The sequence below is a fragment of the Amblyomma maculatum genome, unplaced genomic scaffold, assembly GCF_055883805.1.
Source record: "Amblyomma maculatum isolate TAMU_Amacu unplaced genomic scaffold, ASM5588380v1 scaffold_30, whole genome shotgun sequence".
Classification (NCBI taxonomy): domain Eukaryota; kingdom Metazoa; phylum Arthropoda; class Arachnida; order Ixodida; family Ixodidae; genus Amblyomma; species Amblyomma maculatum.
In genome coordinates, this window is record NW_028146755.1 from 197226 (window position 1) to 321650 (window position 124425).

The 124425-nt window shown below is 45.8% G+C and overlaps 1 long non-coding RNA gene and 1 pseudogene across 2 annotated transcripts; both read left to right on the plus strand.

Moving 5' to 3' along the window:
* Positions 1 to 6685: 6685 nt before the first annotated feature.
* LOC146170867 (uncharacterized) lies at positions 6686 to 10393 on the plus strand. Its single transcript, XR_014703086.1, has 4 exons — positions 6686 to 6923; positions 8709 to 8915; positions 9547 to 9610; positions 10239 to 10393. It is a non-coding gene; the product is annotated as an uncharacterized LOC146170867 (long non-coding RNA).
* A 36243-nt stretch (positions 10394 to 46636) lies between these two features.
* LOC146170868 (BTB/POZ domain-containing protein 6-like) lies at positions 46637 to 103383 on the plus strand (annotated as a pseudogene). The gene is made up of 4 exons (XR_014703087.1): positions 46637 to 46890; positions 66111 to 66169; positions 84082 to 84305; positions 102771 to 103383. The product of XR_014703087.1 is annotated as a BTB/POZ domain-containing protein 6-like (transcript).
* Positions 103384 to 124425: the final 21042 nt, after the last annotated feature.

The window sequence follows — 124425 nt, forward strand, 5'->3', positions numbered from 1 at the left end:
CAGTCTCCTATGAGAAAAACGACGTCTGATGATGGGGTGCGGTCTAAAAGGCATTGTAGGTCCGCATAAAATCTCTCAACGTCAGCTTCTTCAGCAGCAGTGGTCGGTGCATAGACTTGGATAACTGTTATGTTGAAAGGGTGACCTTGGATCCGAAGTGAAATCATTCGGTCGTTTTTGGGGTTGTATCCTAGCACTGCTTTGCCCATTCTTCTGTTTACTATGAGAGCGACCCCATTCCTTCTCTTGGATTCGTGCCCACAATAAAAGACATAATGGTCGCCGGAGTTAAATTCTCCCATTCCGGTCCACTTGAGCTCGCTGATACCCAAGATATCAATGTTCAATCTGTCCATTTCTCGCTTGACGATATCCAGTTTACCTTGCGTCATAGATCTTACATTCCATGTTGCTATGTGATATATGTCCTTGCAACATCGGACTTTCCGGTCGCTTCCCGACACATCCACAACTGAGCGTCCTTTTGGCTTTAGCCCAGCCGCTTCATTCGTCCTGGAGCTACTAGGAATCGCCCTTTGTTCATCCCCAGTAACATGTGGGACGCCTTCCAACCTGGGGGGCTCATCTTCCGGCGCCATATCGATAATGGTATTGTGACAGGCCATAGGGTTTTCTTGGCAGGAAATACTGGAGTGGGTTGTTAGTGAGAAGGCGCATACAAAGCGAAACCATGTGGCCATAGCACGATTATGTGACATTAAATTAGTGATTAGAAGGTAGCTTTTTCATTGCCGAGAAAGAAAACGTTGCCGCAAGTTGATCGAACAAATGACCATTTTCTCAGCCGTTTTTCGTCCTAGTGCTTTTGCATTATCCATAAGGAACTACGCGCAGCATCGTCTGTTTACCTGGGGAAAGGAACGAATACGATGTGTGTACATTCTAGACGCAATCCCTGGAAAATGAATAGCCGGAAGACCCGAGTTTGCGATTTTAGTTTTGGGCATTCACACCGTGGTAACAAAAAAGAAGAAAAGATGGCAGTTTTTCGCTCAGACTGCGAGCATGACAAGCCCCGGTACATTTATATGACGCGCAACATATATATCGGCAATAAATAACAAATTAGTTTGTTCCGCCTATTAGCTTAGAGTCCGATCATTCTAACCGCGCTAGGTGGAGCCCTGGACTAGGGGCACCGACCACCCAGCTCCTGGGAATTTTTACTGATTATTATGCTCATCAAAAGTTTTCTCTCTCCCTCTCTCTTCCACGTAGGAAAAAAAAGATTGTCGGTCGACCTTTTATATTAATTTCCAAACTTTATATAACATTGTCAGATAAATGGAAAGAAGAGATCTGCAATTGGTTTTGCTGCCAAAACATTTTTCCGGCCACACGAAATTAATAATGAAGAGGCGGAGTTTCGCGCTTATCTTCTCTGCTCTTTTGGACAACTTTGGTTTTGAATTACGCAAAATATGTTACAATTAATTGAAAATTATCGGACTAAATATATGCATGTTTTTATTTGTATTCAGTTATTTTTCGCTTTTCAAGGTAGTGTAGATGTTTTTATAAATTTTCACATAATCGGCCGAAGAAACGAAATTTTTCTACTTTGCAGACCTAATTATTTCAAAAAAGGTTTATGGCAGAGCCGCAAAAAATCCACACTATGTTCTCAGCATAGTTATGTATTAAACAGCTAAAGCTTATATTTATATAACTTTTCAATACACAGATACGATCGCGCTAATTTAATGAAAACAGCGAATATTGAACATTTCTTAGGAAAGTAAAGATAGTTTACACATTGTTTAAACTTCTACTACGTATTCTCCACTATACCCCAGCTTTCGAAATCATTACAGTAATTACGGCCACTTCAATAAGGCCCTGGTGCAAGGCGTAGCGCACCACGCAGATCTGAAGATTGTACGGCATTTGTGAATCGCCCACGACCTCATCGAGACGATGCTTCCTGAGGAGGGGGGCAAATGACACATAGAAGTCGAAGCAAAAGATGACATATGAGACGACAAGCGCGAGCCTGGAAGAGAAAGAAGCTTGAACGCAAGACTCTCTCTGGTCGACCATCCAAACCATCTAACGCTAGGCCCTCCTTGGCGTTCTACCGAGACGTGACAATATTATTGTAACAGGGAAAAATATATTTACAAAAGAGGAATTAAGATATATACAATGAGAGACAGCCAAGGAGCTAGGCAATGAGGGCCCCCCGTTCGACGCACTTTTTTCTTAATCTTACGCAAACGAGCGCGCCACTTCGTCTTCATCATTCTCATCATCATCCAGTAAAGTTTTGTCTCGACATTGCAAACTAGCTGTGACAGACACAGCAAAGAATGGTTCGAAGTCGGGGCAACTGCACAGTTCAGCACAACAGCAGCGGAACCGCGCACGCGTGCGAGTCACGGCAGCAGCGTCGCCGTCTTTGTCAAAGCGATCGCGCTTCTTCTTCGGGCGCTACAATATGCATTTATTTGCTGTCACGAAGAAACGTAACGTAACAACACGCGTAACGGAATCCATAAAAGTAATATGACAACAGTTCAAACCCTGAAACGCGAAAAGGAGGAAAAATGCAAACTCGACTAAATAAGCGAATAAGCATCAATATCTATATATTACAGGCAGTAATAGCGAGATTATATATCTACACAAAAAAAAAAAAAAAAAACGCACTCGGAGAGAGAACATAAAGGGACTACGGCGAAAGCGAAAGGTTCGGCGATTGTCGACATCGTGCGAGTTCGAAAGCGGCGCGCCCAGTACGATGAAACGCGTTCCTCGGCGCCTGTAATTTGGCCTCAACGCGCCCGCAGAGTAAACAGACACCTGTTTCCCACCGACTGTGCTGGCGCGTCTCACATGCGCTGTTGGCTTGCGCACGCTCTGCGCAGACTACCGGTGAACATCAGGGAGGCGAGAGAGGCTGATAGAGGCAAGAACCTCCTTCGGTTTCACGTTCCAGCTTTAGTTCCCAGCATTGAACCAACACGTACAGCTTCGAGCAAACCGCTACGATTGCTTTTTTTTATTTTATACAAAACAATGCGCCAGACAAAATTTTTTGGGCAAGATGGCAAGTACATTTAGGTGAGTACCTTAAACAGAAATAACCGCTTCACCGTCAGAAAAGGCGGACGTGCAGACTTTTCAAAGCGCGTGGCCTCTCCACTTTTTCTCGCAGGTGTGCTTACCTCGCTAACACACGTCTCAAAAAGAAGGTCGTTTTTGTCGGCCTGTGGCCACAAAAGTCTCGTAAATTGCCTCTGCTCAACTGTTTTTAATGTCTATGCTCAGTTGGTCTGTCGCTTCCAGAGTGAGGCCTGTTCAGCCTTAGGAAGAACGGCGAGAAATTCCGCCTATGCATGCGCGCTATCGCTTTCGGGACCCATGATAAGTAGAACATTCGCCCACAATTCACAAGGATTCCGCAAAATGTCCACAAAATTGATATCCGAATCTGAAGCGTATAAGGCGTGATGGCTCCGTGGTTACGCTCGAGTTCTGAATACAAGTGCGAAGGTACTTGTATTCAGCCAAGGAGCCAGGCAATGACTTCGACGCACTTCTTTTTTTTTTATTCTTCCACAAACGAGCGCGCCACTTCGTCCTCATCATCCTCTGTCATTTATTGTCTCGACGTTGCAAACTAGCTGTGACAGACACAGCACTGAATGAATCGGATTTAGCTTTGTATGCGTAGAGTTCCTGATGCGCTGTGGCATAGGGCAGCCCACAGACGTTTTTCGCAATCACCTTCACCATTATTACAATGAAAATTTCTGAGGAGAATAAAAAAACCGTTTCTGATATCTTTTTAAACTTTGTTCGCGTATTCTTCTCTACATCAATTTACAACGTCAATAAAAGCACATTGCACAATATTGATGCACTAGTAGTTACGACCAGTCCAATGAGACCCCTAAACAGGAATTTGCAATTGCTGTAGGTCTGACTTCTTGGCCACTAAGCGAATAAAATGCAAGCAGGATTGGATTTCAGGTTCTAAAAGTATGTCCAGCAGTAGGGAAAAGATGTCGACGGAAATGAGGACAGTAAGGTTGAGATGTTGAGATGACCGGAGCGGCCATGAGCGCGGGGGTATACTCACCCTAGACGTTCGTTTTAAGAGGCGGAGCAGTGAGAGCTCGTTTTTGCGTCTTCAGACCGACAGACTTCGATACATATATTATGGTGAAGCTACCCAAAACTAATAAAAAATACTTTCTTGTAGCAGTTCAACGCATCGGCACTAGAGCTTCACTATTCTATCCGCCTGTTTTTCGCACCGCAACCGGACGCCAATAACACGGGGTGAAGTTAATGAGATGCGACCACTGTCGGGAAGCCCGCTTCACCAGTGCGGGCGACAGCCTCTGCCGCATGAGAAACTGCTGTGCCAGATGCTATCGGTGGAAAGCATAACTGGTGCTGCAGTGGCAAAGCAAGGTATGGAATGCTAAAAAAAAGGGAAAAAAAAAACAATTGGTAACCGGATGCTCGTGCCTCTCTCAGATGACTGCATCCAGACGGCCTGAAGTGGGCCTTTTGCCGCGCGTTCCCGCTAGCCAGGACTGCATGGAAGACACTGTACAGGAATGAAAATAATGTGCGCTGTCGAGTCATTCGAAGAAAACGGATGCAGCCCAGAAAAACTGTGTTTTACTGAGGCAGTTTTCCATGCCCTTCACAATTTTTCCATTCTACTGAAATGATTTGGAATACGTTGCTTGCTCATTGAACATTATCGTCTCCTTCTGTAATTCGCGTTAAGGTGAAGGTGATTGCGTAAAACGTCTGTGTGGTGCCTGATGCCACAGCGCATCAGGAATTTGACGCGTACAAAACTGATTCTGAATTATTCATTGCTGTGTCTGTCACCGTCAATTTGCGAAGTCGAGACAAACAATAACCGAAGAAATACTTTTATAGGTGGAGAATGATGAGGACGAAGTGGCGCGCTCGTTTGTGGAAGATTAAGAAAAAGAAGTGCGTCGAACTGGGGGCCCTCATTGCCTGGCTCCTAGGCTGTTTCTCAATGCATATATCTTTAATCCTCTTTTATAAATGTATTTCTCCCTGTTACAATAATATGCCAAAATTTAAAAACCTTGAACGATTCACAAATTCGGGAGAACTTCAGATCTGCGCGGTGCGCTATAATTGGACAAAGGCCTTATCAAAGTGGCCATAATTACTAGCGCAACAAAATTATGCACGGTGTTTTTAATATTTTTTTAAGCTGAGGCAGTATAGAATAGGCGGAAAAAGTTTAAACAGTGTTAAAACAGTTTTTTTTTTATTTTCCTAAGAAATTTTCAATGTTCGCTGTTTTCTGTAAATTAGCGCGATCGTATCTATTCAAATGTCACAAAAATATAAGCTTTACCTGTTTGCGGATAACTATGCTGAGAACATAGTGTGGAATTATTGCTGCTCTACCATGAACCTTTTCTGAAACAAAGGCCTTCAATTTAGGAAAATTTCGTTTCCTGGGCCGATCTTGAGAATTTTTATAAAAACATCTACTCTTATCCAAATAGCGGAAATTAACTGAATACAAATAAAAACATGTATATATTCAATCAGATAATCTTCAGCTAGCTAACTTGAACATAGTTTGTGTAATCTATAACTAAATTTGGCCAGAACAGCAGAGAAGCTCGGAACTCCGCCTCTTCGATATTATAATTCAGTCATCATGCAACAATATATAATATTTTGAAGTAAATATAAAAGGTCAAACGACCGTCTTTTGTTCGATCATAGGTGGAAGCGGGAGGGGAAAGATGACGTGCGCATTTGTCGATGCACCACACTGTAAAAAAAAAAACGTAATTTTACGCAGACAACCTCCTTAAAAGAACGTCAAACGGTACTGTTTTCATCAATACGTGTTGAACATCCGAGAATTGGCGCACGGATGAAGGAGAATGTCCTTATAAGCATTTCAGACACTTCCGTTTTACTCAATAAGTATTGAACATCCGTGAATCGAATTTCAGGCGCTTCCGTTTTATTCAATACGTATTGAAAATACGTGAACCGGGCATGGATGAAGGAGGAGTTCACGCCACTGCGACGCCCGCATGCTCAAGTATGGAAGATCCCCAAGCATGCACACTGTACATGCTCCCACGCCTTCCCGCCGGGCTGGGCTTCTCGAGCCACCTGCACCATTCCAAAGCCGCGCATCGTTTCTCCTCTGGCCGGATGCTGCTGCTGTCAAGCATAGTACACACAGCAGCATCACCTAACGCGCAAAGCAAAGCGCTCTCGGCCGGTGATCGGAGAAGCGCTTTCATTGCGGCCGCGGCGGCGGTATTGCAATGGAGTCAAAATACAGGAGCGCCTGTCTGCTATGCGGTCTCAGTGTAAGTTGAGATCAAAACCTCCGCTGACGTACTTTTTTTTTTCTTTCCTTCGTTCACCTCTTCCCTCCCGGCGCTGCGCCCACCGACAAGTGAGAGGTATTGTACATAGACCTTGGGTACTGCGCCTAAAAACAAATAGAAAACTGCTCTAGAAGTCGGCGTTCCTAGGCTCTTCGGTTGTCGCCGTGTTGGCCGATTCGATGTAAGCCATTTTTTTTTAATCACGCCTTGTACGTGTCATCTCCCAGCGGAAAACAAAGTTCTCACGCCTTCGCGCTTACTCCGCACCGTCTGCTGCATAAAGCCGCCCGCGCCCGCGCCGACGACTGCTTCGTCCCCTCGTCGCTAGGGCAATGACGCATGCGCCGTAGCGGTTGCGCACTGCATTCTCGCGCCTTTTTCAAGTGAGCACAGGGCGTGGACGTGTGGAGCTGAACGTCTGGACTGCGATACTGCATTGCAACTTTTTATCTTTGACGACCCAGCCATCTTGTGCGCTTGCGAATACATCTGGATCACCGACGAGCAAAAAAAGACAACTTGTTCGCCTAACAGGTGAGAACAATCTTAAAATTGTCTTTGAGGTGCAACTCGTGACTGGCTTCATACGGGTGTCTAAGAGCAGTGCTGCGCGCTTCGCAAAGGCGCCATTCAGGCAGTGCAAACGTTTTATTCAGTGAACAATTTCGATACAGGGCGAGCTCTCTTTACAAACTTGTTTATTTGCATTGCTCATATGATTTTCGCTTCTCCGCATGATGAGTCCAGACAGAGGAGCTACTCGGACCATATCGAAACTATTCTATAGCACTGTCCGACTAAACGAACGTCCGGTGTTGAGCGGTACTTAAGCAGCACACAGCAGCACCTTGGCTTGCATTTTGGTCAGCTGCGGTGATCAGATTTAAGGAGGCATAAACCACTTGTCAATCGCGAACTATGCCGCTCGTTTGTACCGTGGAAATTTGTTTTCAACTGGAGCTGTTCGACCGCAGTATGCAATAATTAATGCGATAGCGTTAAAGTTGCCGGTTTAGCAGAAAATCCGGCTAATTGTCAGCGAAAAATCACGGGCGTGGCTTTGGCAGGGGAAAAGACATGGTGCTGATTGTTCAGAGGGTTGTGCGCGGAGTGGTCTTCGTATGACAGCTTGTTTGTAAATTATATGACAACTTATTTTTTATTATAGCGTTATTACCGGATGGTGCTGAAAGATGAACAGATGCCCAAGATGTGCGCAGAGCTTTTCTACATGGCTGGCCTACTTTGAACATTTTTCTTATCATAGTAGTGTACTCGGTGGAGCCTTATGTCCAATCAGTCCGTGCGGTGCTACGTTCAAGAACTACCGAACCTTCAGAAGCCATGTCTTCAGGCACCACAGAAACCATGCTGAAACAGAAAACATTGCCTTCCTGTGTACTGTGCCATCCTGCGGGAGATACGAGTCATTACGGATGAAGCTTGTGGCACATATTGTGGACCATTTCAAATAGAGAACAGAGTAGAAAATTAGCATCGTGAAACACAGGCACTGCAGCAGACCAAAAAAAACAAGCTAAGAAAAGTAAAAGCAGCAGCTATGGCTGTCACACCTGGCAGCCTGTTCAAAAGCCAATTGCCGAAAACGACCATGAAAAAATTGATTTTTTGAAAAAGGAAGGAAGGAAAACATTCAGAGCTATAGACGTGCCGCTTGCAATGGCGTGCATGAAAGAAACATATTTTTACCAACGGGTGTTCATCAACTCGGCTAACCCTGTGCATACCACAGCCCAAGTGAAAGAAGAATGGCCATTGTTATTTCACAGACCATTCTTCTACAGTCACGCACATAACTTTCTTGGGAAAGATGTTCAGGTAAGATAAGGAGAATGGCTGCAGTGTACAAGTTGGAGTTGTGAATATTCAGTTCTGCTGAATGATATGTGAGGAAACCAAGCTATGCTGTGAAAGATCTTGCTTTTGCGAATGAAAAATTTGAGCATTACAAGCACAGACATTGTGCAGAGCAGCGAAAGTTGTGGAAATCCTAGGGTGGTGAAGATTTGCAGCTAAATTTAATCAGTAAGATGTAAATGGGCATCATTTTATGAGAACTTTTAAATGTTTATTTTTTTCCCGATAATTTGTTTCTTTGGTTTAGGACTGCCAGACCCGCATCACATTCAATGGTGATACTGTGATAGCCGTAGAAGATTGGTAGCATACTGCAGTGTTTCTTGCTGCAAATTTAAATTTCTTCATACATGTCAAAGCAAACATTTGCCTTTTGCCATTGAAGCCTACCAATAATCTTTGCTTGCCAATGATGAAAAAAAATGTTTTATTTTATTCCAGGCCACATTTTAGGACAGTATTGCAATATGCGCTCCACTCCTTGTGAAGTACCTTGACAGTGCACCTTCAAAGGAAATCATGTACCTGCTTGCAGACCGGCAGCTCGAAGAAACAAAAAGCAACATCAGGGCTGAGGCAGATGTGGTAATGCATCTCCTTGCCGCATACTTCAAGGACGACCCTTGTGCTCTCTACCGTATCTTTGAAGTGAGTTATAAACCCCACTGTACCTCAGTAGTGAATCCTGAGCAATCCATTTTGGAGATTGTAAAATAATGTGAAACTATTGTGGTGTCAGGTATAACCTAACAGCCTTCATGGCCTTATTCATTGAAACTTGGAACTATATGAAAGAAAGAAGAAAGAACTATAATTATTAGAAGCCTTGATTATTGCAGTTTGACTTCCCTTACGTCTTTTCAGTATGCTTGTTAGGTTCGGTAGCTACCATATAATGGTACCACTCTTCTCTACTTGCAAGACTGATGCTTATGGCTATACGGAATAGGAGCGTGGAACCCATCAAAGAAAGGAAACTTCTTAGTTGTAAGAAGAAAAGGTACACCAGTCACCACCGTTTTATTTTTGTTCAAATGCTTAGCATCTGTAGTATAAAATAGAGAGCTACATCATTGAAGTTAAATCTGCCGGTGACTGTCACAATATCCGCAGCTGTATTGTTTGCCGCGTATATGTTCCTAGAAACCAAAGGATTCGGTGCATCGGCTGAGTAAAGAAACATGGCTATAAAGTTAGTCAGTTATCACTGTTTTGGAGCACTATAAGCTGTTCTTGTTCGTTACCACATGAATTTGATTTTACTCCCGTCTCTTATCAGGAAGGCACGAGCATTACATCCAGGATCTCCGATTTGCCGTCCACGCCAGTTATATTTGTACTCGGTAAGCTTGATGATGGTATTTATTATCATGCTTTGTACATATGGCTGCGGCAGCAGATTGTGTGGTTGGACTAATTGTAGTGATCCATGCCTTTTTCTGGATTGCTTAGCTCTTCATTCACAAAAAGGCTAACTAATCAAATTAAATTACGGTTTAAATTTTGGGAAGCTGTCTTCATAGGTTACGAGATATTGTCATATATCTAACAAATGAGTATGGGTATATGTTCTTGTAAACTGTAGATATGCGAGCATTATACAAGATTACTATGTGTTCCTATTTCAGTCAAAATGACCATTTGAAGGCATAGACTTCCGAAAAAGAATGGGACAAAGTTGCCACTTCGAGTATTCAAATAATGATTGCTATATAATTTTGCGCGACAGGCACATCATTCTGTTTTTTTGTTACTAGCATAGCATTTTTTATGGCTTACAATACTGAAGTCAATATTTATGTTATTTAAAATTAACCAAAAAATTGTCTTCATTTTTTTTTGCAAATTACCTGCTCCTTTCATAATGACAGCACCAGTGCGTATGATGCCTTCACTTTTTAGGCTACTTTAAATAAAGCACTGGCACTGTGTTGCATTAGAAGCAAAACAAAAATGTTTATTCTATTTCAGGTACCATATATGGAAAGCAGTGCGTGTTTTGTGAACAGGAAGCTGTATTTATAGAGCCAGCATCATTCAGTGAGGTTGATTGCCTGCTTTTCGTGCTGTAATAATTCCTGAATCTTGAGTATGCAGAGCCAGCGGCAACGACGCTGGAATTTATCCAGAGGTGAGGCTCTTATCGTTTTTTTTCTTTTCGTTGTATCGTATATATGAGATGAATGTCATTTCTCCATTTAACGCTTGATTCTTCGTTTATTGTACTTGTTGAGGCGAAGCATTTCAGGATAGTGCCTTTAAAGGACCATTTGAAAATATCTTTCCTCCTGGCCTTACTTTTCTTGTTGCTTTTAGAACTGGTTTATAATTATGTGCTGTATATACTAATGCATGTAACGCTACTTTTCTAGTCTTGTTTCCAGTACTCAACTTTTTCATTAAGAAAATAGTATTCCCTATCTTGTCAAATTCAGCAGTGGTGCAGGCAAGAAAACATAATTTCTGTGCACTTCTATGAGCTGGCTTACTACTAGCTTGCCTGCTTTATTGTGAACCGGGTGCTGAGGCTCCTATGGACGAGCCCACCGAGGGTGAATGCAGACGGTGTACAAAGCGATAGGCTATGAATAATGCACGCACCAGTGATTTGACTCAGCTAACTTGCCACTTAGGACGCTCACCCTTATCGATCTGTGAAAAGTGCATCCTTCAGCAATTCCGTCTTCACACAGCAGCCAAACTTTATTTGTACAAACACTGTTCCATGTCACAGTGCCCTAGCTGTTCACATATATAAGCAGATATAGAACATTGCCTCACACAACGCAGACTTCTAGTCTCCGACTTATTATTTGCCTCGAACCCCACCATGGCTCATTTTGCTTGCCTCGCGGGACTAGGCCGCACAACGTGCCCTTGTCACTTTCGTCAATAGCCTTCTAAACACCTAGCACAAGGGCTTTTTAATAGACACGTTACTGACATGCACCGATGTGATGGCCAGATCTGTTCCTTACTGTAAGAAAAAATCACGAAATATTTTTGCACATAATTTAAGCTCTATTAGTGTGCAACCTCTCGTAGCTCCAACAAAATATACACCTGTGACTTTGTGCGCGTTTGCAATTCCCTTTTGTTGGGGGTATTGCAGAATACGTGAATCTATGCCACAGTACATTACGATTTTATTTACTTATATCCAGAGATATATAAATAACTAAAATAATTTTTACAGGTTGTTTAGCCACTATTTCACCTTTTTCTGCAGCCGAAGTTTTTGGAATAGTAAGCAATCAGCGATACACATCAGTGTTCGAGAATTGCATGAATGTTAAATAGTTGCGCTGAAAACGTTTGTTCGCCTTTGAATATTCTAGCAGAACTACTTAGCCAACTATTCAGTGTTTAATACGGTTTATGGAATACTAAGCAACAACCATAACAAGCATGTTACAATGTATTCTTTGGTAAAACAAACATAACTAAAACAAGTCATTTCTGTTTTACAGGCAAATATTGTTCATCTGTCTCTTGTCAGAAGCAAGTGGCGAGGCGGAAAGAAGTCACTCACCAGAGTCCATTCGACAGTTATGAAGTTGGCGCAGAAGCTTCGTTCCATCTCCTGATACACTAAGCATGTATGTCAATTTTTTCATGGTTGTTCTTGACTGCATGCCTTCATGGCTCTCTTGATCTTTTTTGATGTATTCTTGCTACGTTAAAAACAACTGATGATGCCTCCTCATTTAAATATATATATATATATATATATATATATATATATATATATATATATATATATATATATATATATATATATATATATATATATATGTGTGTGTGTGTTTTTAACCATGATCCTGGAAACAGTGTAATAATTGAAAATTCTGCGTTTCCGCATCACTTAAGCTTTTTTCCCATTTCATCTCCTCGAAACAACTGCGCGTAGCATGACTTCAAGAACTAAGCGAATTTTCGTCCGGGTTACATGCAAGCAAGTGCGTGGACTTATTTACTGGCTGCGATATGAACAACATTTGCGCCGAAAATAGAGAAGCCGTGCATAACAGGTGTGTGTGCCACCAACGCGCGACAGAACACTACCGGCAGCCATTTGCGCAGCTTTTTGACTGCGCAGCGCGCCGCAATCAATTAGTAACCGAATACTACGCGCTCAGCTTTTTACATATATTTTGGACAGCGTCTTTTCTGCGCGCAGGAAGCCATGTTCGCTCAGTTTTTGGATTTTGTTAAGAGTTAGGGCAGTTTTTTGTTTTGAAATGTACAGACGATGCTTTGAAAACTGTCCGTGCGGTCTGTGCAAGCGAATTTTACAGTGGGGCAGACGTTGTGTGCAGGATGCCACTTGATGATTAGGCTATAATTAAGTCATAATGAACCTCCACTTTTATAATGATTAATATCATATTGAGGATTTGAAAGCCGTGAACCCTTTTCAAAAGTTTCTTAATCGACGCCCCCCTTCTGAGAACGCACCTTCAGGTGAAGGCGCGCTGTCAGGAAGCGGCGACAATAGGAGAGCGGTTTCACAGACGCGCTTCGAAGGCTGAGGAAAATAACAAAACAAGCAAAAAGGCGCATCAGCCGTGTGTGCACTGCGCCCCTGTCACTGGAAAGTAAACAACGTGCACGTGGGACACATTGTACAAAAAACTGACGGCCGGTATGAGGCGACCATATCGTCCGAGATATATAGCTCGCGAAGCGCTCGATCACGGCGCGCACTTTAAATGGGACAGGACGTGAGTTCCGCCTGTTCGGCAATTATGGCTCTTTGTGCCTCACGTACTCTATGCATGAAGTGCACGTCATAGCCATCGTACAAAAATTTTAAACGTATTCTAATCCACGTATTCTAATTGTATAGGAAATCATTTGGGAGTAAAAAAGAGCAACTTAATAAGATGTGCATGGTTCTTTAATGAACAATATGTATAAATGGACGGTTGAATAGTTACAGTAATGGAGTATTGTGCTAATTCTTTACGGCCGTGACCGCAATAAATATTACTCATATTGCTCTTAGCTTTAAGCTCTGGCATTGACAACCCTATCCAAAGAACCGACTAGTAGTGACAGGTTGTTTACAGCTGTTGATGAAAAGGTAGGCCATCATGCTATTATTGCAAGGATATTTGCTCCTTTTTGTACCTCTGTTTATTACAAGCAAAACTTAATTTTGTTCCCTATTCCTAGGGACGCTGCACCTCTTACAACACCCACTGTTCAGTCGCTTTCATTCAAGGTACCAAAAAGGAGGAAATGAACATGCACTCATAGGATAGCCTGTCTTACCGATAACAGCTGCAAATAACACGCCGCAGCAACCTTGGATGAGGTTTTCAATGGGGTTACCTGAGATGCCTAGCAATTTCTGCAATATTTATACCAACCGCTGCAGTGAAACAAAAAAAGGTAACACTGCATCACTGTTACTGCTGCATGCACCTTTAAATGTGTCATAATTTTATTGCCTATTCTTATAGACGCAGGACCTCTTGCTATTGACTTTGTTCAGTAAGCAACCGTCTTTCATTGCTTCAATTTCTATCTCTCCATCACTTTATTGTTGCTCCGGGTGTGATCATTTGATTTTATTGTTCAAATAATATTGTTTTATCATGTGTGAATGATTTAGCCTACACATACATGCTTTCATTTTTTTAGATGCGCATCGGAATGTTTTCTGCGTAGAAATGGATCGATTGAGTTGTATCACTGGTGCGAAAACCGACAGTTTTGCACCCCCAGAAGATCTGTGTCCTGTGGTTGGAAGGGGAATAAAGAAGAGGATAATCAGCGGAAAAGCCTGCCTAACAAAAGGTAGCACTGCATCACTGTAACTGCTGCATGCACCTTTAAATGTGCCTTATTTTTATTGCCTATTCTTATAGACGGTGGACCTCTTGCTATTGGCTTTTTGCAGTAAGCAACCGCCTTTCATTGCTTCAATTCCTATCTCTCCACCACTTTGTTGTTGCTTCGAGTGTGATCATTTGATTTTATTGTTCAAATCATATTATTTTATCACGGCTGAATGATTTCGCCTAAACATACATGCTCTCATTTTTTTTTAGGTGCGCATCGAGTGTTTTCTACGTAGAAATGGTTCGATTAAGTTGTATCACTGGTGTGAAAACCAACAGTTCGGTACCCCCAGAAGATCTGTGTCCTGTGGGGGGCAAGGGTATATACAAGAGGATAATCAGTGGAAAAGCCTGCCTAAAAACTTACAAAGATGACGCAAAAGCGAAATGCTGATCAGGGTGAGTGTCTGATTAGTTCTGTTATCCCACTTCACTTGCTAGGTGATGTGACTATATATGAAGCACCTTAGTATATTTTGTGGTATACTGGCTGAAAATTGTGTAGACAATTAATTTTTCCTCGTTCAATTATTTTCAGTAACGCACGAATTGGAATAATGCGAAGTCATCCACGCATCTAATGCCCATAGACATTAGATGCGTGAATGAGCTCATTAATTGTGTTCCTATGTGAACATGCGATAGTTTGTCGAATATATTAATACGGTAAAAGTCGACTTTTTTACTGTTAACCGGAGTAATAAATATGCTCCGTATCATAGCCTTATTTGCCTATAGTTTGTGACTGCTCTTTCTTAAATTGTATTGTGCAGACTACACGTGTGTCAGCCCGTACGCCTATTTAACTCGCGAACAATTTGCAATCGAATTCCTGTTGTGATGTTGTTTCAGCTACAAATAACGAATTACAGTTGTGACAATATAGGTAGCTTTAGGTACAACGTGTAGCGCGGAAATCTTTAATATATATGATGATATTTTTATTCACCGCATTGCCTATACCAGCCTGTTTGAAGAGACGAAATGAAAACAAATATGGATGTCTTTGGACAGGAACAGTAATCGTGGAGTCATGACCATTTTGTTTTAATTAAATTTCCCTATGTCGTGGGCTAATCTCTCGACACAAAGGAAAGACCCTTAGGTTTGCAAGATGCGGCGTAGTTTTCTCAGAAATAAAAAAAAAACGCCTATCACTTAAGCTGGAAAACCCCGTTTTTGTCATTTAAAAATGTTGCACGTTTGGAGGCCTGCTGCTTGCGCACTAAAATTTTGTCATCCATTGTTTTTTACTCACCACATCAATATAACTTTTATTTGTATAAGAAGTATTGAAAGCTTGTTTCATTGATGCAGTTGATTTAGTAAAATATTGCAAACTTTGCTTCAAGCGCAACGCGCTACAAAAATGTTTATTTTCAACCTTACATACTGGCGTGATGCGTTACGCTGTTTGCACTAAAATATTCTGTCTTTATTACGCAGGTTATATTGTTAATTTAAGGCAGAATCTGGAGATCTAAGCTGCTATGTGTGTCCTCTGTAACGCTGGAAAGCAATTTGCTTATGATTGCATTATAAAAAATTACACATTTAAAAACCATCTTCAAAAATATAGTATTGTTAGTTGTGGTCAAAGCTGAGAAATGGAATAATATATTAATAGACTAAATTGAATACTACTGCACCTAGAAATAAAAAATAATGAAAGACAGAGAAAAAGTGCAGCCTTCACTTGCGTTGGACTTTTTGACGGGTTAGTTGGTACATGATCTTGAGTTGTGATACATGAGTTGCGCTTCTGTCCTTTTGTGTCGTTCTTCCTGTGGTGTTTCGCCAGCGCTATAAGAATCAAGATCACTTGCGTTCTGCCATGAAATTGACAGAAATAGAGGAATTAATACCATTTTAAGCTAGATTATGTCCTTGCTGACAAGCAGACAAAGGCTTTATTAGCGCTGACAAGGCTTTAAATTTTACTTACAGTAAAATGTAACTAAATTCAGCATATACTGAATTGAAGTTTTGATGCCTACTCTATAAGAGGGAGTCATATAAGCAAATCTATAGATTAAAAACAGGCATTTTTATATTTCTAATTTTGCATTTCGCAGAATTCAATATATTTAATGACTCATATTAACAAAGTACTTTGCATTGTTTCCAGAGATTTCGATAAACATCGATGTTGCGGCATTTTCTTCAGTCCTAATCAGTTTTCCTTATTTTACCATTTTTTTTTTAATTTTGGCCAATTTAAATATTATATGTAGAAAAAAACAAACCTAGAGCTTCAAGTTTTCCAGAAATAAAGAATGGAACTTAGATAATGCAGATAAATAGTTTCAGTGCCAGGATAATATTGCATGTTGCAAGAATGCAGGCTGAATTTGGCCATTATCAGGACAAGCACTTGGCTTAATATTTAATGTTATATTTTTAAACAATATAACGCAACACTTTTTAGTCCGCGATATTGTTGAGGTAGTGAAGATTCTTGAGAGGTATTTGAAGATAGAAGATTTTTTTTTAATCGCAGCAAATTTACCCTTTACTGCTGTTTTCGAATTTTCGGCAATTTTGATGCGTTGTGTAGAACACACCTAGCGGTCTGGAGCTCCAAATATTGCCTGGAATTAAGAACATGCCTTAGGAAGTGGAAACATATTTTAGTGCAACCGACCTAATGCATCACATTCCAGTATACAAGGTTAAAAATGCATATTTTTACAGCGCATCACTCCTGAACCAAAGTTTGCGATTTTTTAATAACTCAACTGCAAAAACAAAACGGGTTCCCAATACTGTTTGTATTGTGACTGGCCATAGGGTTTTCTTGGCAGGAAATACTGGAGTGGGTTGCCATTACCTTCTCCAGTGAATCACATTTTGTCAGAACTCTCTGCCGTGACTGCGGCCATTTGACTGGTATTGTGACTGCGGTATTGGCCAGTCACAATACCATTATCGATATGGCGCCGGAAGATGAGCCCCCCAGGTTGGAAGGCGTCCCACATGTTACTGGGGATGAACAAAGGGCGATTCCTAGTAGCTCCAGGACGAATGAAGCGGCTGGGCTAAAGCCAAAAGGACGCTCAGTTGTGGATGTGTCGGGAAGCGACCGGAAAGTCCGATGTTGCAAGGAGATATATCACATAGCAACATGGAATGTAAGATCTATGACGCAAGGTAAACTGGATATCGTCAAGCGAGAAATGGACAGATTGAACATTGATATCTTGGGTATCAGCGAGCTCAAGTGGACCGGAATGGGAGAATTTAACTCCGGCGACCATTATGTCTTTTATTGTGGGCACGAATCCAAGAGAAGGAATGGGGTCGCTCTCATAGTAAACAGAAGAATGGGCAAAGCAGTGCTAGGGTACAACCCCAAAAACGACCGAATGATTTCACTTCGGATCCAAGGTCACCCTTTCAACATAACAGTTATCCAAGTCTATGCACCGACCACTGCTGCTGAAGAAGCTGACGTTGAGAGATTTTATGCGGACCTACAATGCCTTTTAGACCGCACCCCATCATCAGACGTCGTTTTTCTCATAGGAGACTGGAATGCTAAGGTCGGGAGTGAAGAAATATCCGGAATTACAGGCAAGTTCGGTCTTGGTGAGCCAAATGAAGCTGGGCAGAGGCTAGTAGAGTTCTGTCAAGAAAACAACCTGACCATAGCGAATACTCATTTTCAACAGCACAAGAGGCGCCTGTACACATGGATTTCACCGGACGGTCTGTACAGGAATCAGATCGATTATATTATTTGCCGGCAGAGATGGAGAAGCGCTATACAAGCAGTAAAAACAAGGCCTGGGGCCGATTGTGGCACCGATCATCAGCTTCTTGTTGCCAAAATTAAGCTTCGATTGAGGAAAACGCAGAAAACTAGAAGGCCTTTCAGGTATGATCTGGATCAGATTCCATTAGAATATGCTGTGGAAGTGAGGAATCGATTTCAAGAATTAGATCTAGAAGACAAAGAGCCCGAAGAGATGTGGACTGATGTTCGTGATATAATACAAGAAGTTGCTACTAAGGTAGTTCCAAAGCAAAAGAAATGCAAAAAAGCAAACTGGTTATCTGAAGAGGCTTTGCAAATAGCTGAGGAAAGGAGGATGGCAAAATGTATGGGGGAAAGAGAAAGATACAAGGTTCTCAATGCGGATTTTCAGAAAATAGCAAGGAGAGATAAGAATGCCTTCCTGAACATACAGTGTCAAGCAGTTGAGGACAACAGCCAATTAAGAAACACAAGAGCTCTGTATAAGACAATCAAAGATATCAAAGGAAGCTTCTGTGCTAAGCTGGGCGTGATAAAGGACAAACGAGGCAAGGACCTCACTGAAGCCTCAGAGATAAAGAAGAGGTGGCAGGAATACACAGAAGAACTGTACAAGAAGGACCCGGATGTGCAATCCCAACATAGGACGGTTGTGATTACTGATCTCGAGCCGGGCATCCTGAAGAGTGAAGTTGAATGGGCCTTAGCCAGCCTTGCTAAGAACAAAGCAAGCGGAATTGATGGTATTCCAGCTGAGTTTCTTCAAAACCTCAACCACGACGCTGTTAACACACTGCATACATTATGTCAAAAGATTTGGACAACCCTGCAGTGGCCACAGGATTGGAGGAGGTCAGTTTACATCCCCATTCCAAAGAAAGGCAGTGCCAAAGATTGTTCCAACTACCGCACGATCGCGCTTATTTCGCATGCTAGCAAGGTGATATTAAAAATCCTGCAAGGTAGGCTGCAGCAGTATGTGGATCGGGAGCTTCCGGACGTGCAAGCTGGGTTTCGCAAGGGCAGAGGAACTAGAGACCAAATTGCCAACCTTCGCTGGATCATGGAAAAAGCAAGAGAGTTCCAGAAACCCATTTACTTCTGCTTTATTGATTATGCGAAAGCGTTTGACTGCGTAGATCACAGCAGATTGTGGCAAGCTCTCCGAGAGATGGGAGTTCCAATTCACCTCATCTGTCTCCTCAGGAACCTTTATGAAGGGCAAGAGGCCACAGTCAGAACTGGGCATGGTCTTACTGATTGGTTTCCGATTGAGAAAGGGGTGAGGCAAGGCTGCATACTGTCGCCCTGCCTATTTAACCTATATGCAGAGTGCATCATGAGGAAGGCCGGTCTGGACGAGTCTTCAGCTGGAGTGAAGATTGCTGGAAAACGTATCAACAACCTTAGATATGCGGATGATACCACTTTAATGGCAGAAAGTGATGTGGAACTCAAGAGACTTCTGATGCGCGTACAAGAAGAGAGTGAGAAGTTTGGGCTTAAACTGAACATTAAAAAGACGAAGATCATGGCGTCTTGCCCTATCAAGTCCTGGAGCATCAATGGACAAGAAGTGGAAGCTGTGACAGATTTTCTGTTCTTGGGCGCCAAGATTACCTCGGAAGGAGACTGCAGCCATGAAATTAGGAGACGCCTGCTTCTGGGAAAGAGAGCAATGGTTAGCCTTGACCGCCTAGTAAAGAGCAGAGACATTGGTCTGCCAACCAAGATCCGTATAACCCGTGCTATGGTCTTTCCAGTTGTGATGTATGGATGCGAGAGTTGGACTGTGAAAAAGGCTGACCGCCGAAGAATTGACGCGTTTGAATTGTGGTGCTGGCGAAGACTCTTAAGAGTCCCTTGGACTGCCAGAAGATCAAATCAGTCAATATTGTCGACCATAAACCCTGACTGCTCATTGGAGGGTCAAATTCTAAAGTTAAAGCTCAGCTACTTTGGTCATCTGATGAGAAGAGAGGAGTCGCTGGAGAAAGATTTGATGTTGGGAAAGGTTGATGGTCGCCGGAGAAGGGGTAGGCAGCGAACGCGATGGTTAGATGGCATTCTCGAGGCATTGCAGATGAAGCTATGTGATGTTAAGAAGATAGTGAGAGACCGGAAAGCGTGGCGTGACATGGTCCATAGGGTCCCGAAGAGTCGGACACGACTGAACGCCTGAACTGAACTGAATACTGTTTGTAAATGTAAAACCTGCATATATATAGTAGATGACAAAATCATGGTATCGAAATTTGCAACATTTTGAAATGACAAAAGCAGTGTTTTCTACCTCTAAAGATATACCGTAATATTTTTTTGTTTTCGAAGAAACTACGCCGTATCTTGCAAAACTAAGGTTAATTCCTTTGTGTCTAGACATTTGCCCACCACATATAAAAATTTCATTTGAAACGAAAAATGGTAATGGGACCTCTATTATGTTTCTTATTAAGGCACCCATATACGCTGTGAGAAAGCCACTATCAAGGGCTTATTTTTAAAATTACATATTTCGAACGGTTGGGCCATCTAAGAAAATTTGAAAGCTAAGCACACCTTCGGTGTCGCCAGCCCTCACTTTCTGTTACAGCTGCACTTGCGAAGCTGAATTAAAACGTTGAGTACTTTATTTTAGCCACGAATATTGGTGTCAGTTTTAAAGAAAGACCGCAGTGACGCGATTCTCGTAATATTTGTAAGTGAAATCTGTAAAGCTTACAAATATACCTATATGTATGATCTCATGCAGGTTTTATTCAAGTTACATTACACCTGCTGTGCTTGATAGCTTGAGCCAAGGGTTAGAAATAAACCTTAGAGACAGGCGATGGAAACCGATGACGCATTGCCGGCAGCCTCTTAGGGCAGCACAGTAAAGTTTTATTTTGTACGTAGGGAAGTGAGGTTATTCGCTCCAAGTACCAAATATTCACTTTAGACAATAAATACGACTTACAGAATCGGTGAGCACGTTCGGAAACCTCTGTTTCAATATTTGCGGTTAGAAACCTCATGTGTACCTTTTTTTTTTATCTGCAGTGTTATGTAGATACCGGTTATGTAGATACCGAAACCGTTACCAGCCCATTCGCACACCTCAATTGTGGTGCTCTCAACATGATTTTGAGCGGACGAAACAACCTGCCGCTATGATGGCTGGTCCCATGCATGAGTAAGGGTGATATGCTGGCGATGGTTGCCTCGCGTCAGCCCTTTGGCGCACATGAAGGCGCGCGTTACACTGAGAGCGCTGAACTTTGCAGTGCGGATAATGACTACAAAGCGGTAAGGATACAAATGAGTGGAACATTATTTTTCAACTGTAAAGTGCAAATATGGTCTTGTTGAACGGTTGGGCTGGCGCGGACAAAGAAACCATAGGCAACTTATAGGTCTAACGCTACACAGGGCTGTCGAGCCAAGCCAAGGCCTCAATTGTTTTGTCCGGCAATCTGATTTTTGCATTTTCGGGGTTTCCTATTGTACCTGGGGAACGAAATGCAGACGTGATGGTTCTTTATCGCTAATAATGAAACGTGGTTTGTGCCGGTACTCTTCAAAGTAGCAACACCATTTATTGTGTAAGTCATTATTCACTAATTTAGGTAAATAATGTCAATTAAGGATTCCAAACAAAAGCTTTTCTGTGGCGCTCAAGGTAGCTTCCAGCAATATGTATCTGGTTTCCTTCCCCTGCCTCGGAAATGTCTCTTTTATCCCTTGGATCAAATTTGCTTGGACAAGCAGTATACGTGTAAAAATGGTGCACCTCATATTTCAAATGACTTCAGATATCATCGGATGACTACATCACTACTGATACCACTGAAGGTCCTTATAATTGCTTGAGTGACAGCCTTTTATCATTTTAACAGGCTAGGAAACTCATGAATACGGAATGAAGGCTGATATTTTCTTTCGTATATTTTCTAGGATGCCTGAGGAGAGGCAGCGTGTACCTGAGTGACGTCCTCTCCAGGAAGACCGCGGCAGCAATCAAGCGATGGCTCGTGACAGTGAAGTAAAAGGACGGCGGGCACAACGAGCAGGGAAACGTGACATCTTCAACTCAGTCTAGAAGCTGAAAGCCAGAATAAATTGATGTGAAGCCTCACAAACTTAGCTGTAAGTGCCATTTTTTTATTAGCACGGCTTTGAGCATGTTTCGAATATTTAAGAAAAACCAATAAAAAGTGCTGTTTAAACCTACATTTGCCGATGCTCAGGCTTTTTTGAGCTACATACGTATGGGTTGCTTTTCACCTGCCCGGAGAACACCATTACTGATGCCACAAAGTTAGAGCCCGCTTGGAGGAGAAAATGCGCATCTCAAAATACTGCCGCAGCGCTAATTTTCCATGCACAATTGAACTGCAGACGTTTTAATGGGTACACCATAGGCCATGGATGAGTAGAACACTAATTATACATGGATAAACCACCGGGCAGCGTGTACCGCCGAAGTGGTTTGGCCATGTGTGGGTAAGCCATTGCCCATATGCATGACCCTAGCGCGGCAGTAGGCTGGCCAAGTCGGCCATACTCGTTGGCCCGAGGTCCACTGCCGACGGTGGATAAACCACCGGCCAGCGAGTACCGCTGAAGTGGTTGGGCCATGTGTGGGTAAGCCATGTCCCATTCATGACCCTAGCGCGGCAGTAGGCTGGTCAAGTCGGCAAGCCATGGCCCATGCATGACCCTAGCGCAGAAATAGGCTGGCTAAGTCGGCCGTACTCGTCGGCCCGAGGTCGATTGTCGATGATCGGCCGTTCTTAGGCCATTGTCAATCCCCGACCGCGGGCTGAAGTAGGTGGCCTAGGTCGGCCCGGTGAGTTTCAGTCGGCCATATTAGCAAGGGCCGAGTGCGGGCCGACCATAGGCTTGCCGCTTGGGTATATATCATCATCATTTATTGTTCCTGGGGCGGGCATTACATAAGGGGGGGGAGGATAACGAGTAAAGTAAGAACGGGGTCATATGACTATACAGTTAGAGTTGAGGGCAGGCAGGTAAGATAGTTACTAATTAGTGACAAGGTAATTCAGTTATAATTAAACGAGAATAAGCATCTAAAGTTATCTTTAATGGTGAACGCTGCGATGCATCGTTGAGTAGTTGCTTATGAAGAAATGTATAATCTGGTAGTAATTAGGAATGATTGTTCAGTGCATTTAATTCTGCGGACACAATATATAGTGCAGTATTATTAGATCGCTGTAATGAGATCAACAATAACCACATGGTTGCGCACTTGATGAAAGACATTAGGAACGCAGTTTATTTACATTCAAGCATTGTACAGTCAGGGACAAAAGTTTGCAGGATCCGGATTTGGAGAAAAATATTTATTTCTTCATTGCTTCACTAGTTTTTTCTGTGTTATTCTTTCTCTGAATGGAAATTGCGTGTCCCCTCGTGAAGCAGCGCATTCCATTTACTACCTTTGTCCAGTCATACAGAAATATATATTTTTCCACGTGTTCATGTCCCACAAACTTTTGTCCCTGACTATACATACTGCAGTAAATAGTTGGACAGCTACTGTCAAGAACAATGTTGTTACACCATTGCTTGGTCACTGCCAAACTGTGCAGATCGGAGCTTGCACCGGATAAAGTTGGTTTGACCATGTTGAACCTTACTAATATTTTTCATTAAACATGTCACGAACTGCTCTGCAAGTCCGCACCTCATGCGGCTTATACACGTTGTACACGTTACAGCGTCTTAAAGCGGACAAAATCTAAACCGACACAGTAGCAACGAAAAAATTCAAGTATGTTTGTGTTAGAAAAAAAGGAAAAACAGAAAAGGAAACACTGAATGCAAAAATAAAAGATAATAATAATGTTTATTTACACCAAATGTGTACACGGAATGAGGGAGCAAAGCAGAAAAAGTTGTCAAAATGACAACTTGACAAGGTCGCAGGCCTTTGCAAGTTGAAAAAGTACAAAGGGTATATTGAAAAATTTAACTGGTTACAATTTAAATTTTTATCGCGCACTTTTGAATATTTCCTCGTCAAACGTTCGCGCACGCTGACGACGTACTGCGCACTGTCGTTCGGAGTCCAGTGATCGCACTGAATTGCACCAAACATATTCTGTGCGCACTAGGCCCATTCAAAACAAAGCATGACAAACAAAGGTAAACACGGATGGCACAGCCCCATGCACCGCGGCGCCAACTCGCCTGTCGTGGATGCGCTCTGCAGCAGGGGTTGTCGGGCTGCATGCTGGGTGATGCAAGACAAGACGCATGCCCTGGGTGATCCGCTTGTGGTTCTATGTACCCAAGGCCTCCGCCAAACCGTAAATTTAAGACGTAATAACTTAACCACCAACATTTGCTCAGCGTTCGCAGGCGATCATCACCGGGTGATTCAAGTGTGCTAATGTGTAGAGCGTCATTTTCTATTTGTACTTTTTACCGTGACCATCGCTTTGCCAAAAATAAAATAATCGTGTAAAATGCTTCATGGCTGCATATTTCTTCTTTCCAGCCAAACCTTGTGTGGCGCCTTGTAACTGATGACCTCTTCCTGAAGTTGCCCTCCGGACACAGCAACCTGTTCAACGAAGTCTGGAATTTTCAGGGAACGTTAGGAGTGTAGCCAGGGACGAGTAAGAAAGTTCTTTTTTTTTTCTGGAAAATTTGTGCATCTCAAGATAAACATTTGCAAACAGGACACTACACTTTCGTGTAGATTATACACGAATTTACGCTATTGCCAGCGCCATCAATGGAGATATGGGGACTGCGTTGGTTGCCAGAGTTTAACATGGTTGCTAATTAAGAGAAAGTTACGTCCGGCAGAAGTTCATCAAAAAATGCGTGGTATGTCCCTCACACTGCATGCAGCAAATCTTAGGTAAACAATGTGTTCAAACTGTGTATTTTTCTTGTGATCTCGGGAAATACTTTAATCTTGCACAATGTGGAACTAAGGAACATAAACGAAGCAGTTATCTAGAATAGCTAGCTGGATAACATGCCAACTTCGTGTTCGGTGCTACGGAACGCGCTGCTAGTGCTCAAAAGCTTCAAAGCATCTCTCCGTGTGCTGACCCGGATGACGCGGCATTTGTTTTTCATTCTCAGCAGATGTGTGAAATTTTAGGGATTACTTGATTTTTTCTGGCATCCAGCTGCGGCAAGCAAATTTTAATGCATTTTCACGGCATCCAGCTCCTGCAAGCAAATTTTGAATGAAGTGCTAGTCAAATCGTATCCTCTGATTGTTGTTTCTATTTTGGTGTTGCAATGATATTCAACCGCTAAGAAGAGGCTGGATGAAAATTATTCAATTTTAGGTTGTAGGTCAATTTTGAAATCCAAAGACGGGAGGCAAGCGTAGCTTTTACGCAACAAGCGAAAGTCAAAATCTACCGCCTCACTTAGTTTGAGAGAACAGGACCTAATTTAAGCATATTCTGCGTACAGTGAAAAAGAAGCATCCTGTTAGCGTTTAAAACATAACCGGAGTTGTTTGCTCAGCAGCGCATCTAGTGCGCTCAAGTATTACCACTGTCAAACAGTACGTTTTCAATTTAGCTTGCTTTCTTAGTGGCGGGGCGATAAAGGAAGCCAGGAAAACGGTACGTGCAGATGCGCATACTATAAGTAAATTGAACATGCTTTTTCGTCCAGATTAAAATCGCACCTTCAGCACCAGAGTTTCAAAAACAATATATGTCCAGGTGAAAAGGCACTGGCGTCTACTGCCGGTTCGCATACAGCATTACTGCCAGTTAAAAGCGTGAAAATTGTTAGGAGGAAATATCGTGCTCTGTTTACTTTTGTCCACACCGGTACGTTGTTGCGGAAAAATCAGCTGGAGTTTTGCGAGGTGATTAAGTATTTTTAAGTATTTTTAACTTTAGCTATTTTGTCTTTAACAGTTTTACAGACAGAAAAATAAACTGCTGCCTAGGTCGGACGGATCTCTTCGTGACTTAGTTCGTTTCGTGTGCCTGAAAAACTTGATTTTCTTTTTAAAAATCTTCGTTACATTAAGTGGAATTATCTCAGTATTGAGGGACTCCGTTTCAGCATATATCCTCGCTTGACGACGATAGAGAAGGCTGTTTGAAAAACAAGGTAGCATAGCCGGCTAGATTTAGTAGAAACAGCGCTTACGATGGGAAAAGGGTTGCAGAAATACAATCTTGTCTGTACATGTTCTAATTACTGAAGGCGATCGAAAGAGGGCACACGTTGAAGGAGAAGCACTGCGTCTGAAAAATGTAGGACGGAGGGTGCGATCTCAGAAAAACCGCTTTGATTGCTGAGCGGCGACACAGGGATGACTATTCTCAATAGACTGCGTGTATAATGTTTCACCTGAACCTCTACTCTCTTGAATTTCGGCCTTGATAACATAAGAACCAGATAACATAATAACCAGCAAGGCTACTCTGGCTGATTATGAATGTCCACGATGCAAGATATTGAGGTGAAGCACAACACGTGGAGTGCACTGAACGAAAGCGGCCATCGACATCGTCATTATTTTCTTGATGGACTCTACAAAAGCATTATAAAAAGGGGGCAAGAACAAATGATGTATAATTCCATGGGTGTGATAAATCCTCACTTCAACGATGCCAGTGGGTGTGCCATCGCAGCCTCTTCTGTCGGCCGGTGCGGAGATTTCATGGCAGAAACAAACCGATAACAGGAATTGTCTCGCTCCCATATCAATATTTCATTACTTTTTCAATAAATTGGATAGGTAGCCTCCTTAGCGCAAGCCTGCTTGAAACTTGTAGTGGTAGTAATTTAATACTATGCAGACAAGGTTTCAGTCGCCTCGTCCGACAGGAAAAAACCTTTCGAGGGGCATTTAGGATCCAAATGTTTTCTAAGCGATAAATTTCTGCGACACGTGTTTCACCGCTCTTTGCCCGTGAACCCAACGAACGCTTTGAATCCTTTATATGATGGGCATGCAACAGCTTGTTTCATCGGAAAGCAAAACAAATCACTATCATTACAAATTATAAAGCGGGTTACAATAATAATCTCCTTTTACATTGTTGTTCTCGGTGGGCTGACCCTATAACAGAGTGCCTGATTTCTGTTTTCAGGTCCAGGAAAAGACCTAGATTCCTGCCATTGACCAGCCAGAAAAGAAAATTGTCTGTGATATCCTCACAGGAAAGAAAATCTATAGAAACGTAATTTCGACATCATCACTCACACCTCTGGTGTACTCACTTTTTGCGCTAATTGAACACAATCTGGAAGCATGTGTCTTTGTTGATCATATCACCGTTTAACTTCACCAGGCCATCCAGCGCCTTGAAAATGCACATGTCCCTGACAATCGCAATTCTTTGCAACTGCGATACCTTGAGGATGGGGAAGAAGCAAAATCAAACCAGCGAGAAAGAGCTTGGTAGAGAGATGTCCCGATGTATTCACATTTATGAGAAGCGACTTTCCTACCTAAGTGTGAAACTCAGGTAAACTCTATAAGTATTCGGGTGACATCGTGGTGAGAAAGTGTCATCTGAAAAACGTGTCTGGAGACAAGACCAGTTATCATTAGGTACGTTAGAGTTCAGGTTCAGACAGTCCCGGACTACTTGCTGACAGGAATCGGGAATTCGACTTTCCTCGGGCAGTGCAGGAGCTCTGCATACCAGCACAGTCCCCTGCAAAGGAGCGCCGTGCGTCGGCCATATCGAGTTAGACTCTGTGCGCGTTCAGTACCTTGCGTGTTCCTGCAAACAATATCGTGCGTTAAACAATTACACAAGCTCCGTAGCTGGTTTCCAAGCAGCTGTTAGAAATATAACATCTTCGCTTTCTTGTCTTGATCAGTACACGCGGAAGCATCCAGAGCCTCAAGCATGGATTTTTCGTTCGTGCAGTTCAATTATTTTTCACCGGTTCCACGATCAATTCGGCGCGCAAGCCTGAAAGAGTCGGAAATGAATCGCTGTGTGCTGGAGCAGCTAATACTTTTTGTAAATGTTTTTTTCAAACGCTTTCGTCTGATTACGAGCTCAGTGAGCTGGAACATGGAAGAACTTTACGAACAGGAACGGTATAGCGAAGCCAGACTGACCTTTGCAAAATGCTTGGCATTCAGCCATGTCACGGTCCGTTCGCGAAAAGGAGTTTTATTCTGCGCCTGTGTAATCCATCTTTAGATTTACATTTACGCCGGAAGATAAACGCACGCGCGCCGCGTCACAGCGAAAGAAATGAGTCGTGGTGACTGATGGTTAGAATCCTCCGCTAAAAGTAAACGATGGCAGGAGCTTGCAAAGTCGTATGATCATCAAGATACTTCCTATCCGAGCAGAAAGCTGGATCTGTCAGCAAGTAGTTCGGGACTCGAAAGACGAATTTACAGGTACGGACATGACGGACCACCATTTTTCGTTCAAATTAAAATCATGCCTTCTGCACTGGAGACAAGAAAACAATTTAGAAAACAAGAAACAGTTTTCGTCCATATGAAAGGGCAATGCCGACTACTACCGGTTTGCACATACCACAACTGTCAGTTGCAATTGCGCTATGCGTGAATAATTTTAGAAGGAAATAACGTGCTTCTGTACTTTTGCCCGCGCCGGTACATATCGGTACAGCGCTAAAGACGCGGACGAGAACAGTACACAATCATCACTGTTTTGTCACCTCGACTAACCCTGGTATTTTGCTCTCTACTCAGAATGTCAAATGACCATGCCCAAACTTCCACCTAGATCCCCGCTTGACGTCGACAGCGAAGACTGAAAATCCAGGTAGCATAGCCGGCTAGGAATAGGGCTTACAATAGGACAAGGCGGGTATAAACAGAAGCTCTGGTTGTTCTAATTATAGTGAAACGATCAAAAGAGGGCACACGTATAATAAGAGGCATTATATTTGCTAAATGTAACGAGGAAGGGGTTTGCAGTAAGGAACGATTGCTGGTGACTATTTCAGTAGCTTAACGTCCTCCCTATGTAGACAATTCCACCCTCATGCGTCGGTACAGCGCAGGCTGTGTGCGGAGGCAAGTACGGGCGGAGTCTGCAGTATCGATTGTTGTGCCACCTATACGTCTAGGCGGAATGTCACTTAGTGCTTCAAAGACACTGATGCCAAATCATGGGAAGTGTTCTTATTGTGGCAATATTAAACAGAATGGCGGAAAGTTGATAATGAAAACGTTTTATTGAAAGGAAAAAGGGAGGTACCTGAGTCGTGGTAGCTGATGGCTGGCATCGTCTGCTAAAAACAAACGATGGAGGCAAGTACGTGCAGAATCGGAAGTATCGATAAAAAGGCTTTAGACGCTGCTTTCTGAAAAATTGGCAGGAGAACTAAGAGTTTTGATGAGATGCAGCCAGACATGCAATCAATGCGCTGTATTTGTGCCAGCTAAGATGTTGCCCCTGTGTGGACGGCCTCGCTTAGATGTTCCTTCAAATGCCGCAAAGCATAGAACTTCGAGCTAAATAACGTGTTTTAAAACTAACTAAATAACATAAAAACCTAATTCGTTCATACATGAAATTTTCCGGTAAATACGGATGCCAAACCTCGTGACGAAAAGTATGGCAATGAAGCAACGCCAAGAGTTCGATTGGAAAACTTTTTGTTGTCGACTAAATTTGTGTGTGGGTGCTTGACTTGCTAAATGGCCGTCAAAGTAAAAATACTTGAAAGCCGTATCTGTCCAGTGTGCATGCAAAGAAAAGGAAGGTGCGAAAAAATTATTCTCCACCATGTGCACTCGGCACACTATTCGTTACAAAAAGGAAGGTGCGGGTTTATATTCGTTGCTTAATCATGAAGTTGGGAACTGAACCAGATGAGAGTTACTCTAGTGGAAACGCTGCAAAGGCGGCTAGACGTGAACGTCTCCGTCTAGTCCAAGCGTGCCAGCGCTAGCAGTGAGCGTTGTGACTCCCAAAAAGCGCTGCGATAAGTCGACACTGGGGCTGGTTCGGGCCAGAGAGGATAAACACGAATCGCGTTCTCGAAAAGGCTTTATTCTCTTCGAGCACACGGCAAAAACAGCACACAAATACAACTGCAGTAGCAAAAGAAGGTCCCGCTCGCGTACGAGAGGGAAATAACGTAAAAAAACCCAGGGACAGAACAAGGACAAGCAAGGATGCGTCCTGCATTGTCCTTGTTCTGTCCCTGCGCTATTTTTGTTTGACATGTGTTACCAACAAGCCCAGATTTCCATCATAATGGGTGAAATAAAAATACCAAAAGGGGGAAGCGCAGGCGAAAGGAGAGAGGAACATTCTTCTCAGCTAACGTGCCCCTTCGCACTCACGACATGCTGCGGTAAGTGCGTACGGTGACCGGACAACTCATGTGACGGCGGCGGTCTCCCCGGCGGAAGGTCCGAACAGCGCGCGTGCGCGAAGTCCAAGGAGGTGCGCTGTGGAGAGGAAGTCCCCCGTTGCAAAAGGAGCAGAAGCTAACTCGTGCCACGCCCGGCAAGAGGAGCGGCCTAGATGCGTTGAATGTATCAGGGAGCCTGGAAAGCCATCACAAAAACTTTAAACCTGTGCATAAAGGCGTGAAAAGACAAATGCTCGAAGCTTTCGTTTACTAAAGCAAATGAATTTATAAAGCCTTCACTCCTGGCCTAAGAATACAGAAAGGGACTGTCAGTATTTATTTTTTCGACAAAAACCCATAAACACCATACTTCGTTTCGCTGTATTGTTACGGAACGCGCTACCTGGCAACATCAAGTGTCAAGTTTTCTGCAAAGGAACCTGTGTTTATTGGCAATAGACGATTTATTTCTGGTGTCTAATTCTTTGTCAGTCGTTGATTATTTGAAGTGCCAGAACCCAGGCTTGTGTAATATGTTTAGCATTGGTGCGCATGACTTGCTTCATTCTCTCCCGCACGATACACTGCTGCGGTGCGTCAGCAATTGCATAAAAAAGGGTACCAATGAAGAAGGATTCATTTCGATAAGCCGAATCTCTGGGTGGGGCCTTTTTAGAGCTGCTGTCTTTTCATCTTGCAGCTTCTGTTGTTGAATGGCAAGACAGATGGTACGATCGGGAGTATGTATTGGGTCAAACGTGGCTCCTGTTTTGAGTAATATTTTGTAGTGAGAGCTACTTTGGCCACAGTCTCGCCATTTCGCCGTACCTGTCCGAGCCTGTCCGAAGAGCGAAGAAAGCAGTAGTAGGAGCAGGTAGCTGGCAGCTGACATGGCCGAGCACTAACTGGACGTAGGGCTTCCTGACATTACATTTGCGAGAAGCTGCCAACTCTGTCCTCTCCTTTTATATGCGAGGGTGATATCACAATCAGCCTGCCAAAACCCTTGCATTCACGTTATCACTAGGTCAGGCAGACACGTTCAAAGGACCCGGGTAAAGCTGTTTTATACGTTCGCTGCTAGCCTAAGCTATCGCGTAATCGCGAAAGTGGGAGTGACAACGGAGAGAACGAGGTGTTGTAGTGGATTGCTTCGAACCACCGCGCGATATAGGCTTTCAGCTTATCGCACTTTAGTGGTCAGTAGTGCCCCTATGGCATAAATAAAGTTGAAACCATAGGGTAAACTAATATGTGATAAATCCATGTCTTTACTTTCAAGCCGAACATACCCGTAGCCATGCAGATAGCTCTCGCTTAACTCCAGGGCAACCCACAAGCTAAACCGCCGCTAATTCTTTTTAGTTACGTTTACAAGGCCATTAACGATCATTTCGGTACCGAACAAAACAGATTTCTAGGTATGTAGGTGATTACTGAGTTTTTGTTGACAACGGTAACCTTCAGGTAGAGGTAGATGAGATTTTGAGTTTTTCAGGATTGCTGAGAAGGCTTGATTTCACCTTTGAAACTCCGGACTACAAAGAGCTGCAATTCCAGGATACAAAATTGATTTTGCAACAGGACCGCGATTGTTAGTTTTTCGTACAGAGTTCGAAAATGCCGTTCCCCAGTCATCGTTCTGGGCATTCTAAGATAGTCAAACGTGGCGTAGCTGTTTCTTGCCGAGGGTCTGCGATTGATGAGTCTTGTGTGCACGCTGTCGGTCAGAGCTATATCCCTCAAGTTCACAAGCTCAGGGCAGCAGGATTACCAGATAAAACCATAATACTGGCATGCAATGAGATAATAAAAACATCAAGGGTACCCGTCGGCATAAAGTTCGCGAACATTCAAATAAAGAGAAAAAAAATCTCTGGGTCCTGCCTTACGTTCACCATTTGTCCCATCGTTTAAAAGCAGGTAGGCCGCAGATATGGTGTAGATGTTTTTTTTCTGCACCCAGTAAGCTAGGCAGAATTTGTGTCAGGTTGAGAGGATATCCAGGAAAGAAAAAACGCAGACAAAAAAGAGGAATAAAAAAGATAGCATGCCAGACTAATCCTGACGTGATGTTTGACCGTTGTGCCATGGGTGTTTTGTATGACGTTCCCTTCACGCGTGGAAAAAGATATGTAGGCCAGACGGGAAGGTGTGCAAATACCCGCATACGTGAGCCCAATACTACTATGGATGGGACCCTTTCCTCGAACTTGGCCTTGCACTACAGAGAATGCCGCCTTAATCCTCCTAATTCCAACGCAGAACCGTGTAGTCCGCTATTTAAAGATATTAAAAACTTGTACAAGCACCGCGATAAATTGACCAGGGAAATCCGCGAAGCATTTCACATTCATAAAAACCGCGACACATGCGTAGCACCCCATCTGTTCTTTTTCGTAATTGTGAACTGCGGTATCTTTATCGTAAAGTTCAAGTTGTCAGGTATCGGTGATGCTAGTTCCTTCTTCTCATGCGGGCTCTTGGTTGAAAATGGAGTACATATTTGTTTCTTTCCAATAAAATATTCTGTTTGTAGTCACCGCTGGTCTCTTCTTCTCTCTTGTCCCCGTTGTTGCGATGTACTATGCAAAAAGTATAGTTCACATAATTAGGGAGCTTACTTTAAATGCAGCACTTCCACACAAGCCTAATGTTAGAGCTTTGGGTTCCAAAGTGAATTATAAATGGAATTACAAGCACAAATTTCAATGAATGCTTTTAATTGCTACAGAATATTTCAGCCCGGGCTTAAATGTTCTGTAGTAATAAAGTTCCAAAGCCACTGCCAGTATTAGCCAGTACTGGCAGTGGCTTTGGAACTTTGCAGAGGATCAAATGTGGAGGAACGCCTTGAGCTGCGCTCTTCTTGGGCATCCAGTCTAAAATTCATGAAAAGAAAAACAGATGGCACAGTTCAATGATGGAGGGCACCTTTTGAGTCATTGCTTGTCGACATTCAGGCATATCTTGTTTTCGCTGCTTGCATGAGGTGACGTCAAGTAAGGCTCCTGCAAGAAAGAAAAAAAAATAACCCTAAAGCCGTTGCATACATATAGGCTTCCATAATATTAGACGGTTCAAGTTCAGTTCCATTCAAGTGTAAATAAACTAATTATGAATATATTGAAGGTTTGAATGTCTATTAAAACGAAATACAAATCAATCATAAGTGCATAAAAAAGTTTGTACTGTAGGAGGTCCCGAAGTCTGGGGTACCTTCCATCAGGATTACATGAGTATAAATACACATGTGTGGCAGAGGATCTAGCAAAAGATATAATCAAATTGAAACTTATTAAAATTTCGGCAAGGAATAAGTTACACAATAGTAAGCGGGCGTAAGTTTTCAAACAAAAAAAAAAGAAAAAGAAAAAAGGAAGCAAAGGCATACATCAGGCAAAGCGCAAGAACATTATGAAAAACACAAAATATATCAGACATAGAATGGACAATGGATGGATGCGAAGATGAGAACGGGAACAGAGACAGATAAGAATGTTCACATTGACAAACACTTTCACCGTTTGCTGTCGGAGGGGGGAACAGAAATTGCGATTAAGGCAACCTTAGGTAAGGTATGAAGCTGAATTGTTTGATAAGAGATGTTTTTTTAGTAGAGTGTTAAAAGCGGGTTGCGAACGGGCTGATTTACTGCTAGCGGTAATGAATTCCAAGTTTTTATGGCGGAGAAAAAAGTAGTTTGTTTTCCGTAATTTGCGTTTACTTTTGGTAGTAGCATATTACTTTGTTCACAGAATCGAGTGTTATTATTATTAGCGAGGAAAGATTCAGAGAAACAGAGAAGTTGACAATTATCATTGCGAGCGCGGTAAATTAGAAGACCTAACGTAAGAATAAGGAAGCATTTCAATGGAATAATGTTTAGGTCAGAGTAAAGGCGTGAAGCAGAGGTTGTGCATGGTCTCAATGATAATTCAAAGCGCTTGGTTTTGAAGATGAGAATTAAATACATGATAAATGGCATGAATAGGTATTGCCCCATGATGATATACAATAATTAAGATGACTGTTAATGAAGGCATAATATACAGATAAGAGAACATGGCGTTGAAAGAAACGTCTAGTTTTATTAACACCCTTATTCCAAATGGAATGTTTTTAGTGACAGATTTGGCATGTAAATTAAACTTTCGGTGACCGTCGAGCGTGATGCCGAGAAATGTAATGGATTCGGAGGCAAAGGTAATATGATGTCCCAGACAAATGTGTAGGTTCGTGATAATTTGCTTTTGATGAGTGCGGAATATCATGAAGGTGGTTTTTGTAGGGTTAAGTTGTAGCATGTTATTTTGGCACCCTAAAACAATATTCTGTAAGTCTGTGTTTAATGTGTTTATTAGGCGTGTGAGATTACTATCCTGAGTGAATATCGTTGTATCATCCGCATAAAGTATACACTTAGTGTTAGGAACAAAGACAAGTCATTTATGTAAATGAGGAAAAGAAGTGGACCTAAAATGGAACCTTGTGGCACTCCTAAATTTATAGTTACAGGGTCAGAGAGCGTGTCTTTTAACTGTACAACGTGTTTACGGTTAGTAAGATAACTACGTAAAAGGGCTAAAGTAGGCCCACAGATTCCAAGAGATTCTAATTTAGTTACAGTATTGTATGGTTGTAGACAGGTCACGGCAGAGAGTTCTGACAAAATGTGATTCACTGGAGAAGGTAATGGCAACCCACTCCAGTAATTCCTGCCAAAAAAACCCTATGGCCAGTCACAATACCATTATCGATATGGCGCCAGAAGATGAGCCCCCCAGGTTGGAAGGCGTCCCACATGTTACTGGGGATGAACAAAGAGCGATTCCTAGTAGCTCCAGGACAAATGAAGCGGCTGGGCTAAAGCCAAAAGGACGCTCAGTTGTGGATGTGTCGGAAAGCGACCGGAAAGTCCGATGTTGCAAGGAGATATATCACATAGCAACATGGAATGTAAGATCTATGACGCAAGGTAAACTGGATATCGTCAAGCGAGAAATGGACAGATTGAACATTGATATCTTGGGTATCAGCGAGCTCAAGTGGACCGGAATGGGAGAATTTAACTCCGGCGACCATTATGTCTTTTATTGTGGGCACGAATCCAAGAGAAGGAATGGGGTCGCTCTCATAGTAAACAGAAGAATGGGTAAAGCAGTGCTAGGGTACAACCCCAAAAACGACCGAATGATTTCATTTCGGATCCAAGGTCACCCTTTCAACATAACAGTTATCCAAGTCTATGCACCGACCACTGCTGCTGAAGAAGCTGACGTTGAGAGATTTTATGCGGACCTACAATGCCTTTTAGACCGCACCCCATCATCAGACGTCGTTTTTCTCATAGGAGACTGGAATGCTAAGGTCGGGAGTGAAGAAATATCCGGAATTACAGGCAAGTTCGGTCTTGGTGAGCCAAATGAAGCTGGGCAGAGGCTAGTAGAGTTCTGTCAAGAAAACAACCTGACCATAGCGAATACTCATTTTCAACAGCACAAGAGGCGCCTGTACACATGGATTTCACCGGACGGTCTGTACAGGAATCAGATCGATTATATTATTTGCCGGCAGAGATGGAGAAGCGCTATACAAGCAGTAAAAACAAGGCCTGGGGCCGATTGTGGCACCGATCATCAGCTTCTTGTTGCCAAAATTAAGCTTCGATTGAGGAAAACGCAGAAAACTAGAAGGCCTTTCAGGTATGATCTGGATCAGATTCCATTAGAATATGCTGTGGAAGTGAGGAATCGATTTCAAGAATTAGATCTAGAAGACAAAGAGCCCGAAGAGATGTGGACTGATGTTCGTGATGTAATACAAGAAGTTGCTACTAAGGTAGTTCCAAAGCAAAAGAAATGCAAAAAAGCAAACTGGTTATCTGAAGAGGCTTTGCAAATAGCTGAGGAAAGGAGGATGGCAAAAGGTATGGGGGAAAGAGAAAGATACAAGGCTCTCAATGCGGATTTTCAGAAAATAGCAAGGAGAGATAAGAATGCCTTCCTGAACATACAGTGTCAAGCAGTTGAGGACAACAGCCAATTAAGGAACACAAGAGCTCTGTATAAGACAATCAAAGATATCAAAGGAAGCTTCTGTGCTAAGCTGGGCGTGATTAAGGACAAACGAGGCAAGGACCTCACTGAAGCCTCAGAGATAAAGAAGAGGTGGCAGGAATACACAGAAGAACTGTACAAGAAGGACACGGATGTGCAAACCCAACATAGGACGGTTGTGATTGCTGATCTCGAGCCGGGCATCCTGAAGAGTGAAGTTGAATGGGCCTTAGCCAGCCTTGCTAAGAACAAAGCTAGCGGAATTGATGGTATTCCAGCTGAGTTGCTTCAAAACCTCAACCACGACGCTGTTAACACACTGCATACATTATGTCAAAAGATTTGGACAACCCTGCAGTGGCCACAGGATTGGAGGAGGTCAGTTTACATCCCCATTCCAAAGAAAGGCAGTGCCAAAGATTGCTCCAACTACCGCACGATCGCGCTTATTTCGCATGCTAGCAAGGTGATGTTAAAAATCCTGCAAGGTAGGCTGCAGCAGTATGTGGATCGGGAGCTTCCGGACGTGCAAGCTGGGTTTCGCAAGGGCAGAGGAACTAGAGACCAAATTGCCAACCTTCGCTGGATCATGGAAAGAGCAAGAGAGTTCCAGAAACCCATTTACTTCTGCTTTATTGATTATGCGAAAGCGTTTGACTGCGTAGATCACAGCAGATTGTGGCAAGCTCTCCAAGAGATGGGAGTTCCAATTCACCTCATCTGTCTCCTCAGGAACCTTTATGAAGGGCAAGAGGCCACAGTCAGAACTGGGCATGGTCTTACTGATTGGTTTCCGATTGAGAAAGGGGTGAGGCAAGGCTGCATACTGTCGCCCTGCCTATTTAACCTATATGCAGAGTGCATCATGAGGAAGGCCGGTCTAGACGAGTCTTCAGCTGGAGTGAAGATTGCTGAAAAACGTATCAACAACCTTAGATATGCGGATGATACCACTTTAATGGCAGAAAGTGAAGTTGAACTCAAGAGACTTCTGATGCGCGTACAAGAAGAGAGTGAGAAGTTTGGGCTTAAACTGAACATTAAAAAGACGAAGATCATGGCGTCTTGCCCTATCAAGTCCTGGAGCATCAATGGACAAGAAGTGGAAGCTGTGACAGATTTTCTGTTCTTGGGCGCCAAGATTACCTCGGAAGGAGACTGCAGCCATGAAATTAGGAGACGCCTGCTTCTGGGAAAGAGAGCAATGGTTAGCCTTGACCGCCTAGTAAAGAGCAGAGACATTAGTCTGCCAACCAAGGTCCGTATAACCCGTGCTATGGTCTTTCCAGTTGTGATGTATGGATGCGAGAGTTGGACTGTGAAAAAGGCTGACCGCCGAAGAATTGACGCGTTTGAATTGTGGTGCTGGCGAAGACTCTTAAGAGTTTCTTGGACTGCCAGAAGATCAAATCAGTCGATATTGTCAACCATAAACCCTGACTGCTCATTGGAGGGTCAAATTCTAAAGTTAAAGCTCAGCTACTGTGGTCATCTGATGAGAAGAGAGGAGTCGCTGGAGAAAGATTTGATGTTGGGAAAGGTTGAGGGTCGCCGGAGAAGGAGTAGGCAGCGAACGCGATGGTTAGATGGCATTCTCGAGGCATTGCAGATGAAGCTATGTGATGTTAAGAAGATAGTGAGAGACCGGAAAGCGTGGCGTGACATGGTCCATAGGGTCACGAAGAGTCGGACACGACTGAACGCCTGAACTGAACTGATGGTTAATTGTCTCAAATGCTTTAGTGAAGTCTAAGAAAACAGCACTGGCAAAAAAGCCATTACCTATTTATTGTTTAATACAGTCTGTGAATTCTATTAAAGCTAGCTCTGTGGAGTAATTAGGGCGGAATCCAAATTGCTCATTTGCTAACAGTTTGAACTTAAGCAGGTAGGGCATTATGCAATTGACGATTAGCTTTTCTGTTACTTTACTAAAGAAAGGTAATATAGTAATTGGACGGTAATTAGTTAGGCATTCTTCAATGCCTTTTTTGAAGATTTATATCACTTTACCCTTTTTAAGTTCAGAGGAAAAAACACCAGTCCTAAATACTAGATTTATTATGTGACTAAGAACATTTGACAGCTCAAGACCAACCAGGTTTATTTTGAAAGACGGAATTCCATCAATTCCAGGAGTAGTATTTTTTAAGCTAGAAATTATCTGAAAGACTTCATCTGGTGAAGTAGGACGTGGGTAGAAAGAATGAGGGCATCGACTAGGGCTACAGAATCTGCTTGGAGGCAAGGAACCGCAGCGCGAGGAGAAGGAATTAAATGCATTGACAGTGTCGGATTGATAGGTTAAGTACTCTCGCCATCAGAAACTTTTGTCATGCTTATTTTATTTTCGGCTAGGTTCAAAAATTCTTTAATTGTTTCCCAATTCTTACAAGTGCCATTTCCATTTCTAAGTATCTTATTTTGATAGTATTCTTGTTTACAGCGTTTAAGTGCTGCGGAGAGAATATCCGAGTATTTTTGAAAGCGCTGTTTTAGGTGGAAGTTAAATGGCTGTGTCCTAACCTTTTTGAGGAGGTTATGTTTTTTTCTTTATACAGTTTAGAAGGCTGTTGGTGACCCATGGCTTCCGCGGAACTGAATGCGAATGAGTGATGGGGCTTATTGATGTGCATGAGCAAATGATTTCTTTGAGCTTCACGGAAAATTTACTGAACGCGTTATTGGCACATGTTTCTTGTAATATGCTATCCCAGTTAGTCTCAGATACTATCTCAACAAACCGGCATCTATTGAAAGATTGCTTATGGCGTATTCTGGGGGTCGCCTTATTAGGGCAGTCGATTAACATAAAAATAGGGTAACGGTCCGTGATATCGAAGTAGATAACTCCTGCGGTCTGAGGCGTAATAACATTTGATAATACATGATCAATGAGTGTGCTTGAGCCTTGATGAGTGATGCGCGTAGGTGACTCTAATGATGACTCCAATCCGTGGCCGAGCAAGCAGTTTGTGTATAATGAACAAGAGGTATCAGAAATGTGAGTTATCAATATTAATGTCACCTAAGATGACAATTATCACGTTTTCACAATTCAAGTTTTGAAGGATGACGTCTACTTCACGACAAAAATGCTCGTAAGATGCGGAAAGTGAGCAATAGATACTACCAATGATGGTGTTTTTGTTTGGAGCAAAAATGGATTTGTCCAATTCTAGCCAGATTGATTCTCACTTTTCTGTATTAAACATGATGTCGTGACGGCGTTTGTAAGATATAGCGTTAGAGATAAAGATTGCAGATCCGCCGTGCCGGTCAGTTGACCTATGACAGTATTCATTTTGATAGCCGGGTAAAGTATATAGCCTATCATTGTCAGGTGACAGCCATGTCTCAGAAAGACAAATGAGTGAAAAGGAGTGATCAGCGAATCGCCATTTTTGAAATTATTTATTTTCCATGAGCGATGAGCGCCAATACTACGCATGCCTGTATTAATAACTAATCTACTGAATACCATCCAGCCCTTCCTAGTCGGATGAGAGCTGATGAAGACGTTTTCAGCATATTAGAAGCTGCACAGCCTCTTTCATGAACATTGATGCGATACGACGAAATAAGCGTGCCTTGCGGACCATTTACTTGCGATGAATAAAAGTGAGAAAACAAATTGTTACAGACGCGCTGGTATTTTCGCATTGCTTTTGGCTGGTTTACTACACAGAAAGGAACACTGTGACTGTTTTTGCACAGCAGGATATTTCATTTAATGAGCTCCTCATGCGTTCTGAACGAACGTTTAAATCTGAGCTGAAATTATATATCTTATGAACTGAAGACCCTCTTCTTGCACGCATGCAGTGGAAGATTGGATAACCCGCAGCTGTGCATTATTAGGGCACCGTCGTTTCGCGTACGCGTCGCGGTGACGACACGTAGGAGGAGGTTGAATGTTCATTATACACTGTTATCCATTTCGTGCCCACTACGGCCCTCACATCCTCATTTCCAGCCCGGCTTCTCTTCTTCTCTTTCCCTCGCATTAGCGGGCGGAGTGTATCGACTCGGCTTTTATCTTTTTCTTTCTTGCCTTCTCGATATGGGCAGATTGAACAGGAGACGAAAGACCTCGCAAACCGAAGACGAAGCGGAATGCGCTAATTTTTAGTCCTGTGCTCTGTTCCCTTAATAGATCGAAGCCTATACAGAATATCTGCAGCAACAATGCAAAGGCTAGTGTATGCCAAAACAAACAATCGCACCCGCTGGTCGTGCAAAAACGCCGGGAGGTGGCCATTGGCAGCCTACCGGCACCACTGCATCATCGGCCACAGCCTGTCTCGAGGGGGAGTGAGCTCTCTTTCCAGAGAAGCGCGCGCTCCCCTCGAGATTGACCGTACCGCGAAACGCGGAATCCGTCACGGCGACGTGAGTGCGGCGCGGTGACTCTATGCGGTGCTCCTCCACAGCGCCCCCTGCTCACTGTACGGAACCTATAAAAAAGCTTGCACTATTTTGCAGACTTCTTTCGTCCCCATCCGTTCGCTCGCAATTCGTCTAATAAGTCTTACTGACATGCGTACGGTTGTCTTGAGTCTTTCTAGTCTTTCCTTCTTCTTCCTGTTCGGCTGAAGGAAGAGTCCCAGGATTCTTATGATTTTAACTTGCTTTTCTTAGCAGTTGACTTACTGCGTCGGAAATTTCCGCCTGGGCAGTGGCCCCGTGCCCCTTGCTTGAATCACACGTGGAACGTGCGCCTTGGGCTGCACCGCGCTACTATAACCTGAGCCGTCAACGCCCGCCTGCAGCGCGTCCGCCATCGGCGAGTCGGCGCCGGGGTGGCTGCCGTCCAAGATTACCTTCCTTTATATGTCATGTTTTCGTTTTGAATGGGCCCGGTCGTATGGCCCGGTGCGAGCGAATACAGAGTCCCATGTTTTGATGCGAGTGATTGCGATCACGGGACTCTGAACCAACCTTACTAGAACCAGCTTAAGTTTAAAAACTCCGGAGAGCCGCGCGGCGCCGCCGCTGCTAGAGCACTATACCGCTGCCTTGCGCAGCGAGTGGCACTGCAGTCAAACTAAACTTCACCGTGCCGACGCGTTTGCCGGCGGCGCCAGGCGTTTCAGCCGCGCGCTCGCGAGCTCAAAGCGCTGACTTGACGCCGTGGAACCTAGCGGCGCCGGAAATATGAATTTTGTATTCCTAGCTTCTTGATTTTTTTTCATGGTTCGCTAAGCTGATTAATAGATTTCATTCATGTAGGGGGCGTGGTGTGCTAAGTTTCCACAGCACCTAATGACGGCTGCAAGAAGGATAGGAAATGAACCAGAGTACTGCGCAGGCATAATTTTCCGACCAGGGCCCATTGTTCGAAGATCGAGCCCAGCCCGCGCTCATTGCTCCAGGTCTGGGCCTGGCCAGGGCCCACGCTGACCCGAACCGGGCTCGCTCTACAAAGTCTCGCCTTTCCCCAGGCCCCAGCAGTCAGTTTGAGCGGATTCTTTAAAAATGCACAGTTCTGAAGAAAAAAGAAATGCTTCCATTTCATGAATTTTATCATAAAAATGATTTAGTCCTCATTTATACGCAACAGTACATAAAGAGTCAACATTCAAATAACGCATTACGAAACGAAGCGCGGAGAAGAAAAAAATTCCAACAGACGGCATGAAGTATTCCTTTGTTATCTAAAGAGCGCGAGACTGTACTATCAAAGCTCTTATCTGAGCTGGTTGGTCGCTAGATTAGGGTATAGTTGCATACGAGGAACTGCCCACCTATTTTCTGTATGCACCTTCCACGTGCTCTATAGACACTAAGTCTGAAGAAAGATTGGGATAAATTTATCAATAATATTTGATGTGCTAAGAGCGCTAATTCTCTATGTTATCTGAATTACTGAATTAGCGCTTGTACGTATGCTGTTCTCGATTTTTTTCCTTCGGTTTTGACAAAATTCATGTGTACTATCTTAGTTTACTACTATGAGTATAATTTTGATGTAGCCAACACACTCCTCAGTCCTGAATAGGACTGATGGTAGATTTAAAATAAATAAATGGTGCTGCTTAAATGTTTCGTAATCAAAAATCAAGATTCAAGGCTTGAACGTGCTATAGATTACAGGAATTTCGAATTTAGCTTCTTATTAGCAATTAGCCCTTTTGCATATTATTTTTTAGTCACACAGGCTGTCCACGGCAACTATGCCTCAAGAACCTGTGTTAGCAAGGGCAGGAGAATAAAAAAAACACATATTCTTGTGAAGTGTTCAATGCCGCACGCCGCATCCCTATGGAGATGAAAAGCAAAACACCCCTTTATTGTGGACGCATTTGTGTTTGAATACCCGAATAATCCTGTTGCTGCACACGCTTATTCAATGCCGTTTTATCGTAGCGTAGCGTTATTTTTTTTTTTTTGATTTTTTTTTTTTGAGGGGGAGGGGGGGAGGCTAAGGCAGAGAAAGGCTATCTTTGAAAAGACGGCTGTCTGTAAAGCTTGAGGCTTCAAATTGCCACTCACTAAGGTAACTCAACCACATAATCGAGAAGATACTACATTGTCCTCTGCAAGATCCGATGAAGTGTGCTCAGCAGTGAACTTATGCAGACCTAATAAGGAGTGTGTTGACCCAGGAGGTTATATAGTTCTATATAACATCCTTGGTGCTCATTGATTGCTGAAAATTCCCACTTTTGTAGGCGCGTGCTCATATAAACGATGCTTGTATCATGCATTTCGCGGTCCATGAGACCTATACCGTAGTAGAGCGCACTGCAAGGTTTTGGGTATTGTGTTTTAACTGTTTCGTTTGTGCCGTTAAACAGGCGTGTGCGCCCAAAGTAACTTGGGCAAACCGATGCCGCTGATTAAACTGGGTCTACACATGAGCTTTCCCTCATTTGGCGTTAACAAATGCACATTTAGTGGTTTATTCATAAACCACTGGAACGATTTTAATGCCGGGATTCCTTCATTTCCAAAAGAAGACTACACAGCTATCTCTAGCCTGGCCAGGGTCAGCAACTTCGAGCCCTAGCCCGGCCCGAGCCCGGAAAAACAGTCATTTTCAGGCCTGGCCCGAGCCCATGTAGTGTTCTAAAAGAAATCACGTTATAAATCCTGCCTACAAGTTCATATAAGATTAAGAGATAGAAAGCGTGCAGAGTAGGTCGGAGAAATGACTACTCACACTCTAGTGGAAATCAAGAAGAAATTGGCATGGGCAGGACATGTAGTGCGAAATGAGGATCACAGATGGTCGCTCAGGGTAACAAACTGGATTCCAAGGGAAGCAAAGCGTAGCAGTGGGCGGCAGAAAGTTAGGTGGGCGGATGAGGTTAAGAAGTTCGCAGGGGTTAACCGGGTTAAGTGGAACCGCACAGAACCGGGTTAAGTGGAGGAGAATGGTAGAGGCCTTCATACTGCAGTGGGTATAATCCGGCTAATTATAATAATGGCTGAACTGCTGGTACTGCGAACGAAAAGCACTTTATGATGGGGAAAGCAAATACAAGTTGTCAAGCGCCCGAAAAGGCACTCACTCTCGAATTTAACAAAAAGAAAAAATACTAACTCTCCAGGTGATTGAAAAGGTGAGCAAACTGAGAGGAAGCGAACTCCACACACTGCGTGAGTGTTTCTCAGACCTCATTTTTGCTAGGGTAATAGCATAGGGTGAAGCTTAAATTGCCCCCATATATGCATTCCCTGAACGCGAAAAAAGTATTATTGCAAGTAAGAGTCTGTTCGATTAAGGCGGTGCTTTTCAAAACAGGACTTCAAGCACATTTTGCGTGCAATAATGATGGGGATTGTGCTTAAGAGGTCAGTTATGTAACATATATCTGAGGCAATATATAGCAATGTACCGAGTGGTCACTGTTTGCACGAAAGCTTTTTAATAAATTATGGATAGGCGCACTCTTCTCTTTTGGCCGCGGTCACCTAACTCGCATTTCATCGGTACTTCGGTCCAGAAAGCTCCCTGCAGTTGGCTAGCTTAAATCTGCAAAATATTGGCCTCGAGATCGAGCAGAGTTGCCACGTAGCGGCAGAGCGGCGAAACCTACTTAGTGTGGAGGCGTGTTCGCGTAGCGTGCCAGCCCGCAGTGATTTACGTGTGCGCGTGCGACGTGCATAAGCGGGCTTTTTGTTTGTTTCGCAGTTCCTGTGCGCTTTTGCCTTCCTATCTGCCTCATGCAAAATAAATAGGAACAGGCTATCACCCCACGCTTCATAAAAAAAAAATAATGGTCCATATCGAGAATGTCGTGCTGGAAAGGATAATCATCACTCGCGGTCTTCGGCACATGAGATCCTTTGACAAGCGGTATTTCAAACGAAGCGGTGCCGTCATTAGGCGCTGTTTCAAAGCAAAACAGGTTGCTGCCGTGAATATAGCTTAATGCAATCATTCAAAAATAGTATATTCCCGTTTATATTCGGAATACCGCAGCTACTGAAACATGCGACCGCAGACTGCTGCATAGCAAACCCCAGTTTTAACAAGCCACTCTCTGCCTTCTGAATCCACCATAGAGTTGTCTCAGTACCGCTCTTTTTTTTTTTCCTTTGTTGTTAAACCTCTGTCGCGGTGTCCCAATGATAGGCCGCTCGACTGCTGATTTCGAAAACGGGGGTTTGATCCCGGTAGTTTCGAAAGGTGCGCCTCGGATGGGGGATTTGATTGCACGGTACACACTCCCACGTGGTCAACGACATCGAAGCCCACCCCTACACCATCCGTCATATTGCCGATGTCGCATGACGCTTTAAACCCATATATGCATTTCTTTTCTTCTTTCTTATTTTTTCGTTGGAGGAACCTGCGCATCCGTAACAGTAGTAGTGAACGCATTTCGCTATAGAGAAATGCTCGAACGTTTGAAAACCAAATATTTCCAGTAATTGATCCACGAACTATTACATAATGCATATAGACCAGTGTGCACTGGTCGCCATTAAATCATTAGAATCACGTTTCGTGTCTGCTGTCTTACGAGCAAACTCGTTTTTTCTGACAAGGGAGTAAAATAGCTTCATACGGGCTTAACCATCGGTATGTAGTTCGGGAACAAATACTAATTCATAGTCCTATGATAAGAGGAACTCCCTTTCTTCCAGGATAGCTTGACATCCGGCACCTGTTTTGGAAGTAACCCATGTATTTTGCTTCGCATGTTCTCAAAAATAATTACAATGATAAATAAATCTTCAGCCTTTTAAATTTTTTCCCAGAACATGAGAGCGACCAAGCGCAGAATTTCACGATGTCTTCGCAGCTATTGATTCGTTACTGAACAATAATTTTAGCGTTACTGAACATTAATCAATAACATGAGCTCTTTGGCCACTTGGTGCATGTTGAACGTAATCGCAGGGGTGCCAGCGGAAACAAAAAGACGCGTACACCAACGTCTGTCCGTGTCTACTTCCTCGTTCTTGTGTACGCGTCTTTGTGTTTCTGCTGGCACCCCTGCTATTAGGTTGAAAATTAATCGCTGATAGTCCTAAATTTTGTTAAGTGTGTAAAAGTTCTTTCACAGGGTGAAAATAATTATCATTGGAGAAAAATTACACTGGTAATTTCTATTTGTCAAGCATCCGCCTTGTTGTGAGCTCGGCAAACTCAATCCACTCACCGCTCTAAGCAGTCAGCTCCCCAGTGCAGCGAGGTTTGCTGTACAGTGTGAGCGTAGTATCATTTTTGGAGAATGCTTGTGCCTGAAATTGTTTAGCCAGAGTTGATGTCCACTCTGTCTACAGCAACCCGCCGGACAGTATACGCTGCCAGTGCTGCTTAATCCATGAGTCAAGTACGATATAATGAACCAGGCTGCCTCGGTTTATTCTACAGTACTGCACATCAGAGCACGAATCTTGTAACTTTGTGGGCTTGACAATAAATTTGCGTGTCTCACTCATATAAGACAGGCAAACACAGTTGAAAAGGCGATGTGCTATGTTCAGGCCCAAGTACACGGCCCGTGAGCGCTGTACAACGCAAAAAAGTGTGCAAAGTGACGTCAGTAAATCTAAAAGACGGGTGTTTGCGTCCATTGATTTCCTAAAATCCATTCATCTTTTTATTTTCTGCATTGGCGAAATCCACGCATTTTTTCCTGCAACATTGCCCCACTCTTAAGAGTAAATCGCTAATGCATTGCATAAGGCACATTTTCATCACCGACAAACCTGCCGTAAACTCGGAAGCAGACATACGCCGCCTCTGTTTCTGCGAGCGCCGTCGGCTACACATCCGCGCTATCGGAGCGACGATGGCGCCACCTCTAGTCGATTTCGCTCGGAGGCGTCTACGAACCGCTGTACGAAGGTTTGTGTACCCGCTCATGTTTCAGCGCTCCGCGGAAGCGCGCTGACTGGCGCTCCGACAGTTGCAGAGATATCTGCCGCCATCCTTCGCCTGCGCTGATGGAAAGGGCAAAAAACAAAACAAAAAGGAAGTAAAGAGTGTGAGTGAAAACTGCAGTCCGACCATCAGCGTGCGAGGGCCAGCGGTCGTTTCCCCCCCTTTCCTCCCATCTGTCTTTCGCGTACGGCGCATCGCGAGAAGTTTCGGTTTCGATCAAATGTGCGTCATATAACCGTCGTGGCTCATCGACAGATCACACGTTCTGCACACCGTCTGTGTTCTGCTCGCTGAGAGATGGCCTGTGAGTACGAGGCCACTGTTAACCGCACGCATTATCCTATCGGCAGTGCTTTTTTTTTTTCTTTTAGTGCACGCATCCTCAGAATTACACTTTCGGCTTCAAAAACCTCAGCGCTTTGTGTGGCTTCTGCTTTCACATCATTTGAGCGAGTCCCAACATACGTCGCGTTGCCATAACATCTGCGTGCATTATGCACTATACTGTCCTTCGTTGTGATAACTTTTGCACTGTATGTGTTATGTTTCAGTTTAATGTAGATCCTGTAATAGCGTCCGTGAATTTCGCACCTGTGTACCGTTCCCTGCGCTTGCTTTGGTCGGCTTGGGGGTTGCTCATGAGTACGGGTCGGTGCCGATGGCAAATATCCTTTTAGCGCGCAGTCATGCTTCATTTATTTCCACTTGAATGACTCTGTGCATGCCTGTGTCATGTGTAAGGAGTATTTAGTATAGGATGCATGTGCATAATGTAAGAAAAATTTACGGCATAAGACGGAATGCATAAGACGGAATGTTACTGACATTCTAGTAGAAATCAAGAAGAATAAATGGGCATGGGCAGGGCTTGTAGTGGGAAGAGCGGATAGCCTAGTCGCTTAGGGTAACAAGCTGGATTCCAAGGGAAAGAAAACGTAGCAGGGGCCGGCAGAATGTTAGGTGGGCGGATGAGGTTAAGAAGTTCGCAGGGGTCATGTGGATGCAGCTAGCACAGAACTGGCTTAAGTGAAGAAATATGCGAGAGGCCTTCATCCTGCAGTGGGCATATTCCAGCTGATGATGATGATGATGGTGGTGGTGGTGGTGGGGGTGGCGGAATGCTCAGTTAATAAAAACCTCAACAGCTCGTGTTCGTGCCTTCGTCTCCCAGTCGACTGCCTAATCTGCATCCTTTGCAAGTGCGAGGCGAGGGGAGGGGAGCACATAACTGAGGCGGGAATTCGCTGAGAAAGGCCGGAGTAGTAGAGTGAGTGAGCTAACGGGCTCGTCTCATAGTCCACCTCCAACAGATGCATGTTCGTCGAGCAATTTTATTTCGTGACGAAGAGGCGCACGTTAACGCGCAAATGTTTCAAAAGTGCTGCCCTATGTATAAAATACATTCCTGGGAGTCTCACAGCTCCTGAATGCGTAAGGTCGAAGAGAGTGCTGACGCTGAGGAGGCAAAGGCAGGAGATTCCATTCTAGTGTTGATCAAATTATCTGATCAGTGCAGTCATCTAACACTGTAAATAAATTATGTGCTATGAAATATGTAACTTTGGTTCTGGTGCCGCTTATTCGGGAGAAGAACGACCCTTCATAACCCAGGAAGTTATGAAGAGAGAGCTCGAGGAGGATCTTTACATGACAATATGGTACCACTCCGAATTTTTTTGAGATAGCAAAAGCAAGCACACGGCGATGCCGCCTGCGGCATGGGTTGCTGTGCTTATGGCCTGGGCGTTTTGTACCCTATTCGATCCATTCTTACGTGAAGCCGGTCATGTTCAAGACAGGAGCTGGAGATGAGTTTTTTTTTTCTTTTTGCGGCACATTTCCGGGGCTTCACTGCTTTCTGCTAACGCATATGCACATATCATATAGCCCTGGCTGACTCTGAGCGTAAACTTTCTTGCTCCCGAGCTTTCGCTAGCTTTATACAATATTCTTATCAGTATACGGGGTGTTTCACGTAACTTGCACTAATTATTTGAACCAGTGATGTAAAAAATACGGTGCAGCGAGGCCTGGTGAAACACTTGTTTATTTTGGATGGCTTCGACATCTGACTTTACTTTGCTATACATGTAGGTACAGTTTCTCTAATAAAAACCAGTTGGAAGTTTGCGCTCTGTCCTGTCGTCACGCCTCTTTCTTCTGCCTATTGCGCAAGTTTATTCCCTTTGCTAATATGAACCAACTCGCCTAGAAGGAAGTATTATTCAAACCAACGGTAAATCATATTCCGACATGTGGAGCTCCTCGAGTATTTGTATATTTCGCGCAATTAGTTAACTAAGATAAATTTTGCTAATTATTTATTATCACTTCGGGGCCAGGTGGGTCTCATAATCTTGTAATGGGGATTCGGAAAAGAAGTGTTCAGCTTTTTCTGCCAACGTGCCTTATATATATATATATATATATATATATATATATATATATATATATATATATATATATATATATATATATATATATATATATATATATATATATATCGCATATCGCTTGGGACTGCCTTTTTAAGCAATCACCGCTACAATGCAAACAAAGCAATATAGTTGACACGAGTAAGGACTGTTCTTAACAGTTTGAAAAAAGAAGAAAAAGGGGGAGGGGAAAATGTGGAAGGAGGGTGGGGTTGAGGACGGGGGAACGCTCCAGACAAGAATAGACAAGAGAGAATGCACAAACGCACACTTCTGCAATGCCCATCAGGACGATGTATTTGATGCCTGTACTGTTTTCACTTTAGAACTTCGGCACTGACAAGTGTTCCAGTTTTTTGCCTCGTCCCCCCTACTGTAATGCCAACCAGGGCGATATGTAGGTACTTGAGAAAATAAATAAATAAATAAAAAAATAAAAACACAGGGCGGGGTGGGTTCCCCGGTCAGGGTAAGGTCAAACAGGTGTTGTAGGGAATGTGGCGTGTGCGGGCACGGGTAATCGAGAGGAAAGGCTTTAGAATGTACGACTTCTTCGCACTCAGAGTTAGCGCATCACTTAAAAAAGACGCAGTTGTGCGTGCAATTAGCGCCGTTTGCCTTGGTTGTCCTTTTTGCCTTCTGCATAGGATGAGCGGTGAGCTGGACTGTGAAAAAAAAAAAATAAGAAAAGCCCGTGGTATTTTTTTTTAGCCGGGCAGCCATGTGTGGAATTCGGAAACGCTCTAACCACTCGCCCCCCCCCCCCCCCCCCGGCCATTGCTGTAAAAAAAAAGGGGGGGGGGGCGGCGGCGTTGAGAGACTGCAACATGAGTGAGCGGTACGACCTCTAAATCTTTCCTCAATTATTATTTAACCAAACATCCAGGAGGCTAGAAGTGTTAGGTGATAAGTTAATAATAATTTGGTACAAGCCATTTCAAAATGATTAGCAGATTATTTGGTTTGGGGAGCATGTATAAACGAAAGGGTCCCAGGATTCTCGTTAGGACCGTCTTGAATGGTATTATATTTGTAAATAAAATAAGATTCACGTTGTTCACGTTCTCGAGTGTTTTTGAAGCCCCCTTGGAGAATAGTTACATTTATTGAGTCGAATGAGTGAGGTTCTACGTTTATATGTTTCAGTAATGGAAGATTTGGAAGGCACTTGGCATGGGCACGGTGGTTGTTGAACCGAAGGTGTATATATATATATATATATATATATGTGTATATATATATTATAACTCAATAATATAACGCACTGGCGCAGAGACGTCTAAGATTATATATATATATATATATATATAAACTTAGACATCTCTGCGCCTGTGCGTTATAATATTGCTGCGCTCCCAACAATGTTTAGACGAACGAAACGCATGCGGTGACCGTGCCCAAGTGTACGGCTGCCGCTCATTTTACGGGCTGCGTCATGACACAAATGAGCCTGCCTTGAATTATGCTACTTGAGCGCCTTTTTTGCCTTCTTTTTTTGTCAGTGAGATAGCGCCATAAAATCTCTGTCCACGATTGCTGCCCATTGCTTATCGTGGATCTTGACTCGGGCTTTGTGTGCTGCGGCAGAATAGGCTGACGCAGTTTTGATATACGCTGATAGCGGCGTCCGTCGGGCGCCCGTTTCGAGACCGGGAGCGCGCACGCTTCGATAATTCGAAACGCAATTGGAAGCGCTGCAAAACGGTAGCGCAAGACCGCATGCCACGTGGTATTTTTTTCATATTTCGCGGATTTTCTTCAAATGCTAAAAAAACGATCACGTGAGAAGTGCATTAATAGAAAGAACTAGACCGTGAAGTGCGCCTAGTGGCTAACTCGGACGAAGAAACCATAGTAGGCATATCGGCCTGACGCTAAAACGAGGAGGAAGAGTAACTGCCGCAGCTAATTTCGTTCACTCAAACCACGACTGAGAGCACCGCAACCGTGGCGCACGAACGCGCAGTCACGTGATTTTATTTGCAGCACCAGCAGGAAGATACAAGTGACGTTTCCTTTATCGCAACTAATGGAATGGGGGTTTCTGAAGGAGCTCTCCAATTTTCCACTGCCCATTTACGGCCTGGAGGCATTTAGTAAATTAGGAAAATTAACACAACTAGCTAACTATAAGAAATTGCAAAGCAAAAAGATTCCTGTGGTGCGCAAGGCGGCTGTATGCAACTGATTGCCCTGTCATACCTCAAGTATGGGATTTTTTAGCCCTTGGTTCATGGTTATATATATATGGTTTGGTTTGGTTTTGTGGGGTTTAACGTCCCAAAGCGACTCAGGCTATGAGAGACGCCGTAGTGGAGGACTCCGGAAATTTCGACCACCTGGGGTTCTTTAACGTGCACTGACATCGCACAGCACACGGGCGCCTTGCTTTTCGCCTCCACCGAAAAGCGGCCGCCGAGGCCGGGATTCGATCCCGCGTCCTTGGGAACAGTAGTCGAGCGCCGTAACCACTGCGCCACCCCGGCGGGGCGGTTATATATATATATATATATATATATATATATATATATATATATATATATATATATATATATATATATGTGAAAGAAATAAGCCAACAGTCGGCGAGACCAAGGAAAACATTGATGATTGTACTTTTATGTTTTTTTTTTAATTTTTACTTCTGTAATCCCATAAATTAGTTATGTAATCTGTTTAGGGGAAAGATAAATAAGCACAAAGTAGAAAGAAAAACAACGTGCCGATGGTGGGAACCGAACCCACGACCTCCGAGTATCGCGTCCGGTGCTCTTTCAACTGAGCTAAATCGGCCGCTATCCCCCCTGCTACTTTCTTATACCAACCTTGACAGTGTTCACCAGCGCCACAATCAGCCATAGCGGCGGACGTAGAACGTCCTTTGTTACCGCCAGCGTCACGTAGAACGTGATCAAGAGCGAGGTCGAAAGCTGTGCTAGAACCCTCTTACGCTACCTATGGCTTCAAGACTGGCAGAACCGAGACCCCCGTATACGCACGCGCAGTGTGCGTGTGTGCGTGCGTGTGCTTTGTTTATTTTATTTACAATTTATTTTCCATTTTCACATCGTGCCGTGCTTAATGAAAGTAGTGGAATATTAAGCACACATTTGTCCGACGTGCACGTTGACTGGTGCTTCCTCGGGCGGCTTTACTTTATTTTCTGGACTTCGGGATGATGGTCCGAAACCGATGGTGTCCGCTTACATGTGACAGGGATGTTAGCAGCAGTACTCTAGTTATACTGTTCCCCGTGCCCACAAGATTAGCGTTAAGAATTGCCTGCAACTTACTTATCCTGCCTGTTAGAGTTTTAGTCTCGTCTCCTCTAGTGACACCATTCCGTGCTGCCATTCAGCATCATTCTATCAAGGGGCGTCGTTGCCAAGAGCAGCCGATTCCGGCTGCCTCACGGCCGCCTTATCGCAAGTCGCAAGTGCATCCTGCCCGCGATCGTGCAATTGTTTCCGCACACTGGAAGCTAAGCTAGCGGCAGGCGATCACTGGGTGACCGGATAAGATAAGGACTGATTGAGCAAGCGTGCGACCGTTCAGAATTAAGGATGTAGCGAGCGGCACTGTTTGAAGCCAGACGCGATCCCTGCAGCTGAATCTAGGTGCACAGATTTTATTACGCTGAGGAATAATGCGTGCTTTCCGCAGAAAAGAATTTTGATTCTTTTCGCTGGGCAGTCGTGGTGCAGTGGTTAGGGCGCTTCACTACTGTGTTCGAGGATGCGGCATCAAATCCCGGCCGCGACGGGCGCTTTTCAGAGGTGGTGAAAAGAAAGATGCCCTTGTTCTGCGCAGTGTCGATGCGTGTTAAAGCGCCTCAGGGGATTGAAATGTTAGGACTCTCAACTACGGCGTCTCTTATAGCGCGAGTCGGTTTAGGAAGTTAAACGCCCTAAATCTAACCCCCTTCACGCAAAGTTGTGGATTGCTTTCGTTATCAAGTGTTTTTATTTATTTATTTTTTTTTTTGCATTCCTTCCCTTTGCTCACACCTGATTGGGGATGGTTTCTGCGGCGCAGCACGTGTAGCCAAAGATGTGGCCAAAGCAGACTTAAATTTGAAGCTTTTGCTGTCCCTTGTTCGCACTCCACTAAGATGTCCCGAGGAAACATGCAACCGCAAAACGCATTTCCACGTCTCAATGCCACCTGGAACTTAGCCGGCCTACTCATTGTATGCATTTGTTTGTAGTGTACAAGAGCATAGCACCTGCTGTATATTAAAGATTTTAAATGTACGTGTGAGATAGTTTAGATCGTGAACACGGTACTCGAATTTTATAATGAGTGTTGCGAGCACGTGAACATGAGGGCTAGATTTTGCGGGGTGAGAAATGTTTTAAGCGCGATGTTTGCTTTTAAAACATTGGTGTGCGTATGTTCGTTTACGAAGATATCCCATTTGATGGAAGGTTCACCTATGGCAGTTCTCGTATTCCGATGCTTGCTGACAATACTAAATGTTCTACAACACGGTATCTCGATGTTCGAGAACCAATGGTAGAGAAACTCATTAAGTGAGGCGACCACGCAGTAATGTGTGATGGTCATGTTCGTCACTGTATGCAGATTAATAAAGAAAATGGACAATTGAGTTTGAGAGGCCATCGCGGCTCCTTTGTCTATAACCCTCATTATAAAGGCGTGTGGCGTGTCAGGTAAGCTACTTTATTATGCCTTTTATATCAACTCAAAATTGACTTGGTTAACATAACAATTAAAAATTATGAATTTGGAACGCTCTCCGTCTTACTGCTTACGTAACAAACTCGAAAATATTGCTCTACCAAATAATTTCTACCGGCTGCTTCTTTTAACCGTTTACTGACCGTTATTTTCTCCCCGCGAAAGAGACGTCGTTTACGGGCTCTGCAGGTGGATTGTACAGCAAGACGAACATAGAGTTCAGTAAGGAAGGGATTTTTTAACTAAAACATCCAATCAACTTTACTATTGATATTCGGTGCCAACACTACGGTAAGACAGCAAAGGCTGCCTATAGAATATGAGTACAATTTTTAAAATTCCTTTACCGGCAGTGCTTCAAAATACGCTTTGAGCTTATAAATATGGCTCCCGCTATGCACATTTATAAAGCAGCGTCGCTTGAAGAATTATTCTGGCAGCGTTCACGTTGACTGCGTCTAAGGCATAAAATAGACAAACGGCTTTCGTATGTGCTTGAGTAGAAATAAGAGGATGCTATTTTAAGGCGAAAGCCTTACCAGGCTGATTGGGGTGCGCAAAAGATCTGCGTCCGCGCAAGGTGTCCAACCGTGTCAGTGTTTAAACGAATAAACATCGGAAAAAAAGGAATGATTGCATGCGACAGAGGAGGAAAAAATGAACCTAGAAGCAAAGTTTGATGACTGTAGAGCAATTGATTATAGCCACAAATGTCAAATTTTCATCAAAATGCGCAGAATGAAGACTTAGTCAGGGCACATGCCAACAGCACGGACGTCGAAATAGTACCAAAAAAAAACGTCAAAATCGAGATAGAAATGCTGGAATTCTGTGAAATTAGACTAAGAACGTATAATTAAATGCAGTTAATTCTTAAGATTACCAAAGCACTTCTAATTTGGGTGAAAATCGAAGAAACTTAGATGACGATGTTCAATCCAGGGGAAAAACGTCGATGCAGTGTTAGATATCTCGCAAAATGAGCAAAAAAACGGCGGATATATGTTGAATTGGATACAAAACGTTCAATCAAGCGTAGGAAACACTCAAGATCACCGAAGGAACTATAATTTGGCTCAGTGTGGGTCAAAAACAAAGAAACTTGGATGGTGACATCACATATACAAAAAGACATGGAAGCAGAATGTGTAAAACCCTTTGCGTAGAGCGGATTTGCGCATAATTTTAATTATCTAGAAATTAGAGGAAACCGAATCGATAAACAAGCCCGTATAGGCGGCCCTAACAACATAACATCGTGTCGGTCGCCGCCCAACACCCGATACAACAATTGCCGATGTGGTGCGCATAATTGTGTTGTCGACAGAGACGCCACGCATGTTCGGCCAACGGACGGAATGCGCGCAGACCCTCTCCGGGGTCCCGCCTCGGACTCGACGGGGGGTACTCTGCTGCGCTGCGAAGTAGCTCTCAGGTTACTCGGCCATTCCGACCCTAGACATCTGGTGGGAGAGGGTGTGCTGAGAGGGACCGAGTGGACCGTGCCGCCACCGAAACGGACCCTTTTCGGGCAGTGTGTGTTCTGTACGCCGTGCGAACGAGTGTTGTAAACGAAGGGACAATAAATCTGTTCCGTTGTTTTGTTTTTGACGACTGTGTCGACTACAGAACTTTTACCCAGAAGTGGGATTTCAACCAACTACCTTCCCCAACGAGTGCCTCTAAAATTATTCGACCACGAAAAGCCACGATGATGCTACGTTCGAAGACAACAAATGGAGGACCTCGACCGGCTCACTCGACGAACGAGAGCGTACAGAACGAGGGCGAGACGGAGCCCAACGTCGAAAGGGGATCCATGCACGCTGCAACGGCAAGCAGCCACGACATGGACAGCCCCAACGAAGCAGTGCCCGTTCCCAGTGCCTTCGACTACCAGGCGCTGATGCAGGCGGCGATCCAGACGGCGGTACGAGAGGCATTGCAGGGAGCAGCCCAGCTAATGCAATCGGCTCAGTCGCCACCACACCACCCGTCAGCAGGTGCATCGGGCGTCGCGGATCGACGATTGGCGACCGCGAGCGCGCAACTGGTGCCAATATTCGACCCATCTTTGCACGATCAGCCAACGGTCGAGACGTGGCTCAACAAAGTGGACAATCTGGCTGCAGCCTATAGTTGGAGCGACCAGCAGACCACTTGCTTCGCCCTCACGAAGCTGCAGGGCGTCGCAAAAACGTGGTATGATGGGCTCACAGATGTCCAACGAACTTGGGCCGACTGGAAAGCTGAAATGAAGAGGGCGTTTCCTTCGGCATCCAGGTTCCAACGCACATTCCGGGACATGGAATCACGAACAAAGGAGCGCCACGAAAGTGTCGAAGCGTACTTCTACGACAAGCTGGCCAAAGCAAGGCGCTGCAACATCGGTGAAGCGGCTTGTATCGAGTACGTCATCACTGGACTCAACGACGAAGATCTGGTGCGGACCCTCAGCGTTCGAGACTACGCAAGCCCAGATGAGTTGCTCCAGTGCGTGAAACGGCTCTGCGACAGAACGGACACCATGAAGCAGACGAGACCCAAGACACCCTATCAACCGTTGAATGCTCGACGTTCACACCGCGTCCAAGAGGGCAACGACTGCATAGCGGCAACTTCTCAACGTCCACCTCGCACCGGAGGCGAATCGGCAAAGGCATCCGGACGGAAATACAACGAAAAAGGCGAGCCACTTTGTTTTAATTGCTCTTCATACGGACATTTTTCGGCAGCATGCCCAAAACTTCAACGCAAACCGCGATGCACAAATTGTGGAAAATCAGGCCACGAGACAAAAGATTGCTTTTCGAAGAAAGGCTCGACAACTAGCAACGGGACGAAACCAGCTGTCCTTGCGCAAGAGAGCAACGATACAGTGGGCAGCATGGTGCCAAATCAGAAGTATTTCATGAGTGTCAACGTGAACGGGAAGCCGATTAAGGCATACGTCGACATGGGAAGCCAGTGCATAACGATGCGGGAGAGCGAAGCAGAAAAGTTGAAACTCTCATACGAACCTTTAAGCCGTCCCTTTACGATCAGCAGGTACGGATCGGGAAAAACGACGCCAATGGGCAGTTTTGAAGCGAAATTGACGGTGGACCAGGCTACAGCCGACGTCCAGATCCACATTGTTCGAGACGATGTACTAGCTGTCCCACTGCTTGTCGGGCAACCCTTTACCGAACAGCCGCACATAACGGTTGTACGCCGCAAAAATACAGTGCGCATTTTCGAGGAGCATGATGAGTCGGAGGATGAGGACGGGACTCTGGCCAACTTAGCTGTACCAGCCCTACCACCGCGCCGAGTGAACTTGTGGGCAAAGGAGGCTGTTGTCATACCTCCGAATTACGTCGGCTTCGTTGCACTGGGAAGTGACAACGTTACTCACAGTGACATCTTCGTCCACGGAAAGCTGCACGAGCCACGCGGCCAATACGTACCAAGCTGTGTGATGAGGGAAAACGAAGGGTGCGAGTTATGCATACCTGTAGCGAACGTCTCAGAGTCTCCGCTGATCATCGCGCAAAACCGGAAAATCGCAAGGGGAACATTGTGCATGGAAGAAGAATATTCGGAACCCTTCATTCTCGTAAGCTGCAACGAAAAAAAGCCGACAATTGCAATCGCTGGAGCTTCAATGCGTCATGTTGATGCCCTCAGCAGGGCGCCTACCTCGGAAGCAGAAGAGACTGATGTTGCAAGAAGCATTAATGTCTTTGAAACGGAGCTCACCGACGACGACTGGTTGACGCTAGCACAGAGAACGGACCCAAAGTTACAGTCTATCGCAGACACCTTGAGGGGATCCTCGAAGACGAAAGAAGCGCACCGCATAAGAAAGGAGTATGCCCTGGTAGAAGGCGTGCTTTTTAGGAGATCATCCAACAACGGTGAGGAGCGCTTGTTATGGGTGGTGCCACGAGCGGCACGTTGGCAAATTGCAAGACGGTGTCACGACGATGTGGGACACTTCGCAGTTGACAAAACTATGGCCTTGCTAGAAAGCAAATATTGGTTCCCAAGGATGCGACGTTACGTAAAACGGCACATCTCACGCTGCTTGGAATGTTTGTATCGTAAAGCTCCTTCCGGAAAAAAGCCGGGAAGGCTGCACAGCATCGAAAAAGTGGCCGTGCCATTCGATACGATCCATATGGATCACTTGGGCCCATTTATCCGCAGCACTAGCGGCAATACGCACGTCATTGTGGCAGTGGATGGCTTTGCGAAGTTTGTGATCACTCGCGCTGTGAGAAGCACCGCGTCAAGCTATGCAAAGGGTTTTCTCCGAGACCTTGTTGCCACTTTCGGGGCTCCACGAAGACTGATCACCGACCAGGGAACCGCTTACACCAGCCGACAGTTCGAGAAGTACTGCAAGTCACTCAACATAATTCGCGTGAAGAGCGCAACGTGCACGCCTAGGGCCAACGGGCAGGTCGAGAGGTACAACCGAATGATAACGCCCGCCATTGCCAGTCTATCAAAACTAGGCGACGGAAAAGACTCGGGCGAAACTCTAACGCAGGTGCAATGGGGAATCAACAACACCGTAAATCGAGCTACGAAAGCGACGTCATTCAGTCTGCTTTTCAACTTTCACCCACGAAACGTGACAGGAGACCCAGCTGATGACGCCATCGCACTGGAGCTTGACGCCAGCCTACTTAAGCTACGGGAGACGGCAATTGACAATATTTGTCAGGACCAGAAGAAACAGAGAGAGAGTTTCAACAAACGACGAAAGACAGCGCCCAGCTACCAACCAGGCGACATGGTGTTGATCGAGAGGGAGCCAGTTTCAACGGGGGAGTCGCGCAAGCTGTGCCCAAAGTATAGGGGACCGCACATGGTCGTGGAAACGCTTCCCAACGACCGATACAAAGTGCAAGACTTCCCCGAAGTACAGCGTACTCGGCGATTCTACGAAGCCGTCGTGGCGGCGGACCGGATGAGGTGCTTCACATTTGGAACCGCGGCCAGCGGCGATTCCTCTTCAGAAGACACCAAAAGCGACGAGGGACAAGCGGCCTACGAGTAAGAAAAAAAAAAAGGGAAAACGCAAGACCCCATTCCAACCGAGGGCGGTTGAAAAGAAAAGGATGGCCGAATGTTGTCGACAGAGACGCCACGCATGTTCGGCCAACGGACGGAATGCGCGCAGACCCTCTCCGGGGTCCCGCCTCGGACTCGACGGGGGGTGCTCTGCTGCGCTGCGAAGTAGCTCTCAGGTTACTCGGCCATTCCGACCCTGGACATCTGGTGGGAGAGGGTGTGCTGAGAGGGACCGAGTGGACCGTGCCGCCACCGAAACGGACCCTTTTCGGGCAGTGTGTGTTCTGTACGCCGTGCGAGCGAGTGTTGTAAACGAAGGGACAATAAATCTGTTTCGTTGTTTTGTTTTTGACGACTGTGTCGACTACAATTGTGACGTCACCGGTAGTGCCGCTCACTTCCGGCGAGGAAAATGGGCAAAAAGATTCGCATCAGGGCATCAGCCTCACCGCACTTAAAGGGACAGTAAAGAGAAAACAGAAGTGGGCTTGCATCGATAGAATGCCAATTCCTGATTACAAAAAAATCCACTCTTACTGAAAACAGAGCTGTTATAAGGTAGTAAAGAGGAAGCACAGAAATACAGGTATCGCCGCCAAAGCTGAAACTCGCAACTACAAATCACGTGACGCGCTAGGGATCACGGAAGCTGACAAATGCGAATTACGCTGCTCGTTTGAATGCGGTCGTAGGTTTTGTCTCGAATATAATAACACGCTTTTATCATACGTAAACGACGGCGAAAAGACAACACAAACATTGCAAGGCAAATACAAAAATATACTTGAAGGCGTCACAGGCGCCCACTTCAGTTTTGGTTATGTTTCGGTTTAGGCATTTCGTGCGCACTCGGATAGTTTGTTTGGACCTGCAGCGCCTGAATTACGAGCTTGGAGCAGCAGATGCGCCTACTCGTTCCCATTTGAGCATTCGGAAGCGCGAGCGAGCGAAATCCGCTGCCGCCGACAAGCTCCTTCGTTCACACTTCTGCGCCAACATATCGCGGCCGTCGCGGCTTCGACTGCGACCGGACCGCTCGACTGCAGCTACGTACGCCACGAAAAGCATACATATGCTAAGTACCGAAAGAAAAACGCATTATTCAGTTGTTCACTAAATAATGGCACATCTGACTAACATACTGCGTCAAGAAGACTTCAACGTGCTATTTGCAGGCATCGTAAACAAAAGGGGCATACTTGCCGCTCATACGAAGGAGAGCGTCGATATATTTCGCTCGTCGGCCGGCGAAAAAAAGGGCCTCGGGTAAAAAGTAAAAACTAAAGATAACGAAGCACCAGAAATACATTACAAAAGGTAAAAAAAAAATCTATTTGTAGCAACAAAACAAAAACTTCAGTAGCCGTAAGATTCGAACTCGCAACTGCTTACTCAGAAACGTTCGGCGCTAACCGCTCGACTACGCCGCTTTTTTTTTTCTTTGTTACCAATTTTTTTAAGCACACAGCATACACTCTGAATACACACCACCAAAGCAAAACAAAAGGAATGCTAAAAGCACTAGGCACGTTCTGCCTAAAACGCTTGATTTAAAAGGGCTTTACTGAAGCCAGCTGGTCCAGTACAGGTAGCCACTCCGGAGAATTATCTTGTGCACGCAGAATTTCTCTCAGGTATACCACACTCTCGATGAAGTAGTGTCGAGCGGGGTGTACAACGGTTCGCTCATGCCTGACATCCATACGCGTTTTCCATACGCTATGCATACATAATAGCATCAGCATGTCATTCGGCACTCCTTCAGGGTGGGCGCATGGAAGATATCGGATACCGAATGGCGTCATTGGCAATTCTTTTTTAAAGTTCGCTTCACGATATCCCAGAAGAAAACTGTATCATGGCACTCCAAGAAGATGTGTTCAATGGTCTGGGGTTTTCTGCAAATAATGCAGTTAATAGACCAAGGTACAAAGAGCCATTTGTTCTGCAGCCATGGTTTGACTGGAAGAGTGCCGGAATGCAATTGAAAAAAGAATGATTTTGCACCAGCTCTGACAGGCATACGTTTTACCCTTTTCAAAATGTCACGCTCAGACCCTACGTTATACAGCGCTGCAGGAATACCGGAAATATTTCTGCACTTTACCTTATGGTCCCATTTACAATGAAATGTTTCTGCTGCCGGTCTAAAAATTACTACTTCTTGACCATCGCAGCATGCTGCCTGGTCTCACGACTTGTAACTAATGTTCTGGATGCCTATGCGCACTATAATGTGCACTGGATCCATTTTAACATGTGGAATTTAACAGCGCTGGCACATTTAGTGGCGCCGGCTCTTCGCTCTGCTACCGTGGACGTAATTTTCGCTGAACACGGAGCTTTAGCACAAACCTTGAAGGAAAAAAGTGCGACGAAGCTTCAAAACAGACAAGCGCAGCAGCGAGGACACTATTTTGCTGGTAACTAAATCTTATTTGTATGCAAACATGTCGGGAAGCATTGCGATGACCGAGGGCTCGGTTTGTTTATACGCAGTGCAAGAAGGAGCGCAAAAGCTTGAGAAACATGTAAAGTAGTGTGATTTACAAGCACTCTATGTTTTGTTTTTCTTCCTTTATGGGCCCATCGCTCGGTAAATTACTCTCTTCATCGTTTTATTTATTTCGGCTTTGGCCGTCATTGCGAGTACGCTGTTGCCATGTTAGCCCTTGAGGGATGCGACGCCTCGGGCCACGCCGGCTCGCTAGCTATCACGGAGTCTCCGGTTACGTCACAGTGTGCGTCACTCAACTCCGACTACGTAGTCGGAGGGAACAGTTTGAATACGACCAGCGGGAACAAGAAAAAACCTCAACTTCTTATCGCAATATCTCAGCAATTATTCGATTTTTTGCTGCTAGATATGCGGTGACAGTGTCACCAAACGTAGTTTATTAGATTTTCATAGCATCTTTGGATGTCGTTAGTGTCGCTTTAAAATGTATCTAAGTGCCTCCAACGCATTTTTAAAGATATTCATTATAAATAAAGAATAGTATTTTTGGCGTTTACTTTTGTAACCGCATTGCGGACAAAGAAAATTTAAAAACTGGACGCAGCTTCTGTGGACACAGATTTCAACTATTTAATATAACGTTGGTCTTGTTACGAACCTGCGTTCATCATGTATGTCTTGGCGGTCAAGGTCTCCACTTAGCAGACATCTCGTAGGAAACGGGAGATTGCCGCCCTCAAGGCAACTTTTCCGAGACGGAGACCTCGATCCGTTCCTCGGAATTTCTACGCCGTAAACATTGAATGCGCCTTCCGAGACCAGGCGAAGGAGCACGTGCCTCTGTGGCCAGCGTCTCTTTTGTTCTTTGTTGTGTGTGTACTTACGTGTGACCTGGGGTGCAGCGGAAACTCGCCGAACCACAGTCCGTGTTCTTAGGCGATGAAGGGGCCGAGAGAGCGAAGGACAGCGTCCGCGAGGAGATGGCAACCTTCCTTTGCTTATCGGATAACCTACAGCACCTGCATACACGCTCGGCGTGATACTGTCGGATGCCCGAGCGAACTCTGCGCTTCAGCTCAACTCTGCCGTTCAAAATAAACACTGAGATAAATAAAAGAAAAGCAAAGCGATACCAACAAGGATTGCATAAAATAAGCTTCAGCGATGCTACCGTAAGACAGCACCGAAAGAAGAGCTGTGCTGATCGAAGAAAAAAAAGGGCATGGCCCTGAGAGGAAAACCCTATTCAAGTGCGCATAACTGTATTGTTCTTTTTTGTCCCCTTCTTTGCTGCTCTCTATACACTCTGTCATAATATACCAATATGTAACCACGTAAATATAAGTTTTTGTCTTGTCGATTTTTCCTGATTTTCCGTCTCCGCGTCCTTTTTCCAGCGAGGAAGCCACTGTGGGTTCGGGTCGCAACAGCCTATCAAATGAAATGAAAATTTGATCCGTAATTTTAGCTAATTAATCGTTTCATGATTGGGCACTGTCGTGTTCAAAATTCGCCCCTTGTTGTACAAGACGCGTGCACACTCCGAACCGACCTACCTCTCGCAGGGTTAAAAACATTCTGCAAGGATTAAGAAAATCACTCGCTGTATATACCGATAAAATAGAGCGAATTGAGATGAGAAATCAATGGCAATGCAAGCGCTCACCATATGTATTCTATTAGGAGTAAATTGAGGTTGGTGCTTACGAAACTGAAATTTAACGCAATGAGAATGAGAAACACACCGGCGATGATGATTGGCCTCACCGAGCAACGTTGAGAAGCTGTGAGCGCATTTTGCTGCCGCCGTTTGTAATGAGGTTTAAGGCCCCAATATAGTCCGACGTTTGCGACGCGACTGGCTGAGTCGGCGACGTCGGCCACGGCACGTCGTCTACGACGGGCGCGTCAAAAAACTGCAGCTTCTACAGTCTGGCGCGGCTGGCGTGCCCGGTGCGGCGCGCATGCGCACAAGACGCCCTCGAGGGCTGGTACGTTTTCGACGTGCATTTTCGAGCAGACGACAGGGCACCTACAGGAACGAACTGCCTATCGAGGCACTAATTACTGTTGTCATCAAGGCAATGATGCGATGTGTTTACTGCGAATGTTCAAATGGCACAAAGCATGTAAGTACAGCCAGCCGTGGAGACGTGCTGCCCAGCAACGGCCTGAGCCCGCGTCGACGACGGCTACAGACGGAACGATGATTGTGTACGTGCGTGTTTTACTGAAAACTAATCATAATTTAAGTATCTGTACGATTACAGAAAAGTTAGAGATTACACAGTAATGAGGATCACTTCTCGGCCAGCTGCAGTTCCTGTAGAATTCCATAAATTTCGCGAATTCCCTGGTTGTTGAGCCGCTGACGTTCCGTGTGGCCAAATCGAGTACGGCCTTCGATTCCGGCGTGTACCGGTCACAACTCTATGCGAAGCCGCTTCTGCAGTTTTTGGTATTCTTCCACTGAATGTACTGCAGATAAGTGAAACAACACCCTCGTTACACCTTCTAGAGCAATGCATTAAAACGAGTATGGCACACGCACCGCAGCGAAGAACTCACAGCTGAGCCCGGTCGCACTACTGACAGTATGCATCCCAGACATTTTTCTTTCCTCTGAACGCGTCTGTAGTCAATCCGTTTGATATCATAGACGCAGGGCTGCGCTCGAATGCCTTCTAGCAGCTTTTCCGCAACAGTGTCTGAAATGCGCGCGCAATCGCTGTCTACATGCAAGCAGCCATCTTCACCGCGCGTGAGCAATGCTGGGATGCGTGGCCGACGCGGCTGACGCGGTCGGCGAGAAATAGGCGAGATTCTATTTGCGCGTCGGCGACGTTGGGCCGCGTCGGCTCGCGCTCGCTACGTCCATCACGCCGTGACGTTGGACTATAGACCTCGGTTTTTCGCCGACGTAACGGCGCGGAGGCCGACGTGCGCGCGCGCGTGCGTTACGTCGGACTATATTGGGGCCTTTATGGTTGCCCCATTGTTGTCTTCCAAGTGTGGGTTCAGTTTCCGTGGCCTGGCTCAGCACATGTGAACTCGGCAGCGAAGTTTTGGGGCGAAGGCCATAATCCGGAGGTTCACGCAATCGAACAACGCCTGTTTGTCCGCGATGATGATGAGGTTGCTCTTGGTGAAGATGGACATAAAAGGGGGATTCGGCGCGTTCAACTGTCTCCTCGGAGGCGAGGGATCACCGCCGGTGCGCCGAATTGAAGGGATGGGATTAAACGAAGGCGATGCGATGGAAAGGCTCTGGCAGTGGCGAGGTGGGCACGAGAAGACCGGCAGCAAGACGACCGGGACAGCCGCGTGCACAGCAGCAAGTGCGGTGCGCGGAAGAGGGGTCCCCGAGGGTCGGCGCGTCACGCGACGCCACTTTAGGTCTCGGGTTTCGGATGCCCGCACTTCGCTGGTCTCCGGCCGGCTTGTATGCGCCATGAAGACAGGGCACCTGGGGCGGCCGTCCGTCGATTAACGTGCACGACCTAATAGGGTATTACCATGTATGCTCAGACTGCTATCACGACTGTTGGCCCTGGCAATTCCCAAAATTCCTTCCGGGTCTCCAGAAATCTCACCAAAATAAATTCACTCTCGCATGAGGTGCCGACGTAACCACGTTAAGACACTGCTGCGGCTGAGAAGAAACCTGCCTGGTTTTAGTGGGTAATTAAACTTGATTGAATTTTAACGGGTTGACATTTAAAGGACGCGTTCACCAAAATTTCGGCATGGGCGGACGTCCGTCGGCTTTGATATTGTGAGCTAAATATCACAAGCATGGCTGAGCACCTGGATGTAGAGCTAACTGACATTACGTTTGGCAGGGGATGCCAAATCGCAACTCGCCTTTCATGTAGGAGCGTGATGTCAGAATCAGCCTGCCATACCCTTAGCATTCATGTTACCGTAGGCCAAGCAGGCCGGTTCATACGGCTTCGTTAAAGCGGGACTTTATACGTCGTGTGATAGCCTACCTTTCGCGTCATACCCTTAGAGGCGGTGCTTAAGTGTGAACCATATTTTTTTACGCCTGCTTTGGTTTTTTCAGCAAGCCAAAGACTAATCTAACAATGGTAAAGTTGCATTTTTATCATCATCACGATCATCATCATCAGCCTGACTATACCCACTGCAGGGCGAAGGCCTCTCCCATATTTCTCCACTTAACCCGGTTCTGTGCTAGCTGCATCCACTTGACCCCTGCGAACTTCTTAACCTCATCCGCCCACCTAACTTTCTGCCGCACCCTGCTACGCTTTCCTTCCCAATTGGAATCCAGTTTGTTACCCTAAGCGAAGTAATATTTTAAAGGCAGCTTATTTTCCCACACGGACACCTTCGCTCAAAAACATACATTTTCTTCATTACGTTTTGCTCACGTAAACGACCGATGGTGGTGATTCTAATTCCTGATATATTAGTATTTAATGAAAGCACAATGTTTCTTTAAGGGATAAAGGTACTTTCACTAAGAATGCGAGAGCCTGGGGGTCAACTTTATATTGTTTTTTAGCTTCTCTCAAACTCGCAGGTGGAATTCTATCTCCACATTACAATCGAGGCTCAGATGCAAGGTGCGCCACACTGCTTTATTTCATTGTGCGTGAGAGAAATCGTAGTTGGTCAATGGATGGTGGGCTGCCCACTAATGCTTTTATGGGCCTTGGCGTTTCTCTGCTAAGTAGGGATAGATGGATCTTCATTGATTTGTTTATGGTAACCTGCTCGAAGCAAAAAAAAAAAGTGTGTTTCTGTAAAGCAACTCACGAGTAGTTCGTTCTGCGTCGGTGTGTGTACTAGTTGTCTATATAGGTGTAATTTAAGAAATTTTCCATTTTCTTTCACCAGATTGCGACGCCTGCCGAGCAAGGCTACCGGAGTCGAAGGAAGTGGAGGTACAACATCCGGTGAGTTTCAGAATTTGAGTTATTGCAGGTTGCTTGAATTAATAAAGTTCTTCAAAGGTAGGTACTAGGCGAATACATTCAAGGCAGAGTTTAATTTTGTGCACGAAGTTTGTTAAGATTGGTACACGTTCCCACTAACATTTCAGAAACATCCAATTCGTGCAAATTGCAAATTGGTCGCACTGCCAAGAGATGGAGACATACATTGCAGCGCGTTTATTGTGCCAGCCGTCAAGGAAGTACAATGGACGCATTGCAGTTCCTGACCGCCAGGTTTTATTGCGCAGTTATTCGACTTCGTAGTAATTTTTGTCCCGAAACTTTATTGGACAGTGCAAGTATCAGCACAGTGTTTCTTTTCATTAAAACCATTTTTTTTTTGCTGCAGATGGCTGCGCACAAACTGCACAATCAAGAAACATGATAACGAGATTCGATATGTGAAACTGTAAAACATGATTAAATGTGCACAAACCTTCTTGCTTTCTCGGACCGCTTCGTATGTGTTAAGGAGTTCCAAAGTCTGTCGGTCTCAAAAAGTGTGGCATGCCAAATCGTCAGGAGCACGTTTGTTTTGTGTACAATGGAGAGGTACGTGCATAATGGAGATGGACGACGACTCTGACGGTGCTTTCCCGTTTGTAACGTGCAAGCTTCGTTGACTCGGCAAAAATGACGTCACTTATTGCTCTTACAAAGTGACTTCGCGGTGCTTTGATTTTAGTTTTAAACATTGAGTTTAGTTTGTCAGGATAGACGTTCGAATTTGTGTGCGCGCTCTATTGGCCCTCTTCATCACAAAGACCTCGAGTGGACGGTGCCGGTTGTCCATAGAGAATACTGTTTATTGACTTTAACTACCTGGGAAACCAATGTAGTATGAATTCTGGTGCACTAGGTTCGATGCATTGGAGTCAACCGTAGTGTTGTGTCTTTCGGGAGTGTTGGACGTTTTGCTAGACTTGGGTGCCGAAGTAATTACATAGCCAAACCGTGTACAGACGGCTTAATGCAAGGCATATTCGACGCGAAGTGTAATGAGAAAGACCCTGCGAGAGAGAGTTCCATGCATCTACTCTAGCTAACTGGAAATTTAAATGCCAGGTATATGTAGTGCTGCCTACATCAGCAAATAATGTGGCCTTCAATTATATTACAACAAATTTGCAAGTCACAACAAATGTCTACACAAGGTTATTGGTTTTTATGCCGGGCAGGATGCTTAGAGAGAGAGAGAAGGAGAGCACAGTATTTTTTAAGGCAACGACTAACGCAGAAAAGGGTGCCCACTTTGCTATCATGCGTAGTCGCCCCGTCCATGGCTCTTGAATTCCAAGCAACTTAAGTTGTTCTTCGTAGAAGAAGAGGTTTCGTCTCGTGAGAGAAAAATAGGTAGCACTCGAGGGCGATTTCTCTGTCTTGAGATAACGCTTCAAGAGACTGTATCTAATCGATGTAAAAACTATCTTGCATTCTTGCGAGACATTGAAGACTGCCTGAATCCTCAATAACTTGAGCAATGCTGAGAGAAACTTCATGCCCTTGCTTGCCGACATAGCAGACTATAACGACGCGTGCAATACAGAAATGTCCACATCTATTCGTGCGTTACCGGCATAATGCGAGATCCAAAGGCAAATGTCTGCTCAGAATTACTACTCAGCATCGCTACTGAATGAAACTGTAGGGCGTTGTGACCCCCGGAGATAGGACAACGGAGACGAGCGTACTCTATGACTGTTTATTCTCCCTGAGGCTCAGTGAGAGTCGAGCGGCGATGGAGAGCCCGCGAAGGCGTGCCTCCGCGGCGACAGTGAGAAAGAGAGAAGAAGGAAGAGCGCGCGGTGCTGTGGACGGGGCTGCTCATGGCCACGGTCACAGGAGCCAGTGACACACAGCTCATATTGCGGCGTCGAACTCCCAGCAAGAATAAGCAGGAACCGAGCCGCTAAAAAACGTTGCCGCAACTTGTTGTAGATGCTACCCTTTATTTGAGCAGCTCCAAACAAGACCGAAATTCTTTGGTTGTATTATTGTTTTCGGGGCAAGGCCCGTATTTCCCGTATCTTCAAAATCTATTTACACAGTTGTCTTCATACCGCGCGTCTTCTTGGTTCAAGCAAGTTGCAGCACTGCGTGGGGCACGCTGCTAAGCTTTGCCTGCATTTTAATTTTTCCCTGCAAAGGTCAGGAGAATAACTACCTTTTGCGTTATCTTAAGTAATACCCATTAAACTTCAGCAGCAGCGAGTTTTACACGGAAGGGGGAGGGGGCTGCTAGGCTAGTGAATAGGGTAATTGCAGGGTAACAACGCGCATGCGCGGAATGCTGCGCTGATAGAGCGAAAGGTGCAGCTTTCTTCCTGGCCATGCGCACTAGCGCCCACCTATTTCTCTATTCCCCTAAACGATAAGGTATCCTCTGTTCTTAAAATCGCTAGTGTCGTTCTGGGGCGTGTGCATTCAGAACTCTTCCCTCTATAAGCAGCGCATTTCGAGTTACATGATGCTCTTTTGCTAGCACTACGCCCAGCTCACTGGTATATTTAGCCATCTCTTACACGGTTTCCTAAGTGACACCCTTATAATTAACTTGTAATTAAGGATACCTCGCAGATCCGTTCACATAAGCATCGTTCTATATGTCATTGCGTAATGCACGCGTAGACAAAAAGAGTCAAGCAAATTAAGACATTTTGCCATTTCTCTAAAGGGATAATTAACAAAATTGTGACAATTTGGAGAAAACGCTGCAAATAAAATCGCAACATGCCAATTATACTAAACAATAGCGTCAACTCGCATACGTTTCAGCGGACGGTTTAATTTTTTGCGCCCAGCGAGCGCGTGACAAGCAGCCCTCGCCCCGCCGGCAGACATGAGGCGAAGAGCGTGACGTCACAGCTCCCTCGTCCATCCGCCAGTCTTTCGCGGTCATTCGAAGTGCGATCTCGCGCAGCTGGTTGTTATGGAACCTTGTTCATCTCCTGACTAGAGTCCTTTCACCTCTGCCGCTAAAGAAAACGTTCACACCAGCCGAAAACGTCAGTGCAATAAGCCACATAGGTGAAGCGACGACAGGTAATTCGAGATAGCGAGTGCACAGGTCAGTCAGTCGGGGCCAGCAGTATGGTTGAATTCGTCCTTATGTCGCATCTGAAATAAATGGAACCTCACATAAAAATAGGCAGCGTCTATAGTTCCATTCGATGCCGCTTTATTAAAGCTTTCGAGTACAGATCGGCGGCGCAGTAACAGAGTACACTCCTAGAGGGTTTGTGCGGCGTGTTAATGCAACGTACGTCAAAGAGGTTAGGTCTCAGCCGCATCACGAAAGTAGAAATTTCGCAGCTCTCGCAGCACCGGATGCCGAGAATTACCGCAGTGGTGCCGGTCGCGAGTGCTGCAGGGATCTGTTTTGTTTATTTTTATTTTGAAATACTGACCACCCTAGTAACAGCGATGGGCGCAAAAAGGAATGGCATACAGTTGTTAGCGGCTGATTGGGAATTCCGCTTGGGCGACGGCCGCGTGAACCTTGAACCGCACGTGTAGCGTCCCGAGAGTGCGTCTTGGAACATGTAAACCCACAGCCCCCGCCTGCAGCGTGCCATCGACGAGTCTGCGCTGCAGTGGCTGGCGCCGCGTTTACCTTATTTTGTGTGTGTGTGTGTGTGTGTGTGTGTGTGTGTGTGTGTGTGTGTGTGTGTGTGTGTGTGTGTGTGTGTGTGTGTGTGTGTGTGTGTGTGTGTGTGTGTGTGTGTGTGTGTGTGTGTTTGTGTGTGTGTGTGTGTGTGTGTGTGTGTGTGTGTGTGTGTGTGTGTGTTTTCGTTTTTAATAGACATAATGCGTACCCAATACAGCGTCCTACGTGTGGGGGAGTGAGTGCGAATACCGGACTTCGATTAGCAGTGCACACAAGAAATGTGTGAAACAGTGCTTAAGAAAGGAAAAGAGTAATTGTAATCCAGTTAATTTCTTTAATATTAACCTTTTTATTCTTCATATTTTAATTGTGCGTGAAGTGCTTCGTTTTTATTTCCTCATTTTTTCTTGTTTCTCTAACACAATATGAACAACAAATATTCTTGAGGACACAAAACGACATGGTCGATGCATCGTCAAATCCCTACAATTTGAGTCCCAATATGGTACAAAGAAAACAAGTATAAAACTTGAAGTCTCAGCAAAAGTGTATAAGATGATGGACACACATGCTGTTGTAGTATAATCAGCGAAACTGAAAACTATAGAGTACTTATGAGAACATAGATTTACTGTGCATTTATGGGAATAATAATACTGCCAGCCCCCCGCTTGGTTAGTGCAGTGGTTAGGCCGCTCGATTCCCAAGGATGCGGGATCAAATTGCGGCCTTGGCGGCCACTACTCTCTGGGGGCGACAGGTAAGGCGCTCGTGTGCTGTGCGATGTCAGTGCGCGTTAAAAGACCCCAGTTGATCGAAATTACTCCGCATCCTTCGAATACGATGTTTATAGTTATCCTTAGGCACTTTGGGACTTTAAACCTCAAGACCAAACCAAACCAGTTTTTGTAGAAGGCGTGTGTAAACTCTTCAGGTGGTTAAGCTCGGTAAACTTACGCTCTGCGAGTAGGAAAAAGGAACAAAAAAGCGTGTTGTTGTTGCATGAGAATTCCTGAAGAATTCATGAAGCCGGCAGAAGGATCCATCTTGAATATATTATGGAGTAATATGAATAAGAACTTCAGGGGTTGAACTTTGCTCTACCAGACAGCGTAGGCAGGAACGCAAAACGTAATTCGGTGGGCGAGTCAGTGTTTTGGTAACTGTTAAATATAAATCGAAGAGCCTTGCGTTGAACACGTTCTAAGGTAGCTACGTCATTATTCACGTACGGGAACCACACCATATTAGCGTATGAAGAATAGGACGAATAAATATGGCATTTGCGAGTTGTTTTGTGGCGGGGGTAGAATTACGCAGTGCGCGGTTCAGGAAGATTAATTTTGTTGTAGCGTTTTAATTCACGTTACGAACCTGCGCTGATCAGCTAATATCAGACATGACTGATGCACCTAGAAACCGATATTCTTGAGCTTCGTGTAGTGGTTCGTCGAAGCCACGGCGCACGGCGCTTTCGAATTGGCTAGCGTAATAACATATGGTAACGAATGGCACTTTCTTACTCTCAGCACTGTAATTTCACTATAAAATCATTATATGATTCAGTTCAGCAACGCAGCAGCAGCGGAAGCAGCGTATCGAGCTAAAAGCGCCGCACTGGCGGCAGGTGCTCTGCGCAGCTGTGATCAGAAACTTCTTAAACCGCATCTCTCACTTTACGCTCAACTCTGTTTGGGCAAGTGATCCTCAAGAGGGATTTCTTTTCGACGTTACTTTATTCCAGGGTTTATCATAGACGCGCACAACAAACTCTAGCGCGCATTTCTGACGCCGGAGGTTGAGTGAAGGCGCTGGCGCGTACAATTTGAGGGGTGTTCGGCAACGGAGGTACGCAAATATAGTTAAATATGTATACAAGCAGGTACAGCTGTTGGGAGATGCCAGAGTGGCTTCGGATGCCTTTGTAAAATCTGTGCTGGAAATAATTAAGACACTTGATCACTCAACTTGCCTTGTCGATGATTGTGGCAGTTCGTTTATAGCGACGGCCATTGGATACCCGGTGCCATCCAGAACGGTGGCAATGCGTCGGTTACCTTATGTCTGTACCATATCTTATCTGCTGCGTGTGTTAACATGTTAAGTTTATTTTGTACCTTGCCATTTTAGTAAGTATTCTTCTTAACCCGACTCCTGCAATAGCCCCAGCAGGGGCTGCAGTATGTATAAATAAATAAACTGCGAACCACAATTGACGGTAACTGTAGTAAACACGGCTAAGAATGGCCGCGGTTATGCTGGCCCTCTGACTAGGTTATTAATGGAAGTAATACAATATGGTTTGTGGCTTTGTGGCGCACGACGCAGTTTGAAGGTCTTTTCTCGAGCGTTAGGGTGTTGCGCCGCACTTCTTCACACGCAGAGGGATTACACACCGGAAATTCTGTGCCTTTAACTCCGCTGCTTTTTGTCTTCCAAGAGCCAAGGATCTACGAAAAAGTTGTAACAGTGGCCGCGGAGCCTATGTACGCACGTCCTGTGTCAATTCGATTAGTTGCACCGGTGGTGTGGACCTTCTCAAGGCATCATTGCGCCCATTCGTGAGTGTACGCAAAGAAGGTTTGAAACGGTCTTGGTTGGAATGGACAGCGAAGTGAGGTTAATTACAGCCGTTATCACAGAAATTCGAGTTAGAATCGCCTCCTTTGCATGCAGCGCGCTGTGGGAACGAGACGACCTCGCGCATATATGGACACATGGATGGACGGACGGAAGGACGGATGGACGGACGGACGGACGGACGGACGGACGGACGGACGGACGGACGGACGGACGGACGGACGGACGGACGGACGGACGGACGGACGGACGGACGGACGGACGGACGGACGGACGGACGGACGGACGGACGGACGGACGGACGGACGGACGGACGGACGGACGGACGGACGGACGGACGGACGGACGGACGGACGGACGGACGGACGGACGGACGGACGGACGGACGGACGGACGGACGGACGGACGGACGGACGGACGGACGGACGGACGGACGGACGGACGGACGGACGGACGGACGGACGGACGGACGGACGGACGGACGGACGGACGGACGGACGGACGGACGGACGGACGGACGGACGGACGGACGGACGGACGGACGGACGGACGGACGGACGGACGGACGGACGGACGGACGGACGGACGGACGGACGGACGGACGGACGGACGGACGGACGGACGGACGGACGGACGGACGGACGGACGGACGGACGGACGGACGGACGGACGGACGGACGGACGGACGGATGGATGGATGGATGGATGGATGGATGGATGGATGGATGGATGGATGGATGGATGGATGGATGGATGGATGGATGGATGGATGGATGGATGGATGGATGGATTATAGGAGCGTCCCCTTTGAAACGGGGTGGTAGCAGTAGCTATCATGCTCATTTTTCTCCCTATATCTTAATTATTGATTTAGAATGGTTAAATAAACCATCATTCTATATATTAAATTTTGTTCCTACATTACTAACATTAGGTCACTTCTCTGCTTTTAAGCCACCAATCTTCCAGTCGTTTTTTGCTTGTTTCCACCGCCGGTTTATTCACCCGGCCACTGTTATCTCTAAACCCCAGAGCTTCAGGAACAGTGATTGCGCCTGCACCAACTTCCGGATGGATACCATTACATTCGAGTATAATATGGAGTTTCCACATACAGCACATGCGTCCTCTCCATTGTTAAATTTCTTTTTGTAGCTGCGTGTTCTAAGGCACCCTGATCTAGCTTCAAAAAGTGGGGCACTGCCTCTTGAGTTATCAAAGAAATCTTCCTTCCTGATCTGCATTTTCCACTTTCGGTATAATTCCACACTCTGTTTCTTTTCCATCAAATTTATCCAATTGTTACCTTCTGCGTTTTTCACCTGTAGCTTAATGCTCTTTATTTCTCCGTCCTTGTTACTAGCAGTCAGGTTTACAGGCCGTTAGTCTGGGTGGGCCATGTACACCTGCACATCCGAAAGTGTTTAGGTCGGCGTCTAGATTTTGTTTTTCTCTCTAAACGTTTGCAGACCGTCGGGCTGGGTGGGCCAGGTACATCTGCACACCAGGAGGGTGTTTGGTCGGCGTCTTTAGATCTTGATTTTTTTTTAATGGCTCCTCGAGTCGCCCCTACCTCAATTGTATCGGCCGTCGCGAAACTTTGGAGCAAATGCTGCTTGCAGAGGGCCGCCGGGCACGGAAGTGAAACCAAGCCGGCAGGAAAGGCCTTGGAAGGAGGCGCGCGCTCGGCGACGTGGTCTGCGTGTCGCGCTCCCCGTGCATTGTCCGGTTTTGGTCCTTCTGGAGAAGCCGCCTGGGACGGTCGGAGGGTGTAGTATGGGGAATGCTACGGGCCTAAAGGCGTAGGAGTCGGCGCGCCAAAGGGTACGCTTAATTGCTCCTTTTCATTTTTTTTTCTTCGGTCGCCTTCCGCCGACGGCTCTCGCAGCTTTAGTGAGCACCGTTGGTGGCCGCTGCGTTTTAGCGTGATTGTTTGTTTATCTTCTTTTTTTTTTTTGCTGTTGCGAGAGAGAAATGCATGCTGTGCTCGTGAGTGGAGTGGCAGCATGCCATTGGCCATTTTGAACTGGAAATAATTCATTGATTGGTCCATGTAGAACGCATTCCCTATTGGGCACAGAAATGCTGTGCGAGCTGATTTAAGGCTGTGTTTTGGCGCCAAAGGGCAGTTGGGACTTGGAACTCAGACTTAGAGGAGAGATTGATCTGAAGCTCTCGGTGGAGAGCAGGAACGAGAGGTGCGGACCGGGTTATGCCATGCGCTGACCGTGCTCCGAGGAACCGCTACTTGTAGCGCGACGCAAGTTAAGTCGTCGGCCATGTAGGACAGGGTGTTGTTGCGGGCGCACCGTGGCCTGGCGTTCTAGTTTACCTCTCATGGTAGCGACCACACCGGTCGTAGTGTAAGTATGTATATAGTGTAAATAAATCCTTTAGTACTCATTCGTGCCAAGAAGTCTGCCCATCTGTGTCATCTCCTCTGCAACGTGTCGCATGCCAAACGGACCACTCCTCCACCCCGAGGACCTGACGTTGCAAAGAAGCAACAAAGAAGAAGAAGACCAACGGAAGATTAACTCTAGCATACTTACTAGTTAGTATAGTTCTTTTCCTCCATTGTGAGTCAACGCTTTTTAGGTACAGGTATTTAAATACTTTAGCTGCCCATCTGTTACTGTCCAATTTCCTCAGGCGTTCCTCATATAATATTTTACTCTGAGCTTCCCGCACTTTGAAAGATTCCCAGCCCATATCTCCCTGTACCGCCTCATTTGTAGTTTTGCCGTGGGCATCTAGTGCTTATCGTCCAACGGATCTCTGATTTGTTTCTAATGTCGACTGTACCTCTGATTTTAGGCACAAAACCGCATTTCCGAAAGTAAGTCCGGGCACCATAATTCCTTTCCAAATATCCCTCAAAACCTCATACCTATTTTATTCCCACAATGCCTTATGCTTCATTATCCCGGCATTCCTTCGCCCTTTGGCCTTAAGATTGCTCATGCTTTCCAATGTATGCAATCCTTCGTTTACCCATACCCCCAGATATTTATATTCTGCTACTCTAGGTATTTCAAGGCCTTGTATTTTAAGACCCTGATTAGTTGAGCCGTTGGAAATGATCAGACCCGACTTAACTGCGCTGAAAGTGAAGCCTAGAGCGTCCCCTTCGTCTCCGCAATACTTAATTAGAGTTTGAAATTCTTCCAGACTCTCCGCTAGCAGCACAATATCGTCTGCATACATCAAACCGGGGAGGCGCTGCTCTACCGCCTTTCCACCCAATCTATATGACAGGTTAAAACCTAGGTTACTGTCTTGTATCCTCCGTTCCAGGTTTATCATATAAAGCATGAACAGCACCGGTTATAGAGGACAGCCTTGTCATAATCCTTTGCATACTTTGACATCCTCCGTACTTCTTATCCCTTCCCACGTAATTTGTACTTTGTTATCCCGGTATATTTCCTGTAGGAACTCTATTATCTCATAACCGATACCTTCTTCTTTTAATATGTTCCACGGGAGTTCACTGCTTACGTTGTCGTAGGAACTCTATTATCTCATAACCGATACCTTCTTCTTTTAATATGTTCCACAGGAGTTTCCTGCTTACGTTGACGTAGGAACTCTATTATCTCATAACCGATACCTTCTTCTTTTAATATGCTCCACAGGAGTTCCCTGCTTACATTGTCGTAGGAACTCTATTATCTCATAACCGATACCTTCTTCTTTTAATATGTTCCACAGGAGTTTCCTGCTTACGTTGCCGTAGGAACTCTATTATCTCATAACCGATACCTTCTTTTAATATGTTCCACAGGAGTTCCCTGCTTACGTTGTCGTAGGAACTCTATTATCTCATAACCGATACCTTCTTCTTTTAATATGTTCCACAGGAGTTTCCTAATAACGTTGTAGTAAGAACTCTATTATCTCATAACCGATACCTTCTTCTTTTATTATGTTCCACAGGAGTTTCCTGCTTACGTTGTCGTAGGAACTCTATTATCTCATAACCGATACCTTCTTCTTTTAATATGTTCCACAGGAGTTTCCTGCTTACGTTGTCGTAGGAACTCTATTATCTCACAACCGATACCTTCTTCTTTTAATATGTTCCACAGGAGTTTCCTGCTTACGTTGTCGTAGGAACTCTATTATCTCACAACCGATACCTTCTTCTTTTAATATGTTCCACAGGAGTTTCCTGCTTACGTTGTCGTAGGAACTCTATTATCTCATAACCGATACCTTCTTCTTTTAATATGCTCCACAGGAGTTTCCTGCTTACGTTGTCGTAGGAACTCTATTATCTCATAACCGATACCTTCTTCTTTTAATATGTTCCACAGGAGTTTCCTGCTTACGTTGTAGTAGGAACTCTATTATCTCATAACCGATACCTTCTTCTTTTAATATGTTCCACAGGAGTTTCCTGCTTACGTTGTCGTAAGAACTCTATTATCTCATAACCGATACCTTCTTCTTTTAATATGTTCCACAGGAGTTCCCTGCTTACGTTGTCGTAGGAACTCTATTATCTCATAACCGATACCTCCTTCTTTTAATATGTTCCACAGGAGTTTCCTGCTTACGTTGTCGTAGGAACTCTATTATCTCATAACCGATACCTTCTTCTTTTAATATGTTCCACAGGAGTTCCCTGCTTACGTTGTCGTAGGAACTCTATTATCTCATAACCGATACCTTCTTCTTTTAATATGTTCCACAGGAGTTCCCTGCTTACGTTGTCGTAGGAACTCTATTATCTCATAACCGATACCTCCTTCTTTTAATATGTTCCACAGGAGTTTCCTGCTTACGTTGTCGTAGGAACTCTATTATCTCATAACCGATACCTTCTTCTTTTAATATGTTCCACAGGAGTTCCCTGCTTACGTTGTCGTAGGAACTCTATTATCTCATAACCGATACCTTCTTCTTTTAATATGTTCCACAGGAGTTCCCTGCTTACGTTGTCGTAGGAACTCTATTATCTCATAACCGATACCTTCTTCTTTTAATATGTTCCACAGGAGTTCCCTGCTTACGTTGTCGTAGGAACTCTATTATCTCATAACCGATACCTTCTTCTTTTAATATGTTCCACAGGATTTTCCTGCTTACGTTGTCGTAGGAACTCTATTGTCTCATAACCGATACCTTCTTCTTTTAATATGTTCCACAGGAGTTTCCTGCTTACGTTGTCGTAGGAACTCTATTATCTCATAACCGATACCTTCTTCTTTTAATATGTTCCACAGGAGTTCCCTGCTTACGTTGTCGTAGGAACTCTATTATCTCATAACCGATACCTTCTTCTTTTAATATGTTCCACAGGAGTTCCCTGCTTACGTTGTCGTAGGAACTCTATTATCTCATAACCGATACCTTCTTCTTTTAATATGTTCCACATGAGTTCCCTGCTTACGTTGTCGTACGCCCCGTTTATGTCCAGGAAGGCCAAATGCAAAGGTCTATTTTCCACTCTAGATATTTGGATGCATTGGGTAAGCACGAACAGGCTATCATCTAAGCGCCTACCATTTCTAAAGCCGTTCTGAAGTTCTCCGAGTACACATATCAGCTACGAGGGTTCGCCCTGGTAGAGGGTGTTGTGAGATCGCACTTATCTTGCGGCAACATCGCCGGCGCGGGGGTGTTACTGAGGTTATTACGTTCCCGTTTCAGTTTCCGCAGGCCGCCACCAATTGAAAGGATGCGGTAAAAAGACATGACAAAGACGCTTCCCAGTCGGAAGAAACTATAGAAAATTTTCTGATGTTACGAAAGAATTTCTGTGCTGTTTTTGACGGGAAACCAGTTTTGACAACGAAACATTCTGTAGTAACATCGGAAATTTCTGTAGTTACAACAGAAAAGTACTGCAGAGCTACAGACAACAAAAATATACTACAGAAAAGTACCACAGGACTACAGAAAAATCGGATGGTTACGACAGAACTACAGGATATTTTGTTGTATTTTTGACACAGTTCTGTACTTTTGTCGACTGTTTTTTTTTTGTGTTTTATGCAAAATGGCTTGTCGTATACATCAATGTGACCACATAAACTTTCGTTACATGTAAAACGTTGCCTCCGTTCTACTGTCCCTTATTAGTGATGCTTGATATACCTGAAGCAGCATCAACTCATTAAGTTTCTTTTATTTGGGGATGAGAAGGCTTTAGGCCCGACTAAATTTTTCGTTCCTCATAGTGTAGCAGGTGCCTATTCGCGCTGGACACAAGTTAAGTCAGCTCCAGCTGGGAATTATTTTGCAGGGCTGTAGCTATCCCTTAGAATCTTGAATGTTGGCCTCCGGCCCCGTAGCTCCTCGGCTGCCTTTCAACTGGGCACTCTGAGCCCCGTCGGGCTCCTCATTTGAAAAATAATGCTCGCGCGGATGTCTTCTACGAAGATGAAAACTGAGACGAATGCGAAGGTATTGCGGCATCGGTAGCATTGCGAATTGCCTATTAGAAAAGAATGCTAAATTATTAAATTATCCCAGACGTCCTGTGAACGCGTTCACCCATACTCGGATCGTCGGACTAATCTCCGTTTTTATTAGCAAGCCTGTTGCTAAGCGGCCACATGTACGCATTTTCCGCCCACGGCAAAGAGCATGTCTCGTTCCCGGCTATTTATTGATCACTTCATTTAAAAGGTCCTTGGAGTTATAAGAGCGAAAGCACTGTTAGGGATGGTTTGTCAAGGTTGTACATGGTTTGATGATTTTAATTGAAGGGAGCTAAATCTTCGCTTTGAAGACATTTCTTTCCGCGTTTTTTTTTTTTTGGGGGGGGGGAAGGGGGGAGGAACGTGCAGCCACGGCCGCACCTTTCAGTAGACGCACAGACCTGAGGTGACATGGCCTTTTTATTTTGCGATTTTTTTTTATTTAGAATTGGGTTTTGGGGACGGAAGGCAAAATATCCACCTCACGTTTCGGCGGATACCTACACATAATTAAGCGACAATCACACTGCCTTTTCATTCTGCTTTTTTCTTTACGTTACTTTTTTGCGAAAGGTAGGCACACTGCCTGTATAACTTCTCGGGGTGCACCTACTCTTCACTGTGTCAAGATGTTTCGGTCCTAGTCACACGCTCTAAGAAGATCGGGGCCAGCGAGTCTGATGTTTTAAGGCGAAAACCTTTAATGCCTCATCGTTGTCGACAGAAGGTTGCCAGCAGAGGTGTCACGTTTTCGAGAGCGAGAGAAAAATAAGTACATAAACCTTGTCCCCACCGGACACTTGAACCCCTTGGATCCCCAATCCAGCGTTTTACCAACTGCGCCACGGCCCAGATTGTTTTTTTTTATTGCCGGTCAACAAAGTGAATACAGGCATAGAAATCACTAGCCCGCCTTTGACTTAAGTGATGTCTTAAAAATTTTGCATTGTGATTAATTCGACAATCACATCCATCCACTCAAGCTGCTCACGCTGACTGCGGAGAATATCTCTGAGAGATGTGACAGTTTCAATGAAGTTGTCCCTGACCGATCGTACATATTCTTTCGCGTACCTAAATGCCATCCGCGTTTTCCAAATGCTGTGGAGGCCCAGAACCATAATCATGTCGTATGGGACCTCGTCACATTGTTACGGGTAAAAACCGGATGCCGTACGGATTAATGGGAAGTTATTTTTTTAAAGTTCTTTGTAATATATCCCACTGAAAAACGGGATCCCAGCACTTTATAAAAACTTGATCCATGGTCTCAGAATTTTTACAGATTGTGCAGCTGAGGGCCCACGGTGTAAATATACCTTTATCATTCAACCACGTTTTTACGGGAGGGATGCCAGAGTGAAGCCTGAAGAAAAACGATTTGACGGTCGAACTCTCTTTAGGACATCTTGTCCTGGGCCTCCACAATATAGAGGTTCGGGTACAAACAGGTTGAGCAAGTCCTTATACAATTTTTTCCGGAATACTGTGCTAAGATACTCAACCGAAAAATGGGCACTCAAAGTGTGTAACGCAAAAACAACTTCTCTTAAATATTGAGTGACAGTACGGTTTCTGGCCGGACAATTAGACACAACAAAGTCAGGTATCGCGTTACCTAAGCGCATCTCCATCATTGTGGGCAACAAAGGGTCTGTTTGTTCGTGCAAAAGGAAATCATGGGAAGAAAGAAATTAGTGCATCTAGGTCGTTCCCAATTTGACTCCAAATAAAAACTGCTAATAATCTATGCAGTGTCTCCACATTCACGCAGTAAACTCTATAAGCACATTTATCGGACTATGCATTTTATCATTTCATTTTATACCATTACTCAACGATGCACCTTAGAACACACTTAATGCCCGCATTTTATGCCCCCCTTCATTTCTTTTAATCTCCTCACAATTCTTTTTCCATCTTGGCCTCCCGAATTCCCCTTCCTTCCCAGAGTAGCATGTCAACGAAATTTAAACGCCGGATAAAATCTCTGTTCTTCATTAAAGGGTCTCTCTCTCAACCGGGACATGCATAACAATTGCAGCAAATACCAAATTGTGGTAATAAAAAACAAATTGCAGACGCTTGCACTTGCGAACACGGAGAGGTCGCGCCCTTTCCACCCATTCGCATTTTTCTTAGTCTTGCGTTGTGTCGTTCCACAACTCTCTGCTGCTCTTATAATTTTCTAATGGTACACCAAAGTACTTCGCTGCAACAGTCATCCACCGCATATTAGCAAACATTGCCGGTATATTATCCCATTCACCGTGCCAACAAGCATTGCTCTTCGCCCAATTGATTTCACACCCTTCCTTATTGCAGTAGTCACACGCAACTCGAACGACTTCTTTAAATCTTTCCCGATCTGCGCAAAAAACTGCTATTTCATCCGCGTAAGCCAGTGCTTTTACCTGCGTAGACTGGAGGAGTGAGCCCGTAGACGCGTTCACTATGTATCAATGACAACAGAAATGGCTCAAAATAAATAGCAAAAATCAAAGGTGAGAGCGGACAACCTTGCCGTACTGAAGAACAGGCAGGCACACATTCTGATAACTGCTTATTCACAATGATACGTGCGACACAGCTTTCACATGCCATCTGCACACCTTGTGATATCACCGAGCCAACATTCACATGCTCTAGTACTGCGAAAAGAATTTCGTGCGACACTCTGTCGAAAGCCTTCGCAAGATCAAGCTGCATCATAGCAACTCGTTCTACAAAGGCGTCACAGCATTCAAGAACAGTTCTTGGAAGGTGCACATTTGTTACGATGGTAAGCTTGAGGTTATCGATGAAAAGTACACAGCTGCCATAATACGGGCGCAGGCCGAGCGTATCTGGCTCGACGAATTGCCGACTAAGCGCTCGCTGAGTGATGAAAAGAGGTACGCGACTCAGAATGAAATCAAAAAAGTACAAAAACGAGGTAACGAATGACAGTGATATAATTCAGTTGGCTTTTGTTGAGCAGTACCGGGAATTGTTTGGCCGACGACAGATCCAAGAGGAGGAGTTTAGAATACCTTCTTGTCCCGCATGCCGAAACTAGAAGAACGCTGGAGAGGCCAATCAGCATGACAGAAACTGAAAGAGGTATGGAAGAGTTGAGCGCTGGCAAATCCCCTGGTCCTGACGGCTTAGGTGCCAAAAAGCGTTTCAAAGGAGAAATCACTGAGGTTCTTATTTGCGCCTTTACGGAAATATATGACACACACACAAACAAAAAAATGCCCCCATCATTTAGAACACCCCATGTGGTTTTAATACCTGAAGTGAGGACGAGGCTAAATTGCTGTCGACAATTGTTGATTATAAAGCGTTTATGAAGATACTTGCCAGAAGAGTGCAGAATGTTATAAAAGATCTTGTAGGGCCACATCAAACGTGCGGTATTAAAGGCGTCACGCCCCGGATCATTAAACGCTGTTCATAATTCCCCTTGTCTACCGTGGGAATGATAGCGGGATTGGGCGAATGACAGATACTGCGCCTTTTCGTTCCTGTAAACGAATTATAGAATGCCGATGAAATTTGATGCTTTGAATGGAATGCTAGTTGTGCTCGACAAGGGGCGCGCGATGTACGATCACGACAGGTCACAAGGTCACCAGGCGATTCATGCATACACGAAGCTGACCCCGCTGGGCGTCCGTGCGGCGCTTTTCATTTGCCGCTCCCTCGAACGTCGCACCACACAGCAAACAGAAGCAGACCCAGATGTCTAGGAGACATTGGTACAGCAGGCAACAGCGGCATTTGAAATTGATTTTCAGGAGAGAAAAGTCGCAGTGTCTGTCACAATTCTCCGTGGACACATGTACCACGCCGTAAAGGAAGGGAGAAAGGTGGGATTGAAAGAAAAGAAGGAGACAGAGGTGCCTTAGTGGAAAGATACGATCCATCCCTCTATAATGGCTTTCACCTCATCGCACTTTAGTGGTCCAAAGTACCCTCTAGAAATTAAAAATAAAAATGTGGCTAACGTTGATAGGTAGGGGTTTAATATAAAACCCAAATAAGCTCTTCAAGCGTCGCAACATTGCAAATGTCCATCTTGTCCTCTCATGTCCCGTCATCATAGCCCCGTTGAATTTATTGCTTGTGCCAGCATCAACCAAGCAGGCCTGATCGGCTCTCATGTGGAACATAAGAAATGAGCCAACAGTTTGATCAATGATCGTGTATCTGATAAAGAAGCCGCTCATTTTCCCCGCTCCTATGATAGAGATGCACTGCGCAAGAGCAGCTAGTACTTTAGAATGCTTGAGGCTGCCGGCTTCCAAAGAGGCTCTCCTCTCAGGCCTACACAATTTTTGACAGATTGCTATTACGTGTGGCTGGTTCAAATAGATGTTATTGCTACTTTTTGTTGAGATAGAATCTCGTGATAAACTTGCAACCTCTAAACAATCAGGTTACTGATAATTTGTACGAATTCTTTTAAATATCTTAGAAAATGATTCCACCCAATTTGTAGTGAGTGTTGCCATTTCTTTCAAAGGTTTTCGATTACACGTGAATTTCTCTGAGCTGTGGCGTACGTTTTTGTTTTTTTTTTTAACCGGAAATTACTATTTGTCACGTGAGTTTGTTTTTGGCGAGAATATTCTGTCCTTCGTGAACCTCTACTGTAAAGCTTCTCTTCTTTCTAGCACGCTTATTTGTTATTGACAGTACCAGTTGGCATTATCTGCGCGCATCTTGACATAAAACGTTCTGTCCAATATGGGGAATTAATTTTACAAAATTACTCAGGGAAAACTGAAAAACCAGGGGATTCAAAAACGTCAATTTAGTACAGATCCAGTGACGGAGTTTTGTTTGTGCTCATCTAAGCATGACGGGAGGGAGTGGGGGGAGGGGGGTATTTAGCAATGACGAGAAACTTTGCTGCGACTGCATACTATGGTGATTTCACTTTTTTTTAAATCAGACCTGACATAAAGCCTGGAGTTTCTTGGGTAAAACGTGACAAGTTCACTTTTTCCGTCGTTAGTGAATGGGAGCACCAATTGTGTCCATACAAACAGCATGCCAACAGTTTGATTTTTTTTTTCGTGTCAGTTGTCATTATTGTCTTCAGTAGCAAACAGTTCCATGTACAGCTCCCGGTCAGAAAACAGCAAAGCGGGCTAATAAAAACGCCCTTCTATGGTTTTTGCGCGTATTTCATAGGTATTAGCGCGTTGCAACTGGCAAGAGCCGGTAACTGTTTTCTTTACAGTTCAACCTTGCTTTCTTTACAGTTCAGCGTCGAGGCCTTCCTGGACAGTGGCGAGTTCACCGATTTCGAGTTTGTAGTACGTCCGGAAGATGATCCCGATGTTCCGGAGCGGAAGCTTCGGGCTCACAAGCTTTTCCTGGCAATGAGGAACGAGGTCTTCCACGCAATGTTCTACGGTGACCTCGCAGAAAAGGATCAGGTTGTGATCATTGACGTCCATCCGGACGGCTTTAATATACTTCTCAGGTGAGGAAGATTATTCCGAGCCACAGGCTTCATTTAGTACTGCGCTAGAGTGATTCATTTAATATGTTAGGCTTAGTGGATTCGCACAGTAAGGGCTGCGTTTTATTTTAAAAAATTGCTCAATGCGCTTGAAATGGTTTTGAAATAGTATCTTGTTGTCATTTGCGTTGAAGACAAGAGTGCATGAGCTACAATTTTTGCCTAAAATATTGCCGAGAGAAAGAGAAGGTGACCTCTGTGCTGTTATCATCTGTTTTGGCTTGGCTTGGCTGGCAGCTGCGACTGCGATAGTGGCGCAAGTGTATCTGTGGCGCAAGTGTATAAAAGCGGAGTGCGAGAATAAACGGGGGTCATTTTCGTCGTCTGGGAGCGCGGTGTCTAGACTGCTTTCTCGGGCAGCGTTCCGGCGCGGGTGCAGCGGCGCCCCCACCTGCCTGGGCTAGCACGACATGGTGTCAGAAGTGGCCGTCTACGACATGATGTGAGATGGTCAAGAATCTTCCCACTGAGCCAGGCACCTTACATCCACGATGTCGAAGACGCCTTCAATGCGGCTGCATGGACTGCAGCAACCGCCACCGCTGGACTTTGACCGCACGTCAGAGTGGCCGGCGTGGATCGAACATTTCGACGACTTCCGATATGCAACGGGACTCAACGAATGCTCCGGGGAGGCTCAGGTACGAACGCTGTTGTACACAATGGGGAGGCAAGCTCGTGACATATTCAAGACGTTTTCACTATCTGACGAAGACGCCAAGAAATATGAAACCGTAAAGAAAAAGTTCGACGGGCACTTTGTAAAAGAGAGGAACATCGTGTACGAAAGCGCCTGTTTTCACAGACGCGTACAAATGCCAGCAGAGTCGGTAGACCAGTTCGTCACTGCGCTACACGACTACGGTGACCTAAAAGAACGAATGATCCGAGACAGACTGGTTGTCGGGCTCCGCGACGCAAAGCTCTCGGAAGCTTTGCAAATGGATTCTCAGCTCACGCTGGCTTTGGCGCTGTCGAAGGCTCGCCTAAAGGAAAGCGTCCAACAGCAGCAAAGTACTCTACGAGGACAACACAGCCATCAGTCATCGGAAATTCGTGACCAGGACCCCAATGGGGACGCGGTGGTTCAACAGAGGCACAAGGGACATCTGCATGGGCAACGAACGCCGGAGGTGCGGCAGCATGGGCAACGAACGCCGGAGGTGCGGTGTCCTTTCTGCAGTGGCGACGCCCACCCCAGGACAATGTGCCCAGCCAGAGCAGCCAAGTGTCTCCACTGTGGCAAGAAGGGACATTTCGCAAAGGCCTGCTTGAAGCTCAACGAAAGGTACGCGTCTCAGCGGTCAACCAGGAAACTGGAGAGCTACGCGTCTCAGCGGTCAACCAGGAAACTGGAGAGACTTTCGTGGGATCAATAGATGCATGCAGAAAAGCGCGATTTGTTCAGGTGCGCACTAATTCTGTGCCCATTTTTGCAAAGGTTGACTCAGGTGCTGAAGTGTCAGTATTACCATCAACGTTTCCGGGATTACCGTCCCGACTGGTAAAAACCGATGAAATCTTGCAAGGTGCAGGAGGCAGTAAGCTTAACGTACTAGGCAAATTCCTAGCAGAGATCGCATGTAAAGAGAAAACTGTGTATCAAACATGCTACGTTGTCAGTCCGTTACGCGACGTCCTTCTAGGATTACCTGCACTTGAGGTCTTAGGTATCGTGAAATTTGCAGACACGGTCGACTCGGGAAACCTGCAGTACGAGACGCGTTTTCCAGAAATGTTCCGCGGTCTAGGTACGATGCCAGGGCAGTACACCATCAGGCTACAAGCTGGCGCTATCCCGCATGCCATAAGCGCTCCACGCAGGGTACCAATTCCCCTGAGGGAGTCCCTGAAGCGCGAAATAGATAAAATGGAGCGGTTAGGCATAATCAGGAAAGTGGATGGGCCCACCGAATGGTGCGCGGATTAGTTCCGGTAGTGAAACCCTCAGGCGACCTGAGAGTTTGCGTAGACCTCACTAAATTGAACAAATGCGTAGTTCGAGAGTGATTTACGTTACCAACTGTGGATCAAGCTGTAGGGTCACTGTCGGGAGCGAAATGGTTTTCAAAGCTCGATGCCAACTCAGGCTTCCACCAGGTGCGACTTAGTAAAGACTCGGAAGAGCTAACCACGATCTTAACACCCTTCGGTAGATACTGTTTCACGCGGCTACCCTCTGGAATTACCTCCGCTCCGGAGTACTTCCAAAAGAGAATGTCTGAGATAGTAGGTGGCCTGCCGGGGGTCGTTAATCTCATGGACGATGTCCTAGTGTTTGGCGAAAGCAAAGCTCAACACGATGAGCGTTTAAGTAACGTGATCACACGCCTAGCAAGGGCAAATGTGACATTAAACAAAGAGAAATGCTTATTCGGGGTTAGGCAAGTGCGTTTTTTGGGTCACATTCTGAATGAGGAAGGTATTCATCCTGATCCAGCGAAGGTCAGTGCTATAAAAGATTTGAGAATACCCAGAAACGTTACTGAGCTTAGAAGCATTTTGGGCATGGCGAATTATTTGGGCCGCTTCCTGCCACATTTAGCCCAAGTGTCTGCTCCCATGCGTGTTCTTTTGCACAAGGATAGGGACTGGGTCTGGGACAGCAATCAGGAAAAAGCGTTCCAAGAACTCAAAGAGCTCATTTGTTCAGCGCAATGCATGGCTTTGTACGACGCTTCGCTACAAACCACTCTTTCAGCTGACGCATCGTCTTTCGGTCTGGGAGCAGTTTTGTTTCAAAAGCAAAAAGACGGGCAACGTAGACCAGTTGCATTCGCTTCTCGTTCGCTCATCAAAACCGAGCAACGGTACTCCCAGATCGAAAAGGAGGCACTGGCGTTGACGTGGGCAGCGGAAAGGTTTGATGAGTATTTACGTGGTCAGGAAGTTGTTTGTGAAACTGACCACAAGGCCTTAGTGTCGCTGTTGGGTCACATGACAATCGATGCTATGACGCCAAGAATTCAACGTTTTCGTCTGCGCCTGATGCGATACAGTTTTTCTGTATTATATGTACCAGGAAAATCGCTAAGCACTGCTGATACTCTTTCACGTTCGCCGTTAGCTCGTACGAAAGTGGAAAGCTGTTTACCTGTCTCAGAGGTAACCGCTTACTCGAAAGCTTGTTTACTGGGTTTAGAAACAGGCGACGATTTCTTGAAAAGAGTAAAAGAAGGTCAAGCAAAAGACGAAGTGTGTCGAAGCTTGCGCACAGTGTGCAAAAAAGGGTGGCCCAGGAAACAAAATGTTCCCTGTTATCGTCTGCCATACTGGCAGGAACGTGCATGCATTACTTTGGTGAACGGGTTTCTGCTCAAAGGTATGAGGCTTATCATTCCTCAGACCCTTCGCAAGGAAGAGCTAAGCAAACTGTATGACGGTCAGCAAGGCATCTCGCGATGCCGCAGTGTGGCTAAAGGTTCTGTCTGGTGGCCGGGACTTAGCACTGAGATAGCGTCATTCGTGAAACAGTGCAGCGTTTGCGCGATGCATGCGCCAGAACAGATCGAACCGATGATTGCATCGCCAACGCTCTCTTTTCCTTGGGAGAGAGTAGGGGTCGATCTGTTTCAAATTCAGGGACGGCAATATCTTGTCGTAGTAGACTATCTTTCGCGATATCCAGAGATTGCCATTCTTCCGTCAACAAAGTCTGCTACCGTGATAAGCCGAATGAAAAGCATTTTTGCGAGACATGGCATTCCCGAGTGTGTGGTGACCGACAATGGTCCCCAATTTGTCAGTGCCGAGTTCGAGAAATTTGCAAAACTGTATGGCTTCCGTCATGTCACCTCGAGTCCAAGGCACCCCCAGGGAAACGGGGAAGTCAAACGTATGGTAAAGACGGTTAAGAATCTCATTCTAAAATCGGACGACCCTTACTTAGCCTTGCTGGCTTATAGGGCCAGCCTGGTGTTTTGAACGTCAGCGCAGCGGAGATACTGATGGGTAGAAGGCTTAGGACGAGAGTCCCAATGCTGCCTTCGCACCGCAATCCGGGACAATGCTGTCTGCAAGAAGCGGCAGCCAAGGACCGTAAAGTCAGAAAGGAGCAAAGCCGCCACTTCGACCGACGTCACCGGTCTAAAAATCTCCCAAAGCTGGAAGCAGGTGATGTGGTGTGGGTGACTGATCTCCGTACCAAAGGTACAGTGCTCGGAGCAGCACCACAGCCGCGTTCATACCGTGTTCAAACGGAAAACGGGGTTGAAGTCCGTCGAAACAGGAGAATGCTTAACCGTCTCCCAAAAAACCGGGTAGATAGCGGGAACTACGAATTTCCGGATAGTCAGGAACAGCCCAGCAGGACCGGATTGGTAACTGGAGTAGACAACCAATTTGACGAAGCTCCGGAAGCTTTGGTGCCTCTAACTCAGACGGAGACTGACGGTGGCAATTCTCAAGCTAGAATTGTAACTAGGACCAGATTTGGAAGAGTTGTTCGCAAACCCATAAGGCTGGGCGTGGACGACTGATGCTTGGAGTGACTGTGTTCGGTCGTGTTTTCTTGGGTGTGTTCCGATGTTATTTTGAAGTGTATGCATGTAAAGTTGATAGTGCTTGAAAAGGGGGATGTGCTGTTATCATCTGTTTTGGCTTGGCTTGGCTTGGCTGGCAGCTGCGACTGCGATAGTGGCGCAAGTGTGGCGCAAGTGTATAAAAGCGGAGTGCGAGAATAAACGGGGGTCATTTTCGTCGTCTGGGAGCGCGGTGTCTAGACTGCTTTCTCGGGCAGCGTTCCGGCGCGGGTACAGCGGCGCCCCCCCCCCCCCCCCCCCTGCCTGGGCTAACACGACAACCTCTATTTGTCATGCGGCGGCCGCAAGAACTGTAAAGACTGTTAGCTTTCGACGACTACTTCTATCTCTTTCAACACAGCAGAATCATTAGCTCTCTGCATTCACAAGGGGCTTTTGAAATAACTGTGGTTGCAATTTATCGTCCGCCAAAGCAAAATACCGCCTACTTCATCGAAGAGCTCAGCAAGACCACCTTTCCACAGGGTCGAATTTGCATAATTGGTGATATTAATATTGACCTTCTGAGAGCTAAAAAACAATCGGTTGTCGATTACTGAAACACTCTTGACGATGCCGGCCTTGATGCCACAATCAACCTTCCCACTCGCGTTGAATGTTTGGTATTAAATTGGTATCACCATGCCTTGAGCACGTGAACGTTCGCTTTTAACACAATGAATCCAATTTATGATCATAGATAAAAAAATGTCGGACCATTTCTTCGTTGGCGGCCGTGTTTTTCCGCATGCTGGTATAACGGCTATGGAGCAAGGTGAACTGGACACAATCGATGTCGTTGACCGACATCGACTTGACTCCGCAATTGAAAAGTACGACTGCCAGGATCTGTTCCTAACGCACATGTCTGAAAGCTCTCTACGATTCATTCGTTGAAACATTCTCACAGTTGTTAGAGTCCTGTAAAAAAACTATAGTCATTAACCAAAGGAAGACTGATTGTCCGTGGATTAATAACGACGTTATAGCGGCTATTGCAGAAAGGGAAATGGCTTGGGCTCGTTGTAGGTGTTCACCTACAAACACTGAATTGAGGGCACTGCACAGGTCTGCCCGCAACAGGGCTAACGCATTACTCCGATTAAAAAGATGTCAATATTTCCAGGCAAGGTTTAAGGCATCGAAAGGGAAGCCAGATAGGTCCTGAGATGTTGACAATCGCTTAGGTGGTTGTGACCTAGGTACATAGCTGATTCCATTTCCCGCAACTTTGGGGCGTCATCTCTGACACTTGCTGATGAGTTCAATACCTTTTTTTTTCAACTGCTGATCTGGCCGCACATTCAGCAGTACGTAATCTACCATCTCACAGCATGCAATCGGTGCTTGAATCAGCATTTCTGCCTTTTTGCACTCAGGACGATCTACGTTGCATCCTTTCTGGCTTTAGCAGGCTAAAGTCTCCAGGGTGGGATGGTATCTCTGTCGATTCACTTATCAGAAGTTTTGAACGATTAAAGCATGTTCTGCTCGCGATTATCAATGGCATAATTTCCACCCGAACAGTACCTGAGAGCTTGAAGAAGGCGATAGCTATCCCTATCTACAAGAATGGAGTAAAAAATAAAGTTGAAAATTATCGTGCTATCTCGATCCTACCATGCATTGCGCTTGGTTTAGAAAAACACATTTCTATTGTAATGATCACTTTTCTTGAAGCTTATGACGTGTTCTCTGGTAATCAGTTTGGGTTTATTAAGGGTCGTGGTACGAAGAACGCGCTAGATGATCTATGTGATCTGCTACAGAGCTGCATTGATGAAAATGAATTTGCCTGTGCCTTATTTTTGGACGTGTCTACGGCGTTTGACTCCGTTAATCATGATGTGTTGTCAGATAAACTGCACAATTATGGGTTTAGAGGTCTTTCTGCCTCTTCTTGTTAATTGTCTATCCAATCGCTCACAGCTTGTTGCATTAGGCAAATATACAAACGGCCAGCAGCAGATCACATCCAGTGTTCCGTACAGATCTATATTGCACCTATTTTGTTTAATTTATATGTCAATGATTTGAGCTCAGTTTGCAAACTGTGCCGTGTTTTGCAATATGCTGATGATACGCTTAGTTTCTAGACACAAGGATTATAAGATAGCATTATCGTTTATTCAACATGACAGGGAGTTAGTAATAATGGTTCAGCAATAACTTAATAAGTGTTAACAATAAAAAGACACAATTAGTATTTTTTCACAATTATTTAAACGGAATTCCTAATGGCTTCTCAATTCGTTTGTATAAACCTAATTGTCTTCATTGCAAGTGTCCGCCAATTATCTCTGTCAACAGTGAAATACTTAGGAGTATTCTTTGATTCCGGCATGTCTTGGAATATTCATTTGTCTTTTGCATGTTCTCAGCTCCGGAAAGTTGCGTGTTTGCTGTACTCTGTCAAGCCCCTTTGCCCTATGAATGTACGCAAGCAAATAGTATACGCCTTAGCCTGCAGTATGTTACGCTATGGTATTTGCTGCTTTTATTTCTGCTCCGCCTTTTGGCGGAAGAAGATGAACAGTTTATTGAAATCCGCCCTTAAATCAGTCTTACATGATAGGTCACGTGATGAACATAGTAACGTTTTTGAACTTTTACGTATGCCTGACTTTTTTCACCTATTTTGTGAAACAGTAGTTTTTAAACACATCTGCTCAAATGATTTTTCCACACCTTGTGCTCCTGTGAAAGATCTGCCAAGTCGCGATTGTTTTCTCGTGCCTAGAGTGCGTACACACTATGGCGAGTGTCTTCGAAAACATTGTTCCCTCTGTTCTTAACCCGGTTACCCAAAGAAATATTTTCTGCTAATTCCAAAAATATAGTGAAAGATAGTCTTGTGAAATTAAGATGTTAGTTCCAGTACACGGCTTTGTTACTTGTGGTTTTACATGTTTTCTCACCTGGCGTGTGTTAATTTTTGCATTCGCTCTTTTGAATCCATGTTCTTCTAATTTTTTTTCTTATTGTTGTTGCTTTTTTCTTGTTGTTTTTACACGTCTGCTCGGTGCATGGCTTATATGCTGCTTACAGCCGAGCACTGCCATTCAAGCCTCCAGAGGCTTTGGCAGGCCTGTATTTGTACTGGAAAAAGGAGATAATAATTTTGTTATTATTATTATCAAGAAAAAACTGAGAAATAAAACCTGCAGCAAAATTTACATCTCTCAGTTATCGGCACATCTCCACGACAGCGCTGTCACCCATTAGGTGTTTTTAATTTTTTCATTGGGTTGTCAGGTATAACTGGTGTTCTTTTGATCGCTATTTTAAAATCTGTGAGATATACCACTGTCGGTCTGTAGACACTGATTGTACAGCAAAGCAAACATTATGTGGGTGGTGGCGCTGAGCGATGAAAAAACAAATTTGACTAATCGCATTGCTAATATAATTTATATTCTAACATTTCAGTAGGAAATTTAGGGCTGTAAATATAGTATCTGAGTTCAGTTTAAATTCTTTTTTTCATGGCCAATGCATTTTCAAATATGCAACGTCGAAAATGTGCATATTTAGCTCATAAAGATGGCTTCCCGCAATGCACACTTTGAAAGGCTTTTCTGGGCGTAGTATTGCCGCGGAAATCAGTTCGTCTACTTCTACCGCATAAAATGCATCAACTGATTCCATGTTCGGGGAAGGTATAAAGGCAAGCACCGCCATTTTAAAAATGTGCAATTCGAGAATCGAACTTCCAGAGCTAAAAATGCCTATTTCAACGTCATTATATATCGAAGTGCATTGAAGAATAAGAAAATCTAAAAACTGGACTCAGATTTTATGTTGACAACTTTCAGAGTCTTAACAGGATCAATGGTAAAATAGTAAGTATAAAAGTTAATTGGCTAATTTCAGTTCACTATTCACTTCGCGACAGAGCCTAATATATAATGTCACGTAGTGGTGACGAGGTCGAGGACACAAATGAAGGGTCGATGATTGCAACTAAAAAAACAATTTATTTGGGCTGATTTGTGCCCGCAAATGAACTAAGCAACTCGGCGGTGGCGATAGAAACAAACGTGCTCGTCGATCGTCGGACAAAGAATGCCCGTCACACTCGTCAACGCTTAATTTAAATGCTGCACAGAACAATCTAGATAACGTCGCAAACAGCTACCAGCACGGGCTGGAACATTGTGGAAAGACACCCGAGTGGCCGGAACCTTCGAGACAGATCTCGGTGCATCTTGCGCTACAACAAAACTGATAAAGGCGTGACTCGCGACATCGAGCATTAACAAAGAAAGATTACGGAACTGATACGCGGTCTAGAATCAGAGTGATAAGCCTGTAGGCCGGCGGCTGTTAAACAACAAATACTGTTTTGAAGGATTCGCGGCATTACTCCCCCCTTAAAAAACATCGCCTCGATGTTCCAAAACAAAGAAACTTAAACATAAACACTGCAAAGTTTAAACACCACAGATTCTTTAACGCGCGTAATATGGTTTCAGTCGTACAACATGTACAATTTCTGGGCGTGCGCGTCGCCGTTGTGATGGTGACGTTCCGTCTGGAATGACTTCATAGTCCAGTGGTCCGACGCGTATCGTCCGACGGCCCAAAGTATCGACGCAACAACTTTTCACTTAATCCGCGACGGCGAATTGGTGTCCAAACCCACACTTGGTCCCCTGGATTGTACTCTGCGTGGCGTCGTCGTAAATTGTATCGTCGGCTGTCGGTGCGCTGTTGGTCTTTAATACGCAGCTGTGCGAGTCGTCGGGCTTCCTCTGCACGCTGCAGGTAGGCGGCGACGTCAAGGTTGTCTTCGCTGGTTACGTGCGGCAGCATTGCGTCGAGCGTCGTCGTGGGCTCCCTGCCGTACACAAGCTTAAACGGGGTCGCTCTGGTCGTCTCCTGGACTGCCGTGTTATACGCGAAGATCACGTACGGCAAGATGGCGTCCCAGGTCTTGTGTTCAGCGTCGACGTACATAGCGATCATGTCCGCGATCGTTTTGTTCAGGCGCTCCGTAAGGCCATTGGTCTGGGGATGGTACGCAGTTGTTCTTCGATGGCTGGTGTGCCTGTATTGCAGGATGGCTTGCGTCAACTCTGCCGTAAACGCGTTCCCCTGTCCGTGATGAGAACTTCTGGGGCGCCGTGTCGCAAGAGAATTTGTTTGACAAAAAAATTGGCGACTTCTGCCGCGGTACCATTTGGCAGGGATCTTGCTTCGGCGTAACGGTAAGGTAGTCAGTGGCTACGATGATCCACTTGTTACCCATAGACGAAGCTGGAAAGGGGCTGAGGAGATCCATCCCAATTTGTTGAAAGGGCAGGATTGGAGGCGGAATCGGGTTTAGCAGTCCTGCTGGTCTGATCGGCGGCGTCTTGCGTCGCTGGCACTCACGACACGTCTTCACGTAGTGGGCAACTTCGGCAGGCAGTCGCGGCCAGCAATACTTCTCCTGGATTCGACGCAACGTGCGCGCAAATCCGAGGTGACCTGCTGTGGGCTCATCGTGCAACGCCTGCAGAATTTCTTGCCGAAGGGTTTTAGGCACTACGAGAAGCTCCGCGGTCTTGTTGGGTGCGAAGTTCTTCTTCACGAGGAGGCCATTGCTTAACGTGAAGGATGATAAATGTCGCCTGAACACACCAGGAGGGGAAGCGGTCTTTCCTTCCACGTAATCGGCTAGCGTTTTCAGCTCAGGGTCTGATCGCTGTTGTTCTGCGGAACTGCTAACGCTTACCGGTCCCAAAAAGGCGTCGTCGTCATCGTCATTCGGGGGAGCATCGACGGAAGCGCGGGATAAGCAGTCTGCGTCGGAATGCTTCCGGCCCGACTTACAGACTACAGTCATGTCAAATTCTTGAAGTCGTAGGCTCCATCTGGCAAGGCGGCCGGAAGGATCTTTCAAAGTAGCCAGCCAGCAGAGCGCGGGATGGTCGCTTACCACCTTGAATAGTCGGCCGTATAGGTATGGACGAAACTTAGAAGTGGCCCAGATGATTGCAAGGCACTCCTTCTCGGGCGTCGAGTAATTGACTTCGGCTTTTGTGAGGGACCTGCTAGCGTAGGCGATTACTTTTTCCTGTCCGGCACTCTTCTGGACGAGAATGGCTCCTAGGCCCACACTGCTCGCGTCGGTGTGAATTTCGGTCTCAGCGTTTTCATCAAAGTGGCCAAGTACAGGAGGGCATTGCAGGCGGCGCTTAAGTTCGTCGAAGGCTTCTCCTTGCGGCGCTTCCCATTTAAAAGGTACGTCAGCCTTTGTAAGCTGCGTCAACGGTTCGGCGATCCGCGAAAAGTTTCTGACAAATCGTCGATAACAAGCTCACAGCCCAAGGAATCGGCGCTCAGCTTTCTTGTCGGCAGGCGGTGGGAATTGTGCGATTGCAGCTGCTTTCTGCGGATCTGGGCGAATACCGTCCTTGTTAACGATGTGACTTAGGAATCGGAGTTCTTCGTAGGCGAAGTGACACTTCTCTGCTTTTAGCGTTAGTCCCGATGACTTGATGGCTTCCAGCACTGTCTGTAGTCGTTTTAGGCGGCCCTCAAAGTTTGACGAGAAGACAACAACGTCGTGCAAATATACCAAACAAATTTGCCACTTCAAGCCTGCCAGGACTGTGTCCATTACTCGTTGAAATGTGGCTGGTGCGGAGCAGAGGCCAAATGGCATCACCTTGAACTCAAAAAGGCCGTCCGGTGTGATGAATGCGGTCTTCTCGCGATCTCTTTCGTCGATCTCAATTTGCCAATATCCGCTTTTCAGGTCCATCGATGAGAAGTGCCTTGCATGGCAAAGCCGGTCGAGAGTGTCGTCGATGCGGGGAAGCGGGTAGACATCCTTCTTCGTTATGCTATTCAAGCGGCGGTAATCAACGCAGAAGCGAAGTGTGCCGTCTTTTTTCTTCACCAAAACGACTGGAGTCGTCCAGGGGCTCTTCGATGGCTGGATTACGTCATCACGCAGCATTTCCTGAACTTGATCGCGTATGGCCTGTCGTTCTCGCGGCGATACACGATGTGGACTTTGGCGCAGAGGTCGGGCGTGTTCGTCCGTTATAATGCGGTGCTTGGCCAGTGGTGTTTGTCGTACCTTCGATGCTAACGAGAAGCACTCCGCGTAGCTTCGAAGAAGACTGAGAATCTGGAAAGAAACTCTTTATTTGGGCTGACTTGCGTCCGCAAAAGAACTAAGCAACTCGGCGGCGGCGATAGAAGCAAACGTGCTCGCCGATCGTCGGACAAAGAATGCCCGTCACACTCGTCAACGCTCAATTTAAAGGCTGCACAGAACAATCTAGATAACGTCGCAAACAGCTACCAGCACGGGCTGGAACATTGTGGAAAGACACCCGAGTGGCCGGAACCTTCGAGACAGATCTAGGTGCATCTTGCGCTACAACAAAACTGATAAAGGCGTGACTCGCGACATCGAGCATTAACAAACAAAGATTACGGAACTGATACGCGGTCCAGAATCAGAGTGATAAGCCTGTAGGCCGGCGGCTGTTAAAAAACAACAAATACTGTTTTGAATGATTCGCGGTAATATAATGACCGCCTTGCTGTGCTGTCAACCTGCACTGACATATCTTGCGCAAAGATTAACATAACGATCTGTAAACAGCGCAAAACACTCAATATTATGGCGCATTTTTTTGTGAATGCTTCTCAGGTGTTGCTTAGCATGCGTTCCATGCTCTCTCCGTTTTCGGTTTTTTCGGCCGCCTGTGCACAAACTCACATAGACTGTACTTACGGAATGGCTATATTCTTTTTGTGTGTGTGTGTGCATGCTCTGCCTAGAATAGCAGTTATAGTAATAATAGGAAAATGAAAGAATGATGCACAAAAACTGGCTGAACAGGATGATTTAGTCCGCCAGCACTAAGGCTGCCTAGTTCCGAAGCCTCGTTTTCGGACTGTGTGAAGCCTCTGACTACGATAGAAATACAATAATATCGGTCAATACAATGCTGAGATCCTAAAATAGCGCACGCGATGAGATTTGTAGGCCACCGCATGAGAGCATGTTCCGGAAAGTGGAGGAAAAGGCCAGCCAATGTGATTTGTGTACCAAAGGTTATGTACTCTCTATTTAACGCGAAATCTTGTTTTCCTTCATCAGCGGTGTGTATAAGGGTTATGGAAAAAATGTGTCAGCACGCACAGTGAATGATTATTCAGAAAAAGAATTGGCGGTCTAATCCATGCTACGCCTAGATTATTCCACTGCGGAAATCCATGCATGCTAGCGCATGTTCTGTTGGCATAAACAAAGTACAGATTGTGAGGAGATAAGTTTTAATCACGCGTGGTGCGTGCTCCTGTTCTGCCGCACAGAACAAGTAGCGGCATGGCTGCGGTAACACGCAGCTCATGCTTGTTACAGCGACGTGTCGTGCAAAGATGCAATAATTAGAAGATTCACTGCTTTTTGTGGCTTGAAGTGGGTTATTAACAATAATCATAGCTCATAGCGTCTTGGCAACATAAGAAGCGGTTGACGAGAGGGATATGCAAAATGAAAAGAATGGTAGTTCAAGCAGTCAAGCACAAGTACCTAATTAACGGAGTGTAGACTACTTCTGGACATGTTGCATTATCTGGTGCCGTTAACCTGATTCAACCAAAATGTTGATCTGCGTTAGGGGCACCAGATAGCGCCACTAATCCAGCAGCGGCTAGAAGATATAACACGATTTTACAAAGGGGTGAAGGGTGCTGGGCTGCTCTCATAGCGCAGGAAAGTGATGACTCCCCCCCCCTCCCCCCTTCCTCACCAGCCCAGTCCATTCAAACCTGTTTTTCCACGTTTCGTACAATGGGCTACGTCTGAGAAGGGTGCAACAAAATAAGAACGGAGAAGAAGGGTGGAGGGGGAGGTATTTTGATACACCAAGGAACAAATTGGCAAAAAATAAATGCATATTCCAAAGAACATATATGGCTATCAGGAACAATTGCCGGCATAAGGAAATGGCTAGGGGTAGTTTATTAGGAACAGGACACCAATGCAGACAGGAAAACAAGGATATCGTTGAATGGCTCAGTGACGATATAAGCAAGTTTGGAGACGGGGACGATATTATTATACTGGGGGACATGAATGGCAATATCGGCGATCTGGATGTATACAACGGATTGTGACGGGAAGCTAATGCTAGATTTCTGTAAGCGACACAACCTAGTTATTGTAAATAGAGAAACAAAATGTAAGGGACAAATTTCGTGGGAATTCCGTAACAGGCAGACGACCGTTGACTACTGTCAAATATCGCAGGGAATTTATAGCAAGCTCGCAAAAATTGAAACAGACGAAGAAGGAGAGTGTAGTCTGGGAAGTGATAATGAACGTATTAGTCAGCAGATGGGCCCCTTGATGAAAAGAGAAAGGACCTTAGACAAAAAGTAAACGGAAGGTAAACGACTGGAATTATGAACAGGTAGAACTACTCATAAGGAGGAAAATTAAGGAGGTTAAAGTAGCAAACAGTTGGAATGGAAAGAGGAAGCAATTGAGTTGGTGGAATAAGGAAATCAGGGAAGCTATTGAACAACGACGGGCAGCTTTAAGGAAACACCGAGAGGCAAAGAAAGGCCAAGTATTTCATGAGAAAATAGACCAACAATTGGAATCGTATTGACAAAAGAAACTTGATGTACTGGCCCTCGTTCAAAATAAAATCAAGCAGTCTACTAATCGCTGGATGAGTGAAATACACGATGCCACAAAAGGCGGATCAAGAAAATTCTAGAACCATATAAGCTGTCTAGGTTGAAAGAATCAAAGAAAGCAGGACTGGATTCAAGATAACGAGGGACTTTGTTTAAAGGGAGACAACGCTGTGAACTACATTACATCAGTTATAGCCGAGTTATTTGGGAGCGACGATAGGATAATCTCCGCAAATCTCGGAGTAATAACACAAGTCAGCCGTATACAAAGCAGTTTAGAACTTACCAATCTAAACTGGAAAAAGGCAGACAAAAAATATCCCTAACGGCACATCAACAGGAATAGATGAAATTCCGATGAAGCTGATTAATGAATTCGGTTCAGGAAGTAAGGAAACGTTGTTAAAAGCTTTGGAAACAGTCATAACAAATAAGCAAATTTCGGACAACTGGCGGCAGAGTAAAATGAATTTCAATTATAAAGGGAAAGGAGATAGGACGCACATAAAATCCTACAGGCCGATTACCATAACATCTGTTACATACAGGTTGGGTATGTAGGCGGTGAAATTAAAGATGCAATCATGGGTAGAAAAAAAAAGAAGATACTCGGAAAACTTCAGAACGGCTTTAGAAATGGTAGGCGCTTAGATTTTAGCCTGTTCGTGCTTACCCAAGGCACCAATATATCTAGATTGGAAAATAGTGCTTTTTATATGGTCTAAAAGGGGCGTACGACAACGTAAACAGGGAACTCCCTTGGACCATATTAAAAAAAAAAAAGGTATTGGTCATGAGATAACAGATTTCCTACAAGAAATATACCGGGATAACAAAGTAGAAATTACATGGGTAGGGATAAGGAGTACGGACGTTGTCAAGGTATGCAAAGGATTAAGACAAGTTTGTCCTCTATCACCAGTGCTGTTCAGGCTTTATATTATAAATATTCAACGGAGGATACAAGAAAGTAACCTAGGTTTTAACCTGTCACAGATTAGATGCAGACAATATTGTGCTGTTAGCAGATAACCAGGAAGACTTGCAAACTGTAATTAAGTGTTGTGAAGAGAAAGGGGACGCTCTAAGCTCAGTTTTAGCGGGTCTGATGATTATCAACTGTTCAACTAATCAGAGTCTAAATATGCAAGGCCGTGAAATACCCATATTGGCAGAATATAAATATATCGGGGTGTGGGAAATGAAGGATTGGCATACATTGAAAAGCATGCGCAATCATCACGTAGACAAAGGGCGAAGAAATGCCGGAATAATGAAGCATTGAGCATTGGGGGGATACAATAGGTATGAGGTATTGAGGGGTATTTGTAAAGGAATTATGGTGCCCGGGCTTACGTTGGGAAATGCTGTTTTGTGCCTAAAAGCAGAGATGGAGTCGGCATTAGAAATAAATCAGAGAGCCGTCGGACGATTAGCACTGGGTGCCCATGGCAAAACCCCAAATTAGGCGGTGCAGGGAGATATGGGCTGGGCGTCTTTAGAAGTATGGGAAGCTCAGAGTAAAATATTGTATGAGAAAACCCTGAGGAAATTGGACAGTAACAGGTGGGCTGTATTGTGAATCACGGGTAGCGAGGTGTCGGGGTGGGAAAAGCAATGAAGCCTATGATATGAGACGTAGTTGGGAAATACAAAGGAAAAGAGCGTTATACAGCTATTTACAGCAGGAACAAAGAACTCGGAGAGCAGGATGGCAGCCTGCCATCTTTGAGAGCCTCTCGAGCAATCTCTCTCAGTCGCTTCACAACACATTCGTCCGAAAGCACTCTCGCGTCTTCTTCTCGTCCGGCCCCGCCCACTCAGTCAGAAATTACTGTCAGGCAGCAGGCGGTCGTGATGTAGCTGCTGGTCCCAACGCCGAAAGGACGGGACCACAGGTCCCGGAACCATTTCGGAGCCGATGGCAACAGGCGTCCGATGGTCGGCCGCGCATCCCAGCTTACGAATACTGGAGCAGCACGCGGGAGCTTTCGTGGACTGCTTTGGTGGACGGAATTATGACTGGACAATGGAAGATGAAAATGTAGCCCTTAAATGCATTCCTGAATTAACAATTGTGTCCACTCTAGGACTTCAGCTATCATCTTTCTCACTATGCGTCCCAGCGGCCACTAATTACCGCGGTGTTGCCAATTCCTCGTTCAGTTATGTCATGCATTCTGGAGGCCCAGCTATGGACCGAGCAACTTTTGACGTTCTCCCCTATAGTTTAACCGTCACTGCCGCACTGTTCATTGTATATCGTCGTCTTCATCAACTTGCATCCGTGTGCAACGAACCCAGAAGATATTGCTTCCGCATTTCACTCGTAAAATTATTTAAAGGGGTAGGGACACCAAATGTTCGTGCTGTAATTTTGCGCTGTAAATAGTTTGTAGCCATTCTGTTAGCATAGTGCACGGTGCTATAATCACTAAATCTCATTACAGTAGTTAAAAAAAAGAAAAAGAAAGGAAAATGAAGATGAAGATGACACATGGGCAGTATGTTGTAAATCCACAGAAACAATTAACCATATTATACTCGAATATGATGGTATCCATCCGGAAGTCGATGCAGGCGCAGTCACTCTTCCTGAAGCTCTGGGGTTTAGAGATACCAGTTTCTGATTTCGTTTCGTAGTTGCCAGTGTTTTACTTGACGCCAAAAAAAAAGACAAAGTTGAAACCAAAAAATCGTGACGTCAACGAGTAGGCACGTCGTCTGCTCCGTATGCAGTGTGACACCGCGGAGTCATACTGCGGAAACAATTGGTCAACTGCATCCGTGACCATAAACATGATGCTTGCGTCATTTTGGCGATCCTGTCACTCTACCCCAACACGGACTATTCGGAAACTTGCCGTTGTCGCCTGAAAACAGCTGTCGCCAAATCGCTCTCCGGCAACTTGTTGCCCGTAGCAGTGCCGATGTCGGCCGCCCGCTTCGATACAAATTCCGACGCTATGCAAGCGGCTGGGAAAAGCTAAAAAAAAGCTGGAGAGGTTTTGACTAAGAAGGAATGCTCGCGAGTGTATAGTTTGAATCGCATTGATCAAATCGCCGCTTTCGTGCGACGTTTTGAGCGCCGCTTTCATGTGTGCGGATTAGGCGATTGTCGAGAAAAAAATCATAGTCTTTAGCGAATGAAAGTGGCCATCGAGTGTAGTTTTGGCAACACTGAACTGCAATCGACAATTGCTTACATCGCAGGACGCGCCTACAATCGCTACGAAGCGCCGGTGTGACCCTGTGCACCAAGAAATGCTGCAAGCGGCTAGGAACAGTCGACGGCGGAAAGCAAATTAGGTCCATTGAGGACAGTCGCCATACACACGTTTTATCAAGCTTATTTTATAATGACATAGGCTTCTGATAGTAAAGCAGTTATGGAAGACGTACCTTTATTACAGCGTTGAGCCGCTGACCCGTTCGGTCTAAGTGCCGCCCGGCGAAACCGACTTGGACCAGCGACGAGTAGGGCAGGCAGGGAGCAGCGCAGTTCGTCGCCAGGCGCGCCCGCAGTAGGAGACGTTGCCGTAGGCTCCGCGCTTATGCAGGCGTACTATTGTTGCACGAGTATAGCAGCTGTAGTTCTAAGCAGCTCTCTCACAACTTTGAAGGCTTCTGAGGTGCTTTTCTTTATTATGTTTTATCACTTTTATTGCCCTTGCAGTTTAATGAAAGTGTGTAGTGGACCAAATGTGTAGCAGGAATTTCCTTCAGTCTACATGCACTACGAGTACGAATTCTTTCCTCTCTATTGTATGCGCCATTTCTGCTTAAGCAGTCGTAAATGATTAGCGGGCAATAAGAACTGAAATTAGGCAGCCACCCCCTCTTCCTGGGAGGCTGCCCTTCTAGCCACGCAACCTGCAGATAAATTGCGGCTAGTCGAGCTGGCTAAGCTAGAAGGAACAGCCAGAGGGCTGCTGGACTAAGAGGTCTTCCTGGGAGTGTTTACGTTTTTTTTTATTTATATAAGGTTTTTTTCCTCCTCCTCCTCCTGAAATTAAGCAGCACCTCTTGTCCAGATTAATTTCAAGTATACTACCTTGCTCGTAGTTCATAGTCACTCCGCGTGCACGCATACGTCACTTCATAAACGAATTAGCAGCTTTTTGAAGCCGTATGTTTTCAGCGCAGGCCGCCGCTATGGCGCTGACGCAAGCGTGATGCAGACTCTACCTGCAATAAAGTGGAAGTGGCGTTTTCAATTATGTCCACCGTTTCTTTACGATCAATGCAGGTATCTCTACTCAGGAAAGCCGCAGCTCAAGAAGATCACTGACGCACTGCATGCGAGGTTCGCCGCTAAGAAGTACCTCGTTCCGCAGCTGGCAGACGCCTGCAGCGCATACATCGAGAAGAATCTCAAGGCCGACCAATTGTGCTCTTTCATAGATTAATATATGCGGAGCCGGGAAGCAGACATGGACGGCGTCGTACAGATTCTTCTGACCTCTACTAATGCGCCAGCCGTTCTTACTTCAAAGGAATTCAACGGTGCATTGGAAGACACCGTTCGGTACATTGTGGACAATATCAAGAAAGTCTCTGAAGACAGCATCACGAAAGCGGTCTTCGGCTGGGCCCAAGAACAGTGCGTCAGGAGTCTCGGTTTGGACAGTCCCGTGGAGTTGAAGGCAGTGATGCGTACCTTTTTTCCAAAACTTCGATTTCTTACCATGACACCGGAGGAGTTTGTGGTGGGACCGGGATCCTGGGGTCTGCTGGAAGACGCCGAGAATCTTGCACTGCTGCGAAACATTGTGAAATTCGGGTCACAACCCCTGCCTGAAGGATTCTGTAGTATCACTGAGGATCGCATGTAGTGATGATGAAGCATGTTCTGTTTGTTAGTTTGCGTTCGTTTATGAGTTTATGAGGCACGTTTTTGAGTCATTCCTTAAATATTGCTTAAGTGCAGCAGGCCTTGTCTACTGTTTTGCGGCCTTAAATGGAAGCCTGAAGCTGCTTGACGTCTAAGGTTATATTCTACAAGATTGAAATCATTTGATACTAAACTGAGTGCAAGATGAAGAAACGCAAGTAACTTCTAAGTGTGCACCAAATTTTACAAACGTTCCTATGAATCTGAGTAAATAAATAATGCGCAAAATTAGAAAAGTTAAATGCACACTGAAAAAAAAATTGGTTTTTTAATACACCGTAAAAAGAGAAAGCGACACGACTGACTTATCTACACCGCCAAGACGATGGTTGTAACTTCGTGTGTTCTCGTTCCGCAGACATGGTTGCCGTATCTGCACATCAGCACCGTACATTTATTGAAGGACTTGACTCTCTGAAAAGGGAATAAAGCTTATGCGCAGTGCCCTGTAACATACTTTCATATTTCAGAGGGTATTTGTAACTCAGGTTGTTTTATTAAATAAATAGAAAGTTATGCTCAAGAGTGTGACATCTAAATATCTCTGCATCAGAACGCTGCTTTACATAGCACTGATTTGCTTGTATTCTGTACGATGCAGATTTATCAACGAACAAATTATTTACTCAACGCGGTGATTAGCCGCAGGCAAGGCGAAGCGACACCTATGTTTCTGCGCCCTTTGTACGGGCGGAATTCCCTTATTTATTGTCGTGGTGTGGTAGCCGCTGTGTTGCTGAAACGACGGGTGGCAGGTTAAATATTGCATTTGATATGTTTTATGAAGGAATGTAGTAAGTAGAGAATTACAGCCAATCAATTGAACGTGTGGCTATGTTGGAGGGGCTTGTCACCAGAAAATTGTCAAGTCGTTTGCGTCTCACTGGAACGAGTTAAGGCAGTACAAATGGTTGTATGCTATGTACAACGAAGAAAGCTTCCTGGATTTCAGATGTAGTATATGTGAGGTAAGTAGATAATTAAAGCCAATTAAGGGAATTAAACGTCGAAATAGCCGACTGGAGTATTGGCGAGGTCCAAAATGGTCACGTGATCGCACTTCCGGTCCCGCGATTTGCAAAGACTATCAAAGCGTGACTCAATGGGAGAGAGTGGCGGTGCGATGGGAAAGAGCGGTGGCGCATTGGGAGAGGGTGACGCGTTCAAAAGTATCCGAGAGCACTGCAGAATCAGCACTGAAAAATGCGCAAACGTGAGCGCCTGAGCGTTGCTGTGTTTTCCGCGAGATGTGTCAGCGGGATTCGGTGGGACAGGACAGATACTGCGCCTTTCCTCACCGTTACTAGAACCAGCTTCCGTTTAAAAACCCCGGAGCGCCGCGCGCCGCCGCTACCTTGTGCGGCGAGTGGCTCTACAGCCGAACCAGGCTTCATCGTGTCGGCGCGTTCGCCGGAGGCTGCAGGCGCTTCCGCGAGTTCAAAGCGCTGGCTTGACGCCTTGCTTTCCATGAACCTCGGATGTTCTGCACCAAATTCAGGATAATAACCAATCAGGATAATCTCATTTGTGAATGTCCCGATTCTTCCGGGCATATTGATGGAAGCAGAGAGAAAAAATTACGTCGATTTGCATAGTTAATCAAATGCGAATTAGGTGCGTAGCACAGCTTAACCATTGTACTTCAGCACGTGAAGCACGGCAAACCTGCGCCATAGGGGGCAAGAAAGAGAGAGGGAAACGTGCTTGAAGGCGAGCGCTAGTTAGGGCGCGGAGGTAAGGACAAGCAACTTCACGACGCGGCTAGCGGCTCAGAGCTGAGGTGCAGAAGCACCGCGCGTGCACGTCTGCTGTCTCTGAAGGCTGAGGAGTGGCTGATGCGATGGTGGGACGACACAGGACTGCTCAACCTGGAGAAACACGTTTGTACAACGCTGCACGGTGACGGCCGCCACGTCTGCAACTGACACGTCCCCATCTCACTGTATTACTCTCTCATTGGGTGCATCTATGCGGCTGCTCCGCCCCCTCAGTGTTAAGTCGCGTGATGCGGGCGTCACCACTTCTCCTTCGTCCTCTTCAAGTTCACGGAAAGACGGATGGACAGCGAGAGAGAGAGAGAGAGATAGCGGTTTCTGCATTATCTATGTAGCCGCTCCGCATCCTCGATGATGAACCGCGCGACGTGCGCGTCGCCACCTTCTCTTTCTCCACTTTAAGTTCACGGAGAGAGAGAGAAAGTGAGCGGCTTCGGACAAATATCGGCGAAGTCCGTGATTGCGACTAGTAGTGCTACGCTATGAAAATCTGGGATTCCCTCCTCCGGAGCCTGGCTCCGGAGCAGCAAGCTCAAGTAATCCGTCTGGCACGGGACGCTTTGCGAAAGATGTCCCCCTGTGGGGCTCCCTCTCCCTTGAAGGCCCCCTATGGTTTTCCTGAGGGAGTGGAGGGGCCTCTACATCGACGGGAATAAAGTTATCCTTAACTTGAACTTGAACCGTAGCGGCTCCAGAAAGAAATTTAGTATTCATATTGTTACTTAGTAGTAGTCGCTGATCGTGCTGGGGATGATGAAATGCGACTCCCAGAGGAAGACGACGCTGAGGATGGTGAAATCGGTGCTGTCATCCACGTTAGTTGTGCGGGCAGCTTTCTGATTGTGGATCTTCCGCGCAACATCTCTTGGTGGAGGTGAATTCATTCGATCCCCTGTGACAAGCTGCATCTCCGCAGCGGCCGCCACGTCGGTACCACCGCAATGACTACAGACGGCGCTACCTCTACGACTGCCGCACCTGCTGTTGTCATGGCCCGCTTTCGTAACCCCGGAACCTTCTGCAGGACCGACAAAGTTGATTTAGAGAACTGGCTAGCCCTATACGAGCGTGCGAGCAATCACAACAAGTTGGATACAACACTTATGCTCGCAAATATTATCTTTTACTTGACTGGGACCCCGCGGGGACGGTTGGAAACCAATGAAGATGACCTAACATTATGGGATATCTGCAAACAGAAGCATCACGACTTATTCGGAAAACCTATTGGCAGCCACATCGCCGCCAAGAAAACGCTCGCCTCACGCGCCCGAACATCTACGGAATCTATCTCATTTACAAGCAAGACGTGCTATCTGTATGCCGCAAAGTCGACCAAGGCATGCCTAAGGAGGAAAACGTCGGCCGTATACTAAAACGCATTGCCGACGATGCCTTCAACCTCCTCTTGTGCAGGGATTATTCCACCGTGGACTCTGTCCTGCAGGTGTGCCGATGTTTTGAGCAGGCGAAGCAGAGGCGCATATCTCACTGTTTCTACTGGCTGCGGAACGCGACTGCTAGCTCCTCCTGTATCGATCTTCCGACTCTTCGACCGCATGCTAACGACAATACTTTGACACGCATTGTCCACCAAGATCTTGAGGCAATGACTCCCGCGGCCTCAATATCGTATACACCCGACAACACCCTGGCTACTATATCACTCATTCAGGCTGTTGTTCGCCAAGAGATTGCGAATAGGGGCCTTCCTCAGCGCCACAGACACCATAGACACCGGACCTGCCACTCCAGTGATTGCTGCTGCCTCAACCAACGTCGGTTTCTCGCCCCGATATCGGTACCGCAATCCAAATGAATGGCGTACCCATTACAATCGCCCCATTGTTTTACTTGTTCTCGCGTTGGCCACATTTCACTTCACTGCCGTAGCCACTGGCACACGAGATCTCACCAGTTCACCTAAGTAGACCGCCGCGGAGACTATGCTCCTCGCTATTCCTCACCTTGCCCCGACCGGACCTTTGTCGACCCCGGTGCCTCTGTTCGTGCTGCCAACCGTTCACCATCCCCGCAACCACGACGTTCGCTTTCTCCTCTTCCTCGCCTCAGTTCGTCACCGTCTTATTCTGGCCACTTAACGGAAAACTAGCCAAGGCAGCTCCCGGAAGGGACGCTTCTAAGGTCCTTATTTCGCCGTCGCCTCAAGAAAGTCCTTACGCCAACCGTCTCGTCCACAGTTCGCGTAGCCAATGATGGCCCTGCTGCCGTGGTTGGCATGTGTACGGCGCGAGATACCATTGCTGGCCATCATGCCCCACTGTTGTTCACTGTCCTGCACCAATGCCTCCGCGACGTCTTTCTTGACATTGACTTTTTAACAGACGACTCTGCCCTTATTGACTGCTCTACCGACCTACTTCGCTTGGACATTCCGCTCTGCACTAAAATCCCCTCCGGACCCCGCCTTCGATCGGCACAGTTCTACTGACTTACTTCTGAAACTGCCATCTACATCCCTATGTCGCCATTCGCACACGTCCCAGACGGCGACTATCTCGTGTGTCCTATTACTGATGTCATGCTGCAGCAGCACGTCACCCTTCCTCATATAGTTGTGCACATCTCCCAGAACCACACCACTCTCACGTTCTGCCCGAGAGAATTTTGACTAGCTGCTCTGTCCCCGATCATTGATTGTGTCTTTTCAGCTTTGACTACGGATCCTTCAACTGGCGTCTCTGCAACCACTCCTTTGTCCTCCACATCGCGTCCTGATCCTCTTAACAGCATGACTGCAGCTGATCTTCAACATGGATTCGCTGCTGAGTTACACAAGCTATTGCTCACCTACAGTGATCTTTTTGGCTTCAGTGCCCACCTATTGGGTCAAAGAACAGTTGTCAGCCACCGCATGGACATCGGTGACACCAGTCCTATACACGTTTCGTTTCGTTTGCCGAGCGACGCGTCATTCAAACGGAGGTCGACAAGATGCTAGCGAACGACGTAATCGAGCCTTTCAGTAGCCCCTGGGCATACGCTGTCGTGTTAGTTAAGAAGAAGGATAACAGTTGGAGATTCTGCGTTGACTACAGCCATTTGAATAAGATAACTAAAAAATATGTCTATCCTCTTCTGCGTATCGACGACGCGCTTGATAGTTTGCACAGAGCCAGCTACTTTTCGCCCATCGACCTTCGTTTCGGCTACTGGCAGATCTCTTTCGACGAGAGAGACCGGGAAAAAACAACATTCATCACCCCTGATGGCCTCTATCAATTTAAGGTAATGCTTTTCGGCATTTGCAATGCCCCAGCAACCTTCGAACGCATAATGGACTCTGCTCAGTGGCTGGAAGTGGACCTTTTGTTTCTGTTATTTTGACGATGTAATTGTTTTCTCCTCTACATTTGACAGCCATCTCCTTCGCCTTTTTTCAATCCTTGCTCTTTTACGCCGCGCCGGACTTCAACTAAACGCCAAGAAGTGCAGCTTCGGTCCCTGAGAAATCAAAGTCCGTGGTCACTTGGTTAATGCCCCCGGCTGTCAGCCTGACCATGATAAGATTCGTGCCGTCAGAGATTTTCCCACTCCGCGTTCATCGAGCGATATTCAAAGTTTTATTGGCCTATGTTCCTGTTTCCGACGATTCGTCTCGAACTTTGCAGCCCTTGTTCGACATAATAAAGGCGTTAGCATCTCTTAGGGGCATGGACAAATCGCAGCTTTTTCGCAGCTCACTGCTGCTCTCACTACTCCACCCGTCTTGGCCCATTTCAACCAATCCGCCAATGCTGAACTCCGCACCGACGCAAGTGGTCATGGCATAGGAACTGTACTCGCTCAGCAAACACACGGCCGTACTAGGGTGATTACGTATGCCAGCCGCCTTCTATCAACTCCCGAACAAAATTATTCTATCACACAGCGAGAGTGCCTGGTGCTTGTTCGGGCTATTAAAAAATTCCGCCCTTATTTGTTTGGACGCCCTTTTACTGGTATAACGGACCATCATGCCTTGTGTTGGCTTTCATCTCTCAAAGATCCTACTGGTCGTTTGGGGCGCTGGGCGCTACAATTGCAAGAATATACCTTTTCCGTCTTCTACAAGTCCGGTCGGCTTACCAAGATGCAGACTGCTTGTCTTGTCATCCCGTCGACTCCCCTAGTCCTAACGACTCTGACGATGACACGTGTCTTGTCTTTCTCAGCCTTTTCTAACATTGCCAACGAACAGCACTTAGATCCTTCTCTGCATTTCTTTATCCTCCGTCTTACCTCCGACCGCTCTAATCTATCTCTGCCCTTATCTGTGCTCCACGAGAACACCACCGACGTAATATGCGACCAGATGGCACAGACCTTTTTCTCGTCGTTCTCCAACACCTGGGTTCCACTGTTCTTGAACAGTTTCATGATGCTCCCACGGCTGGCCACCTGGGTGTCTCTCGCACATATGACAGCCTGCGCCGACATTTCTACTGGCCGGGACTCTACCGCTCCGTTCAGCAGTACATTGCCGCATGTGAACTGTGTTAGCGTCGGAAGAAACCTACAATTTTGCCCTCACGTCATTTGCAGCCGATTCCCATACCGACTGACCCGTTTTCCCGTGTAGCCGTTGACAGTCTTGGTCCTTTACCAGTTTCCGCCTCGCGGAACAAATGGATCGCCGTCGCCACCTATTACGCTACGCGGTACGCTATTACCCGAGCCATCCCGACCAGCGGTGCCAGAGACGTTGCTGACTTCCTTCTGAAAAACGTAATTCTTCATCGTGGTGCCCCTCGTTAACTGTGGCCGCTGCTTCATGTCACGAGTGGTTGGCGAAATTCTCCGTTCGTGCTCTGTCCGTCACAAATTCACTACCGCCTATCATCCCCAGACTAATGACCTCACGCAACGTCTAAACCGTACCCTCACAGACATGCTGGCCATGCATGTGACTAACGACCACCGAGATTGGGAAAGTCACCCCTTTGTGACATTCGCTTACACTTCATCTCTCCATTCTACCGCTGGATACTCTGCATTGCATTTGTTATCTGGTCGACACCCGTTACCGCCCTTCGATGCCTCCCTACCCGCGGCAGACGCCACCAGTACTTACGCCTGTGATGCCGTCGCCCGCACTCATGATGCCCGCCGGATAGCTCATGTCATGCTCTCTGCTTCCCAATACTCCCAAAAGTTTCGATGCGGCAGTCGCCATCGTGATTGCCACTATACTCCTGGATCACTTGTCTTGCTGTGGCTCCCGTGCCGTCGCGTGGGCTTGTGTGAAAAACTTCTGGACCGTTACACAGGCCCTTACCGTGTTTTGCGTTCCATGACTGACATCATTTACAAATTTGAATCTGTGCATCCGAAGTCCTCGTCCACAGCGCCAACCTCTGAAATAGTGCACATGTCATGTATGAAGCCCTATTATGCACGTTCTATTTCGCTAACGTAGACCGCACCGGGACTGTGCTATTCCCTGGGGGGGGGGGGGGTTAAGTGTTACTTAGTGGTAATCGCTGATCGTGCTGATGATCAAGTGCGACAGACTTTCAGAGGAAGACGACGCTGAGGGGGGGGGGGGGGGGAATCTGCGGTGTCATCAACGTTAGTTGTGCGGACAGCTTTCTGAATGTGGATCTTGCGCATAACAATATTGCCTTGATTTTTTTGGGAAGGATAGGAAACGAACCACTTTAATATCCCCGCCTACGAGCTATATTGAAAGCGTGCGGGTGTCCGTGTGTAAGAGAAATCCTTTCCGTGGTTGGAAGTCCCTCCCTCTCTAATTTACTATGCACATTTAGTCAATGCACGACTAAATCGCGCACTCAAGGACCCTTTCTGCGCAGACCAGGCCTGTTACTTTTCGAAAATTCTGAAAGAAGGCAGTGCGCGGTGTAAAGAACTTGACGGGAAAAAAGAAGAACACAGCGCGCTCGTACACATTTGACCAGGCTTTCATCCCTCTCCAAGTTGCCGCGCTTTCTGTTTACAGCGCAATACATCAACTTACCTGGCAGCATGTGTAGTGCAATTAGTGTAGTGAAAACTATTGCAGGGCAGTCGTACTCATTACGAGTTGTCCAAACATATATGACGATGTTGTAGCACAACGTTCGCATTTGATCGCAGTTAATTAATTACTACAATCAATAGAGAGAGGCAAATATATTCCTCATAAGCCATCGAATGACATAGGGTTTCATGATGTAGCATGAAGTAAAATTTTTAAGTCCAGATAACTATATAACGACAACAAAATAAGTACTGTAATTAGTCTAGCGCAGGTATACTCGTCATAAGCAATCGAACAATACGACCTAAAGATGTAATATCTATACACAATTAAAAATATAACACATTTAGAACACAATAAGCATAAAATATAAATACATATATACAAATTAACAGGCTACAACTGAGAACCCCAATTATTCCAGCGCAATCATATCGGCATAAGCTCTACAAAGCCACTGCGAACAAACTGCGCTCGCACATTCCGTAGACGGCGGGTAAGAAACAAGTAATGCTGCTTATTAAAACTGCTTATTGACCGTATGCTTGCACGCTCATTTTATTTCACATTACTTAACTATCAACTGGGAATGGTGCCTATTGATTCTGTCAAATTGCACGACCGGCAGTGTTTGATGCCCCTATTTTCATCCTTCACTACTGCAATTGCCAAGTGTGGCGGGGAAAACGCGGTTGAATTGTGAAGCCTGCTGTAGAAGCATTTCATCATAGACAATTTGTCTTAAATCTTCCGGTTGCTCCAACATCCAACATCCAGTTGCTGAAAAACAGGCCTTCTGGCGCTTGATTGTTACCACAAATCACGCCAACATTTACCAGAGAAGTATACCTTTCCCGGTTGGCAGAAATAAGCTAAGCATCCCGCTTGCTGGTGCTACACCTTATAGACTTGAGCTGCATGTGAGCGAAAAAGGGAGCGACGCGACAAGGCTGGCCGGCGAATGTGCTCATCGTTCGCTTTGCCGCCTACTTAGGAAAATATACATGCACGGGAAAGCGCGAACCGACGGCAAAATGGCGACAACGCTCTGGGTTGTTGGCATAGTACGCATCCTTCTATGACATGTAGTACTGCCATCAGGGACCGAACATAAGCCAGCGCTATCACCGATTCCGCACAAAGTCTCACGCGTCGGTGTCCTCATTGGCGTCTTGGGTTCAAAATATTTCCTGGAGGATGATATTGTTACGACGGGAATAAGACGTCGGAGCGCTGAACAACAAGACGATAGGGCAGGGAGCCCAGCTGGTCAACGGCAGCGTGTCCGGCACGAGAGTCCTCTTTTTTTCAACGTCTTTCTCCTTCACTTGTATTCTAAACTTCACCTTCTTCTGTACTGTTACATTTTCCCCCTGGGCAGACGAAGCCCCCCTGGGCGAGGTAGTTATTCGTTTCCACGAGTGGCACGGCTTCATCCGCGGGCGACGTGGGCAACTTCGGTTCTGGCTGAACGACGACCACTTGCTGTCATACGTGCTATTTGGCAGTTGACTTCACTGACGCGTTCAAGCACAACGTAAGGTCCAGCGTAATGCGCCAACATTTTCGGGGCTAACCCACGCTTTCGCAGAGGTCGCCAAAGCCACACTAAATCTCCAGGGGCGGAAGACACATGGTTATGCCGGCTGTCGTACCGAGCTTTTGAACGCTCTTGCGAAGCGAGAATTTGCAAACGGGCGAGACGGCAAGCTTCTTCGGCTCGACAAAGAGTTTCCGCGATGCGCGGTTCGTCATGGACGGAGAAAGGAAGAATGGTGTCTAGAGAACACCGAGGAGGACGGGCATATAGCAGGAAGAACGGGCTGTAGCCACTCGTCTCATGTGTTTCAGTGTTGAATGCAAACGTTGTAAGCGGCAGTATAGTATCCCAATTCTTTTGGTCAGATGCGATGTACATAGATAGCATGTTTGTGAGTGTGCGGTTTGTGCGCTCCGTCAAGCCGTTGGTTTGAGGGTGATATGGTGTGGAATGCCGGAAATGCGACGCACACAAACGAAGAAGCTCTTCCACAACATCTGCCATAAACTGGCGACCTCGGTCACTGATGATCACTCGCGGAGGTCCATGGCGGAGGATCACAGAACGGAGCAAGAACAGGGACACGTGGTGAGCGGCGGCTGAAGGAAGAGCTGCCGTTTCGTAGTAGCGGGTGAGGTAGTCGGCGCAAACCACGATCCAACGATTTCCGTCGGATGACTTCGGGAAGGGACCCATAAGGTCGATTCCGATTTTCTCAAATGCGCCACGTGGTGGAGTCACAGGATGTAGCAGGCCCGGTGGCGTGGACGTAGGACGTTTGTGTCGTTGGCACTCAGTGCAGCTCGCCACATATCGCTCAATCGTCTGGCGCATCTTTGGCCAATAAAACCGGTCGCGGGCACGATGGAGCGTTCGTGCAGAGCCCAGGTGACCGGAAGTGGGGTCGTCGTGCATCGCACGTAAGATGCACGAGCGGTAGCTCTCTGGAATCAGAAGCAGAAAATTCGTGCCGGTGCTTGAGTAAGCCTTTTTGTACAAAAGGCCGTCACGGAGACAAAATGGGCTGGAAGCAGTGGAATCCTGCGCCTCCGCAAGCAGTGGCTCGAGGCTTATGTCGGTCTCTTGCGCAGTGCGCAGAGCCGAGGCGTCGGGAAACTCGGGCACGACGGAGGCGATGTAATGATCGAAATCACCAGAGTCACATTCGGTCGTAGGAAGAGGAAGACGTGAAAGACAGTCTCCATCGGCGTGTTTGCGGCCACTTTTGTACGAAACTGTGAAGTCGTACTCCTGCAGACGAAGGGCCCAGCATCCCAGACGACCAGATGGATCACGAAGGTTGACGAGCCAACACAGGGCATGATCGTGCGTCACAGCCGTGAAATGGCGTCCATATAAATAGCACCGAAACCGCTGAACAGCGAAAACTACAGCGAGGCACTCCTGCTCCGTAACAGTATAGTTACGCTCAGGTTTGCTGAGGGAACGGCTCGCATACGCAATTACATGCTCGCTTGTTGCCGAAAGTTGCACAAGCACAGCGCCAACACCAATCCCACTTGCATCGGTTTGGACTTCAGTCGGAGCGGAGGGGTTGAAGTGCCGTAGTATGGGATGTGACGTAAGCAGAAATTTTAGTTGGCGGAAAGACGCGTCACAATCTGAGGTCCAGTCGAAAGGGACGTTCTTTTGTAGAAGGGATGTCAGAGTGTAGGCGACGTCGGCAAACCTTGGGATGAATCGTCGAAAGTAGGAACACAGCCCCAGAAAACTGCGGAGCTCCTTTTGAGTCTGTGGCCGTTGGAATGCTGCAACTGCTGCAGTCTTCTGTGGATCTGGCCGAGCTCCATCGCGGTCAATGAGATGCCCGAGTACCAGCGCTTGACGTTCACCAAAATGGCACTTTTCGGAATTCAGGACAACGCCAGCCTTCTGTAGGCAATATAAAACAACAGCGAGTCGCGTGTTATGTTCAGTAAAAGTCCGGCCAAAAATAACAACATCGTCTAAATAGCACATGCAGATTTCCCACTTGAGGCCACGAAGTATTGTGTCCATAAATCTTTCAAATGTGGCCGGCGCATTGCATAGGCCGAAGGTCATCACGTTAAATTCAAATAGGCCGTCCGGCGTAACAAATTCAGTTTTTTCCTTGTCAGCAAGGTCCATCGGAATCTTCCAATACCCCGATCGCAAATCAACTGGAGAAATAAGGCGCGGAGAAAAGGCAATCTATGGCATCGTCGATGCGCGGGAGAGGATACACATCCTTTTCAGTGATGGAGTTGAGGCGACGATAGTCAGTGCAGAACCTCCATGTTCCGTCTTTTTTCTTCACCAATATCATGGGAGTAGCCCAAGGACTCGAGGATTCCTGTATTACGCCCCTGTTCAACATGTCTTGGACTTGCTCGGTGATGATCTTACGCTGTGACGGCGATACACGGTACGGCTTTTGACGGATCGGATGGGCAGATCCCGTGTCAATCCTGTGGCGTGCGCGCGGCAGCGAAAAACGTTGCGAGCCGTCGGATTGCGCGAAATCAAAGACGGATAGGTGCTGGGATAAGAGGTTCTTCAATATCTGTCGTTGTGAGGGTTTAACGATGCGCTGATCATCGGAAGAAGCTTTTCGTCAGCAGGTAAGTTAGTAACGGGGTTGTCTAGGGAAGGAGTAACGACAGCTACACAATTCGGGAGAGTTGCGCTACATGAAGCTAGTTTGGAGCCTGCTGGAAAAATAACTGGTTCCGATGAGCAATTTATAGTCCACAGTCCGGTACGGCCCTCTTTCAAGCGAACCAAACAATGCGGCGCTAACGCATTTTTCTTTACGCACTGTAAATTAAGAGGCGCCACAGTAGCCTCAAAAGAGTCATTAATAGCACGGGAGCAGGACACCTGGACACACACTGCAGAATGTGGCGGTATGACGACTTCATCACACACACACAAAACGTCTTCATAATTTGACGTCACTTCCAAAAGTTCACGAGGAAGAGAACCACTAACACTTAGCTCTCCAGTTCGACAATCAACTGTAGCGCCACACATACGCAGGAAGTCAATTGCCAAGATTACGTCGTGTGTAGATCGAGGCAGTGCTGCAAACTCCGCCGGAAATACTGTGCCCCCCAAAGAAACTTTAACGCTGCATACCCCAACCGTATACAATAACTCTCCACTTACTCCATAAAAATTAACAGTTTTGTCCCAAACATAACTTTGTTCTTCAAAAGTTTCTTAAAATCTAAACTCATTACTGAGACAGTGGCACCAGTGTCTACCAACGCCATCGTAGGTAAACTATCAACGAGCACATTAACCTTGTTCTTTAACATGAACACAGACGGAGGAATAATAGGTAGCAGCGCACATTGTCCAGCGACTTCACCTCCATTGGCCGCGCTGGCTAGTTTTCCTGAGTTGGTGGTGGAGATCGGCGCCGTGGTGACGGGGATTGGCGCACACGAAGTGATGGAAGCGGTGTCACACTACTGTCAGACGCTGCTGGAGAATGGCTGCAGAGCCCATCGCTTTGAAAGCGGCCCCTCCGGGATGGATGTTCTGGCCGATAGTTGTCGATATAGGGCTGGACGGTTCTTCGGTTCGATGCCATCGGAGGATTCCTGAATTGTGCGCGCTGATTGCAGTAGCGGGAAATATGACCCGCGACACCACACCTGTAGCACACTGGAAGAGGTCGGTCAAAAAGTGGCGTGTCAGCTGGTTCCTGCATGGTAGGCCGCGACGAATATCTAGATGGTGGTTCCGGGGCGATGTAGTTGTACGGCAGTCGGCGCGATGTACGACTGGTGTAAGGGCGAGGATCTCTGCGCTGATGGCAAGAGAATTGTTGGAAACTCTCTTCCGGTCTTGGTCGCGGAGTGTATAGGTCTTCGCGGCAGGCAAAGTCGGTGACATTCGCGGACATTGGCGGGCACGCATCCCCATAGGTTGGAAGAGAATATACGTCTCCTCCGAAGCCATTGGGCCGGGCGAGCTGCTCACGTCGTGACATCTCATCTCGAACAATTTCACGGATGGCGCACAGGAGGCTTTCAGATAGCGATTCTTCAATACTAGCCACTGTAGTCACATTTGCGAGCCGTCCAAAATTCGGTGTAATGAGGCGAGTCTTCTGGGCCTCGAATGTTCGGCAGTGCCGGATAACGTGAGAGACCGAACTCAAGTTTTCCTTGGCAATGAGGAAGTGGTAGACATCTTCCGCAATTCCCTTGAGCAGATGGCCTACTTTATCTTCTTCACTCATTGTGCTGTCGACGGTCTTGCACAACTTGAGTATGGCCTCTATGTAGGTGGTGCAAGTTTTTCCGGCAGCCTGGGCCCTCTGAGCAAGTGTCTGCTCGGCCTGTTTCTTCTTTGCAGCTAGGTCGCCAAAACATTCCTTGATTGCTTCGACAAAACATTCCCAAGTTGTCAGGGAGTCCTCGTGGTTCTCATACCACATCAATGCCGTTTGCGTCAAAATAAAAGAGTACGGCGAGAGTGAGAAAGAGAGAGAAGGAAGGGCGCGCGGTGCTGTCGGCGGGGCTGCTCATGGCCACGGTCACAGGAGCCAGTCACACACAGCTCATATTGCGGCGTCGAACCCCGAGCAAGAATATAAGCAGGAACCGAGCCGCTAAAAAACGTTGCCGCAACTTGTTGCAGATGCAACGCTTTATTTCAGCAGCTCCAATCAAGACCAAAATTCTTTGGTTGCATCATTGTTTTCGTGGCAGGGCCCGTATTTTCGATAATCTTCAAGATATATTTACACAGTTGTCTTCATACCGCGCGTCTTCTTGGTTCAAGCAAGTTGCAGCACTGCGTGGGGCACGCTGCTAAGCTTTGCCTGCATTTTAATTTTTCCCTGCAAAGGTCAGCACTGAGGAGAATAACTACCTTTTGCGTTACCTTAAGTAATAGCCATTAAACTTTGGCAGAAGCGAGTTTTACACGGAAGGGGGAGGGGGCTGTTAGGCTAGTGAATAGGGTTATTGCGGGGTGACAACGCGCATGCGCGGAATGCTGCGCTGATAGAGCGAAGGGTGCAGCTTTCCTCCTGTCCATGCGCACTAGCGCCCACCTATTTCTCTATCCCCCTAAACGATAAGGTACCCTCTGTTCTTAAAATCGATAGTCTCGTTCTGGGGCTTGTTGTGCAGTCAGAACTCTTCCCTGTATAAGCAGCGCATTTCGAGTTACATGATGCTCTTTTTCTAGCACTACGCCCAGCTCACTGGTATATTAGGCCATCTCTTACACGATTTGCTAAGTGACACCCCTATATTTAACTTGTCATTAAGGATACCTCGCAGCTTCATTCACATAAGCATCGTTCTGTATGTCATTGCGTAATGCACGCGTAGACAAAGAGTCAAGCAGATTAAGACATTTTGCCATTACTACAAGCAGACACCTTTGATTCTCTTAAAGGAATAAATAACAAAATTATGACAATTTGGAGAAAACGCTGCAAATAAAATCGCAACATGCCAATTATACTAAACAATAGCGTCAACCCGCATACGTTTCAGCGGATGGTGTAATTTTTTGCGCTCAGCGAGCGCGTGACAAGCCGCCCTCGCTCCGCCGGCAGACATGAGGCGAAGAGCGTGACGTCACAGCTCCCTCGTCCATCCGCCAGTGTTTCGCGGTCATTCGAAGTGCGATCTCGCGCAGATGGTTGTTATGGAACCTTGTTCATGTCCTGAGTAGAGTCCTTCCACCTCTGCCGCTAAAGAAAACTATCACACCAGCCGAAAACGTCAGTGCAATAAGCAACATAGGTGAAGCGACGACAGGTAATTCGAGATATTGAGTGCACAGGTCAGTCAGCCGGGGCCAGCAGTATAGTTGCATTCGTCCTTATGTCGCATCTGAAATAAATGGAGCCTCACATAAAAATAGGCAGCGTCTATAGTTCCATTCGATGCCGCTTTATTAAAGCTTTCGAGTACAGATCGGCGGCGCAGCAACAGAGTACTTTCCTAGTGGGTTTGTGCGGCGTGTTAATGCAACGTACGTGTAGAGTTTAGGTCTCAGCCGCATCACGAAAGTAGAAATTTCGCAGCTCTCGCAGCACCGGATGCCGAGAATTACCGCAGTGGTGCAGGTCGCGAGTGCTGCAGGGATCTGGTTTGTTTATTTTTATTTTGAACTACTGACAACCCTAGCAACAGCGACGGGCACAAAAAGGAATGGCATACAGTTGTTAGCGGCTGACTGGGAATTCCGCTTGGGCGACGGCCGCGTGAACCTTGAACCGCACGTGGAGCGTCCCGAGAGTGCGTCTTGGAACATGTAAACCCACAAAACCCCCGCCTGCAGCGTGCCTCCGACGAGTCTGCGCTGCAGTGGCTGGCGCCGCGTTTACCTTGTTTTGGTTGTGTGTATGTTTTCTTACCGTTTTTAATGGACCTAATGCGTACCCAATACAGCGTCCTACGTGTGGGGGGAGTGAGTGCTAATACGGGACTCCGATTAGCACTGCACACAAGAAATGTGTGAAACAGTGCTTAAGAAAGGAAAAGAGTAATTGTAATCCAGTTAATTTTTTTAATATTAACCTTTGCATTCTTCATATTTTAATTTTGCGCGAAGTGCTTCCTTTTTATTTTCTCAATTTTTCTTGTTTCTCTAACACAATATAAACAACAAATATTATTGAGGACAGTGATGTTTAGCTGTCTTCGGCAGGTAAGAAGCAGAAGACGATGATCTGATGATGGTCAGGAGGAGATATATATTTACAGAAGCAAAATAGTATACATAGGCAAAGTTACAGCAACAAGTCACACAGACAACTGTAACTTAAAAGAAAATGAAGACTCTCACACAGAGAAGTCACTTTACAGGCCCTTACTTTCCTACCGAGCCTTTCGGTTAAAGCCTAGGGGGTGTAAATACGTACTAAGCACGGAGCCTCAATCTTGACTGTCGAACATGGTCCGAGGACCGCTTTTTGATACCAGACATCAACAAAGACCCAAGGGCGGTCACCTTAGGTGATCCGCCCCGAAAATGAAGCAGCCAATCAAATTATTTAAAAAAAACATGCCACAACCCCCGTGGGGTGGGAATAATCTTGGACCCAGGTCCTTAATTACGCCAAATAAAAATACAACATTCAAAACACACACTCTCTCCACTCGCTGGTCCCCAAACCCTCTCACACGGCGCCTGTATTTGCCTCCCCTCCTCAGCGTGTTTGCGACGCGGCCTTGCAGCTGGCGCCTTTGTGAAAGAAACGCCGCGGGGGATCTGGAGACTAGGCCACCCAGTCGTCCCGTTCGAGGAAAAGGGGGGGGGGCACTGTCCCAGAGCAGTGTACAGTCGCCGTTGCTCGGACCCAATGTCTCGCGACACAGCGGGAGGCCGCTGAGCTGATTGCCTACTTGGGAAGGCCAAGGGTAGCGCCTATTGTCGCCTTCTGCAGGACATTTAGTGAGCGCTTGTGGCAGTGCAAAAAGCTTCTATAACGGCGTCTCCCTGCACCCATGCTTGGCGCCACGGCGGGAGATCGCTGGTTGAGCTGGCTGTAAAGTGGTTCGCAGAAGCGTGCTGCTGTTGTTCCCGACTGATAAGAATGCGTCTGCCGTTCGCTTCTTGGCGACGCCTCGGGGCCAAGGGGCGAAACAAACCAAGCCTCCCGCGCGCCCGCGCGCCTGCGCCCAAGAAAAGGGGAGAAAAGGAGAAAAAAACAACAACAGCGCTCGCTCCTTGGTCTCGGCGCGTGGGGGGTTCGACCGCCAGCTCGACTCCACGTGCGAGTCGCTTTTCACTGCGGCCTTACAAGGACACAAAACGACATGATCGATGCATCATCAAATTCCTACAATTCGAATCCAAATATGGTACAAAGAAAACAAGTATAAAACTTGAAGTCTCAACAAAAGTGTATAAGATGATAGACACACATGCTGTTGTAGTATATTCAGCAAAACTGAAAACTATAAAGTATTAATGAGAACACGGATACTCGGTGGAGGCGACAGGTAAGGCGCTCGTGTGCTGTGCGATGTCAGTGCGCGTTAATGAACCCCAGTTGACCGAAATTACTCCGCAGCCTTCGAATACGATGTTTATCATATCCTTAGGCACTTTGGGACTTTAAACCTCAAAACCAAACCAAACCAGTTTTTGTAGGAGGCGTGTGTAAACTCTTCAAATGGTTAAGCTCGTAAAACTCACGCTCTGCAAGTGGGAAAAAGGAATAAAAAGCGTTGCATGAGAATTCCTGAAGAATTCATGAAGCCGGCAGAAGGATCCATCTTGAATATATTATGGAGTAATATGAATAAGAACTTTAGGGGTGAAACTTTGCTCTATCAGACAGCGTAGGGAGGAACGCAAGACGTAAGTAATTCGGTGGGCGAGTCAGTGCTGTGGTAACTGTTAAATATAAATCGAAGAGCCTTGCGTTGAACACGTTCTAAGGTAGCTACATCATTGTTCACGTACGGGAACCACACCATATTAGCGTATGAAGAATAGGACGAATAAATATGGCATTTGCGAGTTGTTTTGTGGCGAGGGTAGAATTACGCAGTGCGCGGTTCAGGAAGATTATTTTGTTGTAGCGTTTTAATTCACGTTACGAACCTGCGCTGATCAGCTAATATCAGACATGACTGATACACCTAGAAACCGATATTCTTGAGCTTCGTGTAGTGGTTCGTCGAAGCCACGGCGGATGGCGCTTTGGAATTGGCTAGCCTAATAACAGATGGTAACGCATGGCACTTTCTTACTGTCAGCACTGTAATTTCACTATAAAATAATTATATGATTCAGTTAAGCAACGTAGCAGCAGCGGAGACAGCGTATCGAGCTAAGAGCGTCGCACCGGCGGCAGTTGCTATGCGCAGCTGTGATCAGCAACTTCTTAAACGGCATCTCTCACTTCTACGAGCAACTCTGTTTGGGCAAGTGATCCTCAAGAGGGATTCCTTTTCGACGTTACTTTATTCCAGGGTTTATCATAGACGCGCACAACAAATTCTGACACGCACTTCTAACGCCGGAGGTTGAGTGAAGGCACTGGCGCGTACATGTTGAGGGGTGTTCGGCAACGGAGGCACGCAAATATAGTTAAATATGTATACAAGCAGGTACAGCTGTTGGAAGATGCCAGAGTGGCTTTGGATGCCTTTGTAAAATCTGTGCTGGAAATAATTAACACTTGATCACTCAACTTGCCTTGTCGATGATTGTGGCAGTTCGTTTATAGCGACCAAAGGGCCATTGGATACCCGGTGCCATCTAGAACGGTGGCAACGCGTTTGTTACCTTATGTCCGTACCATATCTTATCCACTGCGCGAACTAACATGTTAAGTTTGTTTTGTACCTTGCCATTTTAGTACGTATTCTTCTTAACCCCACTCCTGCATTAGCCCCAGCAGGGGCTGCAGTATGAATAAATAAATAAATAAACTGCAAGCCACGATTGACAGTAACTGTAGTAAACACGGCTAAGAATGGCCGCAGTTATGCTGGCCTTCTGACTAGGTTATTAATGGATTGTAATACAATATTGTTTGTGGCTTTGTGGCGCACGACGCAGTTTGAAGGTCTTTTCTAGATCGTTAGGGTGTTGCGCCGCACTTCACGCGCAGAGGGATTACACACCGGAAATTCTGTGTCTTTAACTCCGCTGCTTTTCGTCTTCCAAGAGCCAAGGATCCACGAAAAATTGTAACAGTGGCCGGGCAGCCTGTGTCGCACGTCCTGTGTCAATTCGGTTAGTTGCACCGGTGGTGTGGATCTTCTCGAGGCATCATTGCGCCCATTCGTGAGTGTACGCAAAGAAAAAGGTTTGGAACGGTCTTGTTTTGAATGGCCAGCGAAGTGAGGTTACTTACAGCCGTTGTTACAGAAAATAGAGTCTAGTATCGCCTCCTGCTGCTTTGCGTGCAGCGCCCTGTGGGAAAGAGACCACCTCGCGCATAGGATCACATATCAGCTACGAGGGTTCGCCCTGGTGGAGGCTGTTGTGAGATCGCACGTATCTTGCGGCAATATCGCCGGCGCGGGGGTGTTACTGAGGTTATTACTTTCCCGTTTAAGTTTCCGCAGGCAGCCACCAATTGAAACGATGCGGTAAAAAGACGTGACAAAGACGCTTCCAGTCGGAAAAAGCTCAGAAAATTTTCTGATGTTACGATTAAATTTCTGTGCGGTTTTTGACGGGACACCTGATGTGACAACAAAACATTTGTAGTAACATCGGAAATTTCTGTAGTTGCAACAGAAAAGTACTACAGAACTACAGAAAAATCTGATGGTTACGACATAACTACAGGATATTTTGTTGTATTTTTGACACAGTTCTGTATTTTTTCGACTGCTTTTTTTTGTGTTTTATGCAAAATGGCTTGTCGTATACATCAATGTGACCACATGAACTTTCGTTACATGTAAAACGTTGCGTCCGTTCTACTGTCCCTAATTAGTGACGCTTGATATGCCTGAAGCAGCATCAACTCATTAAGTTTCTTGTATTTGGGGATGAGAAGTGCTTTAGGCTCGACTAAATATTTCTTTCTTCATAGTGTAGCAGGTGCCTATTCGCGCTGGACACAAGTTATGTCAGCTCCAGCTGGGAATTACTTTGCAGGGCTGTACCTATCCCTTAGCAGAATCTTGAATGTTGGTCTCCGGCCCCGTAGCTCCTCGGCTACCTTTCAGCTGAGCACTCTCAGCCCCGTCGGGCCCCTCATTTAAAAAATAACGCTCGCGCGGATGTCTTCTCCGAAGATGAAAACTGATGATCGAATGCGAAGGTATTGCGGCATCTACAGCATTGCGAATTGCCTATTTGAAAAGAATGCTAAATTATTAAATAATCCCAGACGTGCTGTGAACGCGTTCACCCATACTCGAATCGTCGGACTAATCTCCGTTTTTATTAGCAAGCCTGTTGCTATGCGGCCTCATGTACGCATTTTCCGCCCACGGCAAAGAGCATGTCTCGTGTCCGGATATTTATGGATCACTTCATTTGAAAGGTCCTTGGAGTTATAAGAGCGAAAGCACTGTTAGGGATGGTTTATCAAGGTTGTACATGGTTTGATGATTTTAATTGAAGGCAGCTAAAGCTTCGCTTTGAAGACATTTCTTTCCGCGTTTTTTTTATTTGTTTTTTTTTTTTTTTTTGATGGGGCGGGGGGGGGGGAGGGGGAGGTATGTGTAGCCACTGCCGCACCTTTCAGTAGACGCACAGACCTAAGGTGACATGGACTTTTTATTTTGCGGCTTGCTTTCATTTAGAATTGGTTTTTGGGGACGGAAGGCAAAATATCCATCTCACGTTTCGGCGGATACCTACACATAATTAAGTGAAAATCACACCGCCTTTTCATTCTGCTTTTTTCTTTACGTTACTTTTTGGGGAAAGGTAGGCCCAGTGCCTGTATAAATTCTCGGTGCGCACCTACTCTTCAATGTGACACGATGTTTCGGTCCTAGTCACGCGCTCTAAGATGATCGGGGCCAGCGAGTCCGACGTTTTAAGGCGAAAACCTTTAATGTCTCATCGTTGTCGACAGAAGGTTGTCAGCAGAGGTGTCAGGCTTTCGAGAGCGAGAGAAAAATAAGTTAATAAACCTTGTCCCCACTGGGCAACTGAACCCCTTGGATCCCCACCAGCGTTTTACCGACTGCGCCACGGCCCAGATTTTTTTTTCTTTATTGCCGGTCAACAAAGTCCATACATGCATAGAAATAACTAGCCCGCGTTTGA